This window comes from Ornithodoros turicata, chromosome 9, assembly GCF_037126465.1.
Source record: "Ornithodoros turicata isolate Travis chromosome 9, ASM3712646v1, whole genome shotgun sequence".
NCBI classification, from domain to species: domain Eukaryota; kingdom Metazoa; phylum Arthropoda; class Arachnida; order Ixodida; family Argasidae; genus Ornithodoros; species Ornithodoros turicata.
In genome coordinates, this window is record NC_088209.1 from 15,805,027 (window position 1) to 15,949,205 (window position 144,179).

General features: G+C 45.5%; 4 protein-coding genes and 2 long non-coding RNA genes across 12 annotated transcripts; 4 read left to right on the forward strand and 2 right to left on the reverse strand.

Moving 5' to 3' along the window:
- Positions 1-369: 369 nt before the first annotated feature.
- On the reverse strand, positions 370-1,351 carry LOC135369517 (large ribosomal subunit protein uL15m-like). The gene has a single exon (XM_064603099.1). The coding sequence runs from the start codon at positions 1,326-1,328 to the stop codon at positions 450-452; it is 879 nt and encodes a 292-aa protein (XP_064459169.1). The 5' UTR covers positions 1,329-1,351; the 3' UTR covers positions 370-449.
- A 206-nt stretch (positions 1,352-1,557) lies between these two features.
- LOC135368192 (splicing factor C9orf78-like) lies at positions 1,558-11,731 on the forward strand. Of its 3 annotated transcripts, none has more exons than XM_064601323.1 (10): positions 1,558-1,711; positions 3,045-3,159; positions 3,246-3,307; positions 4,830-4,913; positions 6,024-6,101; positions 6,252-6,380; positions 7,562-7,695; positions 7,787-7,924; positions 8,001-8,097; positions 11,520-11,731. In XM_064601323.1, the coding sequence occupies exons 1-9, from the start codon at positions 1,569-1,571 to the stop codon at positions 8,093-8,095; spliced, it is 978 nt and encodes a 325-aa protein (XP_064457393.1). In that variant the 5' UTR covers positions 1,558-1,568; the 3' UTR covers positions 8,096-8,097; positions 11,520-11,731. The 3 variants fall into 3 exon arrangements, with proteins under 3 accessions (XP_064457393.1, XP_064457392.1, XP_064457391.1); XM_064601322.1 differs by lacking the exon at positions 11,520-11,731 and adding an exon at positions 8,163-8,347; XM_064601321.1 differs by lacking the exon at positions 11,520-11,731 and having other exon boundaries at positions 8,001-8,347.
- Positions 11,732-13,384: 1,653 nt separating this feature from the next.
- Positions 13,385-85,132, reverse strand: LOC135368190 (choline transporter-like protein 4). 4 transcript variants are annotated; one of them, XM_064601319.1, is made up of 24 exons: positions 61,364-61,498; positions 61,144-61,260; positions 42,337-42,385; positions 41,290-41,363; positions 39,617-39,695; positions 39,413-39,512; positions 36,267-36,401; positions 35,993-36,056; positions 33,781-33,889; positions 30,699-30,719; positions 28,611-28,694; positions 26,525-26,637; positions 26,302-26,442; positions 25,392-25,491; positions 25,096-25,188; positions 23,908-23,992; positions 23,576-23,832; positions 22,969-23,097; positions 21,827-21,896; positions 21,667-21,740; positions 21,497-21,567; positions 19,136-19,224; positions 16,406-16,490; positions 13,385-14,499 (listed from the first exon to the last, which is right to left on the reverse strand). In XM_064601319.1, the coding sequence occupies exons 2-24, from the start codon at positions 61,208-61,210 to the stop codon at positions 14,393-14,395; spliced, it is 2,196 nt and encodes a 731-aa protein (XP_064457389.1). In that variant the 5' UTR covers positions 61,211-61,260; positions 61,364-61,498; the 3' UTR covers positions 13,385-14,392. The 4 variants fall into 4 exon arrangements, with proteins under 4 accessions (XP_064457389.1, XP_064457387.1, XP_064457390.1 ...); XM_064601317.1 differs by lacking the exons at positions 61,144-61,260; positions 61,364-61,498 and adding an exon at positions 84,879-85,132; XM_064601320.1 differs by lacking the exons at positions 61,144-61,260; positions 61,364-61,498 and adding an exon at positions 79,552-80,036.
- Positions 41,483-42,114, forward strand: LOC135369518 (uncharacterized). The gene is made up of 3 exons (XR_010415096.1): positions 41,483-41,705; positions 41,840-41,924; positions 41,990-42,114. It is a non-coding gene; the product is annotated as an uncharacterized LOC135369518 (long non-coding RNA).
- LOC135369519 (uncharacterized) lies at positions 48,362-50,404 on the forward strand. The gene is made up of 3 exons (XR_010415097.1): positions 48,362-48,520; positions 49,089-49,149; positions 49,558-50,404. It is a non-coding gene; the product is annotated as an uncharacterized LOC135369519 (long non-coding RNA).
- Positions 85,133-85,330: 198 nt separating the features above from the next.
- On the forward strand, positions 85,331-110,549 carry LOC135368193 (medium-chain specific acyl-CoA dehydrogenase, mitochondrial-like). 2 transcript variants are annotated; one of them, XM_064601325.1, is made up of 14 exons: positions 85,331-85,608; positions 88,616-88,703; positions 89,702-89,799; positions 90,439-90,508; positions 90,790-90,890; positions 100,587-100,667; positions 100,741-100,871; positions 102,475-102,583; positions 103,989-104,060; positions 105,468-105,536; positions 105,652-105,747; positions 108,100-108,276; positions 108,347-108,418; positions 110,233-110,549. In XM_064601325.1, exons 1-14 carry the CDS (start codon positions 85,588-85,590, stop codon positions 110,299-110,301), a joined length of 1,254 nt encoding a protein of 417 aa, XP_064457395.1. In that variant the 5' UTR covers positions 85,331-85,587; the 3' UTR covers positions 110,302-110,549. The 2 variants fall into 2 exon arrangements, with proteins under 2 accessions (XP_064457395.1, XP_064457394.1); XM_064601324.1 differs by lacking the exon at positions 90,790-90,890 and adding an exon at positions 98,597-98,697 and having other exon boundaries at positions 85,335-85,608.
- Positions 110,550-144,179: the final 33,630 nt, after the last annotated feature.

Sequence of the window (144,179 nt, forward strand, 5' to 3'; positions counted from 1 at the left end):
GTGGTATTAGATTAAATTAGATATAGATGACAAAAAACAACGATGGGCCTAATATAGGTTACCTGATGTGACAGCTGCTGAATGCGAGTTAGCTATAATAAATCAAAAAATAAATCAAGTGATATATGAACTATAATGACAAAACATGCTAGAATTCCATAAACACACATTTCATCTCCAGTTGTGAACAGGACACAAGAAGGCACCAGGGACAAGCTGATAACTCATATCGTAGAAAATCTCTATTGTGCACAGCAGCTTGTTCATCAGCAACATGCTGCAACACGTTATTCCGATGCATTCACCAAAGTTCAGAATCTCCCTCCAAAAAAGCTATGTCACGTCACCCAGCAAAGACGAGAACAACGCTCAAGATGCCTCATCTTTGTTTTATTGTAAATCTAACTGTATAGCAGGAGATACCTAGAGTAGGAAGCTAACGCAACATCTCATTCGTTGTAGTACGCTTGGTACTCAGGGTCACGAGGCTTCAATATCACTTTATCGCGCATGTTGACAACCCACCCTGGTTCTAGCCCATAAAAAACCTGCCGAGGATCTTTGCGAGCAGTCAACATTGCAAAGTCTGGATCTTTCGACAGGTCAGGTAGCACGTAGCCGTACTTCTGTGCTAAAAAGAACCTTTCGCTTGCAACTTGTTCAGGATCAGCAAGGTAGCCCCGGGACTTGGGGTCGCTGTAGTACCCAATGCCGTCTTCAGGAGGTAGCATTCTTTTGGGTATTGGTATCCCCTTTAGGAAGAACTTCTCTGGATCCACCAGTGCCATCACGCTTTCCATGTCATAGAAAGCAGTGGTGATGACGCCGCCGTTCCTCTCTATGGCCGCAATAACGTGCTCTTTCGCATGCTGAACTTCGATGTTTATTTTCGCCTTGAAATTGTCGATACCTTCGTCCGTTAACTGGAGGCCGAAATGCTGCTGAAAGGGCTCAACGAAACAAAGTTTTGTGTTGCAGAGCGTGGCCAAGTCAATGGGTTGGCTAGCGTCGATCCTGCCGAGGTCAATCATCATTTGGAGCTGCTGCAACGAGATGGGAGGATACTGTCGTCGAAGATGATGCCCTTTGTTGTAGTTTTCGATGGGGACTTTAAGGTAAAACGGGAACTGGCCACCTTCGAAGCCAAGTCGGGCATGGCCCATACGCTGCTTGTGCCCCTTATGTGGAAATAATCGCCTTCGACGGTCTCCTCTGAAATGTGGTTTCTTCGCATAGTGACTTCCAGGCGTGTCTCTAAGATTATTAAGACATACCCGTGGCAAAAACCGAAGAACTTCCAATGCCTTTTCGGTAACGGAAGACGCCATTCTTGTCTCGTGCGGCTGCTGCTACTGCCACCACTACCTGTCGTACATTTCCTTACATACTGCAGTATGATGACATTAAATCTCAGAGTGATCTTAAAAGTATTACTTTATTTATAATTCGTAAGAAGTAACGCTATATATATATATATATATATCTGTTAGTAAATTCTAAATTCTAGCCTGATACTTAGCCATAGCCCATAGCTGTGTCTCTAGCCATAGAAAGACTGAACGCTGAACATGGCGGAAGGTGAAGTGTCTGCAGAATCTGAAGCTCCAAAAATTGTGTTTAAAAGTAGGAAAACTAAACGGAAGTGCTTTCGTTCGAGAGGAGGGACAGAAAATGATGATTCTGACAAGGAGGCAGAGGAAGAGGTGTCCAGGTAAACAAACGAGATTATATACTGCGAAGAACGAGGGCGGGACATACGATGTAACGTTTCCTCCGAAAGCTTGGTACCGTCGCGTCATATTCCAAGACCACGATACGCTTTGACAGGTGTACCTCGAAATAGAGTGATCGAAATCGCCCGTTCACCTGTGGTGCCACGACGCTGAAAATGAGCAAAAGTCGGGAGTTGAAAAACTGTGAAAGAATGGTGCAGGCAAGGGTTGTTGAATGACTGAGTAAATGTATCCTGGAAATGTCGTTTGTCATACAAATCATCGAGAGCGAACGACATCATTGGGGTTCTTGGCCATTACAGTCCATGCTATTGCCTGCATGTTACTCTAACCTATCACATTGCTCATGTCTTTAGGCGCTAATACTTTTTTTTTCTTTTTTTTTTTCAGTAACCGTAACGACAGCTTGGTATAGTTTTACGTGGTAATCTGTGCTGGACAATCATGCTTCGCATGTCCGAGAGCCGCAGTACTCGACTTCAGTCATCTGGATAGCTAATTTCCAGATAAGCGAATCGAGTACAGGACACTTGTCTTGGCAAGTCTTGGCGCTCTAAGGTCCGGTTTTACCAATGTTGGTAACTTTGAATCAAGATGAAGTGTTGCTAAAACTTGCAATTAACGCTCAGTGCTTTCTCTTTTCTTCTTTTTTTGCGAACACCAGTTGGTGAGGTGGTGAATGTTTCTGTAATAATAACTGCCTTTTGTGAAGCACAGTTAAGCGTAAAATTCAAGTTAGGGCACCGTCGATCTCGGTTCAAGTATTAACCGCCATTGGTGATACCGGGGCTAGATGAGCTTGTTGCCGCTGATGATAGCATTTCAACTTCCGTCAGAGCCACATGCCAAGTATAACGGCGTGCAGATTTCCCTCAAACAGCGGAGCGCGTGTCTTCGGTGCTGATATACAGATGGAAACGAGGTTGGGATGATCCACTATCCCATTGAAGGGAGGGTCGGTACGCACAACGGATGCGTCAGATAAATGGTGCTGTGTGGCGAATGCATCCGCTGTGCTTCCCGACCCTCCGTTGAAGTGGACATTGCCATGAAGAAGCAATGTTCAATTAAATTAAATTAAATCCAATTTTATTTCCATCATACAATGAGACTTGACAGAAAGCAGCAAGGCGACTTGACAAAGGCCGAGATCCCAGGCGGGACTGACTTTGAGCAAGTAAATTCGTGAACAATCAGAGAGGATACCAAGTTTTCCTATTGTCCGTGTTGTAGATGAACGAGATATGACTGTATTGCAATAACTGAGCTGCGGTGTGCTGAAAAGCTACCTGTTATTGCTTCTCACGTTAGAGAAATACTGGAAGACACTAAAGAAATACAGAAGCTGAGAAAAAGGCCACATGGGGTGAGCATCATTGGTCTGAATCTTGGGAAGAAGCTCACTACGAAAGAGGAGCTGGTGATTGTGAGTATTTTGCGAGCCCACTTTTAGTTAGCGCAACGTTTAGTTAGGTTCCTGTGCACAAATTGAATCCATTGATGTGTTTCCAGGAGGACCCCTTCAAGCTTAAATCGGGTGGCATGATCGACATGAAAGCCCTGAAAGGAAAAAGGTAACGTATACTTACCGTATTTTCACGCGTATTAGCCGCGGCTTATGCGCGATTTTTTTTTTCTCACGGGCGCCCTGCGGCTTATCCACCGGTGCGGCTTATCTGATGACTATTTTTTTCTGGTATTTTCCCCATACGCCGATTTTAACGAAAGGGCCGACAGTGTCTCTGGAACAGCACTGTCCTGCCGACACGAACAGTGCGTAACAGGGACGGGTCCACATTCGAGTAGATTGATCTTCCTGGTGCATTCCCCCAAGCAGCTTTAAGGAAAGTGGTGACAGTGATTCACGTCTTCTGGAAGATCACTGACCCATCAGTCCACGAAAAACACTTGACAAGGGCACAATCCGATCCTGGTAGAACTCCAGAACTGACCTCCTCTGTTGTACACTGTGCCGATCCCGGAGTATGGACCACAGGGTTTATGGCCTTCTCTATGGTCTCCTTTGTCGCACAAATCAGTCGTCTCGTATTGCCCGCGGCTTATCTGCGGGTGCGGCTTATCTCCCAGAAAATTTTCAAAACGTCCCAAAAAACGCGTCCTGCGGCTTATCTGCGGTGCGGCTTATACGCGTGAAATTACGGTACTCACTGGGTGCATGAGGCTAAGGTTACAGATAAATAGAGCATAGAGCCTGAAGTTTTCAGGATTTTCTTTTTTCTAAAGTCAGGGAGTAAAAATTGGGTAAGTTAACATGTGCTATAAATTCATGCAAATTCGGGTGGAAAAAGTTCCAGTACGCAAAATTCGGGAAGAAATTGGGCTCAGTTACTCAAACTAACTGAACTGGTTCGGTACAAATGGTGATGTAACTGCGCTTGCTGCCAAACAGGCTAGTGTTCATTCCTACGGACATTTCAGTAAGGGCAGTGAGTCCGAATAATCGAGCGCGTCCGAAAAATCGGGGTCCGAAAAATCAGTCGGCGACTGTACTCCTGCCTAAGCCTTGTTCAGACGTCAGCTCGATTGTTGCGCCGTGGCTTAAGCCTTGTGACACGCTAAACAACAGTAACACTGCGCCATCTCTTAGGCGAGAGCGGAAGCCTGGGAAGTGCCTGTCCTCCTCGTCCTCTTATTGGCCAGAACCCAGGAGGTGGTGCCTCCTTAGGTTTTGATCAGCAAACACAACGATAGTCCCATATTTGAGGTCTCACTAAGACATCAGCTGTTACAAGTGTGCTCTAAATCAAGAACATCGAAGATATCGAAATGAGACGTATGCGTAATGTGCACAACAAATACTGCCATACGAGCCGATAAATTAACGAGATTGGAAAATATCGTTGCAAACGCTGCCTCATAATAGTAATGGGAAGGATAATGACTGAGAATCATGCGCGAACAATGTTTTGTACCAATGAAACTGATCCAACGCCGCAACCGCTACACAGCCTGCAATGATCAGCAAGACCCCAAATCGCATGCGTGATGCATAAATCTGGTATTGTGCATGGATGCTCGTTTATCGGCTGTGAGCGCCTCTGACAACACATCACTTTTTTTTTTTTCACATTCCAGGGTAGTTGTGGACGAACTGGATGCCGTGAATCTCGGCAACACATTTTCTGTCGAAACTAATCAGAGGGATGAAGATGCAGACATGTGAGTGTGCAGTATATTTTGGTATTTGCAGTATATTTTGGTATTTGTGCAGTATATTTTGTTCTTATGATGTTGTGTGACACTTGTATTGAAGTTCTGCAACTGTAATATCCATGCAAGAGACTTACTCTGCTGCCACAGCACAATTAGCAGTTAGAAGATTAGTTTATTATTTGGTTAATTGATTGAATCGAAATAGCATTTGCATTGCTGCGAGGCATGCACATATGCGTCAGGAAGGGAATGTAGTGGTTAAGTTAATTGAAGGACGGCAGTTGACAAAAACCCTTCCTTGATCCTTCCCGTGTGCTTCAGAAGGATGATTAACATCTGAAGGATAACTATCTGAAGGATGATAAATGTCTTTCAGATCATTGCTTGGGCATTGGTGATGCGTTGTCCTAATTGTTGTTCTACAACAGACGTCATCTTGATTTTATGCTTCCCCTGGATGTCGAACAACGTGAAAGTACAGTGAACCTTTGATTTAAGTTATGGACCATTAACGTTTCCGGAAAAATTGTTACTAAATTAGGATTTGGAACAAGAAAGGGAAGTACGCCCCTAAAGGGCACCAGCCACAAACAGAGCCCTGTGTGTGATAGGGTTAAACCTGGTAATATCCAATGGGGGCACCAGTTTCCCCCTTCTCCGCTGGAGAACAGCGCGCTGTTCCGAGGTAACCAGTTTTGGGCGGAGGATACTCAACACGGACAGCGAATTCTTGGAAGGAGAAACCACGTGACACGATCGGCCCAATCGCGGACACCGAAAGGCCGCTCCGGCGCGGAGAAGGAATGCTATGCTCTGTACCCCTATTTAGTGACTCCAGCACGTACCTTGCTGCAGGGTTGCTTGTGTTCTCAGCAGGATTCAGCCCTGCATCCTTGTTGATTTAAGCATACATGTTACCAACAGGTATGCCCGCGTTATGTCGGTATGGTGCAAAATATGCACTTCCAACCTCTCCCTTCAACCTTTGGAGGGGAGGTCCAAGTACGGCAGAGCGTTTCAGAACGCCGTAAGGGACTCACGCACTTTGCTTTGTCTTCCTGCACCAACACCAGCTTTGTCACGTTGCTGAAGGATGTGCAATGCTTGCATCCGCAGGATGAAGTACATAGAGGAAGAACTAGCCAAGCGTAAAGGAAAGGAGCAAGACAGTGACTCTCAGGGTTCTTCTGAAAAGTGAGTCGAGCAACTGTGCAGTATATAAAGAAAAAAATTATAAGGGGCTTCCTACATAATATGCTATTATAATAAGCCCCTGTTATGAGACTGTGGTGTGAGCGATCCCACGTGTTTTAGCGTACACCATCCTTCGTGTAAACTTTGCAGAACACTTGGGCCGGATGACGTCTTATTTCACGTGCCCGAACACCTGCGCAAATCTTCTTCAAAGAAGTCTGAAGAGATGTTGTCTAACCAGATGCTGTCCGGAATCCCCGAGGTCGACCTGGGAATTGAGTGAGCGTGGGATACGTTTTTCAGAGGCTTATACATAGGGCCTGACTTTTTCGGATTATATTTTCCAGCAAAATCGGGGGGAGGTAAATACCGGGTTATATTTTTCTTCAATAATTCAGGTGTAATCGGGTTGAACCGAACCTGATTCAACCTGATTCTGGTTGAATCGTGCTGGATCAGGCGTAAATCTTTGGTTTACTCCGCATGATACACGTGACACTCCAGTAGACACAGCGCACCAATATTTAGTCTATGCATCTAAGAGGCAGCAGGTTCTCTGTTTTTACAGTTTGTATTAGCATATTTATGCAGTTATAACATAGTTGTGTGTTAGTTGTGATGACTTCGGATTCCCCTGTTCCAGCAGTTTTCACGGAGATACCTGGTTAAACCCTGTTTTTCATGATTTGATTCGGGAGGTAAATATCGGGCATAATCTGTTATAACCCTAAAAAGTCGGGCCCTACTTATACAAGGTGTTCACGCTAACTATAGACAGATTTTTAAATAGACTAACCATTTTTAATTAGTACGTCGACCTAGGAGGTTGCCCTTGTAAGATGCGGCCGTTGACATGGACAACTTGTATACAGGGAGGTCCTTTCTTCTTTTTCCTTTGCAGACTTTTTATAAAAAAAAGAAAAAAGCTATAAGAGCAGCGTAGATGTCGTTTTTGCAGTTGAGTTGTATGGCTACAGCCAGGCGAACACATACCCTCGAAAAGATTATGCAACTACACGGTGACTAAGTACCTGAAATTCATTAACTAACTCTTCAAGTAGGGAATTTCAGCCAAAACAAAGATAGCAGGACAAGTGACAATACTTGTACAAAGTCATTCTAACTTTTAAAGACCCTGAAGCGAGCCATCTCTTCTGTGGACCCATGCCAACCTATGGACATTCCCTTAATGCTGCCTTGTGAGTGGATGTCACATGGTTCCTCCAAGCTCTACTCTCTCCCCCAAATTGTTCTTTTGTGTTGGTGGCTGAATTTGCACTTTGGCAAGTTCTGTTTTCTAGCTTTTTTTTTGTTCGTGCCTGGGAGTTTTACCTCGAGTGACAACGATTCAAACCGGGGGCACCAAACACAGGGCTATATTGATATAGCATAGGGACCATTACCAAACTGTTTAGTTGCCGTGGAGTAGAAACCTTGTGCTTGTGTGTGTGTGTGTGCAGGGAACGCATCCGCAATATTGAAGCCACGGAAGAAGCCAAGATGAAGCTGCTGAAGGAACGCATGTCCAAGAAGGAGAAAGAGACTTCGTTTGTGCCTACCAACATGGCAGTGAATTTTGTGCAGCACAACCGATGTAAGTTCAACTCTTTCAATCCATTTCCATCCAATTCTTCCTCGATGGCGTACATTCGTACTTAATTGCTTTATCTCTTCCGTTGCAATAGTCAATATCGACGACGGTAGCAGACGACAGAATCTAAAACGGCCACCGAAAGAAAGAGAACCAGCGGTGTCCAAGCCAGTAGTGGTGATCGCGGAGGCAGAGGGTGTTGAACCCCAAATACCTGGCTGGCAGGGAAAGGGTGTGTATTGTGTTGTCAGATATTTCTATGTGTCGAAGTCATGTATTGAAATACAGGTGATCCACGTTTCGCGCAGGCATAAAGGGCTCCCTCAAGTCGAGGAACGACGACGAGAAAGCTACGGATGATTTCCATTTTGAAAAGTTCAAGAAGCAGTTTCGGCGGTACTAGTGGTACTTATGCCTGTCCTACCTCACATCGTGTACAGCAGCTCATACTTGTCATCTCGTGATTACAGCCCATGCAAGTTGCGTCAGTTTCAATCTGTTTTGTACGATTGCCAGAGAGTCCACTGTGGCTGGAGGCCTCCAATTACAGTCGCCGTCCGATTTTTCGGACTCGACGGGGATCGCGCAAAAGTCCGAATAATCGAGCAGTCCGAAAAAACGAATTTTGCTTCAAAATAAACTTTACTAACCCCTAGTAGGCTGCAAAAATTTGTCGATGTTTTCCTAACGCGCTTCCAGCTCTGCCTGATAACATCAGCTTCTATTTCCCGAAGCGACATTTCGTCAACGTACACTGTGAGAGGTACCGCCGTCATCAAGTCCGCAAGTCGGCTTCACCTAACGCATGCGTGTTTTAGGTGAAGCTCGCTTTACAGCGCCGTAGCGCGACTCGCGGGCGGACAGCACGTGCTGGGCCGTTGGCCAAAAACGAAGACGCAAAAGGGCTACGACAGACCTCTTCTACTCAGAGGAATGCAAAATGAACAATCATTACTGCCTATTTTTTTGCCTCGATATTTTAGTTGGTTGATTTCTTTTGACACGAATTTCGGATGATACCAATATTTTCCGTCACCCCAAGAGAGAAATTCGCGGGTTGGGCAAACAGAGTCCGAAATATCGAGCGACGGAGCTGCACGGCGTCCGAAATTTTGGACGTTCTTATATATCAACTCTATGGGACCCGCGGCCGTCCCGCGAACGAGTCCGAATAATCGAGCACGTCCGAAAAATCGGGGTCCGAAAAATCGGTCGGCGGCAGCATAAAACCATTCCGGGACATTCCAACTTCCTGCCTGGTTTAGTCACATGAGCAGGACGTTCGAGGCCTTAAAGTGCTCGGGCCTCCAGGAAGAGACAAATTAAACGGATTTTCCGAAGCTACGTAACGTTAGCTGCCTACTCCCGAGCACAAGCAAACAGGATACTGTCGATGGCATACTCAATCCATACCTGCCAACTCACCCGAATTTCGTTCTTTCTTCCCATTGAACGAACCTGCCCTCCAGTCTCCCAGAAAATTGGAGCTTTTCTTCCATCAACAACTTTATTTTAAGATGATAAACGGGAAGTTTCATCAGCAGGGACGATACCCTGTCCCATTGCTGGTGGTGATGTGGAGAATGAAATAATGAGTCCCTTCACGACAAGGTTTCTTCTCTCATTTTCCTTTAATAGCAGCGCAGTCGCGTTCCCGAAGAATTCGACTGCCCGTAAACCTGTTCTGTGGCATGACCGTCCATTTTTGGAGGTCGCAGCAGATCGTCGTGTGTTTCATTGTGTCCGTGTTTCTCGAGGAGACGTGCTATCGCCCCATCGTCAGTCCAGCCACGTACCGTAGTTTTGTCTCCTTCGATGGCGCTCTCCAAGCAGAAGAAATACCTGCATGTGTTCCTCGTATAATTAGGGCCTGACTTTTTCGGGTTTTATTTTTGGCCAAATTCGGGGGGTAAATATCGGGTGATATTTTTCATTCGAAAATTCGGGTGTATTCGGGTTAAATCCTGTTGCGGCATATTCTGTCGTCAGGAATTCGGGTGCATTCGGGTGATTTTTTTTTGTTTAATAAAAATTTGTCTTAACATGGAACTAATGTTTAGCAATGTTATCAAACTTTATTTTAATGCACGCATACGAGTGCGCCACGCGACCCGGATGTTTTCGGGTAGATTCGGGTTAAACCCGAATTTTACAGATTTCGTTCGGGGGGGTAAATATCGGGCGGATACGGGTTTAACCCTAAAAAGTCAGGCCCTACGTATAATGTGCCAAGTGCCTCTTCACTGGTTTTCACTGAGCACAACATGCTGCGGAGTGTAAGCGACCACATGTGGCCGCTGTTCTGGAAGATGTTCCGAGGAACAGCAGAACCCCGACGAGTATCTGCTTTGCAGAGTGGTCATGTTGAACTCGTTACTCAGTAAGACGCTGTGTCCAAAATGTTCGAGACGGGAAATCTTAGTTCCAGGAACCAGGCTTGCATGAGCAGCGAAGATGAACCTGGACCCTGAGGACTGTGGCACAATTGCAGATTAGTGGTTATTACTACGAAAATAAGGGAACAGAGTGTGTGAATCATGCACGCCTTCAAGTATGGAGTTCCTGAACTTCAGCTGGCTGTTCAAGCCATCAAAAGTGTAGAACAAGGGTCTACTGCCCTGACTGACTTTTGGTCATACAAAAACAGCTAAAGTGCATCAAACAGAGAGCCAGGAGGGCAAGAGAAACCGTGCTCGAAAGATTATGGTGCTGGGGCCCTCTAATGTGCAGTAAAAATAGTGTTAAACTTTGCACTTCATTTTCTAAAAAAAACTTCTCGCTCTACATGCTCTGCCTGTGAAGCTGATATCTCCACATCGACTCGGTCTATTTTGGTGCAGTTTATTCTCTTATAATCGCGGCACCTTCCTAGAGGTCGTGACATTCTTATTTTTTCAACTAAATTAATTTGTAATTTATGCTATTGTCATACATTTCTATGCCAGATACATGAGTTGCAACCACATAAGGAAAAAAATGAAAACCAAAAGTTGTCGTGCTGGAAATTGAAAAAAAAAAAAAGAAAACTAAGAATTTCACAACCTCAGCCATACGTAAGGCCCTTCGTTTTCCGCGATTCTGTGATTCCGCGGAATTCGCAATTAATCGCGGAATCCTTCGTTTGGCACAGAGTCTCACGGAATCCTTTATTTTTAAGGGTGTGTGGATATTAGAGTTCTCAAATTCGAATCGAATATCAATCACTCAAAGAATCGAAATGCCCAATATTCGGGCTTCCGGATACTTTGACTATTCGCCGAATACGAACGACACCTCCCGAAAGTGGGCTTCACCTGACGCTTCCCTGCATGAAGTGAAGCCGCCCCTACAAAATTGAAGCCTGCTTTACGAAATTGTTTATGCTGCATGTCAAAAACAGACAGATTGTAATTTAGCTTAGTGTAATAACATTAGCCCAAGTTTATTGTGTATACTTCACCTGAGGAAGGGTCTGCGTCCCTCCCGTATGCAGTATAGCGGTAGCAGTGGAGGATTTTGATTTGATGTCTGGGAGGTTGCCTTCAAGAAGTTAAGTCTTTTAAATAATGGCTACAGCCCAAGAACAAAAAGGGGTGTACTAAAAAGGTAACTTCCCCATGGCATGTATTGTAAACTCCTTCCTATAAAGTTCCTATGAACTCTGTAGGTGCTCAAAGATCTTTCAGCAGGTATAAAATGACTTCAGGCGACAGACCGCATCAGATGAGAACACAAGATATCATGTATGTAATGCTGAGCCGGAACAGTGCTTTGAATCTGTAATTTTATAACATATTTTTTGGTTCCCACATTATCCAAGAAAATAAAGTGTCTTCCATTTCATGCAGCTGTTGACTACTCGCCTCGGAAAATCACAGAATTTACAAGTCAGTGGCGCGGAATTTTGAATTTGCCGCAGCAGAAAACAGAGGGCCTTGGCCATACATTTGGGAATACACTCCAACACAGTCTTCTGTTGCATTCTTCAAACTTAGCAGTCCCTTCACAAAATGCAGAGATAAAAAAAAAATGTGAAAATAAAGTCTTTGAGATATCGTAATTTTTTGGTTAATTCATTTTGAGAGCACTATCAACATGTGTGCAAATTTTCATAATCTATTAAGAAAAAAAAAGTTTGTGTTGATCCCCACGTCCCCCATTAAAAGCGGCGTCTGCAAGGAATCCGGAATTCTAAAGTTGATACGATATCCACTTGGAGACTGTATGGCTCAACCTTCAAGAATCCCGCGCGAATGTCTGCATCAATTGATTCCAGTTCCTTGTAAGCCTGGATCATACAGCCAGCGTATATGAGTTTGAGCGCGCTGACATGCAAATCAGCCTTTGCAGAGGTTACAATTTCACTATCAGAGTCAGAAGGGTTCTAGGGGAAGACAAATGGAACAGGTTACTGCCCAGTTGTGATACCTTTTGTTAACTCCTTCCCAGAAGTTCAAGGTGTAGGGCTCCTAAGACGCCAGATGCAGGGCCGAAAGCTGCGGTACCGCAAATTATTGCCTGACCCTGACCATTTGCAAATTCACGAATTATTGAGCCCACAAATTTAACCACTTGTACAGTATTCCGGTTACATGTGTTTCAGATGCCCACTATTCCGATCGCGTCTCCAGTTCAACTGCGGCTTTTGTCCAGACACCGCCTGTAAGAGAACCATATTTTGCTTCCTGCGGTAGGGAGAGCTGGTACTGTGCCTCACTTGTGAAGCTTGTCTGTTTTTTTTTTTTTCTGGTAAAGGTCACTTATTAGAAGTGATGGCCACTAACTACTTCTACGGTACTTTAACTATACAGTGAACCCTCGTTATTATGACCATGGTCGTCCCCGAAAATTTTGGTCGTAATGCGGAATTGTCATACTAACGGGGGAGATTTGCATACTAAATGTCAGATTATCGGTGGTCATATTAACGAGGGTTCACTGTAACTACTTCGCAATAGAGTACTTTAACTAGTAGTTTAACTATACTATTCAGGTGAGGTAGTTAAAACTACTTGTTTAACTACTGCAATGTAGTTTAACTACATCTCTAACTATTTAACGTCGTCTATCTACACCAATCCCATTCTATAGTGTTCTTGGACACCGAAATATGAATCACAAGCAGTGACGAAAGTGAAGATTTCGTACGCATGCACGATACAATTGCTCTGCACCTTGCATAAAACGTCATAAATAAACTGAACTGAAAAGCGAAACCTGCATTCTCATCAAACGTGTAGCTCAAAGTAAAAGGCAGAAGATCAATCGTGCCGTAAAGCTTGCAGCAAAATCTGAAGTAGTTGGCACCTGCAGTAACCTAACTACTGTAATTAACTACTCAAAATAATAGTTTAACGAGTAGTTGGACTACATTTCTGCAAGTAGTTAACTACTTTATAACTACAATCAGGTAGTTTAGCTAGTAGTTTAACTACATGTAGTTAACTACTGGCCATCACTGCTTATTAGTGAGGCTGCTCTACTTTTTTGCCTCTGAGCTTCTCACATTGACGAACTGTTACTCTCGGCATGTTGCTGCAGCATGGCCGCTCACGATTTGCTACATATCGTCATGGCAGCTGTCTATGGTTTCCCCTGGCTTCAGCTGCTCTTTTTTTGCAACTTCCCTGACAGTTCCCAGTTTTCCAGGCTGGCAGACACCCTGCAGTAGTGGGTAGTCAAAAATTATGAAATATTCAGCATTCCAGACACGTAGGTGAATCAACAGATTTATTCTAGTGAACTCTTTCTCATCATCTCAGAAATAAAATAGAGTTATGCGAGTTAAAAGTTATAACAGGAACGAGGCATTAGCAATTTTTAAACACGAGAACAAGTGCACTTTTATATACGTAGCTCCTTTAGGTATGAAAATACGGAGAGTTTGGAGAAACCTCCTCGAAAAATGCCGATAGTAGTATCCTGGCAAAGTTTTAAGTACATTTCAGTTACATTTCAGTGGCACTTTGCAAAGCCCAGTTTATAGTGTTGCTGTAGCTTGAGAGAACAGCATTTTTCTGGCATGGAAACTATACATTCTGGCTGGAGTAGTTTTATGGCAGGCTGTTCACAAGAATTTAAAGGGATTGGGACAGTAGCATTATATTCAGTTTGAGAAAAAAAAAAAAAAAGGCAAAAGAAAATAGGATGTCATTGTTATGATCTTGTGACCCATGCTTCAGAGAGCAGAATCACGCCAAGGGCAGAATCACGTCATTGCAGTCCCCAAACCTATCACTGGTATGACCTTACACCGAAGCTGCTTTCCTGCGTTTCCTGGCAAGCACACTGGGTACCAACAGTATCAACGTGTCACAACACTTAAAACAATGCACTGCTCCTGATATATACGTACACAATCATTGGGCCACTGAGAGCAGCACATTGAGTCCTGTCACAGTAGCTAGACAAGGCTACAAACGTCCTAACACCCATATTTTTTTTGGCAAAGGCATCATAAAAGTTCACGAGGCACATTTACTCATCATCCCTCAACGAAAGCCGCTTGATCCGATGTGCTGAGAAACTATACTAAATGACGGGGGTATGGTGAATGAAACGTACAAAACAATCACATGCTCGGGGGAAACGCACACAGAAATCGTGTGCATGCATCGTAACCGAGAAGCGCTTGAGGTATTGTAAGTCCCCGAGGAAAGTCACGCTGCCTCACAGTTTTGAGCACTGTCGTGCCCTTTTTGCACGGCAGTAAAAGCTGCGCTTATTTTACGTCCTGGAACTTGTTCTTCTTCCCGAGGATCTTCATCAGCTCCTTGGACATGAAGTATGGCTTCTCCTCCGAGCCGTCGTTCCTCTCGCAATCTTCCACTGAAGGAAGAAGAGCACGGGATGCATTAGGCCATGAGTGCACACACTGGGGTGGGGTGAAGCTACGCCATTTACTTGCAAGTTTATTTATTTATTCATTTAAATACCCTCAGGGCGTTAGTAATGCAGAGGGGAGTGGTGGCCACGTTGAGACTGGGAGGTGACACGGGTTCGAATCCTGTCACTGGCTGTGCTGTCTGAGGTTTTCCGTGGGTTTTCCGAAGACTTTCCAGACGAATGTCTGTACAGTTCCCCCTGAAGTCGGCCCAGACGTGGACGGATGGAGAGAGGACAGCAGGAAGGAGTGGGGCACAAAGGGGGTTAGTGTGCGTCCTGGGTCGAATTCAGGGGGAACTGTGCCGACATTTGTCAGGAAAGTCTTTGGAAAACCCAGTACTGAAAACCCAGGGAAAACCTCAGACAGCACAGCCGGTGACAGGATAATAAGAATAACAGTGCTACATAATCATTAGTGACACTTTTGAACTGAGCGATGGGCGGAATTGATGTCACTGAACCACGGAGGTGGTTCCAGTCGATGGCGGTGCGGTAGGAAAAGGAGTCTGCATGAGATTTGGTTGAGCAAGATGGAATGTGTACTTCTGAACGATGGTCAGCGCGATTTAGTATGTATGCAGGTGGAAATATAAAGCGAGATCGCAAGCTGTCGTTATGATAATATGTTTTGTGGAACAGGCACAGAATGAAAATTTTTTGGCGCAAGGCTAGGTTAGTAAGTTGCAATTTATGTTTCACAAAAGTTACACTGATGTGCGTCATATGCAACACCGTGATTACTTACAGGTGAGCGCGGATAACGCTGACAGTAACAACGGCAATATCCACACCACTCGAGATCGGTGTATCCAAACCCGCATCTTTGTGGATATTGAGTATTCCCTCAGTACAGCTTGGGACAAACGTTTATGGAGTACGGCACCGGCGTATTTCTTCATCAGAAAAGCCCCCTGCTAGCTATCCAGAAGAGATAGAATAAGTAGCGTGGTGACCAGCCATTCTATTCAACTCTCTGTACGTGTGTCCACTACTGTTTCCAGCTAGGGTGTCATCCCAACAGAGAAATGAGACATGGCGTTGTTCGTAAACTTTGGTATCAAGCTGTACATCCAAGTTTGTCGCATTTCTAGGACAGATATCTCCATAACTAAAAGATACTGTCGATGGCAGTCTTACTTCTGGTCATGGTAACCCCCAACTTTTCACGTTTAGTCTACGGTGTGTTCTGCAACGAATGAAAACGAGCTCGTGCGGAAGAACAAGAACAACGAGACAAGCAGTGCGCATACGAAGCCTCTGTTCTGCACACTTTTCACAAATTCTGCTCTCTTGGAAAGTGCATACTAGAGAATAGGGGAAAGAGAAGGGTATGTGGTGAAGAAAGACACAGGGACTTGCCAGTGTCATGCGAGGATCATGCCAACTGCCTGTGGCTGCTTTCTTTGTGTTCTTGTAAATTTTGTTGCACAATGACCACTACACCACACAGCAACAATAATACTTTTTGCATAGTGACTATTTATGGTAAACTTCACTTCATTGCTCTTTGAGTGACGGTATTTCTGCTTGTTCCAGAGCATTAGAGATACGTGCATTGGCTGAGCAGCGAGGACATGGGCTTACTTTGAGGAAGGTTATCCATTCCATAGAGACAGAGTTGCGCAGTGATTAGGAAGAAGGCTCATATTTCACTTTGTACAGTAAACCCCCAATGTAATGTAAATGCTTTTTTCGAATTATCGCTTTCTGTGGAGTATCACGCTGTCCAAGCCGAAGCGCGTGCATTTCGGATCGGATTATTTTGCCTTTCCTGTCCGACGATTCATGTCTGTGTAGCAGAAGCACAACTAGTTGGTGCTTCCGTGAAGGTAATTATAACACCACTCACAGAAACAGAGGAAGAGTGTGTCCACGGCCATCCCGTAGACGCTGAAGAAACTCGATGCGATGACGTAGGCTCCAGCTGATATTGTCTGTTTAAAAGAAAGCAAAAAAGGTAGGAGTTAAAAGGCCACTAAAACATAATTAAGGCCCCGGGTTTTATAAACAAAGTACAGAAGCCGACACTGAAGATTTTTGTTTAAGTTTAATTTGTACAAGCTTTCGCATGGAGGCCCACGCTTACTCAGGTACGCTTCCTTGGTACCTGAGGGAGCGTTGACCTCCACGCGAAAGCCTGTACAAACTAAAACTTAAACAAAAATCTTCAGTGTCGGCTTCTGTATTTTGTTTATATGATGTACAGGACTTGACTCCCCTCTTCGTATACGCTACTGTTACGCCCCAGGTTTTCTGAGATTCCACAAAATTTTGCTCAGTCCTTCGTTTCGCAGAGTTTTGCACAGAATTTCGTGGAAATCCGAAGTCGAAGGACGTGATTGGCACGATGTGGACGGTTACTATGACGGGCAGTGCCTCGGGAGAAGTATTGCATGCTCACGCAAGAGAGTGTCAGATAACGCGCACGCTCCCAAATGCTCCAAGGTGCATGTGACCCTTCGACATAGTAATTGGATTTGGAATGGAATGAGGGTGCTTGCTCCGAATTTAGCGTCTAACGCGTTATTTGTCAATTCCTAAGCAGTAGATGCTGGAAGGTCTTTCAGCAGGTATAAAATGATTGCAGGCAACAGATGGCATTCGCTGTCAGAGAAGAGCACAAGATATCATGTAATGCTGAGCCACAACAGTGCTTTGAATCTGTAAGATTTTTTGTTCCCACATTATCCAAGAAAATAGAGTGTTTCCCATTTCAGGCAGCAGCTGACTCCTTGCCACGGAAAATCGCAGGAACTTACGAGTGCCGCAGAATTTTGAATCTGCCGCAGCAGAAAACCAGGGGCCTTAAATATAATAACTTGTTCTCAAATCGAAGTCCATGTTTCAATTATAGTATGATGCAAGCGAAGTTCACATAAAAATCACACTGGGTGGGCAGTGCGGGCAATGGAGAAGGGTGAGTTCAAGATTCTCAAAGCTACCAAGGCTGCAGTAGCTCATATACCGCAAGCGATAACTCAACTAAGCCATGTAACTGGCATTAAGTTGCATCTGATGAATTAACAGAGCGGTTCACACCGCGAGGCCCACCAACCAAATCAATGTGAGTAGGTAAATGAGGGTTGAATAGAGACGAAATAGTCCATTCATCGTAACGAGAGTCCAGAATCTTGGGCATTTGCCTATACATAAATGCCTACGAATGCCTGAATGTGACATTTTCGGGGTTGCCTGCCTTTTTACGGATTCTATTGAATCGTAGCCAGGGGCGGATTTAAGGGTCTGTCATGTGGGGGGGGGGTCTTGATGAAATTTCGTGCTTTGCGGTGCAGCATCGTCCAGGAGATAGGGCTTTTACATAGAGAACAAGACCGTATGGGGGGGTCGCCCCCCCCTTAAATCCGCCCCTGATCGTAGCCTTCTTTCACATTTTTAGATGCTATAAAAGCCTTTTCTAGAGGCGCAAGCGTGCCTTTCATGCACGTGCAGCATTTTGCTTTTTGTCTTTTCTGTGTTTGGTTTCCTTCTGTACCTTGGTTTGGTAGAACGGGTTCGTGTACGTTGGATCGAAAGATTTCGCACCTCGTGGCCCTTCACGATGTTCGAGGGTGGAGAACTAAAAGTATCATTCAATATAGCGTGGTTCTACACTCTTAAAAATGAACTTCACGGCATAGCACGCTCCTAGCCAACCATCATCTCAAATGATATCGTTATCTGCCCTGATTTGTCGAAAACGGGAGGCGTACGCCTTTTTTGTAGGCCCGAGCATTCATGTACCAGAAGTCAAAGCCTGTACGGTACCATAGTGTTTAAACGAGCAAATCTCCCTGGGTGGAGCACTCTGAAACGCCAACAAAACCTGTGAGCGTGCCTACTTTTGCGTGCGTACTTTATTGCCTGTTTTGATGTTCTTGAGGGCCTAAATGCCTGCCTATTTCCATAGTTTTTAGCGCCTAAATTTCCAGGCCGTAAGCATAACCAAAATAGAGTTGTTAACGTTCTGTCATACGGTGCCGGCACAATGTAATCAACCACTGATTTCGAACGAAAATCGCAGCCATTTAGTTGGTATGTTCTGGTTTCCACTGAATAGATCTCTACCTGAGAAACGTCATCATGACGTTGGTAGACAGACTGAAACCGAAACAAATCGGAAGGGGAGGAATGTGTTTCACTAATGGGCACTTGTTCGCTGCCTCCTATTGAAAGAAAAGTAGGACCGAAGGTCGCGCCCCTTTCAGAGACTACCGTGATCCCCTCAAGACCACGGCCTTTGGGCGCGACCTTGTTCGCCCTAGCCTTGAGCATAGTTCAACTCTACCAAATTGGTGGCGCTGTCGAACACTATGAGGTCATTTGTTTACAAACAGGGAGAGGTCTATACTGCTGTCTTCCATGAACACTTAAACAATGCACTGAGCACTTAAACAATGCACCTCAAATGAATTGAGGTTTTCATTTCACCTCCATGGTTAGCTTTTGACTTTCTTTACCAACATTACTATATTCTACACCATTTCTACATTATTGCCTTCATTATACTGAATGCTGTAAGTTACGCTTCTCAGTCCCATTATCACGACTATGTAGTAGTATGTTCTGGAAGCAGACTTACAATTACAGGAACCAGATAATAGTTTAGTTCAGGAAGATGTTGGTTGAAAGCATCCACTCTTCGGTTGAAGATGTAAAAGCACATGATAGCTGTGGAAGAAAGATAAAATTCAGGAACAAAGCATCTGAACGAATCAGGCACAACAGATTTTTCAGAAACTCTGGTATCTTTGCAACTGCTTAACATTCACACCGCCATATCAATACAGGGTGTTCAAAATTAAGCTTTCACGAGCGCCACGCAAACACAGCGATGACAGGAAACCGGACGATAACTTTACGCTACTTGTGTAAGAAACAGGTGCTGCTAATTATGTAGCACCTGTTTCTTACTCAAGGAACAGAAAAGAATAGCACCAGTTTTCTTTTGTTCGCCTATTTATAAAGTGCTAGTGAAAGCTTAATTTTGAACACCCTGTATGTCACTATTATATTTGTGAAATACTGAAGTTCTTGCATAAAAAATGCTTTGTATCCCAGTGCAATGACGACATAGCCAAAGGTCATTATATGTTTGTACGGAAATTGAGTGGCAGAATTCAAAGAAATGTTGATTCCTGCATGAACGCTTGAAATTGAAAAATTTCACAAATAATTAAACAAACATACCATGTAACATGTTTTACCGTATTACAGTTTTTCGAGGTTTTTGTTCCTGTGACCCATCTCGAGAAGGCAATCACTCGAATTGTGACAATCGCTTTCAACAGGTCAAAAGGGGAAGCTGAATCGGGGGTTATGTAGGGAGAAAAGGATCGGTTTGAATGGAAGGCATAAGGTCACTGGTCGGTGTTCTGTGGGTAATATTTGCAAAGGGTGGACCACAACGTCTGTTATCGGTGTCATGTCATTTTTCACCCAAAACAGGAACAGTAAGTCAAGCAACCAAAGTGAGGGAAGGGAGTACATTCAGTAAGGGTCTTACAGGCTTTCTTCAAGTTTTCCCCTTTTTATGGGTATGTATATATATAGGGCGTTTCTCACATACGATGTCATAAAATTCTGTTTAAAAATCTACTTGTCTGAACATTATCAATGCTATTTATCTCAAGCGGGAGATACTGCCATTATTCTGAGCACTTTTATCAAATTTAATTTCCGAGAAATTTAATTTTCCCAAGTGAACTTCAAAATGTGCCGAGACACATTTTTTTGTTTTGTTTACAGAAACAGAAAGTGCATGCGGGAACCCCATTCACTACTAAAGGTAATCACCAGAAAAAAACTGCGAAACTGATAACGGCAACACGGTGGCAATGTGAAGTTATCTGAAAGAAGGGAGAGAAAGAAACAAGAAGGGGCAGGTGACCGTTTTCCTTCCGCCGCATCTTGCATTATATCGACCACGACCTACTAGATTATAACGACCGTGTCATAATAGGCAACCCCTATGAGGAGCCCGTCCGCACGATCCGCTAGGGGGCGCTACTCATCGGCCCGCGACATCTGCATCATGATTGGACAATGGAAATTTGAATTTTGAATGCGCAGAAGCGGACGCATGACTACCGTAGCAGACGACAGCAACAGCTCTTATGAAAACACGTAGAATGATTATGATAATCAACTTTAGAAAGAAGCATCCCCCATGGGACATGCACCACTTGCACAAAAATACTAAGGTAAGCTGAAGTACAAAGTATTGCAGAAATGGAGGAAGCAGTAACCAGGCCTATGAGTAGCGCCACCGCTAGCTTCCAAATGCGGCGCTGGGAAGAGGTGGTCTTGATGTGGAACTGATGTGGAACTGAGCTTGGTTGCCAATTTGCGCTCTTCGAAAGGACTGCTTCCGCAATTTTGTTCCGGCTATTACCTTTGTAGTGGTGAATATATTTTGTGCTAGAATGAGGTAAATACTGCGGGCACTTTGTTTCTGTGAATAATAAAAATGTGAGGCTGACTTGACAAAATTTTTAGCTCAATTGGGAAAATTCAATTTCTCATGAGTTAAACCGACAAAAGTGCTCGGAAGTAATGGAAAAATATTCCCTGCAATAAATAGCGTTGATCCCTGTTCAGACGTCATACGTTAGGTGAAACACCGTATATACATTTCTTTTTCTTTTTTTTTTTTCTTTTCACCTCCATAGTTAGCTGTTGACTTTCTTAACCAACATTACTACATTCTACATAATTTCTTGCACAGTGCTTCGTTCCGAGGCTGTTATCTGCTACAACATCCCAGGTGAACGCTTTCTGCAAAAGCAGTTGAAAAATGGAGCCAAAAGTTGCAAGTTTTTCTTTTCTACTGCTCTTCTGCTTGGAAAGCAGCTTAAACACTTTTTTTTTAAATCAAGCAGTCAGAACATAATTTTTTTTATGAATCTTACAACCCTGTGTGTGACATGACTTTGTAACTTACTAATTGTTCCCACGATGACGAGCTTTCCAATCAAAAGTAACAGATCTGTCACCTTATCGAGAACAACAACTCTGCAAAGCATACACAAACATGTTACCACAGTACTCCAGCAGTGTAGAAGAAGTGGAACATGTGTTGAAATACTTGAAAGCACACATTGAAACACTAACCTGACTGCATTTCTCATGAGCAGCATAAAAGCATCTTTTGCTGACGCGCAGAAGTTTTTGCCATATATGGCTATCTGAAAACGTCATCAAACGTCACAAACGCCATCACGGCACACGAATGGCAACATGTAAGTTACAATTTCAATGAGACATCACGTACCATAATGTATGCATTTTTGTTAAGGAACTTTATGAACTTCTCCAAACACCAGAAACAACACTTGCAACACCTGAAAAACAAACATTTCCTCTGAGCTAAGTAACGTAAGAAGAAAAAAAAGTGTCCTCGAACGGTCCAGTGACTTGAACTGCTACCAACACTACTTACGTTTGCTAGAAGGCAAGAACATGATGAGAGAGAACTCGAGACTGGGAGAAAGAAGAGAATCATGTGCAAGATAAACGCAACATGATCTCAAAAGTTCTCTTTGATATCATGTTATCATCATGTGATGATCACATCATCATGATCATCATGATCTTTGATGACATGTTATCATCATCATCATGATATTATCATGTTATCATGTTTGTCTTGCTTCCCCCCTCCCTTGAGTTGTACCACTCTCTTGCTGTTTTGTACATAGTTGCTTAATACTTGCAAAAAGTGTGTCTCACAAAAGTACCGTAATTTCACGCATATAAGCCGCACCTCAGATAAGTCGCATGACCCATTTCTAGGGACGTTTTGAAAATTTTCGGGCAGATAAGCCACACTCGCAGATAAGCCGCGGGCTATACGATGCGAATGATATGTGCCGCAAAGGAGACCATAGGGGAGGCTATAAACACTGTTGGCCATACTCCGAGGTGCAACCCCTCGTGGTGCACAACAAAGGAGGTCAGTTCTAGTGTTCTACCAGGATCGGATTGTGCCCTTGTTGCGTATTTTTCATGGATTGACGGGTCAGTGGCCTTCCAGAAGACATGGATCACTGTCGCCACTTTCGTTAGGCACCAGAAAGGTCAGTTTACTCAAGTGTGGGCACGCCCCCTGTTACGCATTTTTCGTGCCACGGCAGGGCGGTGCTGTTCCATAGGTACTGACAGCGCTTTCGATCAAACCGTAGTATGGGAAAAATACCAATGACAAATAGTCATCAGATAAGCCACACCGGTGGATAAGCCGCAGAGCGCCCACGAGAAAAAAAATCGCGCATAAGCCGCAGCCAATATGCGTGAAATTACGGCACTTCCTCGCGGACATATCAGAATCACAGTCCTGTAAACTGGCTGCTGACAACGTAGCTCCAGGTAATTAGTCTCCGTCTGGCATATGTCGAATTGTACAAGGGGACTTACCATAGTAAACACTTTGTGCATTGGTTGTCGTATTTCTTGAGCTTGGCATCTATGTATTCCAGGACTAAACGAATGCACCGCACTATGGTCAGGATGAGGGAACCAAAGGCTACGGATCCCAAGTGGTACCTATGTAGATAGCATAGCAGCGGTTATGGACAGCCCATAATTAACGTCATCCAACGTCACAAACATCTTGACCACAGTGACTTTTTCGGATTAATTGCCTTTCTCGGACTCGGGGGGTAAAAATCAGGCACCATGTTTAAATCTGTAATTTGGGGAGAAGATTTTTTTTAGGGGGGGGGGAGGTGACCTAGCAGCACTAATCCTCGCTCGAAGGCATAGACAGCACTGACACACAAGGGTGTACCTGGGAACGTAGGTGACCCATTTTCTTACATGTGTTACACGTGGCCACCTTTGTTCGTCTTCAGTGGAAACGTCACTTGAAAGGATTTCATAATGAATGGAATTCGGGGAAAAAATGGGTTTAACCTGAATTGGTCAGAGGTCAGTTCGGAAGTGGGGGGGGAACAACTGGGCAGGATCTCGTTTAACCCGAAAAAGTCACTCCCTCCCCACAATGCATTGTCACCGTGCTCACCTAAGCGTAAGGCATATTCCATTGAGCACAGCGAAGAAAGGCACGTCTTGGGGCTTTCTGAAAGCCCAGTAGTAGGAAGCAAAGGCAGCAGCCAGTGCCACCTGGCCTAAACCAACCACAAAGAACATGCCCCATATGAGGCCGATGAAATTGTAGATCTGCGCACGTGACAGGTGCTCATTGACAACATATTGGGTGAACTGGCATCGAAGATTCTTTGCACTTTCACCCACTGATGCGAGCGTGCCATTGAATTCCTAATGAAGCAAAAAGTTAGTGGTATAGAATGTGATACGACAACGCTGTGAAAGTGTGGTTCCTGGTATACTTACAGGCTTAGGGCAGACCGTGGTAGTTATGTTGCGTGATTCCGCATCTCTTAACCTGTAGTCTGCTTTTCCGCTTGATGCTAAGTAACTGCCATGTAATGTTAAGGAACAAAATGATTTCTGCGACACTTGGTCTCTTCTGGCACTCTGCTATCACTAACGTCCGAGCCGTTCCAACACGGGGGGTGCTGGACCAAGGTCCCGGAACCTTATCTGGGCTTGGAGGGGTGGGGGGGCGTATTGCCTGATAATTGCCTAATCCTGGCTAATTCGCGAATTATTGATCCTGCGAATTTAACCACCTATACAATATTGAAAGGTACTTATGCAGAGTATTTATATAGTACCTCTTTTCAACAAAGTATTTTGTATTTTTATTTATAAATAGGGCCTGACTTTTTCGGGTTTTATTTTTGGCCAAATTCGGGGGGTAAATATCGGGTGATATTTTTCATTCGAAAATTCGGGTGTATTCGGGTTAAATCCCGTTACGGCATATTCTGTCGTCAGGAATTCGGGTGATTTTTTTTTTTGTTTAATAAAAATTTGTCTTAACATGTAAGTAGTGTTTAGCAATGTTATCAAGCTTTATTTTAATGCACGCTTATGAGTGTGCCACGAGACCCGGATGTTTTCGGGTAGATTCGGGTTAAACCCGAATTTTACAGATTTCGTTCGGGGGGTAAATATCGGGCGGATACGGGTTTAACCCTAAAAAGTCAGGCCCTATTTATAAATAGCACTGAAAAATCCATCCTCGGACTATGGGGTTATCCCTGGCTTTTCTGGTAGACTTTCCAGATGAATGTGGTCTTAATCAGTGACCAAAAATTTTGATGAGATTCTTCCGAGCGAGATTCAAACCGCATTAGAAAGCAGCAGTCTTCTGCAGCATCACGGTGAGATCGTATCACTGATGTGCATGTTTCACTGTGAGTGTCTTTCCGTGCATTTTTGTGGTTGACAGCAGACTGCATCAGAGGAGGGAAAAACATGTCATGCAACAGATAGTGGTTTGAGAAGGAGTATTATACTATACATTTCTAACCATGAAGCCAGAACACTGTACGTGCGCAGGAAACAATCTGGTACTCTCGTTATGCAATGTGTTGCTTGTAAAGGTAGATGTACCAATACTCGTGTACGCGGAACAGTGCAAAGTGTGTAACATCCAAACCAATCAAAGGATACACTGCTACAGATCCCCAGAAGGCCAATACGAGGACGTGAAGTAGATAAGGAAGCAACGGGAAGAAAAGCGCTGACGGCATCAGTGCCACAGCCCTGAAAATAGGAGAGCCAACAATATTCTCCGCTGTTGTGGTTGCACGAGGTTTTTTTTTATGAACACACAATATTACCACGAGGAAGCACATTACACAATAATGCTCCAGCATAAGGACTTACAGGGCTGTTGTGAGGATAATAAATAATGCGGATTAAAATTACATGTCATTCAAAGGAGAGCGAATATCAACATGACTCACTTGCTTGCCTCTTTGATGAGAGCTATGGCAATAATAATGCGAGCTCGGAGGAATATGAGAGTCAGCAGAAGGATAACGAGCAGCGTTACGGAGACGATCCCTGTATAAAAGTGACAAGGTATTTAATTTCTCCATGCAAGATAGACAGTGTTAGTTGACCGCTGAGAACGTCGCCATTTCTGACATTACAAGTTTAAAAGTAACGTTGTTTTGCTTTTGATTGTCTCTTAGTGTTATAGAAAAATTTCACACTCGTGAGTTTATGTACTTCCTGTAGTCGATGAACAACACGTTAAATTAATTAAATTTTAAGCAGCATAGTATACTGATATGTTTCCTCCTGAAAGTGAGCTATTATTTAATTTGTTTTTAAATAACAAAAGATATCAAATTCTACTGAAAAGTGGTTTGAAGCAGCAGTATTTTCCCCCCTCCTGGCTTTTTAAACACTCTTTTAAAAAGATTCGAGATTCGTAAGATTCATAGATTCACAGCACTTTCCTTAGATTTGGATTCAGATTCTGGAAATTCTGTACGCTTCCCGTTTCTGCTCAGAATCTCGGGTGTTGATAGGGTGCGGTAGAACGCAGTAGCCTACCGGGCTCCCATTGGCTGTCTGCCAATGCTCGCTAATCAGAGTTTAACATGCGTATTAGTAAAGTTATACAATTTCTTCCTACCGAAATTGCTTGGTCCCTGGCCCAATCCAGCCCAGCAACGCTCTGCGCTCAAAGCTCTTCTGACATTTCTGGACACCATCGGACTTCGATCGTTACTGTGAAGGGGCTCGTTATTTTATTCCCCCCATTCCACCCAGCAATGGGGGTAGAGTATCGCCTGTTGCGATGAAACTCCCCACTCTCCAAGGCCGAAAATAAAGTTGTTGTTGTTGTTTTATACAATTTCTTACCGAGAATCAGCCAGGTCTTCTTGTTAGCAGAGTATGTCCGAAGATTCTCTCGGAATGAGAGTGAGATTTCATAATTGGGCTTCAACTCCGTATCTGGTGTGCTTCTCAGCTGAACGTACATGCTAAAGCAATAGTACGTGCCTGTACAGGGTAATACTTATCTTAAAACTGTCCGTGCCAGCATTTTGAAGGGCATCAACGAATGAGAGAACGTTTGACTTACCAAATGAGAATACTACAATGAGGCACAGAATACTGAGCCAAATCATGATCCCTGCGATCCATCTCATCAACAGAATCCAGATGAAAGCCACGAGCATGGCGACCACTAAGCCACTGAAACAGCAACGGTAAATTTCTGTCGATGTATATGTACTGTATAAGCACTGTCCAATTTTTTTTCTTTTTTTGTGTGTGTGTGCAATGCCTCTCTCAGATTTGGGGACGACAGTACAGTACTTGTCATTGGGCAGGAAACCTTTGCTCCCTAGTATTGAAGCAAATACAGTAAAACCTCCAAAGTTGGACACCTCTCTACCTCGGATAACTCCCCATGTCGAACAAGATTTCGTTGCACTGGCAGGCTCCCATTGAAACTACATGGGACTGCTCTATGAACTACATGGGACTACATGGGAAACTACTCTATGTCGGACACCTCCCTATCCCAGAAGTAGGATAGGGTTTATTCTGCTAAGTCAGACAGAGCCCTAGCCAGATTATCTCAATCTCAGCCCGTCTTTGCACCGAAAAGACCAAAATGAGCCAGTGCCCTTGACTTTCACCTTTTTTTTCTCTCCAAAAGTTTCAGTCCAAAAAGGGTTTACAGTTTACACTGTACCAAAAAATCAGTTTACACTGTAACTATTCTTTAGTGGGAGCACTTGTCTTCGGTTTGTCTAGAGCCTTTGAACGTGCATTGCACCAGGGCAATCACAAGTGGGCTGTCACTTCAGAGACAAGGCCTTGCGCTTAATTCCAAGAGGGTTTAAGCCCTCAAGCAAGCAGCACGGTGCTCGAAAAGCTCCAAAGGCAATGCCATTGAGTGGAATCCGCGTGGAATTGAATCTACCAAAATCTGCAGTAATTATCAGCAAAGAGCGGGTACGGAGAGGTACCAAGTACCACTAATGACCAGGAACTGAGGAAGAGGGACGTTTCTGGCAACACAGCCGTGCTCCCTTCCATTTGTTGTTTTCCTTGTAATCTGTAAGTCTGACACGTTCCTAAGTAGGACACATTTCGGCTGCACCGCAAGTGTCCATCATAGGGAGGGTTCACTATGTTGGCAGGAATGTACCGGACTACTAACAACTCTCCCGCGAGACCTTCCACTCAATGTTATTATTAATGATTAATTATTATTATTATATTATTATTATTATCAATATTATATGCAGAATTTTTCTGCATCTTCTTGACAGAGCTACGTATATTTTCTGTTCATCTTTCTCTAAGATACATTGTAGCACAAAATATACTGGTAAGGTTAGTACGACAAGTGGGGGAAAAGCTGTGGGAAAAATATGCGTATATTTTGTTATATGTATGTATATTTTGCTCCGCATCCACAGGGCGGAGTAAGCAGGAGAATCTCCTCGTCAGCTCACGTGACGTTTCTGCAACATTGCACAGGGATGGTCACGTGAGCTTTTTTGTCTCCCACACCTCCTAATCACATATGCTCCGCATCTAGATGAGACAAATTCCGCAACCGGGGAGCAACCGAAGGAAATCATTCACAGAGTTGGGGCAAGGTGAAAGGGAGTGCCTCATAAGTCGTCACAATGTTGCCGCACTGACGTTGCGCATGTGTGTGTCTGCTCATAAATTTATAACTGCTTAGGTTTCAGTTATTTATAGTGCCGATAATAAATTATACCACTCAAGTGGACGAAATGTGAAGCAAAGATCCAGTAACAAAAATCTGCAAACTGGCGCTTAGAGAGTAAGCACCTCTATAAAGAGGTATCACATATATTTTACTTTTTTTGTTAGAAAGTGGACTAGATCATCATCATGACATTTAATATTCAGATTGTTTCCGGGAGGCCCCACCTCTAGCTATTCTACCAGGCCCCCTCTGTATACTGTGTACGGCGTAACTAATAATAAAACTAAATTGAATTGAATTGAATGTCACAAAAGTGTGTGTGCCAAGGACCCTCTAAATAATGGCATTCGGGATCCAAATAACATTAGACGATAATGTAATCTTTCGTGCCCGTGTATAAGTGCTGGTGTAAACTTTTTCAATTCTCAAAAGTAACTGCATGTACAGTATTTGTGCTGGAGCCTTGAAAACTTACCCAAGGATGTAGGGCCATGAAGATTTGAAGTCCTGGAACACGAGCTCTCCAACATCCTTTGCACTTGAAATGCCGGCAAGGACCCTATCAAATACACATACGAAGAATGCCTATTATTATTGCTGCTGCTGTATTTGAGTCACTTTCGGAAACGAACCATCAGTACATGTATCGAAAGGATAGCCTTAGGTCGGGATACGCCGATATTTCGAACAGAAACTGTTCTCTGTCATTTTTTGCACAGCAGATATGTGTTTTGTAGCTCTATGGAGTAAATGAATATCAGAAGGAAAAGATACGAAATGAAGTGGACACCCCTGTAATGCAGATTGCTCTATACGGTGCTGTAGCGAGGAAAGCAATGCAAGAGTTGAAAAATATTCCTGTGTGCAGGGTGCACTGCACACTGCCCTACATACTAAAACATGAATATGCTCAGTATATTTATGCAGCCTCAGCTAATGCCACTGGCACTACTCAAACCCACACTTTCATATTAGTGACACAGACACGTACTACGTGGTATTTTCTGTCAACTGACTTTCTATCGACTTGCGTTACTTTCCATCCTGAAACATTTTATAACGGAAGAATATTAAGGAATAGAAATGCACAGTTTACTAATCCTGAATGTGAGAAGCATAAATTCAAACATGTTGCACACAACATAGAGGCACCATCCCCACCACTGTTAACCACCTCCCTGTTTCCATGGCCTCGCTCCGGTAAACGCTTAACTATTGGGGAAAACTAGAAATAGCGACGGTCCAGTCGACTCACTTTGGGGGTGGTCGGTTCCTGTATCGGTTGTCAACAACGCCTGCAAGAACGACAGCTCGAGCACAGTGAAAGAATGCCCGGGAAATCGTTCGGGAAAGTCCCAGATAAGCAGCTTTTTTCACTGCGCTTGAGCCATTGTTTTCACGCATGTCGTCAACAAGTGACATTACCGTGCCAGCACACAACCACCCCCGAAGTGCAAATCGACTGGTCCATTGCTGTTTTTGCCGTTCCCCAATAGTCGAGCGCTTATCAGAGTCTGTTTGCATAGAAGTTGAGTATGAGTGTCAGTTGTAAGTGTCAGTAGTGACAGAGTAAGAGTCGTTCTTAATAGCCTTGGCTGCACTTCCCGCATGCTAAGTGCACTGCCAAGGCTACTGGGATTGAGTGTGAGCCTCATTCTTAACGTTTATGCAAACGGGCCCAGAGCAACACCACGAAAACGGAAAGCTCGTTAACAGTGCCGCATACAGTACAGTACATGACAATGGGCGACTTCAGAAAATCCCAGAAACGTTAGCGACACCTTGATCTATATGAACTTGCTTATCAGAAAGGTGCAGAAGGTCTCCAAGCTGTTTCAGTTTTTCCTTTCTCAGTTGATTTTCCTAAATGTGAAGGGATTCTTCTCCCTTCCTCAAGACAGTAATCTCCCAGGATGCAACACGTGCACAAGGAGCACTGGGATTTCCTGAAATCGTCTATCTGGGTCAAACAAATTGGATCTATCTGCGTAATAAGGGCACAAAGATCTTGATTTTCAGAAATGTTGATGAAATACACAGGTGCAGCAAGTTTGCGGCACCCTGCAACAAGTCGTCTGACAATAAGCTGACACCAGGCTTATGAACATTATTTCATTCAGAGAGGAGTATGCACATTTCATCGCGACGCCTGACCAAAGTTAGGTCAGGAGAGCCTTTTACGTATTCCATGCGTTACCGCAAGAAAAAGAGGCGGCCACCAATTCGATGAAATGATGTTTGATGAAACTTCCACTTTCGACGTAATGGCGTTCGATTGTAAATGTCATGAAACCATTGAGAGATACCAATATTTATTATGTTGAAGTAAATAAAAAGAAATTACTTAATAAAAATTAATAAGTAGTCTAATAATAAAAATAAAGAAATAATACAATAGGGTTCACACAGATCTAAAGCCAGCAAGAAGCATACCTTTCCTATGTTTTTTTTTTTTAAATATCAGCTGAGTGAGCTGGCATTCCTTGCAAAAAGTGTCAAACAGTGTACGCCTGTCCAAGTCCGATAGCGTGTCTATTTTCACTTACACACAAAACAAACTTACTTTATGACGACAGAGTGATTTCTGAAAAAAGGTAGAAATGTAGAAAACAACACTTAAATTAACTTAGATAACATAGGTCGCACGCACAAAGATAGCCAAGCGACTCTGCTATGAAAGGAACAACTTTCTGAGCTGCTGCACGCCAAGTGGCAAACAAAAGCATGCCCACACTTTTCCCATTTCTTAAAATTGTGCTTGACTCATCACACCAGTGCTTCCCAAACTGTGTGTCATGACCCCCAGGGAAGGTCGTGACAGGGTCAATGAATGGGGGCGGGGGTCGTGAAGCAGCTGAGGAACTTGAAAGAGAGACGGCAACACTTTCAGCTGAAGTCATTTTCCAGTGTTTCAGCATGGTTTGCAGGAAACTACACCCAACAGTCATCCCTCCTGGCACATGTTTTCATTCGTTTTCTTTTTTCGATGGCTTTCAACCCCAATGACGCACTCTGACGTCAGTGCCAAATAAGATTTCAGTTGAAAGATGAAAGTCACTGGAAAGGTTAGCCAGCTGTAGGACTCGGACCCACATCTTCTGGATTACCTCTCATGTTCAAGATTTCAGTGTTTTGTGCAATTTTCCGTAACGATTCACGCAGTGATACAACCAGAACGAAAAATTTCTCTGTACGCAACATTTTTTTTTTAAGGAAAAAATGCTCCTAACATCGACACCAGTGTTCCTGCTCAATTCGCTCTGCAGGGCGAAATGAGGATGAGGAAGAAAATCATCACCTGTGATATGTCATCACAGTAACAAGAGTGACCACGCTCCAATCAGGGCCGGTGCTTTCCGCATTTTTTTTCCTTTTCTTTTTTGTTTCTCTCCCTCTTCTGGAATTGAAACGTCTGCCACAACTGTGCCAGATAGGCTGGGCTAATGTTACGAAAACGTCATTAAGTGTAGACATTCCACCACAACTATGAAAACAGATTTTGTTTTGGGGCTCTTGCACTGCTAGCTCCTTCCAGCTCCAGAACAAGGTATAGCAGGTGAACTTTCAGAGGGGAATACAGGAGATGAACTTTGTAGGTAAGTGCTTATCCTTTTCTTCATCCGTTGAGTTTCTATGATCAGACCTCTCTGTGCAGTATATTTGTATGCCAGTAACTGTATACTTGGTCGCTTCTTTCTATCCAGTGGGTTTAGTCTAGAATCACTTTCACTAATGCGTTCCTCTGTGAATAGCTGTGGATTAGCTCGAGACGCCTGTGTATGAATGAGCAGGCATGCAGAACACCGGCATTTATCTCCCTTTGGGGACTCGAGGAACATGGATTGGGGGTCAAACCTACCATCTGTGGGCGACCCATTTCCTCTGAGCCCTTTCTTATATTTGTACACATTTCTCTTTGAGCCGTTAATGGGTTTTGGATTTGTAATATCGTTTGCTTGTGACAATTATACAATTCCGGGAACTGTTTTTTATAATTTGCTGGCTTCAGTATTGGAGCATTTTGTAGACCTTCTGTAAATGACAAATCCTCGGGGATGAGAAGTGAGAAATTTACATTTCTTTTTTTTATTTTGCTCGTGTTATTTGTGGGCGGAGCCCCGATTTTGAACAAAGAGGCCCGTCGCCCATATTGGATTACCTTTTTCGGACTCTCTCGTCGAAAGCAGTTTTGCTGTATGGAGTTGTACATTTATACGTAGATAAACTTCTTCCGCTGCGACCTGGACCGGCCTAGCTCTCTCTGCGGACTAGATTCACATCGTCGCACCACCACCTTTCACAACTGTCTTCCCTGGGACCCCAAGAAAGGAGTTGACTTCTCCTTTGCTACTTTTTTTTTTCAAAAGGTTCCCCTCACTGTACTAGCAGGAAGAAGGGCAAGTAATACAATGCTTCTTGCCACGACTTGCATGGGCGGGTGACAGGAAACAAAACACTGAATGTTTTACGAGTATAATAGTATGTTTATACTACAGACTTTGCCGATATTACTGTTTTTTTCTGCACAAGTAGTGCTACACTCCAGTGTGACGGAAGTATCCAGTGCTCGGTGAGGTCTCTCACTTGACGGATTTCGAAGCTCCTTTTCCGGTAACCCTCATAATATGTCGCCTTGTGCAGTGAGAAGCATGCACAAGTCTTATTTACATACATTTTATAAGCAATGTTACATTTCACCAATCAGAGACAAGTAGCACACACAAGGACCCAAAGGATTCCTTCGAAGTTACTAAATTTGATTCTACCCCATTTATATCTCGTGTAATGGCAGTATAATTAGTTGGGCCTCAACAAGCAATGAATGTCTCAATGAAGAAATATCTCAAAAGCCTGAAACAGGCATTTTAAGCATGCATGTTATACCGTAATTTCACGCGTATAAGCCGCACCGCAGATAAGCCGCAGGACGCGTTTTTTGGGACGTTTTGAAAATTTTCTGGCAGATAAGCCGCACCCGCAGATAAGCCGCGGGGCAATACGAGACGACTGATTTGTGCGACAAAGGAGACCATAGAGAAGCCCATAAACCCTATGGTGCATACTCCGGGATCGGCACAGTGTACAACAGAGGAGATCAGTTCTGGAATACCAAGATCGGATTGTGCCCTTGTCGGGTGTTTTTCGTGGACTGATGGGTCAGTGATCTTCCAGAAGACGTGAATCACTGTCACCACTTTCCTTAAAGCTGCTTGGGGGAATGCACCAGGAAGATCAATCTACTCGAATGTGGACCCGTCCCTGTTACGCACTGTTCGTGCATCGGCAGGGCAGTGCTGTTCCAGAGACACTGTCGGCCCTTTCGTTAAAATCGGCGTATGGGGAAAATACCAGGAAGAAATAGTCATCAGATAAGCCGCACCGGTGGATAAGCCGCAGGGCGCCCGTGAGAAAAAAAAATCGCGCATAAGCCGCGGCTAATACGCGTGAAAATACGGTACCTTTGTACCGTGAGCATGAAAGTCGGTCAAAGCTATACCGAGTTGCAGCAGGTGCGCAATGTGGGTAGTGAATCTCAAGTTTGAGTGTATACAGGTACAAACTTACACAGTCTCACTCATTTACACTTTTGAGCACAAAGTAAAACACTGGTCACAAAAAAATGTTAGCTCATGGAGGTCCCTTACTTTGTCCTTTTCTTGATATCATCTCCACTGAAGGTACCGAGAGGTTTGTTGCTGACCTCATCATATAGGTCTTGTCCGAGCTTAACAGCAGGAAGACATCTTCCGGCCACTGGGATAGAGAGAGAGAGAGAGTTTAGCACCTAGTTACAACATCTGTGTTTTACATGCACATGTTTCCATCCATGGCTGCCCTGTGTCTACATTTGATGTCTGTTGCTACTTACCACCCCCTGTTAGAGTGAAGAGGGACTAGGGAGAGGGTAGGTTTTGTTAGGAGCAGAGGGCCACCACTAAAGTCAAAATTTGCGGATAACATGAGCTCGTAAAGATTGCTCGTTGCCGCCGTAGTGGGGAGCAACTACACAAGCTGACCTCTCCGTATTTTGCTTCACTGTTTAGCCTCACCGTATTCGTTTGGTCACCGTTTTTTTCTTCGTGGCAGTATTATCTGCGTATTGGGACTTTTAGAAACTGTAAGAGCACCTAGCTTTAGACCCATAATTACTATATCAGTCTAATAAACCTCTACCCGAGAAACGTCGTCATGACGTGGGTAGACACACCGAAACGAAAACAGATTGGAAGGGGTGAGCTGGGTTCGACGAATGCTGCCGACGAGCTGCCGACGAATTGAAAACAAAGTACGACCGAAGGTCGCGTCCATTTCAGAGACCATCGTAATCCCCTCAAGACCGTGGCTTTCGGGCGCGACTTTGTTCGCCACTAGCATTGAACGTAGTTCGACTCTGCCAAACTCGTGGCGCTGTCGAACATTAAGACGTCATTTGTTTACAAACAGGTAGAGGTCCATTGGTTCCAAGAAACAAGAGGTTCCGGAAAGCGCTCTGCAGGCAACTCTTTGGTGGCCTCCTTCGCACCTACCAAAAAACCTCAAGACTATACTATCGATAACTCTTAGACTATAAATGAAAAAAAAAAAAAAAAAAAGAACAAATGATAAAATTTGCAAAAGTCAGGGGCTAACTGTACATTTATTTTGCTTACAAAAGAATCTTTTAAGCACCGTAAGCAGGGTTTCTCATCTTTGGCGATTATAATTCTTGGGGTCTCCCAAATTAATACGAGCGCAAAACCAAGTTTCAATTGGCTTATAACATTGTGAGATAACAGGACAACATCCGTTTGTCACTCATCTTCACCCCACCTCGTGATGCTTAGGAAAATCTTGTGTAAAAATGAGACTCCCCAAGTCTAAGCTATGAACGAATCACCTGTTAGATGCACTTGCATTTGTTTTCTCTCGGCTTTTCCCCATCCAGACGATACACGACTTTGACACGACCCGAATGTCAGTTCTAATTATCTGGACGTGAGAGCTATAGAGCTAGATTTCAAATTAACGAGATACTGTACTGCATTTCCCTTTCCCGCAGAACTTGCACTGCAGGTTCATATTCATGCATGCAACCTTTTCATGAATCTGACGAATATAACTTGAAAAAAATGTTGTTTCTTGAAGGAGCCCAGGAAGCCATTCAAAAGATTTTCCCGATTGGGGCGAGCTACGAAAGGACGTAACTCGACGTAACAACTCTAACAAACAAAAATTTTCTGTGTGCAGTATTTTTCTTGGCATAAAACGCCCCCCAACACCGACGCGTGCGTTCTCGCTCGACTCGCTTTGCAGGCCGAAACGAGGAGGAGGAGGATTGTGATGTCATCAGCGTTACAAGAGAGACCGCGCACCAATCGGGGCCGGCATTTCTCACACTTTTTCTTCCTTTTTTGTTTCTACTCCCAGTTCTCCGTCTGTATAGCAGACGACGCTTCTCCAAACAAGCAAACCAGTTAGTGGGTTGTACCACGATGACGTCAAAACGACCCTGGCGGCTAGTTGTGGGCATCGCCACCTTTGCACTTGGTCGTGATTTTCAAACTCGAATTCCGCTGTACGTATGCGTCTGTCGAGTGAATCACTTCGCATGGTGCATTTTGGCAGACAGGTTACCGGCTTGATTTGAAAAAACGTTCGTGACCGAAGCACTTTCTGTGCTCCTTTAAGCTCATTGCTTAGAATTTATCATGTTTGAGTCAAGTTTGACAATCTGATGTAGCCTACGCCACATTTATGCAGTTCGGCCCAGACAAGAAGTGCACGTGTCCGGGACAAAATGTAATGTGACGTCACTTACAACCAGTGAAGCTTAGTCTAGAAACACTTGTTTATTTACTGGAGTCTGAATCAACTCACCACTGCCGCTCGTGATGTAGTAGTCGGCACACAATTCATTACGGACCAGATCGTCCAAGGAACGCTAAAAACAAAAGAGCGATTGTTTGTGTTACTCCGGAGAACTTCCATTTATTTCTCTAGAATACTTTGTGTCGTCAGATAAATAATGGACACTTTGCACAATATTTATGCTACTTCACTAAGCCGGAACTGGGGAACTCCAAAATTACGTACCCTCAACTGCTAGCTCGTCAAAAGTGTGATAGTGTGAAAATAAAAGTCTACAGTGTACCGATTTGTCCATGGGATCTACGCCGTACTGACAGATGAGTTTCTGTCTGACAACATCTTCACTGACTGGCCGAGGCTCCAAGCTCGTGTAAAGGCCCACAGAGAATGTTGAATTTGGGCACGTCTCTACGCACACCTGCAATTGAAAAATGTATTTTTTTGCATTAGTTCAGCCAATGCCTCCTATATTTCTGTAATGCCTGGCAAGACAGTCGCTCCCCAGCGCCACTTTTTGCAGAGGTGCCGCTAGTTCCCAAGGGTCGCGAGAACTGTCGTCTGCTATCGGTCCGTCGTTTTTCGAATTGTTTCGAATTTTTTTCAAATTTTTTAAAATTGAAGTGCTTCTTGCCGCAACGCGAGGCTAAATTCTGCCTGCGGACTGCAGCTACAGCTGCTGCGTGCGCATCACGTGGTGCGTATCCTATGGATTTGGCGCCACCTGACTGAGGCCCCCCATATACTAATGCGGACGTATGCGAAGAACGGTGAGCCCGCTGACTTGACAGGCATAGAGATACAGAAGGCATTGGTTCAGCATGGAACTCAGCACTCATATGGGAGTCGACCTCCTTTAGGAAGCCTACCCAGCTGACACCCAAGATGAAAGTTTCGAGGGATATCCTAAGAATTGCATGTTTCATGCAAATGTTCATGAAAATTACATTTTAAATCAAAAATGAAAATAAAAATCTGAGTGATCATGAAAATCCTGTAAAAATTGGCCTCACAATGTCACAACACGGAATTCCCGACACCCTGCCCGACCTCTGTGCATGAATGGGGGGGGGGGGGGACGTTGTGCCCTGGCCCCCTCCGGCAGATTGAAAACTCTCTGCCTATGAATGGGGCAATAAAGTGTAAAAAATTTTCCTCACGGAATGAAATGCTACTGCCTTGATAGCAGTACAAAATGGAATCAAATACGAAATCCAAAATGGAATCAAAAATCAAATGGAATATAGGCTTCTCATCTCAAACTTGTGCCGCACACTTCCCATGTTTGTTGCCACATTGCGTTCGGAATCGTATATTTATTAGACGAAAAGGATGGGCTCTGGAGCCACTGATATGGTGTCGTGAAATGCAAAAGCGTAAAATAATGGTTAGCATGTCAGAAGCACAATGAGCACTCCAGGCGCATGCAGATGGTGCCGCACGCATAGGCAGACTTTCATGTGCTCTTTGTAACGAAGACATATAACACATGGTGTACTTAATATATGGTGGGGTACTGAAAAGCCCTCGGCACTGCCCACTTCTTAAGACATGAGTGCTGTTCCATCACTTCAGTCTAGTCAAATTAATAATTGCATTTTACATCGATCCAGAATAACTTGGGACAAAGTTGTTGCAAAGTCCTAGTTTGCACATCTGTATGGTGAAGCACGCATTCATTTTTCTTTTTCTGTCGATTATGAGAACCATAGCTATAACCATTAATAGCTATAACCATTTAGTAATATCTCTCGTGAGTGCGATTTGGACATTTTTGCGTACTTTGGATCTTTTTTCTCTACTATTGGGACTCTAGTTTGAATTTGTCTTAAAGGGACTATGAAACGATTTTTTTCTTCGTTTCGTTCGAAAGAAGACATTTTTCTGAGTCTAGAACCGAAATTTTACTTTCGTCGCGCGAGCGGATTTCTCGGGAGCGAATTTAAACGGAGCGGCGAAGGGAGGACAGCTGGCGCCGCTCCGTGACGAGCTGCCGAGCGGAGACACAACGGGTAACTTGACGCGACCACGGCCGGCTCAGCAACACGTCATCGTGACGTGTTGCCGAGCCGAGGAATCCCGCGTATGCGTTCATCGGGAGTGGAAATCTCCATGACAGCAGCTTTCGCGCGATCGGCAGATTTCGGCAGTGGCGGCAGCCACAGCGCGAGCTCGCGGCATTACTTGCCATTGTGCAACACCGGTGACGTAACGGGGAACCGAAGAGCGGTCCGTACAGTTACACCATCGGCAGGGAAATATGCGCGGGAGAGGAGGAACGCGGAAGAGACATTTCCAGCGCGCGCTCCTATCGCAGAGTGGAGCGATTTCGTCCGGAAAAATTTGTGGCATATTAGTTTCTCTGCGGGAAGAACAGTTTCCATCGAAAAAAAGTATGAGGGTTCGGGAAATTTCATAGTCCCTTTAAGTTTAATATGTTGCGTTTGCTCACTTACCACTAATTCAGACCCTGTATATCAGTATATCTCCTATGTTCCAGATGTCCCACCATTACCTTTACTAGTTTCTATTATGTTGTTGGTTGTGTTTCAACCACGTGGTTTCAACTTGGGGTGGACCGTCACCTAGGCAACTTCCGTTCATGGGCACCGTGCTACACGTGTGGAACTTTCGACCGTCACCTCGGTGCTGTCGCGAACTTCCTGTTTTTGAGACCGAACACGCCGTATGGCCTGATATTTGTCGAGCTTAAAGTAGCACAGAAGTCATTTTTAACACCCAGTTTTCTTCCTATAAAGCTGTTAAGTAGGCCAGTAAGATGCACCATGCGAAGTAATTTACACCACAGAGTCATAATTATCGAAGAAATTGTATTTAAAATACGCCGCAAAAAGCGACCGTGCGCAACGGTGGTGAAGAGCAGTACCAGCCTGTGATCTGCCTGGAACCTCGCGCTGACGCTATAAGGAGAACGCTCGCTGATTGGCCTAGAGAAATGTTGTCTGCTACTCCGCTGTCGTCTGCTACTCGGCTGTTCGGGGTTCTGATAAAGCCTTTCTCCTTGCTCGGTAATGCTTCGGCCGCTCCTTCTATCCCAATTCTCCGGGAAAACTGGCAAAACAGGTTTACGGCGGCAAAGGGACAAGGCGCTATCCCCCACTGACTGGGGAACCAGAACGAGTCTCCTTATGCCGTCATCGGTGACGTGCCATCACACCTCCTCATCCTCGGTATAGCTGGAGTGGCGAGTTAAGGGTGAAAGCGCGGAGCTATGTTTATGTGAGTTTTTTTCAGGGAAACAAATTGCGCACATCAAAACCTTTCGCGCTATCTGGTATAATGACACACACACTTTCATCAGATGTCTTCATCTGAAATTTTTTTGGATGGCCCTCTGTACTCCTTTAAGAGAAGCAGAAATTGTCACCCACCGTAAATTCCAAGGCAATGTATCTCGTACTGGCGATTTACCTGAGGTGTGTTGCATATGAACGCAGGCAGTATGTCTCCAGGTTTGTATGCCCGCTCCAGACATTTCTTGATGTCAAAAAAGAAGAGGTGCTTTCTGTCCCTAAATGCAGAAAGCAATCATTGAGTGCTTATATCTCTCTTTCTTTTCATCCTTGCACGGCTGTGCGTCAGGGAGAGAGGAAGAGAGAGGTATCGATCACTCACTCCACAGGTGTTCTGCCACAGATGTTGCCCTGGCTGTCAGTTGGAAAGATAAGTCGTTCTGGATCACCATACTTGAACGCTGCAATTGGGCAAAGAGCATGTTTCCCAACTTCAGAGCAAGGAATACGTGATTACCCAACTGGAATCTCTATGTACACGTATTCTCTTACGCAGAAGTTTAAACTTCAGATTTCTTGTTTCCGTGCGCTGTTAGGAGAAAAGTATAACGCAACACAAATGGAAAATGCTCATGAGTTTATCTTGTAGAGGTACTAAAGGGCAAAAATTTCTCCTTGCAGAATGAAAAATACTGACTGTTACCCTGGCATTGACACAACAGAACAGGATTTTATCCATTGCATTATTTGAGACCAAAGGTGCGTTCTTTTTGGAACCTCTGCACCCGTGCTGCACCGGTTCTTAAGTAGATGCGAGGTGCAAACACAGATCCGGACCAGTTGCACTTATGCGACACCGCCAGATCCTAAATAGAATGAAGTGCAGACTGTGTCGTCTGCTACAGAGCGTTTTCTTGTGTGTGGTAGCATGGCAGTGTTGTAATAATTTGTAAGTTCGTAAGTGGGTATTGGGAGATTCTTGTTCCTTACAGTGTCTCCTCTTTTAGCAGTGCAAATGCTCCCAATAATGCCCTAATAATTGTTTCGACACATGAAATGTTCTGCTTCAGACTGACAAGTGATAATTTAATTCAGCTAATGCGAAAAGTTGGGTGAGTTTGTACATATTCAACATGATACAGCGCAACAACATGGACAAGAAGGAGTCGGACAAACACAGGCGCTGACTAATAACTAAATAACAAAAGCGCGTAGTGGGAGAAGGGACAGAGGGAAATCGAATGTATAAACTGACGTTTTGATGGACTGACTGATGGTGATCGCCCAACTGCCCCCGCAAACTGTGCGAGCAAGAAACATGACAATATTTTAAAAGCACACATAAAATCTTGCTTGATGTCACAAGTAAATACTCCCCATCTCGAATGACTTCCTCGCCATGATCCGACAACACTGGGCCAAGCCACCAATGGAATGCTGTCTGCCATCTTGTCGTCTGTTCCCCTGCACCCTTCCGTTGCATGACCAGGATACGTTGCGCAAAAAAATCGAGAACTATAGTGCAGAACTAGGTAAGCACTTCCCCAAAAGAATGGGGACGTTCAGTTGCAGTGTGAGTGCATGACAAAAACAATGAGATTGTGTTGCACTCCTTGGAACTAGTTCAGGAGGTGCAGCTAAAAGGAACGCAGCTTGAATTTACATATTCCTTCTCTTTCCCAAGAAGCCCAACCTTGCGGAAGGGCCTCGGATTGGTCTCCTCAAGCGACCTCCCGTGCGATTGGACTAGTCGTTAGCGAAGACCAACGAGAGCATGCTTTGCACTGTCGATCTTCTTGAGAAGGAGAGCGAGAGGGATTGCGGTCTCTCTTTTTTTTTCGCTTATACTAAATCGTGAACAATGCAATGGATGAATCAATTCTCTACTGCGTTGTTGTCAAGGTAACAGCACCTTTCATTCACACAAGAGAAATTTTTGCACTTTAGTGCCTTTATCTCTTCAACTTGTCTAAGGCACTAACTAAAGTGCATTAAAGGCACTAAAGGCATTATATGTGAATGTCGTTAATGGGTCTCATGCAGCCATTAGCTTACCAAAAAATGCTACAATGGCCCAACCAATCAGGAAGAAGATGAAAATAAACAGGCAGAGGATGTCCGTACAGCTCCTGAAAAAAAAAGGGGGGGGGGATGTGGGAATATTGCTTTTTGTGTAATTGTTGGGCATAACTTTAACCCAGACCTGCCAAGTCTCCTGATTTACCCAGGATTCTCCCGTTTGCACAGTTGTACGACTGAGGAACAAGTCTCCCCCCCAAAGAATGCCATTTTGCCCCTGCACCTATCGAAGAACCTACTTTTGGTCTGGCCACACATACGTAAACTTCAATCCAATCTCAGCACAACTGCAAATGCCGTCACTTTCGAGACTGTTCCGTTAGTTTCCGGATGATGAGAGCTAAGAGTCGGTTTGTGTCCAGGCATAACGGCTCGGTTCCAGTTCTGCTCAGGTAGGACACACATATCACATATACGAACTGGTTCAAGATGCTCTGAACCGGTTCATTGCGCAAGGTATATGCCCTAAGGTACACGGTCTGAAAGTTCCTAAAGCCTTATTTCTCTTTGCACGTCCTCACGACAGTGAATATCACCAGCAATTTTATATTATTACAAACTCTGTTGTATACCCAAATGGCCGTCACCTTTTGACTTTACAAACGATTCAGGTATGAGCTTCCCTATCCTTCCAACCTGCCTGCCGCAAAGCTGTGATAAGAACTCTTGTCCACAGGAAAACGAAACTACAGAGTGCAGTTGCCCAACATCTCCATCGATGTGGGCATCCAGCTATGCATTTCTGCTTGTATTGGAGACTCGGGCTCAGGTTGCATGAACCAGTCGCTTTTGGAACAGGCTGAGGCGCTTAAGGTGGGTAAGACGAAAAACGGCCAGTCTCAAACTCTCAATGCTTTGAAACCGGTTTTGAAAATGGTAACCTAAATTTTCTAAATCGGTTTGGTTCAGGCAAAAAATAACGGTTCTTTCCTGTTTTCGGTTCCAGTTCGGTTTGATGCTCTGGCTTTAACTACACGTAACACCACACTGTCGTACATTCTTGCATAATTCTACGTAGCTTACCTGTTTTTAACTGGTCCCTTGAACGTTGGGTCAAACTTGCGTGGTTCTCCTGAAATGAAAATAGTTGAAATTATGAAAAAAGCTTACTAAACATGGAAATTTCTATTTTATCACGAAAATTATATTTATTATTATCAGTTCCACGCAAGTTATGTTTTGGGGAGTAAACTTTCTTAGGGATGTGTTTCGATACCCGTTCTTGTAATGTGTAACTCGCAGTTGCAGAATAGCTTTAGGTGCATAAGAAGACAGGAAAAAAGAAAATACAGTATAGGTAACAGAGATTTTAAAAAACACAACACACCTATAGTTTGTGACAACACAAGTCATACACTTGACCCCCCCCCCCCCCCGCACGCACCCACGCACGAACACACACACACACACCCACGCACGCACGCACACGCACGCACGCGCGCCAATGTAGTGCGGCGTCATCAAGCGGGAACTGGAGAGAGAGAGAGCTGGCACTACATCACGAAGCGGGGGCGTCGTGCAAAGGCTGGTAGCCAATCGCAGGAGCCTTCCACGGATGAGTGGGCGGTGGCGGTTAAGTTTTCACCACGACCTACTAGATTATAACGACCATGTCAGGCGCACCCCTTCTATGCGCCGCATATTTGGAAGGTAGCGGTGGCGCTTCTCATCGTCCCAGTTATTTGCTTCCTCAACTTCTACAATACTTTGTACTTCAGCTTACCTTAGTATTTCTGTACAAGCGGTGGACGTTCCACAGATGTTTCATTCTGAAGTTGATTATCATCATCATCTACGCGTTTTCATAAGCGCTATCGCTGTCGTCTGCTACGGTAGTCGTACACACGCTTCTGCGCGTTCAGAATTCAAATTTCCATCGTCCAATCGTGTTTTGCCGATCAGTAGCGCCCCTGGCGGATCGTGCGGACAGGCTCCTCATAGGCTTTTCTGATTGTGACGTGTCGTTACAATCTAGTAGGTCGTGGTTTCCACTGACTATACACACTTTGTGCTTACTATAAGGTAAAACATTTTCATTGTTTAAATATCAACACAATACTCCAATGGTAGTCGCTGCTCTAATCCTGATGTCAAACATTATGTTTAGTAAATATTACAAGCTGCGGACGAGCTCAATATTGCTTGTGTGCCATAGTTTACTGTAAGCAATATCACAGAATAAAGACATATGACACGTTTGGAAAACAGATTAGTACACGCAGGACAGATAGTACATAGTCTGCTACAAAGGCATATTTTATTATTGAAAATTACATGTTGCAGCAAAAACAACTGCATGTTGCAGATGGTGGTTGTCCTATATGATTTGCTAGGAGAACTGACGTTTAACTTAAAAGCATGCTTTGTGGGAGGGTGTCCTTTGAATAGATGCGCAGAACGGATCCCGGCAAGGCTAGCCTCACCTCTTCAAAGCCTAACTTAACTGAGTAACTTAAACTGGGTAAAGAAAAGGGTGGAGTGCAGCAGCACGAAACGGTAATACAGTGCGTAACGGTAATAAATTTCTTTAACACATGTATCAGCAATGATACAAAAAGCTGTTTCAGCCTAACCGCTTATAACGATATTGCCAAGAACACGAAATCCGATAATTATATAGTATCAAATTATGTCAGAGAACCGATCACGTCAACAGTAAAAGTATAGAACGCCACTGAATAGGGTTGTTTCTTGAAGGCAAGAAAACATATTTTGTCTAGCGCTGAAACAGCTTTGTATCACATTCCATGAAAGTTTTTCCAACAACACAACACCTGATAGTGAAGGCTCCGCGCCTCTCGTAATCGATGACCGCGTCCACTAATTGCTTGCCTTATCAGTACTAAAGTTGTCCGTGAGAGAGCGCCTCATCCGCGGGTAATTTATAATTCATCGATACGGGTTTTAGTGCCGACCTCAGCAGCCTTCCAACGCACGTTTCGAAGGCACGGCACTTCGCAATGAGGTTTCGCGCCAGTCAGTGGCGTAGCCAGACCTCCAAGGTAGGGGGGGCTCGATACGAAAACTCGCCCTACTCCCCCCCCACCGCTGATCCTGGGCGCGACAACATACACATACTCGTGCACGCCGCAAAATGCGGTTAAAAAAAAACTGAACGAAAATAATTGATTTGGACGTGCACAGTACGATTACATGTATAGGCTGTCATGTCCAATGAGGTGGTGTCACGAGATTGGAAGGATTTTGAAAACCTCATACTTTGAAAACCATTCAAGAGTGCTGCTTAGACGCCATGAACTGTAAGAACTTTCGCGATCGTCACACTGTCACCCCCCCCCCCCTCCATATATATATTATTTTCTCCTCGGATTTGCACGAATTCCGTGGGTCGGTCCGTGGCAGGTAGGGGGGGTTCGAGCCCCCCCTAGCCCCCCCGTGGCTACGCCACTGGCGCCAGTACAAAATCCGGCAAGCACGCGCGCAACTTTATTTCCATCAGCAGACACCATCGTTGCACGTTGTCCACCTTCGAGATAACGGAGCTAACGGAGATCGCTCCGTACTGTAGAAGGTGTTGGTTGCGCACAGCAACTCAGAAAAGAAGAAAACTTGAGACGTGAAGAGGGAGCAATCTCCGTCACGTCTCGCGGGGCGCGCGCGCTGCAAGGCGTGCGTCTGATCCCGATAACTCCGATACTACGATCCGGTCCGTTATGGGCTGTTACGCACCGCGCTCGCACTCAATTATCCTAAGGCTATTGGTACTTCCCACGGTGGTTCTTCCTCGTATCCGCGAGTTTATAGTATATCGTACGCTACAGTCGCTACACCATTGCGCAGATCCAACAAAACCAAAGGCGACAGCGTCGTGAATATAGATTGCCGGTCTTTGTCACGCCGTTCAATCAGTCTTTCTGTATCTTATTTGACTACTTTCCAGCTACTTCGGCTACTTTTCCCCCTTATAAGATATACATATATGCAAGATATCATATATATATATATATATATATATATATATGGGCGGCGCCAGGATTATTTCAGGGGGGGGGGGGGGGGGGGGGGGGTCACGGTAAGGGATCTGCATATTGTTCTGCGCGTCAACTGTGCGTCTTGGCTCAGAAACCCTACGTTTCTGGAACGTAGAGTGAAAATAAAGAATCGCAATTTGTGATTGTGTTGCGACCGCAATGTGTACTTGCTGAAGGCACATGTACGTATATGGTGGGTGGCGTTGGCTGTGTCCGTAGCAGACGCATTTTCAGTGGGACCTCACGGCTGCACGCTCTGATGATGCAACGCTCCTAAACATGACTCTTTCCTACACTCTTAAAAATGAGCTTCACCGTATAGCACGCTCCTAGCCAACCATAATCTCGAATGATATCGTTACCTGCCCTGATTTGTTGAAAATGGGAGGCGTACGCCTCTTTTGTGACACTTATGCTGTTCATAATTGTCACAAAAAAAGGCGTACGCCTACCGTTTTCAACAAATCAGGGCAGATAACGATATCATTCGAGATTATGGTTGGCTAGGAGCGTGCTATACGGTGAAGTTCATTTTTAAGAGTGTAGTGCTGCAAAAATATCGACATTTTCAATATCGATAAATCTCAACATCGTAAAAAATAATCGATGAAATCCATTAAAATATCGATGCTTATACCGTTCAGCAGTTGCATACGCTGTCCTACAGGATGCCTGTCTGGCCGTATAACACACCTGCTGAAACGGCATCTATTTTGCTCCTGTTTTTTAATAAAATTCTGTAACAAATAAAGCCACGAGAGCAGCATATAGATGTCGTTTTTTGCAGTTGAATTCTACGGTGAGGCTGACATCCTCTCGACGAACGTATGCAACAACAAGATGACTAATTACCTAAAACTCATTCATTTCGGGCAGAACTGGGAGATCAAATGAGAGACCATCCTAGTTGAAAGCCATTCCGCGTTTTAAAAATCCTGAAATACGTAAGTACGTACACTGTTAAAACAGAACTTCACCACATAGGACGCTCCTAGCCAACCATCATTCCGAATGATATCATTCTGTGCATTGATTTGTTCAAAATGAGAGGAGGCGCCTATCTGGGACATATCTAGTCCCAGATAGGCGCCTCCCCCCTGTTTTGAGCAAATCATGACACATAATGGTATCATTCGGTACGATGGTTGGTTAGGAGCGTGCTATGTGGTGAAGTTCTGTTTTAACCGTGTAAGGATGTCAACCCCCGAATTATTTCGAGATGCAAGTGAGCCGCAACTGAAAAAGGGCGGCTGAGAAGCGCGTCATCTATACGCCGACAGGTCGGCACCCCATCCAATCATCTCCATCGCTCCAAATCACGCGGCCCTCTGACGCAAAGTGAGGGCTGTACCCCCTGCGCTCCAGGTCGGGGCGGTTTAGGCTCATTTGCATTATCAAAATTCGGGGGTGGATATTTTCGCGCACTTGCGTGTTTCGGGATTTCTTTAAAAGTGGAATGGCTTTCAACTAGGACGGTCGCTCATTCTCCTGCTGTTGCCTGTTCATTAATCAATTTTGGATAATTATAGCATACTTTCTTCGAGAGGATGTCAGCCTGGCCGTAGAACTTGACTGCAAAAACCGCATCTATTTTGTTCCGCTAGTTCTTTTATTGTAAGATTTTGTAACGGATAAAAAGAAATACATATACAAGAAATATATGATGTCATACTTCTCAAACTATTTCCCCGTCGGCGGCACTGCCTTCGACAGGACCGCTCACCCGTCATAGCTCTCCCTACATATACAGTTATATACGATGGGTATATAGAGAACCCGAAGCTCCCTGGCTGCACGTACTGTGTTTGTATATGCTTATGAAGCATGCCGCTATCCTACAATATTTAGATAGAGTGTTTCATCGCTATCCCGTGACTTACCAACAAAAGAAAAAGAACAGGAAAAGCATTACGTTGTCCTTTGTTGCTCTAAGTATGCGCACGTCAGCTGCTGGAAGGCTGAAATAAGCCTTTCATTTGTTCACTGTTTACAGGACGCAGAGGAACCAGGAAGTAGCAGCGCGTTTTTGTACCTATAGTTTATATTACTAATGAGTCATTATTAAAATGACGACGAAACACGCAGTCCACCAGACACAACTAGGTTCTCGGACGTGTTACTGTGGTACTGTAGTGGCAGTGCCGTGTATGGCAAAGGGAGTCTGGCCATTAGGAGGAGCCTAAAAAAGGGGCTCGACCTGTCAATCAAATTGAGCGTTTTTCATTGGATGCTGTTTTCTATGCGGGCCGCCATGACACCAAAATTATCCCGAAAATTGCGGCGTAGCTTGGAACGGCGAAGCGAGGATTTCATGACATTTTTTTTTTTTCACAAATTGCGTCAATTTTATTCCGTAAGTGTACATTCTGTTGCAATTATCTTGCAAATCACCTTTAAAATTCCGCTCCAGTGTCGATGTTTACCTGAAAATAATATGATTCGTCGTCCTTGTTAGGCCTAGTAACGACAGCGATCACAGGCAAATAGCGAGAAAAACGCTACGGATGGCCAAAAATTTTCATTTTATGACATACTTTTATTCATATACATACCTTTGCCCGTTCTTGGTTCAATCTTGTTATGTTTCATAGTTAAAATACGTATAATACCGGCTGTCTGTTCCAACTAGCGGTTCTGCCGGCCAATCAGTTCTGCTAGCAAGCACTTCTGCTTCTATTACTTCTGCCCTTCTGCTATTCTGCGTCTTCCCGGTGTGCCCCTCACCATCCAGATGGCGCCGTTAAAAGTGGACGCAAAATCCATTATGTTGCTAGGTCGTCAGGGAATATCCTATTCAATCTAATCCAATCCAGTTTCCCAAAAATGTCGGCACCCAGTTAATACAGGTAATATATAACTTGGATAGCCTGGGGTCAATAGCGAACTGTATTTTGGCTCGTAATTGGCCAGAGAGCTCAAAAAGTGGGTGGAGCTCCAGGTATAGGCAAGTTCCATTAATAGCCAGACTCCCTTTGGCATACACGGCACTGTGTAGTGCACCCTGCCAACGCCACCTATAGACAGAAAAAGTCTGCGCATTGCCCCCACTGATCTCGATTGTAAAAGGCTGGATCGCGGATAGGGAGCGCGAGCGTGAAGAAACCGGCCGCCATCTTACTGTACCCACAACAGTCGCCGCAGCGATCATGGCAACTTCTTGCAATTACGGTCGTACCAACCGTACTGGCAAGGTTACAGGGCCTAAATTTATACAGGTGAGTCACTCTTCATCAAGGAATAAATAGGCGTCCATTCTGTACATTTAGTTGCCCATTATGAAGTGTTTTTTTGCCCAAAACGAGCACTGGATGCAGGTTGCTTGATCGCTCTTCCGACGTTCAATCGAGCACACTTGCATTTTACCCGGCGGCAAATACAGTTTGAGTGCATAATATGCTTGAAAGAACACGTTACACTACACAGGTAGTGTTGTCATTAATATATGTGCGAGCACTCGAGCGCTTTTTTGCATGCATTGCTAGCATGGTACACCGTGTTCTCTGCGGAAGCAAGTGCCACATTCATTTCTTTGAATTACCTTCGCGCACAAGTTCGGTATTACGTCATAATGAGACCAAGATTGTCACCTTTTTTCATGTATTGGTATTGTTTTGTGCCTTGGTTTGATTTGTGACAAAGAATCCTACGTAACGGTGGTGTGGCGCGACTTGAATAACGCCTTTGTGTCTGAGCTGTATCGTCAGCTTGTTACGATAGTAATAATTTGTAGCGTGTCGCGCTATTTGTAGCAGTTTTTAAGGCAAAAGTGGTTTCTCAATACAGGTTTCGTCATGAGGGCTACCCAGTGAATAATCTGTGCAGTGTGATACGGCTGGGTGTACAGGTAAGTATCACGTTCCTCATCCACTGGTTTCTACTTTACAGGAAGGAACAACCTCAGTGCACGCACTGTGGTTAGCCTCTCTCAGTTTTGCATATTTTCTTACATGTTCACATCAGAAACACACCTTACACTTTAGGCTCCTTCACCCAGCAATATAATAATTAGAGATTGTAATTCTTTTTAGAAGAGTTCCCCATATTCTTTTTAGAATAGTTTTTAATCTTTTTAATTTTTAGAAGATACAGGGATTGTAAACCATGTTTTAAACTGATGTTTTAACATTTGTCCAATGCATTTATTAAACAACATATTCATTTTTAACTGGTTACACCCAAACCAATGTTCTGATGTATTATTTCCTTTGTTGTCGATGCACCATAAAAATTGGAATAATCATCATCAATGCAGGTTACTTCACGGTTGCCTCGACATACTCAAGAAATGGGTGCAGAACCTGCGTAATGCCCACAAACTTTGACTACCACAGCACCTCCAGAAAGTAAAGGCATATGTGTCACATGGGATTTTTAAAGGCATTCACAGTATATAATACCTTGTATGAACTGTTGTAGAGCCTCTACAGTACACTCTCAGAAATTAAAACTTGTCAGGGAACTGTGATAATTGTTTCAGTTAATAAGCATGTACATATACGCTATAAGAAGAAAATTATTTATTGAAAATGCACTTCTCTGGCTACTCATGTTGTTTACATCTACTGTTGATCACATTCATTTATCACATATTATATTCTTATATATTCTTATTATATTATCACATATTCGATCACACTAAATTTAAAATTCAGCATATATGAGAAAATATCAGGAGGGAAATTGCTATGCATTGCTCATTCCAACCTAAAATTGAGTGCTACAAATTTAGAGAGCGTACCAGACCATTGTCATTCCTAAAATATATATTGCCATTGTAGCAAGGTCACAAAACAATAAATGTAGTCTTTTGCGACCTCCCTGCACGTTCATTGTATCCTGAAACGCATAAGTGCAAGAAATAAATCTTGAACTTGAATAAACTCGATGTTGTATAAACTTGACATAAAATATTGAATAATTTCAATTCCATTTCAATTTTGTTAGTAGTATTTGCAATACATAGTACACAGTGGGGGCCCCGTAGCATAGCTAGAGGTGGGGCCTCCCGGAAACAATCTGAATATCATGTATGTGGCGACAACATCAGAACAAGGTATCCAATATAACGATGTACTGTCACAGTATGGGACAAAGCACAATACGCACAAAAGTAAAAGAACAAACAAATTAAATAAATATAAGAAATAAAAACAACTGAGATTGAGCAAAAATGTGACGTTTATGAAGGTGAACAGCGTAGGCGAAAAAGCCCATGGGTGAAAAAGAAGACAAATAGTTGAAAAAGCGTGCATGAAAAGAATGTGTGTGAATATGAGTAACTAATTCATGAAATGGTTCCGTAAGATGATCCGAAAACGTTGGAACGAACGTACTGACTTTAGGTTATCGGGCAAGGCGTTCCATAGTTTGGCAGCAACGAAGGTGAATATTTGCTTCCCGTAGTTGGTTGTTGTGCGTGGCAGGAGAAAATTACAAGGTGATCTAGATGGAACGACTACTGCAAGACACTGATTGTTGAAGACACCTGACAAATGCTTGTACAGAAGCAGTAGAACGCGGAAATGAAACAGCTGCATGAGTGGCAAAATACGCAGTGATATGAAGAGGTGGCAACTGCTGCATACTGTGGGAGTGAATGTAATGATGCGAATAGCTCTTCTTTGTAAGCGGTTTAGAGATGAGAGATATATGTGGATCCCCATGATGTGATGCAGTAAGAGAGGTGGGGAATGTATGAAAGCGTAATATAATGACACAAGTGTATGGAGTGGAAAAAAATATTTGACCTTGGATAACGCATGAAGGCCGTAAGCCGCACGCTGACATATGTTTGAGATGTGTGCTGTGAACTTGAAATGGGTATCTAACGTTACTCCCAGGAACGTTACCTTGCCAGTAGGTAAAAGAGAGCTACCATTTAGCGTTAAAGTTGGCAGCAGCGGTAGTTTCCTCTGAGGGCTATGGAAGAGAATGAATTCAGTTTTTTTATTATTAATAGTTAGCTTGTTGGTGCGGAATATAATGAATGATATAAAATATTGAATAAACTAGAACTAGTATATTCTCTTTACTCATCATCAGTGATCTTCATTACAAAAGCATATCGTGTTAGACTTCTTTGTTTGCGTTTCACACACTGGGTACACGAGGGCCAAAATGACAAAATCACAACTGTTTCAAGCTCCAAATAGTCCTGTTGCAATTTGAAGACCATACGTGGAGCTGCATTTTTTGGAACATGCTCCACATAACAAGCATGACAAAGTCAGCACTGGATAGCCCATCCCCAAGCAGCTTTTCTCACACTGCAGTTGTATTCAACAAAAGCATGTGAGTGCTGGAGAAGGACATTCAGTTTGGCACAACCGCGCCTGCAAATAATCAGAACAAATAAAGGAAGAAGCAAACAAACATAGAAGGGCTGTACTTCAAAAAGAGATAAGTCCTGTGTCTCAAGGAGGTGTTACCACTTTCTAAGTAACTTAATTGATTAAGCTTACATCACTACCTGATTAACTGTCCTAACGAGTGTGATCTAATTGCGTGAAGTAATTATTTGGGCTGCTTCGGTGTGTCCATATTTGCGAGGCAAAGCACCGCTGTCGTTTACTAAAAGACTCTTTCTAAGGCGATGCTTGACATAAATCATACTAAACGCATACACGGCTAAAACAACGGCTGTGACTCTACAGAACGATCTCTTTCTGCCATGCGAGTATATCTTTTCCCGGGCCGTTCTTTATGGAACAATTTTTGTCCAGAACGCAGTACGGGATATTATATACATGGTTGTTGTTAACCTCAAGTCGTTTCTTATTGAAATATTGGCTGGGAAACGTGCTGTAGTACAATCCCCAGCGCTGCACTGCAGTGACGGTCTAGTTTCGGAATGCAAAACATAACGTAATTAAGAATCGAACGGCAGGACACCTGTGAAACACTGTTAGGATACATCAGTATACTGGCACCTTACAAAATTGTGTGATGACAAACAACGATCAATGCTAGCAGCGCAATAAATACTCACAATCTCTGTTGCCTCCCATTGTTTTCTATGGGCACACACAGCACTTTAGGGCCCACCAACATGGCGGCCCGAAGGCACGCCTCTCCCCCACGAGCCCCTCTCCCATGCGCGATCCAGCCTTTATACATAGAGATCAGTGATTGCCCCCTTCTCCCTCTGTCAATTAAGAGTCAGAATTCGTCTGCTACTGCGATTCACCGTTCTGCGGATTCAAGAACCCGCAAATGATTGCAGCTCATCTGGAACTGCAGACCTAAATATTTAGACAAAAAGCGCCAAGACGCATTCCAGAAAATCATTTTTGAGAAAGATGGAGACCATTTTGTGCAAGTTTTCCCATTTCGCATTCCGTTTTCGCATTTGCAAGTTTTCCCATTTCGTACGCGCGGGGACATTCAATCACAACTCGCAGACGACGGTGGTTCTTCAACATGGCCACGAACGCACAAAGCACGTTCGGGATTGGCTACGGCCGTTGAAATCACGATCCTGATTGGCTGACTCTTAAGTGTTACGTCACTTCGACGAGCGCTCAGGCTTTCTGTATCTAGGTGGGGTCGCCCCTGCCGTGCTTCTATTACTCTTCAAACAGATGATGGTGCGTGGCGGTGGTGGCGTAGTTGTGAAATGCTTGCCGTACACTCTTAAAAATAAACTTCACCGCATAGCACGCTCCTAGCCAACGATCATATTCGAATGATATCGTTATCTGCCCTGATTTGTTGAAAGCGGGAGGCGTACGCCTTTTTTCTGACAATTATGAACAGCGTAAGTGTCACAGAAAAGGCGTACGCCTCCCGTTTTCAACAAATAAAGGCAGATAACGATACCATTCGAGATGATGGTTGGCTAGGAGCGTGCTATGCGGTGAAGTTCATTTTTAAGATAAGAGAAGGAAAGGAAGAACACAAAACTAAAACTGAAAAGTCACACACACAGTCACACAATCACAAGGCGTTGACAAGCGTGGAGAAAGCAGAGGAGCGCTGTGGTGACTGCCCACTGGGTCGAGAGAGAAACACAGGGCTCACAGGGAGCCCAGGAGACCCGTGTCACGCAGAAAGCGGAGCACCGCTTTTGTGACTCTCCACTGCTCAGCTCGCTGCACAGGGCCAAGGAGTGTTGCGAGAGAAACGTCGGTCCGTCCGTCCGTCCGTGCACCCAAGCTCTTGAGAGGTGTTGCCAGAGCACGGCCTCATGATGGTGGTGACGCTGACAGTGGAGGAACTGATGAGAGATATCGTCTTCTACAGTGCAGCAGGGACAAGTGGGAGATGAGACGTGGCCCATTTTGAACAGGAGTGAACGGGTGAGGGCAACGTTCAGCAGGAGACTATGTAGAAGGGTCTCCTCCTCGCGGGTACAGCGGCAGCCGATGACAAATTCCAGTGAGGGGTCGATGGACTGCAGGGACGCATTAGGTCGGATAGCGTCTATACAACAACTGGCGGGTGCCGTCGCCGCAGAGACGCCGTATAAGCAGGAGACACGCAGACACCGGGAGCGGTAGTAAGGGCACCAGCGTAGCCGCATCAAGCGCGGCGCGTCTCGCAGCCGCGTCGGCACATGTGTTTCCGCGTAGCCCTGTATGCCCGGGTATCCACTGACGGCAGATACGGTGGCCGATCGAGGAGAGTTGGGCGTACTCCTGAAGTACCATGGTACGCATATCACTCACGACACTCGGGTAGGGCGATCAAGGCACCACAAAGTGTAGGTGCTATAGAAATAAAGGTACGCTCATTATTTCACATCATTATTAACAACAGGGAGTTTTAGTATAGCATTCCCTGTAAACGCTATATCGGACCCAACGGGCTTGTACGCACGATGTTTACAGAGCAGCGTTACCGTGACGTGAGGCTGCTGGCTTTGGGCAAACGAGCCCTGGTAGAACATGAAAGAACTGATGTTCTGAGGCTGGAACAACATAGAAGGGACAAATACATACAATTTGCCTAAGAAATTAACGATGAAAGTCATTGAAAAGGTTAGCCAGCTGTAGGACTCGAACCCACGTCCTACAGCTGGCTAACCTTTTCAGTGACTTTCATCTTTCAGAGCCCCGTAGGTTCCAATGGGTCGGTTTTGCCTCCGTTAAAAACAAGGACGAGAAAAACGTTCGTGTGAAAGCGGCCTAAGCACGCTTTGTTGATGCTATCGCAAGACAACTCACAGTTTTCCGCACTATTGCGACGCGACTTTCACAAGAAACGCCTTACGTGAAGTGAAGAAAGAGAAGATAAGAGCGACACGGTTACCGGGGCAACAACCGGCATTTCATGCGTCCGTCACTGTCGAAGGGGCTTGCGTCGCTTCGCAGACTGACGGAACGCTCATCGAAATGCAATAGCGCGGACCAGGCTTTACTTGTTGACGTTAGTCTGTCAGACGGGCACATACGGCCTTTAGGGTTACGGCCTTCAGCTCTGGGAAGCTGCCAGACGGTATCCGTGAAGGCGTTTTGCCGTTGATGCCCACATCGATAAACACATCTGCGAACGTTGAATGTAATGTAGTGAAGTCACATGTTTTTCACACTGAGAGTACACGAAAACAACGTGTGGTTGGTACTTCGAAAATTTTGAAAATACAACAGCAAACTACATTTGCTTTGAAGTGCTTTGGATATTTTTTTGAGTGGCGTACGACTTTGGATGCAGACGACACGGTGCGATGCCGCCTGCAGTGGTTCGAGGGTGTCACTACGAACTGAACACCTGAGCAGACTAGATAAAAAGCGAAGCAAAGTGCAAAAATGTAACAGAAAAACGCGAAAAAAATATGACAGAACATTACGTCGCGGAAAAAAAAACATTTTATTTCTAATTGAATTAAATGTGCGAAATCCTGCTTATGGCGCTTGGTGACGAGGCTTGGGCAGTTTCGATGTCGTAAACTGTCTTGCGGTAACGCCGTTGCCCTTCTATCTCAGTTTTGTCGCAAAGGCCGTATTGCTGCCCGTCTGGCAAGGAGTTAATGACAGTATGCATTTACGGCAGTAACCGTTAACGCCGTAAGTGCGCCCGTCTGACCAGAGCCGTCTATAGATGGCTCTGCGTCTGACAGCTGGGTATAAAGTAGTCAGAAAGTAGATGACGGGATGCTCCCGCGGTTTCTCGTCGGCCGCGAGAGCAACGCATGCAAAACCAGCTTTGCGTGGCCCCGCCATTTCCAATAAATAGTGAGCTCGCGCAGAACGCAAAAACCTGAGTTTGCGTTCTGGGCAGTGGTGGCAACGCTATTTCTCGCACACGCAAACCACCTGAGTCCTCTATTCTGGACCACCACTTGCTCGGCGGAAGGATACGGTCCGTGCGGTTTTCCTTTCGCGTCACCAGATGGCAACACAGAATGACGTGCTTCACTGGGCTTTCAGTCGGTGTTTCTGCGTCCTCACATTTCATGCTTTTTTTTTTTTTATAAAAAACGAAAAGTGGTAGACATATAAATTTGGTGTCTATCAATTCCTGAAATATTTCGAGAGAAAGTAAATGGGAAGTTTTTTTCGAAATGCCTATAGAAGTTTAATAAAAACCTGCTCAAAGAGGGCGAAGAAAAATTGTGTTTTTTCATTTTTTTTTCACAATCATGACGTCGCCGTAAAATACATATGACGTGTATCAGAAATGTATTAACGTTATCCGATTCATCTCGCTTTCCTCTTTATAGTGAAACCACCCGCGTTAAAACCTGCGCGGTGGTTACCGCATAAAAATACCGAAAAAAAAACACGAAAAAGCATAAAATATGTTCCATAGGAAATACATTGGGACGGAGAGCTGGTATGCCCTCTTAAGTCATCATGCATATCTAAGGGGTTGTGACAGGTCGTCCCGGGTTATCTTAGATGAACGTAACAGACGGTTCCTTGTACCGGTGTGAACCTGCATTGAAAATTTCACGGCGAAAGGAGTAATAAAAGCAGAAACTCATGCGGCTCTATGACATCACAGCCCTCGCCGCCGCTAGTGAAGCAGCGCACGAGAAGTCACGTGTTTACGGCTGCCAATGGGAAAGGGCGCAACTCTGAGCCCTGTGACGTCTCCGCTTCGCTCGGGAGCGTGTTCGAGGGCTTGTATCACGCGACGTACGACACCTAGAAGAATAATTCTTTTTTCTCAGTATTCTGACACGCAGTACAATGCGTCCATGATGCAATAAATCACACGTATGAAACTGTCCCAACCACTTTAAATAAATCAACGCTTGGTGTCAAAACGCTGCTGACAAAATGTGTTCGTAGAGAAGCTTGGCATCCTATTTCGTACACTATAGCATCGTATTACCGGAGAATGCTGGCACAACATTTTCTGCAGTGCGCTGAACCGCTATGAAACCGAATAAACTGGTTCGAACCGTTATTATTGCGCTCCAGAACCGAACAAAAAGTCCCTGAACCGAACCCGTATTTTTTTTGGTTCGACACCCAGCTCAGTATGAAAACAACAATGGAACGTACTGAAATATAACGCTCCTGGCACAACCGTCATCCCCAACGGCATCGTTCTCTCCCCCCCGATTTGTTGAAAATGGATGGCGTACACCTTTTTGTGACACTTAGGCAGTTGCAGGGGTGTAGCCGGGGGGAGGGGTTAGAGGGTTCACGCACCCCCCGAAAACGTACCTTTGGTAGTGCATTTGGGAGATGGAAACAAGGGGGAAATCCTCCTCCCCATGTAAAGTCCCCATAGAGCCCCCCACCCCCACCCCCTTGAAATATTTGTCTGGCTACCATCCTGTGCAGTTATGGTAATTGCCACAAGAGGGTGTACGCCCCACACTTTTCCCCAAACCCAGGAGTGATAAACGGCATCATCCCGTGCAATGCGTCTGGGTCTGCGACCCAGTCAATGGTGCATAATGTAAAAAAACCCGAGACTAGGGAACACGAAGGGACAGACACAAACACGAAGTCTCAAGAGACGTCAAGAGACTTCGTGTTTGTGTCTGTCCCTTCGTGTTCCCTAGTCTCGGGGTTTTTTTACATTATGCATCATCTTCACCAGCTCGCTTGCTTCCTAGCCATTTTTTTCACAGTCAATGGGTCTGGATTCTCCCCCTGTTTCGAGCTCAATGCGTAAAGATATTACGGTACTGGTCCCGATTCTTCCCAGTTTCTTCTGTCCTTTTTTTTTTTTTTTTCAATATAACATTTTATAGTCAGGTGTGTACGTGTTCCTGCGTTGCCCAGGCTCAGGACTTCGCCCATAATATCCTGCTCAACATGGGGGCGAAATTTGCTTGCAACATCCGATGGGGGCCCTGTCATTGTTTTTTTTTTTTTTTTTTTGCAACCGCGATTGTCTTTTTCAGCCCTCAAGGTTATCTTTTTCGAGATCGCGTTGCAGAGTCTCTTGATAGAAACGTGCAGCTGCTTTCTAGAACAATCGTGTATGAGTAATGCTTTCCATTTCTTTTTTGGGTAACGTGTTATTAAGGACTTGAAAGAAATACAATAATAAGGAAAGGTTTCTTTCTTCTTTTTTTTTTCTTGCCTTTTTCTCGCTTTGTGGCAACTTGCCGTCCGTCTCGGCAGGCAGACCGCCCTCTCTTTCTTATTCGCGGCTAGAATGCCCGGAGCTGTCAGTTGTGTGCGTACAAGTCATTCGAATGAAACGACTTGCGCCTCCTTCGTCAGACGAGACCATTTCCTAATAATATGTTCTCCGGTACTTGCCAGGAAATAGCGTTCCTTCTAGTGCCGACTAATTCGAATGCTAAATGGCGTTATCCGCTCCGGTGTCTCAACAACAACAACAACAATAAATGAAGAAGTGACGATGACAGGTGTCTCAGTGCATACAGGGTATCCCAGAAAACGTGTCATTGAATTATAATAAAAAAAACTACGCCACCTAGAATCATGCGGTCAACGGCATTTGTTCTTACTAGGTTTTTGCGAACTCCTCATGTGAATGTCATGTATCGTAAGTTTAATTTTGTAAATATTTGCGAACTGAACTCGGAAATTTGCCAAGTAAAGGTCACTTTTTTACCCCACCAATATGAAGAGCGTGTCGAATTCACTCAAGTTCATGATAATTGACAGTGATATTCGCAATCTATGCCATCGGAAAAAAATAACCGAACATCATGCTTTTCGTAGCACAGAACCATAACGCGCGACGACTTTTTGAGCGCAATCGCTTGCTGTCCGACGAAAGGAGGTTCCAAACCCAGCCCACAGAGTGATAGTAGAAAAAGTGACAGTCCTCAAATTGGGAGAGGGTAAGTTCGATCCCAACGAAAGTCGGATGCGATAAGCCATACCTGTGTTATCTCTTTCTGCGTTGCAGGTGTGGGCTGGGTTTCCAACCTCCTTTCGTCGGACTAACAAGGATTGCGCTGAAAAATTTGTCGCGCGCTTGCTTCGTAGAGCATGATGTTCGGCTATTTTTTCTCATGGGATAACCCCTGAATATCCCTGTCAATTATCATTAGTTTGGATACATTAGACACGCTCTTCACATTGTTGAGGTAAAAAAGTGACCTTTACTTGGCAAATTTCGGACTTCAGTTCGCGAAAATTTACATAATTAAACTTACGTAACACGACCTTCACATCAGTAGGTGGCAAAAACCTAGTAAAAACAAATGCCGTTGCCCGCATGATTCTAGGTGGTGTAGTTTTTTTATTATAATTCAATGACACGTTTTCTGGGACACCCTGTATATTATTTTGTTGTAACCCTGTAGCGATGCAAACTTGACTACGTGTACAGTAAATCCTTATTCGATCAGGGAAATTCGACATAACCGAGAGTTCGAGAAACGCGGAAGTTAAAAAAAAAAATACCTGTGACAGTATCCTCGGAAGTTACTGAAACACCGGAGAAGCCCTAAAATGAGGTATCAAATCAAGGAAACAAAAGATTATTTTAGGTACATTGGCATCCTTTTATAATTTACGCGTAATGAAATGAGCCATTCACGAAATCGATAGTGACTCTTTCGGAATTATTCGAAGAATTACTCTTCGTCAAGAGCGAAATGTATACGCGCATGGGCAGTACGACAAAATGCGCTATAGCAGCCGAAAAAACGCTGAAAGCGTACGTGCTACGTGAACTGCGTGCACCATACATATTAACATCACTGAGTTGCTCAAACGGAAGTAGCTTCAAGTACACTATACACTAGGAAAGAATCAAAGATGTGTGCGCTTTGGAAACGCACTGGCAGCTTCAAGGTGTTTGTACGCGCTTCGTCTGCTCTGTGTACCCTTCAGACCAGCCCTGGAAAGCTAGAAGGGATTCAGAAGGAACTGGAGCGGGAGGGAGTCAGAATATCTCCTCGACTAGCACCGCAATTACTAGTAAAGGATAACCGGAAAAGTGAAAGAACCACACTAGCTCGAATGACAGAGCGCGACGCCCAACAGAGAGTTTTCCTGCGGAGGTGTGGGCAGTTACCGTGGAAACCGGTACGCGTCGCTGACGTATATATTGTTGCCGACAAGACCCACACACACACACAAAAAAAAATGAAGCACCTCTAAACAATTTTAACGATTGGCGACCCTGTAATGGCAGTCCTCCTACGCTCCGAGATCGAACGGTGTCGCCGCGCTGCGGAGAGCGGAGAACTACCGCAGTGTGGACGCGTCGTCTGCTTTGACACTTCTGCGTTCACTGCAGTAGGTGGAGCACTGGGGAACCGAACAGTATCGTACCATCGCGGCAAAAGTGATATTCCGGTGAATATATGCAAGAACTACGGAAAAGGACCATCAACTCCGAACATCGGCCCACGTGTTATCCACACTAGAATGGTGACAGTGTCGCCCCCTATATAGGTCGATCTCGCAGCGAATACGCCTGACACACGTGATGATTTAGTGCCATTTCCGTGCGGTGCACTCCAACAAACGAATGTCACTTTCACTACGTGCTTGCATGCAGTGTCACTTACTTATGTATGATGGCAAATATGCGATAGATGAGAATAAACGGCGGCAAATTTTTTAGGAGTGCGCCACAATACCGTCCTCAGAACGTTTTTCTTTGATTCAGACACACTTCCTGTTAATCTTCTTCCAACATTAAACAAATTGGCCTCAAACACGTGCCACTACAAAAATGGCCGCCGCCGGCTCGCCGAGACCGCGAAGTAGTCACATGCTACTAACGAGAGTACTGATGTGTGTGTGTGTGTGTGTGTGTGTGTGTGTGTGTGTTTTACCATCTCGCGCTGTACTTAAATATAACAAACACGCTGTTGAGAATACTCGCTTAAAAATATTGTGGTGTCGGGACCCCTCACTTTTTCTCAATATTTTTACCTGTGTCACAAAGTCTGCCGTCGGGGCTAGAAACTTCGTCAGCCGAAAAGAAGCGAAGTGAGTTTGGGAAACGTACTTTCTGCCGAGTGTCACTAAAATATATGTCGTGTGACAGCACACGAATGACACTAAGTGCGAGTGTCACTCGCTGAAAGTGACACTAAATTAGTCCGTCTGACAGGGGTATAAGTGCATTTAGCTGACAGGTATACATAGTATGGTGCGTCCGCGTGGTGTCTGTCATCGTGTGCGTCTTTGGCTGATTCTATACGCTCAGGCATGCATGAATACCAATTACCCCACCTTAACACACATTATATATAGTGTTACTGGCTTTTTACGGCCTACACTGAGTACGTCCGTCCATAACTTTATGAGGCCACGTGACACCGGCATGACGTGACATGTTAGCGATACGCTGAAATGGTATAAACATACCGCAGTAACGACATATAGAAAATAAGCGATTCCGCGAAACATCGAAAGTCTTTCGATAGAAATCTTAAGAGCATTTCAAACGCCGCCTTCATACCGTTACGAAGCATGAACACAAAAAGTGTACACACCCTTGGGGTCCTTCTCGTGCAGCGGCGTACTGGAATCCGCAACCTTCGGCCTTTTATCCAAAGCCATCGCCGCACGGGCACAGCAAAAACTGTCCACTAAGCACGCTAGAGCACAATCTGGAAGCAGTTTACCGCTTTACAACACCGCTATATGGCACATTATCAACAGCTGCCTGTCGGCATCCGCCGGCAGGAACGCGCCGGAACTCGGGATACATACCCCAGATGCAGTGGAGATACCGTTCTTATCCCCCGATTAAGCGACTGCGACTTCTCGCCGCGGGAACAGAGGTTCGCAGTTACGTTGGAAAGGCGAGTATGCCGCGGCCGCTGTCTCCAAGTGCATGCGTTCGGCTTGTATACGGGGAACAGCTGCGGCGGTATAGCATGTTGCCGTTGTCATTTGCATCGGCGTAGGGGGCATGTCAGCCAGAGAATCGGTTTCCTGAAACGCTGTGACGCCTCAAACTATTAAAGGGGGCACTGGAGTGCAAGGATTTCTCCTCATGGAACGAAATATTCCGTTACCTTGACAGGAATAAAAAAAAGGAACGCGGCTTCCGTTGCGTCGTTCGCGATTTTTGAGCGAAAGCAACCACAATGTATACGCTTTCCTTCTCCCTCTCCTTCTCACGCAGAGCGACAATGCGGAGAGGCCTCCGATTGGACCTCTCCGACCTCTCCGCGAGAGCTTGAACACACATCGTTTGAGGATACCAATGGGATCCCACTCCGACCTGTTCTTGAAATGCATATTCACACGGACAACATTCCCCACAATGCTACAACGGAAGATGCGAAAGACGTCATAGCTTTCTGTTGTTACGTGGTCGCGAGCACACAACGTCGTGTCTTCACGTACGCCGCCAACGCCACCTATATGCAGAAGTCCTGCTCACTGCCCCCCGTCCCCCTCTCGTTACGTGGTCACGAAGTCAGAATCCGTCTGCTACCATGTCCGCGATTTGCAGTTCTGCGAATTCACGAACTCGCAAACGATTGAAGCTATTTTCGTAAAGTTGAACCTGTAGACTAAAAGTGCAACACGCTTTCCATAAAATCACTCTCGAGAAAAATATGGGACCGTATTGCGATTTATTTTGCTTTTCCGTTTAGTACGCGAGGACGCGTTCAGTACTCGCAGACGACAGTGACTGCCCATGCGGCTGACGGTGGCTCGTCTCCATGGCTACGGCCGCTGAAAGCACGTTCCTGATTGGGTACGGCCATTGAAAACACGATCCTGATTGGCTGACTCTTAGTTAATACGTCACGTCGAACAATAAGCAGGCTTCCTCTATCTTGGTACGAATCTTGAGCGCATACTCAAAATCAGAGTTCGAGGTAACTCGTTACTGTAACTAAGTTCCTTTTTTTGATAACTTGTAACTTAACTCGGTACTTTTGCGCCGTGGTAACTTCCAGAGGAATTCGTTTCTTTCTCATGTAACTTTGCCAAAGTAACATAAGCTAAGTTCTAATTTGCTTCTAATTCGCTTTTCACTCACGTCCACTTATTTTCTTGCTTTCTCTCCGGCTCTTTCGTGGCATTTTATGCCACATGATATTCAATCAATGACAATAATCTATTCAGGAAGTAAGAACCGCTGCCATTGAAATGAAGCTGAACCATTGTGCGCCCACAAAGAACAAGATGCAAAGCGTTCGAATTATTCGACATAAACGAAAACGATCTAAGCGTGTTGCACTCCTCCGCAGGCAACTCAAGGTCGAACTCAACTGCTCACGCGCGCTGCACCTGTGTAGTTCTATTTTGTGTCCGAAGTAACTTGGAAGTAACTCGTTCTTTTATTTAAGTAACTCCCTAACTGCGAGTTACATTTCAGGCTGAAGAACTTCGTTATTAACTTAGTTACATTTTGTACACGGTAACTTAACTCGTACCAAGTTCTTTTTGACGGGTAACTTCTCTATCTATGCTCAAAATACAGTATTTTAAATACTTTTTGCGACATTTTGGTACTACTGTTTTCAGTATTTGCTAGTCAGTGCTCAATTTACTTTCCATCCTTGTCAAGCCGTATGCAGCACACTTCCCCGACGTGTCCAGATTTTCAGCTCACTTGAACTTAGCTCCCATTTTTCTTTCTTTTTTTTTTTTGGAAATTCATGCATCTGTCATTTATCCTCCTGTACAATAGGCTGGTCCCACGCTTGGCCTTTCTTGTCAATAGCCCGACCCTTTCGTCAGAAAACGGTTCCTATTCATATTGGCAGGTGAATGTCTGGGGGATTAGATACTAGAGAATCCCGGCATTTATTTCGTTGGTCACCAAAGCAATAAACACGCGCATGAAGTTGAAAGATCCGGGCTGACATACAGGAGGCATTACGAAGTTTTGGGTCAGAACATATCACCTAGGTTTACCTTGACCTTCCTTTCATCTGTTTGGCCACGCTCAGGACACGCATTTTACTTACCGCTAATACTAATACTACTAAGGGCCATCCAAAAAATTTTCAGATTAAGACATCTGATGAAAGTGTGTGTGTCATTATACCGAGTAGCGCGGAAGGTTTTGATGTGTGCAATTTGTTTCCGAGAAAAAAACTCACATAAACATAGCTCCGCGCCTTCACCCTCGCGCGGAACCCTAACTCGCCATTCCAGCTATAACGAGGATGAGGAGGTATGATGGCACGTCACCGATGACGGCATAAGGAGACTCGTTCTGGTTTGCCGGTCAGTGGGGGTCAGCGCATTGTCCCTTTGCCGCCGTAAACCTGTTTTGCCACTTTTCCCGGAGAATTGGGGATAGAAGGAGCGGCCGAAGCATTACCGAGCAAGAAGAAAGGCTCTATCAGAACCCCGAACAGCCGAGTAGCAGACGACAGCGGAGTAGCAGACAACATTTCTCTAGGCCAATCAGCGAGCGTTCTCCTTATAACGTCAGCGCGAGGTTCCAGGAAGATCACAGGCTGGTACTGCTCTTCACCACCGTTGCGCACAGTCGCTTTTTGCGGCGTATTTTAAATTCAATTTCCGCGATAATTATGACTCTGTGGTGTAAATTACTTCGCATGGTGCATCTTACTGGCCTACTTAACAGTTTTATAGGAAGAAAACTGGGTGTTAAACTCTACTCAAATTTCTTTGTTTTGGGTATTTTGTACTCTATTTTAAATACTTTATACGTGGAGTACTTAGTATCTTATTTTAAATACTTTTGCGCAGTGGCTTTTGGCTGGTGGCTTTTGGATGGTGCAGGTAAAATGGGTATCGTGCTCCATCACGTGGCCTCTTCCCTCCTCTCCACGAAAGTGAAGAAAGGTGGAGCGGCAGTAGAGCAGAGAGCAGAAAATAGAGAAAGGGAGAAACGACAGCACAGCAGAAGCGGCCGTTTCCAATAGATCTCCGTGGGACCCCTCTAGCGGTCGCTCGTGTCAAAACCACGTGGTCAAAACCGCCATTACTTCCTGTCCACCACGTGATCTTCCCTAAAGTTTCGGTTTAGCAACGTTTTGTTGCTCGTGCTGCTTTCCGTGCTTTTATGCCTTTCCAAAGTCAGTTACCCTTAAAATGTGAGCACCATTGCGGAAACAACGTCTTACCACGGCTGCGGCTGGGCGTCAACGGAAAGCCGCTCTGTCACGGGGATAACGTTTCATTCGTCAGTACGTACTTGATTGATTGCTTCGTGCCCCTGTGTCGGTGTGAGTCATCCTGAATCGTTCGTTTGCGAGCTGGCGCGGTGCTACAGCTGCATGATCATTTGATTTCCTCTATTGTTGTACAAGTTTGATTAATGGCATTCTTTACCACTTCAGCAACAAACACACAAGACGCGGCCACGTCGTCACACAAACGTCGCTGCTACGAATGATGCTTCTAGTCCTCCGTGCTTGTCCTGCAGGCCGTACCTGGTCTTGTAATAGAAGAGTAAACCAAGAGTAAACTTCCGAACACAGAGAAATAAAACTGCACGCGCGCGTTCATACCACGATTCCCGTCGTCTGCTTTGGCACACTCTTAGAAATGAACTTCACCACATAGCACGCTCCTAGCCAACCATCATCCCGAATGGCAACGTTCTCGCCCCTGATTTGTTGAAAACGGGAGGAGGAGCCTATTTTGTGCCCATTATGCACGGCACAAAATAGGCTCCTACTCCCGTTTTCAACAAATCTAGAGCGAGAACGTTGTCATTCGGGGTGATGGTTGGCTAGGAGCGTGCTATGTGGTGAAGTTCATTTTTAAGAGTGCAGCTGGCATGCGCATGCTCTTGGAGTCACGTGAGCAGTTACGTGGTAGACAGGAGCATCCCAGAATGCAATGCGAAGGCTGGCACGCCCGTCCCAATGGAAAAAAGTTGGAAGGGCCGCTCCTGTGTTTCCTTCCTCCATGACAGCGAGCGTGTTCAAGCGTCCAAGTGCCGTTTAAAGCAGCACAGAAGTCATTTTTAACACCCTGTTTGCCCTCTTATAAAACTGTTAAGTAGGCCAGTGAGATGCACCATACGAATTAATGCACCACATAGAGTCATAATTATCGCAGAAATTAAATTTAAAGTACGCCGCAAAAAAGCGACCGTGCGCAACGGCTGGGCCGTGGAGAGCAGTGCCACCCTGTGGTCTGCCTGGGACTTCGCGATGACACTACAGGGGCCACGCTCGCTGATTGGTCCAGAGAAATATTGTCTGCTACTCGGCTGTTCGGGGTTCTGAAAAAAAAAGCATTGCTCCTGGCTCGGTCATGATTCGGCCGCTCCTTCTATCCCCAATTCTCCGAAGGAACTGGGAAAACTGAATTACGGCGCCAAAGGGACAGGGCGCTGATCCCCACTGACCAGCGAACCAGAACGAGTTACCCCTGTAACGTCATCGGTGACGTGCCATCATACTTCTCCTCCTCGTTATACCCGGAGTGGCGAGTTAAGGGTGAACGCGCGGAGACATGTTTATGTGAGCTTTCTTATTTATTTTTTTTTGTTTTTCTGGGAAACAAATTGCACACATCAAAACCTTTGGCGCTACTCGGTAAAATGACACACACACTTTCATCAGACGTCTTAATCTGAATTTTTTTTTTTTTGATGGCCCTCTGTACTCCTTTAATAGCTGTTTCGGGAGCACGAAACAAGGAGCGCCCTTGTTTCGATTTTGATTTTCCTTGTTTCGATTTTGATTTTCCTTGTTTCGAGAACGTGATTTTCGAGATCGGGGATTTCGCAACGGGGAATATCGAGGTCCTCCCACGCTGATGGTGTCGTCTGCTATAGGTGCTCGGTACGCCATTCCATATTTCCCGGTACCGTGTAAATGCTCAACATAACGCGGAACGGAACTTTGGCTCCGTGAGTAGTTTTTTTTTTTAATTTGCTTTTTCTTCCACTACAATATTCCGTGAGGATGTCTGTTGTGTGGATACACAGGAAATGAAAATTGAGGTTTCTTCCGCTCCCACGTCACGAACGACGCAACAGATGAGCCCCGTTCGTTTTGTGTTGTTGTCAACGTAACGGCGTATTTCATTTCTGAGAGAAAGAAATGTTTGCAAGTTAGTGCCTTTTTAATCTTCACTATCGAAGAGAATATTTTTCTCTTCCTCATTTTCTTCTTCTTTCCTTTGCTGCGGAAATCACTGTCACGGAAGCGTGTTTTCTCGGAATCCTTCTGGCGTCTCTTTCCCAGGATTCTCCCGTTTCGTGGGAGTAGGGTCGATTCACACGATGCAACTTTTTGCTACAACTCGGTTCCCGCTACAGTTGCACGCAACCGAAGTTGCACCAAATAGGTCCATTTCATACGTCGAGCAACTCGGAATGTCGTGGTTCAGGTTCGCCTCGTCCCTTTTGAAACAGGGCAGGAAACACTATAGGTTACCACAGGCGAAATCCAGGAAGTGCCTGGTGCCTATATAGTGGTGGTCACCGAGCTCGCCAGACGGCGCGAAAAAACATCATTGTCATCATTTTCGTCCAATCGTACTGCGACTTCCGCTCGTTACGACTTCAGTCTGTTGCGACTTTCATAATTTTGAATAATTTCCACTGGACAGCGAAATTTCATCGTCCCGTCGTACTGTCGCAGCAATAACTGACACACGGAAGTCTTCCTGATTGGACGCACTTGCAAGGCGGAGCCGTGTGATTGACAGGTTACAGCTAGAGTTGCAGGAGAAATCGCTCGTGAAGCGATCGGCTCTGCAACTCCTGCAACCGGGTTGCGCAACCAGAGCTTCGCCGTTCACACGGTGCAACTTGCTGGCGCAACCTGGCTGTGCACAACTAAACAACTAAAGTTGCATCGTGTGAATCGACCAATCGCTTCATGTACTGAACGGAGCCCCTATACCACGGACTTTCTGTTTTCAAGCCCTATACGAACGGACTACTGTGGGGAATATGACGCCCGTTCCCGAGCAGCACAATGTATTGGCCCAATACTGGCTATATATAGCGATAATACCGCCGCAATATTGGGCCAAGATATTGTGGCACTTGCGATTTAGGACTGTCGAAGACGGGAGACTAGAGACTTTAGTGGTTACATTCTTACATCTTTACAGTGCCGGTACGGAGTGAGTGTCTTACCGTACCGAATCAAGGTTATTAGTGAATTTTAGAGAAACGTAAGCGTTCTCCGATTCCGACTAAATACCGCAGTCAGCCAATCACATCGCGCCCCTCTGAGTCGCCCCACTCCCTCTATCTGAAAGCCCGTTTCCTTTCTGGGGCCCCTTTCCGCTTTAGTGAATGCAAGATGGCAGCCTCCACGTGCGACTGTTTTGGGAACCCCTGGAATTTCACGTAAGCGCTTCGCGGTGGACGATGATTTATTCGTCCTGCGTGACTCGCTTAGTGACAATACACACGAGGACCAGAAGCGTTGAACGGCAGGTATCCCGGAAGCTATAAATTGTGCCTCACGACGCTAATCTCCCGTGCATTGATCGTCGACCTGTGCTTGATGTAGAAAAAGCCTATGCCAGCAGGGCAGCTTCTATGTCTTCCCATTAGAGGTGGTTAAGAAGGAATGTATCATCAAGTGCGCTGCAACGAGCCATCGTCGGAAGGTGACAAAATATAAAACGCGACAATAAGCCCTCATTAAACCCTTCCATTAAACTTCTGCTAGTTGCGAGTCTGCGGATCTCCTGTCATTTATGTTTCAACCCGCTTGTCGGCGTCTCTTGCTACAGTTCCACTCAAAAGTATGTGAAATTGTTATAATTAGTTAATTAATGGGTATAATGATGAAATAATTAGTCTCCTAACCTCGACATCTGCTCCTAAGGACCGCAAATAATAGTCATTGAACTTCGCAAATTGTCTCCTGCTGCAATTAGGGATGACTTTTTCGGATTAAATGCGCCTTTCTCAGATTCGGGAGGTCAAAATCGGCCGCTATTTTTAAACCTGTAATTCGGGGAGAAATCGGGCGATAATTGTGCCTTCGGGTGTTATCGAGCGTTTTTGTTTCTCATCTTGTCGATTAATCTTTCACTAATCTTTGTTTTTTTTTCTGGGGGGGGGGGGGGGGGGGGCTACCAGCGCTAATCCCCGAAGGCATAGATAATGCTGACACACATGGATGTATTGCTGGGAACGTAATATGACCCATTCTTACACGTGGCGGCCTTTTGTTCGTCGTCAGTGGAAACATCACTTGAGGATTTCATAGTGACTGGAATTCGGGGAGAAATCGGGTTTAACTCGAGTAGGTCGGAGGTCAATTCGGGGGATAATATCCGAGCGCAATTGGGTTTAGCCTGAAAGAGTCAACTCTCTTGGTCAATTTGATGGCATAAGGCTGTAATAACTCAGCCAACTTAGCAATTTTCCAACCACACAGAGTAAGAAACAGTTAGCTCTTCTTTCTTCGGCCCTATGTACGTCGCAAGATTTTATATCACTCGACACATCACGGTTGACGACTTGATTCGAAGTAATTTCGTGCATGCATACAAATTATGTACCTGGCGGGACTCTTAGAATACACTCTTAGAAATTAACTTCACCTCATAGCAGCACGCTCGTATAGCCAACCATAATCTCGAATGATATCGTTACCTGCCCTGATTTGCTGAAAACGGGAGGCGTACGCCATTTTTGTGACAATTATGAACCGCATAAGTGTCACAAAAAGGCGTACGCCTACCGTTTTGAACAAATCAGGGCACATAGCGATATCACTCGAGATAATGGTTGGTTAGGAGCGTGCTATGCGGTGAAGTTCATTTTTAAGAGTGTAGAGCCTGAAATGCACTCCCCACTCTGTGACATTCATTTACTCCCGTGCATTCACTCCCGAAAGCGACAATTTTTATGGCACTGCATTTAGTCCCCAAAAGGAGTAATCTTACTCCTTTCTTTTCTTCTTAGAGTGTAGTCGTTTTATATCATACTTGCCATCGATTGGTACAACAATTACACGCTTAAAAATGAACTTCACCGCATAGCACGCTCCTAGCCAGCCATCACATCGAATGATATCGTTATCTGCCCTTATTTGTTGAAAACAAGAGGCGTACACCTTTTCTGTGACACTTATGCTGTTCATAGTTGTCACAAAAAAAGGCGTACGCCTCCCGTGAAGAGTGTATAAGCACGTAGTACACACACGAACTCGTCTGTGCTGTTACGTCATGTCCTTATGGTAGTTATGGCCAGTGATTTCCCCAGAAATTCACTACTGAGGGGGTGCCGAGCTTTCAAGGGGGGGGGGGGGGTCATGCTTGCTGAAGGTTCCACTTACGGAATTTTTCTTAGACACGGAAAGAATCATAGCACAATGGTGACATCTCTGCACAGCTTTCCCGGTTTATTTGTACATGTTATTACTTTAGCACACAGTACATTAGAATAGAGATTCATTGTGGACGGCCTTTCAACATTAAGATGCATAATCACACGACCGACAAAGATAAGAGACCACCATCTTGTCAACGAACACCTGGCAGTCAACGGTGAAAACCTTTGAATATCTCGCTTGGTTGAGTTGGGCGCAAATGGCTCTTGATGATCCACATTGAGTTTGCGTGCCCGCACGAATTTTTGCTCGTACATACGCGCAATATATGCATTGCACAGTCACTTTCAAATGATTTTGGACAAATGCATGGTACGATCATCTACATGACTGTGGTCCTACAGCCCAAGTTTGAGAGTACTGGATGTAATTCGCTGCGCCGAACTTACTACCAGAACGTGTTGGTGGCCGAGCTGGGTGGGGTCACCTGAGAAATTTCAGGGGGTGTTGCAAAAATGCAGGGAGGGTGTACACCCCCCCTGAGGGAGGTGTAGGGAAATCCCTGGTTATGGCCAAGCTCAGGTTTCGTATAGGTACGGGTCCTGTCCACCAGATTTCCCGCGTGCATGCTGTTTTATCTGTTACTTCTTCCAGACATTCTTCCACGCTCGTAAAAAGACAACTTCACCGCGTAACACACTGAAGGCTAATCGTTGCACGGAACGATGGCGTTATCGCTCGCGATTTCTACAAAGCGCAGGGCGTCAACGCCCTTTTGAGACAACTAACATAACTGCATAAGTGTCACAAAAAGCCTCCAACAAATCAGGGGAGAGAATGATGCCATTCAGGATGACGGTTTGCTCGAAAGCGTGTTGTGCAGTGAAGTTGTGTTTCAAGGGTGCACGTAGTATACACTCTTAGAAATGAACTTCACCGCATAGCACGCTCTTAGCCAACCATAATTTCGAATGATATCGTCATCTGCCCTGGTTTGTTGAAAACGGGAGGCGTACGCCTTTTTTGTGACAATTATGAACAGCATAAGTGTCACAAAAAAGGCGTACGCCTCCCGTTTTCAGCAAATCAGGGAAGATAACGATATCATTTGAGATGATGGTTGGCTAAGAGCGTGCTATGCGGTGAAGTTCATTTTTAAGAGTGTAGGACCAAGTTGCATTGTCAGCTATTGTACGCGTATTGCCACATTTACTTGGATGAGATTTTTCCCGCGCTTTTCTGCTCGAATGTGCGCAGATGACCACACACCACAGCGCTTCAGCATAACGAAATGCCGTCAAAGGTCGATACTGCAGTTGACCCAGCATTCGAAAGCGTTCCTCCAGAATGCGTCACGCAAGAAGCGTATATAATGGTCTACGGCTCGATTGGCCTTTGTTCCGTCCAGAAGACGAGGGGAGAACGGAGTCGCCCAGACGTCTAGGCGCTTCCATTGATGAGGAAGAGGACGGAACGAGTGCGTGCCCTTCTTTCTCAGCCGATCGATTCCCTACGTTCCTCCAACAGGACGGCCTCTCCAACATCCCAAGTTCCGAGGAAAGTAAAGAACTTCACCGCATGACACCGCTTTGCGCAAACCACTGCGCTGAATGATACAGTTGTCTGCACTCTTAAAACAGGGTGGTAGTGGTGGTGGTGGTGGTGATGGTGATGGTGAAAGGGCTCGCTGTTGTCAGCCTCACATAGGTGGGCAACGTCACGACTGACGCCCTGCGGGAATGTGCGTCCTGGGCCGACTTGTAAGGACTTAAAACAGGACTTCAGCGCATAGCACGCAGCTAACTCAATGTCACTTTTGGTTAGCTCAGTGTCACAATCGCTGCAACGGTCCTCGCTTTTGAGATATGTCTCATTGCACGTGTAGACAAAGCGGTACGTCACTAACAGGGAGGCAATTAGTAATTCCTCTCCAAGATAACACTGCCCAGGACGCAGAATATCCAGGGGACAGCTTGGGACTGCCGAACAAAAAGACAATTAAATCCCCTTGAGAGAAGTCGGCCCAGGACGCACAGTTTCCACTGGATAGCATGAAAACAAACAACTATTGTTACGGAGGCTAGCAACGACTGTGTAACAGGAACTTTCATTTCGTAGTGAGGGACGGCAGCCGGGATCATTTTCGAGAACATTTTGTCCGGATCCCGGTCTCGACAGGAGCGGGTGGGGGTCGCGAATTTAAAAGAGTTTCAAGTGACAGTCACCCCCCGAAGTTTGCAACCTGCAGGTACATTGTATCCGGCACGCGGGTGATTAATATTTACCCTGACGTCCCTGCGTTCGCCAGCTGCAGGATATTTGTTTGCCGTCAAAGCCGGAGGAGGACTAACGTCGCGCGTCTACGAGGATATATACGTATAACGCCACGAGCTACAGTACTGTGAGAAATTGGTGCAGGAAATTCAGGACTGGTCGTGCGGGAAACGACGAGGAAGGGTCGACGACCACATTCAACTGTGAGTGATGAGATCGCGCAAGTCCTGTACGTATAACCCTTTCATTTCGCGAAGCCAAGTTTTCGCGAATCACGCGGCGCAACAGAGAAAAATAACCGTTCTTCTGGCGTTCTTCATAGTGCAAGAACCTTTCTCTGGGGGAGGGGGGGGGGGGATATACGTTTATTTCGGAAAGATCAGCCTGACCGAAGGTCGGCTTGCTATTCCTCAATCAAAATATATCACACAGATGAAGTAAAAACAACTATAAGATGATGAGGGTGGCGTGATGTGTGGATGACATGAAAGGTCAATTCATAGTTTGTTCATGAGGTCTGTCGTGTGGAGAAAGTCGAGGAAAGCTCGAGTGACGCATCACTGACGGGAGTGTCGGACAGGGCGTAATAATTAATAATAATAATTAATTAATTATATTACTAATTAATAATAATCAGGCGAAGTAATAAAGGAAGGTCTATGTGTGTGTGTCCCAGAGCAGTGAGGCGTCCTTTGAGGGTGTCGCGTGCAGTGTCGTAACGTCTGCAGTGCAGTAGTAGATGCGCTGTGTCTGCTTCCACACAGTGCACGTTGCGCATGCTGAGGAGTTCAGTTGGCTCATCTTGTATAGCAGTGACCTTTCTCTGAACGTTTCCTATCATGAAAGGATGGTTACAATGGCTCTTTGCCAAAGTTATTTTTGCTATGTGCGGCGCGGGGTACACACCCAAAGAAGAGACATGGAGTACACTGGGGCATTACAGCTTCCAGTCGCCAATAGACCGTAATTACTCCTCAGTTTATAGTCCCCTGACACTGAAATTTACTTTCCCAGCAATGTACAGAGCCCCTATAAGCTGCGCGTAAACTTCCGTGCATTTAATTCGGATACCCTAATGGCAATACATCTAGCCCCCAATGAGACCAAAATTGCCTCAATAAGACTGCAATATAACGCTACAATAACCGCGGCCATGGAATTTCACCAATTCCATGCGCTAAAATCCGCCCCTTGATTGGCTTGCTTCATGATAAGCCCGAGATGGTCCCGTGATCTCATCTGATTACAGCGTCGTTCCAGCTGCTTGGGTTGCAAGGTATCTGTACAACCAAGTGTAGAAAACTAGCGATTACAGCGTAGTTCTTTCACAAAATTTTCACCTTCATCGTTAATCCAGGAAGATCCTTATTCGCGAAAAATCGGGGGCAAGCGACCGTTAATCGACAAATCGTGCCTGCAAGACGTCGTCGTTTCGAGATTTCAGAATATTTTAAGTCAGATCTTCACAAGGATCATACTCTGGATGGAATTGTCGCAGTGAGAGACCTCGAATGCAGGCTGTATATATGCACCGGAAATATTGAGCGAGACACATCCCACAACGTCCCAGCCTGTGTAAGTTGACGAATAACGAAGTTCCAAAGAAGCAAATACGAAGACCTCCTGCTCCGTGATGAGAAACCAATGAGACATCGCGAGTGTGGTCAAGAACCCGCTGAGCGCCCTGCGGGCGGCTAGTGTCTTAACACGGGTGGCAACCATGTAGTAGGGCTTGCACGGCATTCATAATATAGGCCCAGGCCCGGCCTTCCTTTGATTTACCCGCAGGGGCCCGGCCCGACAGCTCCATATCGGATCAGGCCCAAGCCCGAATATTTACTAGGTTTCCCAGTCCAAGCTCGGTCCGAGTCAGATAAATTTCTAGGCTACCGGGCCCGGCACAGTATAGCGGGCTGTGACCGTGGCTAGAGTCACTAATTTAGTGACTCTAACCGTGGCTAACTAACAGTGAAGAACACAGGCTCGAGCCCGACCTAGACCCCGGTACGGGCCCATAAGGTCAAATCCGCGCCCTGCAGTCCAGGCCCGCTAAAAGAAGGCTCTACCGGAGCCCGTGCAGTGCTTTCCCAAGCAGAAAAATGATGACGATGACAAGGGCAAGAAAAAAAAAAACGATAAGCAGTTATGATAACTGTCACCAAAAGGCGTTCGCCTCGCGGTCTACACAAATCAGGAATGCTTAAGGTACTGTTCTGGGCAGTGGTGGTTGCTTTTAAGAGTATATATATACGCGTAACCAATAGACCTCTTCCTGTTTGTAAACAAATGACGTCATAGTGTTCGACAGCGCCACCAATTCGGTAGAGTTGAACTACGCTCGAGTCTAGGAGCTAACAAGGTCGTGCCTGAAAGCCACGGTCTTGAGGGGATTACGATGGTCCCTGAAAGGGACGCGACCTTCGGTACTAGAGGCAGCGAACAACCCCCCCATTCGTGGAACCCAGCACTTCCCCTTCCGATTTGTTTCGGTTTCAATCTGTCTACCAACATTACGATGACGTTCCTCGGGTAGAGGTCTATTATTAACGCCTATTAGAGGTGAGGAAGAGGAGATTGGCTGCTCTAAGATAAGATATAATCCGTGCCACGAAACCAAAACGGCAAGATATTGAGCGCGCAGTGAGGGTTTTTCTTTTGTTTGTTGTTGTTCCGTTCGTACGTGGATAATAGACCTCTACCCGAGAAACCTCATCATGACGTTGGTAGACAGACTGAAACAGAAACGAATCGAAAGGGGAGGACTGGGTTCCACAAATGGGCACTTGTTCGCTGCCTCCAATTCAAAGAAAAGTAGTATTTGGGATATCGGCATAGCTGACCTTTAAGTGTAACAAACTCCTGTGACCCTTTCAGACGCGGTGCACATGTAAACCTGAAGTTTGGTGTACCTTATGCTCGTAAAATAGCGTAAAAACAATATATATATATATATATACAGGGTGTTACCCTATAAAAGTCTACCCGTGCCGCCATGCAGTATTCGCCAATTACTCAATGCAGGTGGCACATTATGCGATCTTTATATAAAGCTCATAAGGACCTTGATAAATTTCAAAGTGATTCAGTGCCGTAGCACGAAGTTATAACTCAAAACGTGCAATTCCCATAGTCAAAACAATCAAGATGGCGGCGTTGAGAAGAGCACTTGACACGCTGCTCCCCAGACGACGACGCGTCGCATATCCTGCCAGCCGGATGGAACTGCAGTTTTCATTTCGCTTTCGTGTAACTGTCGTATTTTGCTCAGAAGTAAGCAACGTGAGGAACGAAAAATGCCGACGTATACTCAGCAGACGGCACCCAAAAAGGGATGTCGTCTGCTAACTGAGAGGCGCCATCTTGGCTGTTTTGACTACGGGAACCTCACGTTTTGCGCTATAACTTTGCGTTACGGTGCTCAATCATTTCGATATTTACCATGATGGAATGTCCTTATGAGTTTTATACGTAGGCAACACATTGTACCGCCTGCATTGAGTAATTGGCCAGAAACGGCATGCCGGCGCGGGTACACTTTTATAGGGTAACAAACCCTGTATATATTTAAAAAAAACAGAGACTATCTATAGTGAAAAAGCCGCACCAGCGTGGAAAAAGGGTGGAAAACCAGCAACAAGTGGATTTGAAGCAGGGTAGTTGGTTGGAAATACATACCAGAGTAAAAACTGCAGCGAAGGACGTGTGGACGACGTTATGTATTACAACCCGCTTGTGAGTGTCCTTTGCTGCAGTCCTACTTGAAACCAGCAACCTCAAGTTGCTGAAAACCACGATAAAAACCAGAGACACGGAACAGAAAAAGACAACACGACACGTTCTGAGAACGTGTCGTGTTGTCTTTTTCTGTTCCGTGTCTCTGGTTTTTATCGTGGTTTTTACAATGTACCAGCTCGCCTGCACCCTTGCACTTCTACCACTCAAGTTGCTGGTTTGAGCTGTGGTGTGTTCGCGTTGTCTCTGTGTTTTCTACCGATGCTCAGGCTTCTTATGGAACTTCTCCCTCCTCAAGTTGTCTCAGCAATGGGCATAAGACAGAGACTTAATCTGTCAAAAATTGTAGATGTTTCACATTATGTATTTTCAGGTATATGAGGAGAGTATGCTATCTTGAAAAGTTGAAGCTGGGTAGGTCGGCTAGGTAATTACAGTGGTCAACGTTGAGATAAATGGGCGACAGAAGACAAAAGTAGGGGAACTAACAAAAATAAAGTGTTTATGAAAACTTAAAAGTTATAAAAGCTAGGGGCGACGTCTACGTTACTGCGAGAGCTCCGCCTTCGTCAGGACGAAATACCTAAGCGCGGCCACGAGGCTAAAGGGACGGTCACGTGCAGCCGGGGGCGATTCCGAAACTTAGCCAAAACTATCTTCACGAGTACTGTACACACACAACCGTCAAAGTTTCAAGTCGTTTTCGAGGACTTTGTCGAAACGTGCCGTATAATAGCAGACGACGAAACCTGCGCTCCTCTCATGCAAGTCACTTATGACGTCGGCCTGCGGGTACACCGCCGTCATGGTAATTGTAACTTGCAGAACCACCTTGGGTTGAGTAATTCCCCCCTGAGTCTCCAGGAGCCTCTTAGAGGCCCGTGCTGCATTTCAATCGTTGCGCCGCTCTCAGCGCATAGCGGTTCCGAGGCTCTCTCTCCCTCTCTCATGCCTTCGCTTTGACGGCGTGCTTTTTTTACAAGTGATTTCATCGCTCTTCTTTCTTTGTTTTGGTGAGGCATGCCCTCGCGCACTAAATGCTGTGTTTATGGCTGCTCAACCACATACATCTGAGCCTCGTTTCAGAGAACGCCATCATAGTGACCTAAGGTTTTAGTCTTGGTGGCATGGCGCCTCGACGAACCATCAGTCCGTTTAGTTAACTACTTAGTTAACCGATCTTATCTAATCAAATCGATTACGCAAAACTAAAATTATTCGAATATCGCGCTCCGCGTTGTTTTTTCATCTTGGTGCTTGTTAGGACAGCCTTTACGTTTACGGTGCACACCAAACAGTTATTGCTAATATGTGTGTGACTGGGGGCACGTATAAGTGCATTTTGCTTCGTGCTTTGGACACTTGAGGTTTCGTTGCCTTCCCGCTTATCAGAGGCGTTCTGTAGTGGGTCGCGAGGGCGATACAGCCACGCCTGGCGCCTAGTTTATGCGGGCGCGCGCCTTGCGCGTATAGGCCTTGGGAGCTGGTAAGGTTCGACAACAAAGCCGAGCGTACGGTCTCGTACCATTTTCCTATACCACTTTATTTCACTTAGAGTTTCTGTGACGCCTTTGAAGCGAATAGCATGCAGATACTCATGCATGCAGAGTCACCGAAAGCTCCAGAAAGCCGAACAACACTTTAATACCAGCCTTCGCGTGGCGATCCACGCTTGGTCAGGTACTGGAGGAGTAAAACGAAGAAATTAATACAATCTATAAAACAAAATAAATACGTTATGTGTGCTGCCTGTCTAAACCTGAGCAGTACACATATATACAGGGTCTCCTTCACATACTTCTTTCCGTCAGATGGCGAAATGGTCGAACGTAGTGTTGCAGAGTACGGCTCTGCATTCCGTTCCACTTGTTCACTTTGGCTGCGTTCCAATACATCGGTTAGTCGACGAAAATCACACATATTCAAGATAGGGCAAGCCGTCATTTTGACCCTGGGAACGAGGCCAACCGGAAGTCGCACGTACGCTAGTAATGAATTACGCTGTAATTTGCAAATTTTATAGTGAGGTTAGGTTAGGTTAGGTTAGGTCAGTACATTTTTCACGCGCGGGGGGGATATCCCCCCCCCCCCCCCGCAGTTGTTCGAGACTGTGCTCACTTCCGTCTAGGCCTCGTTCCCAGAGTTAGATCTGAGTGTGCCCTATCTCGAAAATGTGTTCCACCCGTTAGTCGACTGCCTAGCGGTCTAACCGGAAGTGACGCCATGTTCGTTCCAAACCTCGCCGTCCGCCAAGTCCGCTATTCAGTCGGCTACCACCTAGTGCGCATCGATGCAGTCTAGTTATACGACTGACCATCTGACAGCCGGGATGGAGACGCTAGTACCTGCTGCGCTTGCGCCGTACGCATTTCTTGCGTGAGCAACGAGATGGCGCCACAGGCGCCTCGGCTAGGCAAGCCTGTTCCAATAGTGACAAGCAAAGGGGTCTACTCAGCTGCCTAGTCAGGCGGCTTCACGGGCGTGAGGTATTGGAACGTAGCCTTTGTTTCGGTGTCGTCTGCAACGCCGCGATCGACAATTTCGCCATCTGACGGAAAGGAGCTGAAACACAGGTATAGCCGATTAGGCAGCGGCGGTTTTCTAATTTTCACGATTTATCCGCAAGGAAACTTGCCAAATGGCAGTATAATACGTCCCCTTACATCTACTTTAGCTTTCTGACACTGTTCTTATTTGTTGTATCTTCGTTACAAACTCCGAAGTTTATCTTCGCGAACCCTGTACATTCTGCGTGTATGCGTTCACTGCCGGAGATATAACGACGCTGGCATGTGCCATTTCCCTCGTATACGCCATGTGCCGTTCCACCGGGACGATACACCGCGTACGTGTCACTTTTATAAAGACTGAAGCCTTTTACGCTGCTGTTTCTGCAAATAAACTTGTCTTTAGATTTATCGCGCCGAACATCAACGTCCGCTACGGTCAGCATGGTCGTCTGCTACGATTCCCGGAAGAAATGCGCGCCTCTCCCGCTAGGGGCATCGCATGTGGCGCCGCTACAGGCGCTGCACATATTTGGGACCTCATCCGTTGCTGGGGAATAGATCGCTGGTTACAGAAGTGTGTATATGACTCTCGCACAAGGGCACAGCTATACGACGCTGAGAGTGACTGTGAAGAATATTCGTCGCTCTCGATCAGGGCCGGCTTATGATGAGTTATGAGCAAAAAGTTTCCCCCAGTGCTGGAAAAACAGTGACCCGCGGCTTAACTGCGGTGCGGCTAATACGCATGAAAATGCGGGTACCTAAGCACTTTATGGACGAAAAAAATAATAACCAGGTAGATTGTCGGCCGATACAGATAGAGGTATCTGCTTCAGGTTGCGAATTCCACTCACACACAAAGGAACAGCACAGCGTTCAACTATAGCTAAGCGCTGCCCTGTTCATCCTGTGTCAGTTCTTTACCACCATGACATGTTTTGAGTTCGCGAGACGAAATTTTTACACTTTCGTGTCCCTTTAACGAGACAATCGAAAAATGTATTTTTGCCTCTTACATATTATCACACATAACGTACCCTCCCACAGTTTCCGGGAAAGGGAAAACTGATTCGCTCAAAGAGGATAATTGTGACGCACAGACAGGGCAACAGGCGGACTTCCGTTTTCAAAGGAAGGACGTTATACACATCATCAGAGCAAGGCCATCGTAAATGCTCACCTTTGGGAGATGCTTTCGACCTTCCCATCTTGAAAGCAATTCCAAGTGTTTTCTCCTTTCCTCAAACAACGAATCGCTATCCAGAAGCTCTGAAAACACAGTTCTCCGTCCTTGTGTGGACGCTGAACTACAGTACCGCAAACACTTCGCGCACTAACATCCCACTCAACGTCTTCTTTCAACGCAGCTGCACTAAGATCCGCAGTGACGTCATAACGCGATGTTCTTCAACGGTTATGGATGGTCCAGAAATCGAAGCTCGATATTCCGCGGGCACAAACCGTCGACCAGAAGCCGCCGCGACTGTCGGTCTCCCACGGTCCCGTATCCCAGGACACGAACGTCGATACTTTTCTCAGAAACGCGGAATCGAAAACTTCGCTAAAAGCAACACTGAACGGCAACGCGGAGGAGCCGTAGAGAACAGTGAAGTACAGGCAAGAACTGGCCGCGTTCACCGGCTGCGATCAGACGCTGGACTGTGGACGAGTTGGCTTATCTCCAGCGGTTGTTATATACTACCTGTGGGCGTGCACCTAGTACAGAGTGCCGCCGTTATCGACGCTGCGTTTATTTTGAGGCGACTGCTTTGAGCTGCGTGTGAGTTGCATTCACTGAGAGTACATGCTGTTTGATTCCCCTCTCCACCAAAGCTTTCTGGTCCTCCAATACATGATGCTAAAATGCAAAATCGTCACGAGTACGCTGTAGAATAACAATAATCATTCATTAAAGTTTATGGGAGCGTACGTGGGGCGACGCCTCCTTTCCCATTTAATTGTACCTTCTCCCGATTAAAGGAAGGTTAGTCGTCCTAACGCGGCCGGGTTTGGACCTTGTCTGAGAGAGACCTCGACCGACTAACACGGTTACGGACGGGATGAGACCCGGAAGCTCGTTATCGATTTAATCCGTGCAGTCGCGAGTGCATGAACAAAACTGGCCCTCTCTTTTTGGCAGGTCAGGAGCAGTTACAGGTTGCCGTGCTCCTGACATTGGTGTTCCCACGAAATCGGGAGACATCCATAGCGGCGAATAAATACCTACCGGTGGCTTATCCAAAATAGCAAGCACGGGGGGGGGGGGGGGGGGGTAAAAAAAATGGGGTATTATTAATACGGTTACGTTGTAACAGGTTTATACGTATCATTGCCGACATGTGACTAAAGATGAGATATGACGCCTGCTCGCCTGTAGGGGCTGAAGGAAAGGGAAAGAAAGGCAGAGGGGGGGGGGGGATGAAGGAAATACGCGTCTTCTAAGAAGCGCAATGAACAAAATAAAGAAAAAAATGGCGTTCCTTCACGAATTTTTTGCGGGCGATCTATCGAACAGATTTTTGTTCTGAAAACGGCTACGATATCAGGTGACCGAAAGCAACAGATGTTCTCATTGGGACAACTTTGTAGCTTTTATAATTAAAAAGTTAATTAATGAAAGTAAAATTAAGACATTGCCTTTGGACTTTGCTAATGCCCTGCTAGGGAGTGCCCTTCAGCATATGCTATATTGCAATTGATTTCATCTTGGAAAAAGTGTTATATATATTTTTAAAGAATCTGGTCACACTTAGCGTGCAGGACACCCTGTATGTATATATGTGTGTGTGTGTGTAAGTACTGCATTGTCTACGGGCGCCAATACCAAGGCTTTGGCTGTTCTTGTGCACGTTAATAAAGATTATTATTATTATTACTGCAGGGGAGTGCAATTTGCCATAACAGAAAGACACGGCGTATGACTTTCGTGCGGGCTGGTACTTGCGGAATGCGCAACAACAGCACGCAATACATAAATTTCCGTGTTCGGATGGCTCTGCAGTTTCTACATTGGGTTTCTAGCGGCAGTAACAGACGTAGCTAACGCCTTCTACCATTGCAGTCACAGCATGAAGTAATTGGAGATATTCTTTTCCCCTACATCGTTCATTACAGTCACATACACAACCTAACTTGGAGTCTTGCATGCTGTGAGCCGTACTTCGGCAGTATTTTTCGGAAATCGTCACAAAGTACGGTTGCCTTTCTGTTGGAGTTGTCTTTCCAAAGAAAGAATCTGATGGGCGCTCCTGTGCTTTTGTGGGCGGCACTTCTAAGCACAGATTGAGATGTTACCCGTAAAAAAGAACTCGTTACCAGTTAAGTTACCGTTAAGTTAATAACGAAGTTCTTCAGCGTGAAATGTAACTTAAGCTACAAGTTACCAAAAAAAAAAAAAAAAGGAACTTAGTTACAGTAACGAGTTACCTCGAACTCTGCTCCTAAGCGGCGTGTACCACGACACGTCCAGAGCATACGCCCAGCACAATGAAGAACAGAGTCTAGAAAGGTTATCGTATAGCCTTCTCTCTCTCTTTCATCAACTCTCTCCCCCTCCCCTATCGCCAAGCACGAGCCCTCCGACGACTTTCCATAGCGTTACGCTAGACTGCTTTTAGAAGTATACATAGCGTGCATTTCTGCATGGCGCAGCTGTCTGAAGCCCATTGTGAGAGTCGCAACGCGTAAAAACAGGATCCTGAATGATTGAGTCGCCGTGTCGGCCAAGAAACGTAATAATGTATGACATACGGAGTAAGGTATGGGCGTGTTCCATTAATGTTTTCATCCTATTACCAACAGCTTCTTTGTACAAATAAGAGACACAGGTGTAGCGAATTCACATATAAAACAGAAGTGAATGTATAACGACAGCCACTTTCCCCTATGATGTCAGGCCCTAATAATTCCTAGTGCGAACTCATTTCGCTGATATCCAACGCACAGGTGGGGAGTTTACGCGTTACAAAGTAGCGCGTTACCGGCAACTCGTTACATTCGAGTAGTGAAATATGGTAACGCATTACATTTGGGAGAAAGGTAATGAGTAACGGCGTTATCCGTGTGTTCACACGAGCGACAACTTCACCGAATATTCTAGTGGAACAAGAAGCGAAAACTCTGGTCACACAACCGAAGTCCCGACCCGTGTTATGTTGAGCATTCACACGGTGCGGAACATCGGGAGTGGCGTACTGCGCATTTAGCAGACGACACTTCGCAGACGACACCGTCAGCGTGTTTTCCTGTCGTCTGCAACGGTATATCTTGTGGCCGCGTAGCAGGATATTCCCCACGGTTAGCAGTGTACGCGAAGACACGGCGCTGAGCACTCACGCTCACGTGACAGTAGAAAGCTATGACGCTTTTCGCATCTTCCGCTTCTGGGGGAATGTCGCTCGTGTGAATACACGGTATGCGTTACTGCGTGTTCGGGAACATTGCTGCATCGTCTAAACTTGAAAGCTTGAGCGAGGACCGTGCCTGCAGAATCCGGGAAAATCCAGGATTTTTTTCTATTCATCCTCAACAATGACAACAAGGCACCCACGAAGAACGCGAAAGAAGTGTCACAAGATCAGAGAAGCAGCTCGCAGATGAAAATTCGGAACTTCCGCGTTGCAATAAATCGTACATGTAAGTTGTGTTCATGCGTGACCCTTGTTTGTGTACCAACATTGTTTGTATTGATTTGCGGAATGCACTTATGTGACTCAAGCAAAAATGGTACGTATTATACTGGTGAAGTAATGCAAAAGTAACGGCATTACTTATAAGAAGTAACGGCGTTAGTAACGCGTTACCTACCGCCGCAACAGTAACGATTAACGCAATGCGTTACTTTTTGAAAAAAAAAAAAAAAAAAAGTAGTGAGTAACGGCAGTGCACTACAAAATAAAAGTAACTTCCCCACCTATGAATTCCAACGCTACGCATGGGTCGGGACAACGCAACAGGTACAGCGAACAGCGTCCCGCTTTACTTAGGATATGTGCAAACATTTTTATCCGCTTATATACTCGTATAAACCGGTGATCAAACCACAGGGGGGGTGGGGGGGGGTTCAACCCCTTCCCTCCCCAGAAATCGTACCCTTAGTTTGGTGGCGCATTTTTGAGAGGGAAGGCGGAGGTACTCTCCTCTATGTAGACCTCCCGTTCATCCCCCCCCCCCCCAAATATTTCTCTGCCTAGCCTAGTTGCCGGCCCCCAAAACACACCATCTTAGACAAAAGATTCCCCTTTATAGACATATCCTCCCACATTTTTATTTATTTATTTTTTCGAAGCGCGATTCCGTTTTATACACCGGCAGTTGAAATCCGTATCCGTTGGGCTAAAGCCGATGCTTCCCCCTTCCAAATTTTGCGTTCCGTTTCCTACATCCCGAGTTTGTAAAGTGCATGCAACATCTAAAAAGTTAGACTCCAATCTAGAGATATACTGTCCAGCAGTGTCGGAAGCTGGCATTGTGTTTGTATTGTATTTTATCCCATGTGATTCTCACTCCTCCGTTATGTCGTACTCCCTGGGGGGTCTGTAACGCACTTAAATAAATAGGAGGCGTGGACATGCTAGTTCATTATGACTTGGAAATAACCGGAGTCCTGAGACTTCGCCCCCCCCCCCCCCCCCTCAGTTCTTTATTTTTTTTTTGCAGAACCCACTCACCCCCTGAAATATCTGAGATTGTCCAGGACATCTCAGCTACCAATACACATGCCCACACACATGTGTCATATACATATACCCCCTCCCCGCCTGGGAGCTCGGTCTCTCCCTCCCCCGCCCACCCCAAGAGGTAGATTTCTGGAAACATTACTGCCGGCAGACACGGAAATTTCTTGTATATCCGGTACGTAGTACATCCAGGGTGGTGGTCAAGTGACATGCAACGATTTATATCCGACCACAACACTATAATATTCAGTGCTGCAGTGCAGTGGGGTCACCGCGTACTGCGGCTTTGAACGCCCACAGCATTTTGGAGCATATATTAACCATGTTTTTTTTTTTTTTTGTTTTTTTTCGATAGGCATTATCCGTTTCGACCACTTCTAGGTTACATGAATGCGACATACGCGTATCGTATAGAGCTGGCACACCTCCTCGCACCTATCCCGATCGGCGAACAGGTTGACGAATTAAAAAAAAAAGATAAAAGAAAAAGTGTCACCAAAAAGCGTCGCGAACTTGACGAGAAGCGACTTCCGCTCTCTCCAATTTTTGCTCATGGAGGTGCAGGTCATCTGCGCGCAAACACGGTACGACGCACAAAAACTGGCTTTTTTATGGGAGGGCCCAGCTTGAGCAGCGTGCTCCTCTCGAGCCCTTTGACAACAGAACAACTTCAAGGCGCGCACAACAAAACCGGAGCGATAACGTGCAACTGTTACCTTGACATCATGGGAAGTGAGCCAAGAAACTGCCGTTACAGAGACGTTTTCGAAAGGATGTTTTGAAAACAAAACATGGGCGTGCCACAGAAAATCACGTTTAAAAAACCCACCGTAAAATTTGCCGTCGTCGGTCGGTGTTACGGTCCCCACCGTGTTCATTTCTAGTAATGTGCCACTGGGCTGGTGGTCCGTGGTGTCCGGCATTGTTTATGCACGCAAGATGACACTCACAACAACACGGCAGCGGTGTTCTTCCCCGAAAAACCTTGGCGTTGTGATCTGACTTGGGTCGTGCCGTCGTGCCCCTTTATTTATTTTTATTGCGACCGACCGTTGCTGTGTGGTTCGCTCACTGGTGGCTGTGTGGCTCCGACCGGTTTGGGTTTCGCACAACTGTCGGCTGTCGCCACCTATGTCACGTCAGCAGAAGCTACGCGCATTGCCGGATGATCAACCTAACATAAAGCCAGGGGGCGCATCATTTTTCTTATTATCAAAACGGCTCTGCTTATTATCACTGCTTATTATGCAAAGGCGGCAAAAAAGCCAGAGCGCCAGATTCACGCACTTCACGCATATAGCAAGCCCGAAGGAAATCCCACTCTACAATACAAGGCAATAGAAGGGAAATCCTCCGCCTTGGACCTAATCCGTCGTCTGGCTGGTCTGGCTACGTTGGGTGCTCGTCTCGTGCTTTTTTTTTTTTAGCTTTGTTTTGCCGACCGTGTTGTGTTGTTTCAGTTTTCCTTGAACGTCGGACGTTGGTGCGTGTTGTTCGCGAGCGTATTGTTCTCTGTTGGGTGCCGAAAGCGCCGAAATATGAACACACCTTTGACCAAGGTGAGTCATGTGTAATGGGTCGCGTGCGTTGTCTGCCATTCAGGATGTTGTCGCCCTGTTGGGGCCTATCCTGGAAATTCATGTAAATACAAAATATCGCCAAAAAGTAGTCATTACACGTACCGCAAGGGTAAATGACTATATATTTGCCCCGACCTGAGGCACGCGTATGACATAACATCGGGTGTATCCATGCGTAGGGTTCGGCACTTCAGTTTGATGCACTTTCTGCGACAAACATGCATCAGATACGTAAAATACAAGTATTACTACAGCCCCGTACAACGGTGTGAGTTGCAGAGCTGAACCCGTTGGCTAAACATGCAAGCACTCTGGTCCTGTGCGGTGTTTGCCAAAACTTATTATTTTTAACTTAATCCAGTACCATCTGATCTCACCCGGAATTCGATAATAAAACATAGCCTATTGTGTTTTTTTGTTCGTAACCCTGTATTTTGTGAAATGTATTTAACCCGAAAATTGTCACCCTATGATATATAGGCTTCGATACTTTACTTTGACGTTGTTTTCACTGTAATGTTGTCCAGCCTCGTTAAAATGCTGTTGTTTCACGATTCTCGTATTTAGCACTCCTCAAGCCTGAAAATCACTGTTCATGATTTTGTATTACATTTTGTATTTACAGATGTGTGCGTGTATCACGTGCATTTTCGCTAATGCCATCATTTTTCCTTCTTATCTCATGTTTCAGGGATGCTTGCTCGTAGTGGACTTTTGTCTGTTTACAGCTTATCTTTGGTGTATCACCTACTTTGACCTTCAGTTCCTACTGTGACGTTTTGATTACCATGAGGGTTTGCAGTCGTTTCCGTGTGTCAGTTTTTCCTTCCATAGCGAGAGGTGCATCACTTCTGTGGCTAGGATAAAAAAGCTTCTGAAAGAATGTCCTCGGTGATTATGCACCAGCATACGTTATACGAGGGATATTTGGTAATTTATTTACCTCAGCATGAATTAAAGTAACGTGTGTCGAAACACTCCTCTGCATCTTGGACAATGTGTTGCGATGAGCCACATGCAGGTCCCAGCTTGGTGCTCGTCTTGGCGCAGATTAGAAAGTTACTCGACACCAGGGGAGGGTAACGGACATATTTTCGTTTCCGTGATCCGTTTCTGGTACCAGCCTTTCAATTTCGTTTTCGTTACTGTTTCCGGTAATGGAAAGGCTGTTACAAAGCTGCGGGAGGACATCCCGTCCGTCTCTGTCAGCACCCTGCTTTACCCAAGTGCCGTTTCGGTGTTATTCGTACACACTACACAAGTAATTTTACGCCGTTGGGATGCACACATCTTGCAAGATATATATTAAACAAATGTAGGAACATGTCTTCAGTCACCTTGAGTCCAGCAACTCAAGATCGACGTAGCCTTCATCCAGTATCGCATTCATAAGTGGACTTTCTGAGTAGTAAATAATGCTGCCATAGTCACAATGAAATGGAAAAAAAAAAGTAAAAAAATGCATAACTAAAAATCGTAGGCTGTCATACTCGTGCTATGGTGGAGTATAGTCATGTGTTCGTGTCATGGAGTTATGACGAATGGGACTAGTTAAGCGAGGGATGCACCCTTGAGATCCGATATTGCGCTTTGTTTCACGTGTAGTATTTAGAGCATTACAGGGAATGGAATCATCAAAATACAAAAGTAAAATAACAAGGCATTCAAAATGGAAACTTAATGATGCTGGACGACAAAAATCGCATATAAGGAAGCCTACAACTGCCAAAACGACGACCTCAAAACTAACACAACTGAACGAACGTAATAGCTGCGAGGAGGAAATACCTCGCGCACCTGGATTGTGGTTTTGTTTTGTTCAGTTTCTGTTTCGGATTTGTTTGGCAACGCGGCTCAGTCCGCTGTGTAAATCGTGTTTCTGATCTCTCACACGCACATTACGTGTGGACCGTTTCGCGAACCGGTAACTGCCTAAATTTATTTGGGTTCAGTTCCAGTTCGGTTCAATGCGAGAAAAGAAATATTTTGGTTGTGTGTGTGGGGGGGAGGTCTAGACAGGACAGACAGGGGACAAGAACCAAGGACGACTCAAAACCAGCAAATGAACTCGTTATCGCTTCTTCCACTTTCGTTATGTTGAATAAAGTGTGCTGCTTTTGTGTCGTCATTGTCGGTTCTTCTGCCCTGTCTGTCCTGTCTAGGGACGAGCCTGAGGGGCATGAATTCTGATTCCGCCTATAAGCAGACACCCCATAATACTAGGTGTCTAGGCCGGCGTGCACCGGGGTCTAACGGAAAACATGGTGCTCCGCAGACGAACGAAAATTGTTGCTCGGAAACTATTGTGCGGAATCGCGTGGTCTATTCTCCCGAATTTTTTCATGGTGCCCGATTAATTAATTACGTGCACCTCATTAACTTTTTAATTGTTTGTCCTATCGGCAAGATGTGAATTAGAAAGTGGTGGAGCGTACCAAGAAATACCCATCAGAATCTTTTCCTACAGTGTACTGTACAATTACGTGGAGCTTTTTTTCCTTGCCCCGCAAATTTATTTCCTCTTGCAAGGAAATGTGGGAGGAATGCCAATTGAAATGCATATTCAGATGCAACTTGGTGCATGCCAATGTGCTGTGAACAGCAACAATATAGCCAAACGGGGAGCCGAGGCCTCGGCAAGCAGCTTAGCCGGCTTAGCCTAACTGCTTATTGCCTGGTAAATCTCTGCAGATGAGGGTTCTCTCTGTTAGCATTCGCTACGACTAAATCACTGCACAAAATGTAACGCTGCCTTAGCTGTGCACAGGGGTTTGGCGCAGCTTTTGTCAGACAGGTGTTCGTCATAAAGTTTCCGGTGCTCTACTCTCTGGCCAGTGGGGAATTCTGTGGTTGAGTGATCTTGCAGTGACCATTTTGAAGCGCCACTAGGAAATTCTATAGTTGAGTGACCCTGCATTGACCATTTTGAAGCCCCTCCAAAGCTGTGTCTTCATGTGGGTCCTTTGTTTTTTCTTTTTTTTCGCAGGCGTCCGTCCTTGTAAAGGCTGCTCAGAGATGTTGTTCACGTTTCTTGTCTGCAAATGCACCAGCATCCAATACTGGCTTCTGTTTTGGTGAGTGACAAGCAATCAGTGATGGGGAAAGCACCCCATAATTGTACTTAAAGTAAAGTACCAAGTACCTGATACCATTGATAAATTTAAGTACAGTACAAAGTACCACGCTCCAAACACACTTTGAGTACTGTAAAAGCAGGAATTTCTGGAAATTTTGTGATCGAAACTTTTTCTGCTAACTTAAGGTTACGCAAAATATAGGTAACAGGGATGAAAAAGTAACTGGAATTAATGAAAATTTAATTAACAAAATAACACTGGAATTCACGACGATATGAGCTGCACGAAGGCAGGTTGATCTACTTGATGGTCTTTGTGCTAACAAAGTCCACGGTTCCCCTGGTCTTTGCGACCCTTGAACACCCTCGAATTTGAAAATGCCATTTTCAAGGTCTGGAAATCCTTAAATTTGTTTTACAGTCCTTGAAAACACTTGATCTTACGTCCTTTAATTGTTCTTGCTTTTACGGAGTCAGAACTGTAGCTTTGAAACCGCAAGCATTAGCGCTCTTTATTGCAATAGGAATCAGCTCCATTGAGAGGTCAGTGATGTTTTGGACATAAAATCTATTTTGCTGATTTTTAATTGAATTCAGATAGTCTACATAATTCTAGTAATTCAGCAAATTAGACTGATAGAAGTTCATCTTTAGGTTATTAATAATTGAAGATCAAGCAAATTATGCAAATTTCATTAATTTAACCCTTCACTGAACTGTAACACCAGAACGCCACGCAAAAAATCTGAAGTGTGAGCCTCATAAATTAATTAAATAATCAAGACATAAATTATACCTCAAAACCAAGTGTTGGTGACCTTGAACATATCTTTGAGCGCCAATTTGGAGTCTCTCACTTTCCACCGTACAGCTTGAATTGTGAACGTTATGCAAAAAACAAAAACAAAAATACAGCAGCAGTGCTGTATTTTTGTGTTGACAAAATCACTACAACATCACTACAATCACTACAACATCACTCCATTTGTGTTGTAGAGCTGTCAGATGACCAGAAAGAGTTCCAAGGGCTTGCGAGGAAATTTTCTCGAGAAGAAATCCTACCGAAAGCTGCCCACCATGATAAAACTGGGGAGGTAAGGTTTTCATTCCTTCTTTTTTTCTCTCTCTCTCTTTCTCTCTCTCCAGTTTTTTAATGTGTGCCTATGATGATGGATAGGGTGAGCATCCTCTAGCTTTTTGCTTGTTTGTGTTAAAGGGGGCGTGGAAGGCATTTCAAACATGCATTTTCTTTACAATGTAGTATGAACATACTACCTTCGAGACATAAAAGAAGTCCAAAAATTCTTCGGGACAAGCAAATTTCCAAGAAAATGATTTAAAAATAATAATGCACACATCAGCGGTTATCTCCCCCAGCTGCTCCTCGCGTGTTGCGGTGTCAGGTCATCTGAGGAATTTGCTATTGACTGCCAAGAACCATCTGCTAGCAAACAGGCTGGCCCACTGCTCAGGACGGGAAGTTGCCATATACAACTGCGAGAAGAAAGAAAGCGCTCACCTCTCTGTTAGGGGAAGATGTGACGTCGCAGTCTGGAGGAAGCAGCTTTTGTGGAGTGCGAAATTGGAAGCTCTATTGCACACTGCACTCCTACGTTTTCTGCAAACATGTTTCCCAGGGCTCGCAATCCTAACATGTGCACCTCCTGACGTATACCCTTTTGTGCCCCTTTAAAAGTAGATCTGCTAACTTACTGCCATGTTTTTCTCCAAAGTTTCCGTGGGACATTGTCAAAAAGGCCTGGGAGCTTGGTCTCATGAATTTGGCCATTCCGACAGCATACGGTAAGTCGTCCCTCTAGAACAAAAGCTTCTTTTTTTATTACAGTACGCTCGATGCTCGAGCGTGAACATTCCATTTTTTGTTCTGGGCAATTTGCACTTGTGTTTTTGTGGGTTTGTTATGCACGTGTGTTATGCATGTGTGTTATGCACAACATCAACAAATTCCACTGGGTTCAGCTCTGTCAGTGCTAGCGGTCTCTGAGCAGGCAAATATGGTAGCCCACTTGTTGCTAAAAAAAAGGTTAGCCAGGTATGATATGCACTTTTTGTTTGTCTCCTAGGTGGGAGCGAACTTTCACTTACGAACCATTGTCTTGTTACGGAAGAACTTGCGTACGGTTGCACAGGTGTCTCTACAGCAATAGATGCTTCTGATCTTGGGGTAATTGTTTTGCAGTGCATGTGTTGTGTGTGGATTCTGCTTTGCTCTCTGCCATACTGGTCCACGAGCGCGGTGGGCTCAAGTGACCAGAGCACGCTGGGGTTTAGATAAACACACACAGGTGCACTAGATTTTGACTTGCACAATAGCCTAGGCGTTTATATTTGGGATGGGCCAACGGAATCCTCGAGTGCTAGGCAAGGGTTCAAGATTCGCAAATCCGAATCCCGGTGCCCAGAACGGCGAATCGAATCTTTCAAATCCACCAACCACGTTTGTTTGTTTCTTTTTAAAAATTGGCACCTCCGGAGTCTGCCGAAAGCCTGATTAGCCTGATCCGAATCCCCGTGTCCAAGACGGCGATTCGAATCTTTCAAATCCGCCAAAGATGTTAGTTTGTTTCTTTTTAAAATTGGAGCCTCCGGGGTCCGCAGAACGCCTGATTAGCCTGATCCGAATCCCAGTGTCCAAGATGGCGATTCGTATCTTTCAAATCCGCCAAAGATGTTAGTTTGTTTCTTTTTAAAAATTGGCACCTCCGGAGTCTGCCGAAAGCCTGATTAGCCTGATCCGAATCCCCGTGTCCAAGACGGCGATTCGAATCTTTCAAATCCGCCAAAGATGTTAGTTTGTTTCTTTTTAAAATTGGAGCCTCCGGGGTCCGCAGAACGCCTGATTAGCCTGATCCGAATCCCAGTGTCCAAGATGGCGATTCGTATCTTTCAAATCCGCCAAAGATGTTAGTTTGTTTCTTTTTAAAATTGGAGCCTCCGGAGTCCGCAGAACGCCTGATTAGCCTGATCCGAATCCCAGTGTCCAAGATGGCGATTCGTATCTTTCAAATCCGCCAAAGATGTTAGTTTGTTTCTTTTTAAAATTGGAGCCTCCGGAGTCCGCAGAACGCCTGATTAGCCTGATCCGAATCCCCGTGTCCAAGACGGCGATTCAAATCTTTCAAATCCGCCAAAGATGTTAGTTTGTTTCTTTTTAAAATTGGAGCCTCCGGAGTCCGCAGAACGCCTGATTAGCCTGATCCGAATCCCAGTGTCCAAGATGGCGATTCGTATCTTTCAAATCCGCCAAAGATGTTAGTTTGTTTCTTTTTAAAATTGGAGCCTCCGGAGTCCGCAGAACGCCTGATTAGCCTGATCCGAATCCCAGTGTCCAAGATGGCGATTCGTATCTTTCAAATCCGCCAAAGATGTTAGTTTGTTTCTTTTTAAAATTGGAGCCTCCGGAGTCCGCAGAACGCCTGATTAGCCTGATCCGAATCCCCGTGTCCAAGACGGCGATTCAAATCTTTCAAATCCGCCAAAGATGTTAGTTTGTTTCTTTTTAAAATTGGAGCCTCCGGAGTCCGCAGAACGCCTGATTAGCCTGATCCGAATCCCAGTGTCCAAGATGGCGATTCGTATCTTTCAAATCCGCCAAAGATGTTAGTTTGTTTCTTTTTAAAATTGGAGCCTCCGGAGTCCGCAGAACGCCTGATTAGCCTGATCCGAATCCCAGTGTCCAAGATGGCGATTCGTATCTTTCAAATCCGCCAAAGATGTTAGTTTGTTTCTTTTTAAAATTGGAGCCTCCGGAGTCCGCAGAACGCCTGATTAGCCTGATCCGAATCCCAGTGTCCAAGATGGCGATTCGTATCTTTCAAATCCGCCAAAGATGTTAGTTTGTTTCTTTTTAAAATTGGAGCCTCCGGAGTCCGCAGAACGCCTGATTAGCCTGATCCGAATCCCCGTGTCCAAGACGGCGATTCGAATCTTTCAAATCCGCCAAAGGTGTCAGTTTGTTTCTTTTTAAAATTGGAGCCTCCGGAGTCCGCAGAACGCCTGATTAGCCTGATCCGAATCCCCGTGTCCAAGACGGCGATTCGAATCTTTCAAATCCGCCAAAGGTGTCAGTTTGTTTCTTTTTAAAATTGGAGCCTCCGGAGTCCGCAGAACGCCTGATTAGCCTGATCCGAATCCCCGTGTCCAAGACGGCGATTCGAATCTTTCAAATCCGCCAAAGGTGTCAGTTTGTTTCTTTTTAAAATTGGAGCCTCCGGAGTCCGCAGAACGCCTGATTAGCCTGATCCGAATCCCCGTGTCCAAGACGGCGATTCGAATCTTTCAAATCCGCCAAAGGTGTCAGTTTGTTTATTTTTAAAATTGGAGCCTCCGGAGTCCGCAGAACGCCTGATTAGCCTGATCCGAATCCCCGTGTCCAAGACGGCGATTCGAATCTTTCAAATCCGCCAAAGGTGTCAGTTTGTTTATTTTTAAAATTGGAGCCTCCGGAGTCCGCAGAACGCCTGATTAGCCTGATCCGAATCCCCGTGTCCAAGACGGCGATTCGAATCTTTCAAATCCGCCAAAGGTGTCAGTTTGTTTCTTTTTAAAATTGGAGCCTCCGGAGTCCGCAGAACGCCTGATTAGCCTGATCCGAATCCCCGTGTCCAAGACGGCGATTCGAATCTTTCAAATCCGCCAAAGGTGTCAGTTTGTTTATTTTTAAAATTGGAGCCTCCGGAGTCCGCAGAACGCCTGATTAGCCTGATCCGAATCCCCGTGTCCAAGACGGCGATTCGAATCTTTCAAATCCGCCAAAGGTGTCAGTTTGTTTCTTTTTAAAATTGGAGCCTCCGGAGTCCGCAGAACGCCTGATTAGCCTGATCCGAATCCCCGTGTCCAAGACGGCGATTCGAATCTTTCAAATCCGCCAAAGGTGTCAGTTTGTTTATTTTTAAAATTGGAGCCTCCGGAGTCCGCAGAACGCCTGATTAGCCTGATCCGAATCCCCGTGTCCAAGACGGCGATTCGAATCTTTCAAATCCGCCAAAGGTGTCAGTTTGTTTCTTTTTAAAATTGGAGCCTCCGGAGTCCGCAGAACGCCTGATTAGCCTGATCCGAATCCCCGTGTCCAAGACGGCGATTCGAATCTTTCAAATCCGCCAAAGGTGTCAGTTTGTTTCTTTTTAAAATTGGAGCCTCCGGAGTCCGCAGAACGCCTGATTAGCCTGATCCGAATCCCCGTGTCCAAGACGGCGATTCGAATCTTTCAAATCCGCCAAAGATGTTAGTTTGTTTCTTTTTAAAATTGGAGCCTCCGGAGTCCTGATTAGCCTGATCCGGTGCGCGCCAGAACCACAGCATAAAGCCCCTACATTACAAGTTTAAGAGTAACATGGTTTTGCTTTCGATTGTTTCTTAGTTTTATGGGAAGTACCTGGACACGAGAGTTTATGTAATTCCTGTAGTCGCTGAACAACATGTTAAATAATTTACATTTGAGAAGTAGTATATGGGTGCGTTTTCTCCTGAAAGTGTACTATTATTTAATTTGTTTTTCATTAAACAAATGTATCAAATTCTGCTTGAAAACACTTTTTGGTAAAAGTGTTTCTTTTGCCCCTAGGTCTTTAAACTTTTTTTTTAAAGAAAGGATTCGAAAGATTCTAGGATTCGCAGAACCTTTCATGGATCCGGATCCGGATCAATGAAAGGTTCTATCCATCCGGATCCGGATTCGGGAAGTTCTGGATTTGTGCCATCTGTAATTTATATGATTGTGGATAGGGTTTCTGCTTTTTTTACGGTTATTTCTCTGGTATGCCGTCGAAAGTCTGTACCTGGGACAGAGTACGAACTCGTTCGGCATAGTGGCTTGCACGATCGCCTTCCACGTCGAGACTGGGAGCTGACACTTGTTTCGAATCCTGGCCCCGGCTGTGCTGTCTGAGGTTTTCCCTGGGTTTTCTGTCAGTTTTTCCAGACTTTGTGTCGGCACAGTTCCCCTCGAAGTTTGCCCAGGACACATATTACTCCCCTTCCTCTGCCCCTACTCCTTAAAAACTGTCCTCTCTCCACCTGTCTACATCTGTGTGCCTCTCATAGCTACAGCCACGTCTCGACACACTAAAAATTTATGGAATTCACTGAATTAAAAAAAAAAAAACGGACACAAAGGACAACGCATGGAAAATTCTCGTTACGCAGCACTAGTTTAATGTCCGGCAAGCTACTATATACACAAAAACCTCAGAAGCAGGGGAAGAGGAATGAGATAGAGAGAGAGATTAGGGGGAAAGAGAATAGTGGGGGAGGGGGGGGGCAGTCTCACTTCACCCCCAGAGAAGTCTCCGCCAAGCAGCCCTTCCTTTGCACAACTTTTTCATTAATTTTTTTTTTACTTATTTTAAGAACGTACCACATTTGCAAAACTCTTAATAATTGATAGCCTTTTCTCAGCTTCTTTACGTTAGAATGCAGGCTAAACACGAGTGCTGCTGTTGCTTATCTTTTCTCAAACACCAGCAGGGTAATATTTCTTCCAGCGGTCTTCTTTACCATGTTTGTTCACCTGAGATCTCTCGACAGTTTTTGTCTCCGGTGACACTCCTACTGTACATCGCTTTCCTTTGTACCTTCTTTTTTGCGCCCGCAGCCCTCTTTAATAAGAATAAGAATTTGTATTTCCTCCTCACCACCTTCTTTGTCCCCTTTCTCTGATGTACATTAGTATAAATACCTCTACCAAGTGTTCGATGTATCGCACCTGATGAAGGATGGACTCCATCCGAAAGTTTGTTTTTCAGTAAAATAAATGTTTCAATCTCTATAAATACTTATCTCATTGACTGCATTCACTCATGAGGCTACATTTTATTCAAATAAATATAGTATACAAAACAAACGCTTCGGAAGTGAGTGCACGCTGAAAGGTGGTTTCGCGTTACAGCTCGGAAAGGAGGAGAAAGTCGTTGGTGGGGAAGGCGAAAGTTGAACAAAGAGTTAGGCAATAATATTGGCAAACAGTTATACAGTAAGTCATGATAGTGGAATTGTCCGAATATGTGGTTATTGGAATTGTGCTTTCAAAAAGGTGCTCAAAAATACAACAAAAGAAAATTCACAGAATTCCCCCAAAATTCATATTGTGCAAAAATACCGCACAAGTATAGGTATAAATTTAGTGTGGCACGACAGGTGTCCTCTCCTCTCGCGTTAACAAAGTCATCAAAATTTCTGCTGAAGAAACGGTCGTCTGCTACAAGACTGTTCCACGTTCCATACCGTACGTCTCGTGCGTCGATGGTGTCATTGCGTCGCAGGTGCACCGTGGCGCCACAACGACTGGTGACGTAAAGCATAGCGAAGTCGAAAACTTTCCTTGCTGCCAACCTCCTCGCACGACACCCTCGCCCGCCTCCTCGTGAGGAGGTAACAGAAGCATTATTCGCAATGGGTGATTCACGCTTCAGTGGTGACCGCACTATAACCAGTATCCTGCGTCGGGATGGACCATTATAAGCGGTGTTCCTTTACATTATGTTCCACGGGAAGAATATTGGGGGTCGGAAAAAGCCACGTTACAAGGGGTCCTGCACAACGAGCGGTTACGTTGTAAGTGGTCTCCACTGTACTCCACTTAAAGGGGATGCAGTAAACGACGAAACGGTTGCAGAAAAGAAGCAGTTTGTGATGATTCACAGTACAGCCATGAAAAATGGGAGAACAGGATGATAGTTTGCCTAACTTGAAAACTTTCGAAAAACAAACAAACAAACAGGCAATCTTGATATCAAAGTGTTGGACCACAGCTTGTGTACTGTGGTACATAGCATGATCGTAGGGGATAACTCCAGTCTTGTTGAAGGATGCTTTTTTCGTAGCAACTTAATTTGCAGAGCAAATGACAACAAGGCTCACAAGTAGGACCTGAAGTTTTAGGATTTAATGAGATTCTTCCCAAAATTTGCACCCCGAATTGAAGGGCTGCCCCTGTAGGGCGAAACCAGGTTTTTACCCAGCAAATTGCTCTTACTGGAACGTCTATGGGGATGCACACCAACTTGTTTGGCAGCAAATGCAGTTTCTACCAAACCAATACAGTTAGTTTGAGTAACTGAGCCTGATTTCTCCACAAATTTAGCATACCGAAAGTTTTTCCACCCAAATTGAAACGATTTTATCGTGCATGCTTATTTACCTGATTTTTACCCTATGAATTTAGGAAAAAAAATCTTTCACAAAAACTGCAGGCTCTACTCCTGAGGCAATAAGTTGCTTCTTATAGCCTGCTAAAAGCAACCTGCTGCACTTGCTTGACAAACTAGAACTAACATAATGGACACAACTTTTAGAGATGGAGGCATTGAACAATACTACACAGTACACAATAAAATAATACTAAACTTGGCAGTCTTAGTAGTGAGAACTAGAATCCTGTATGAAGTTTCGCTTTGTCTTTGTCGTAACACCGAGAAAGGCCACCCTGAGAAAAGGGGTGAGACTCAGGAATTTTAGCTTACAGTCAGAAGAGTATTTGATAAAAAGCTTGAGCCTCCAGGGCGAAAGAAGTGAGGGTATCTATCAAGCTCTTGAATGACACCAAACATGTAAGCTGCTTGCTTCTTGCTTCATGGCATATTCAACGAAGTTGCACTGCAGGGAAGTCGTGTTTCAGTACAAATCACGAACATTTTTTAACTTTGTTGTGTTGCTCTGGGTCTCAAGTAATGGGGTATGTGGGATATATGGAGTGTATGGGGTATATGTAGGGTTTTTCGTTTTCGGGTTAAACCCAATTTTTCACGATAGTTCCCCCCGTTTGCACCACTCAAACGCTTTGCTGCAGTTAAATGTATCGTGGCCATACTGAGCCTGAAGTCTTCTGTGAATTTCAGATGACTTTACGCCGTTAATACTTTCTCCCGAAACTGAACGATTATTATTATTTTTTTTTTTTCATTAAAGAAATGTATCATATTCTGCTTCAAAACACTCTCCTGTAGTTTTCTTTCTTGGCTTTTTAAACTCTTTTTACAGAAAAGATTCGAGATTCGTAAGATTTGTGGATTCGTTACCGTTCACTCAGTGATATACGACAGGGCAGGTATATCATGCTAGCGTAGTACCAGCATTATACATAATTTTTATTGTGGAAAGACGTAGATTACCCAGGTACTGCCAACTTGTTTTCTTTCGCATGGTCAGTTTTTCGTGAATCTTCGAACTGTCCATTTTTGAAACGTAATCGCAATTGCTTGATTTTGGGATTGGTCAGGTCCTTCCTCTCACAAAGTGCCTCCAAGTTATTTCTGTCAACACTGCAATGCCACAGGGGAGATAATTTTTGTTTGAAATTGTTGTTTGGGACATATTTGTGGACATACATAAGGCTGTGATAAACAACGGCTGTTCGCCTACCGGTGTCAAGGTGGACCTTTGGGTGTCCACCCTCCATGCCGCGTGGTTAGTGGAGTCTCTTGAAGAGGTCTCTAAACACAAATATGTGACTGGGTATGTTCGATCAGGATCCAGCTAACAGAGCATGAAACTCGGCATAAATAAACGTGCTTCTTTAACTGCCTGTTCCAGAATCCGCATCTTTATTCACGAGCACCATTCTGTGCGATTATAATATGCTCTCAAAATTTGCTCAAATTAACACGTTGAGAATATAAAAATAAACTTTTTGTAACTTAGCGTGGAAGTAGAATATTTTTCTTACGAAAAATTGGGATCACTTGTGACAACTGTAGAGAATCGTTTGAGGACGGAAAAAGAATGTGAACCGTAAATGATACGTCACGCTTTTAAATTTAGAGAGTCCCTACAATCTGTTAATCATACCATTGATTGATTAGATTCCTTTTCGGGGGATCATGTTCCTTGTTTTCACTTTTTTTTTTCTTGGCCTTCCCTTCCTTTGCGGCTCAGGTGGCCCCGAATTGGACTGTTTCGCCAGCTGCCTATGCGTCGAGGAGTTTGCGTATGCCTGCTCGGGAGTTGCATTGGCTCTAACGGGCACTGAGCTTGGGGTAGGAATGCATGCTTTGGTCACTTCTTTCTTGCTTAAGAATAGTAATGTGAAAGACTGTCACTCTGTGGACCATTGTGGTATGGAAGCTGTATCTGTATCTGAAATAGTGTAACGACTGTTGTCTACTGTCTTTGATGATGAACAATGTATAATTCGTATTCTGAACAGGGTTGGTTACCGGAAAGAGTGATGGAGATGAAAAATGTGAACGACCCGAATTCTGCGAGAACAAAAATAGATTGACACCAAAGGGTGGTAACTGAAATGGATAATGATTTCGCCTAACGTATTCCTCCTTCGACCTCTTTTTAAATTTAACTCAAGTTAATGTATTAGATCCTTGGCACCTTTCTGTTTATTTATTTAAGGCATACTGTGGACATTTGAGCCCAATCAAGAAGGGTACATACCATGTAAAATTACAAAAAAGTCTTTGGTTGTTGTTAGTTTTCAGTGTTTGTGTTGAATGGTCTGTCACTCTGTTTACACAGTGTTGTTGCAAGATTGAGGGGCAGAAAGGACAAACACTGTAATGCCAAGAACAGACTGTACAATCTCAAGGAAACAAACCAAATTCTGCTATGGAAACTGCTACCAAAGATCCATCGAAGCAGAAACAGAAACAAAAAGTCCCATCTTATAGGTACTGGAAACAGAATTGGAAATGCTATTTTTTTTGGTAACCAACCCTGGATTGTAATGGAGCGAAGCATTGGTATAGGGGAACCTCTTCACAGCGAAGATAGTTAAACCTTTTAAGACCTTTAGGAACTCGTGTATGAGGTTTCAAAACGTGGAACAGTAGGTTAACTTCACTGCGTAGAGGTTCTGCTGTATTGATACATGAAGGGAATTGCCTCAGGACGAGAGCCACTGATATTTCGAACAGAGACTGTTCTTCTACTGGGCATCTTCTTCTTCTTCTTTGGCCCAGAAAAAGAACAGTCTCTGTTAGAAATATCAGCGGTTCTCGTCCTGAGGCACTTCCCTTCATACTTCCTTATCGGTTTGCTGGATTTCTGCCTGTCTACTACTCTATTGATGTGCGACAGAGCTTTCCTATGTTGCTGGAATACGCTGTCCTCTTCCTGTCAGGGATAGAAAAAAATATTTACAGGCATCGTTAAGCTTTATTTTTCCCAGCATCAGCAGGCATTTTCTTCGGTTACGTCATGATCAGATTGTTGTGTCTCTCTTTCGAAGCACAAATTGTGTTGGTGTTCACAGTTGTATCGAGATATAATGCCCCACACCAGGGTGATCCCCTCACATACGCCAGCATTCGGTAACGAGCTGGCAGGCCCATAATGCTATTAGTCAAGAGATAAACTGATGTTCTGAGGCTGGAACAACATAGAGGGGACAGATACAAACAAAGCCTCAAATTGCCTAAGAAATCAACGATGAAAGATGAAAGTCACTGAAAAGGTTAGCCAGCTGAGTGGCTGGTTTGTCGTCCCTTCAGATGACGCACCCCGAAAGTCGCTGGAGAGGCGTGTTAGCTTAGCTCAATTGGTAGAGCCCTGGACCGGCAATCCAGAAGATGTGGGTTCGATCCCTACAGCTGGCTAACCTTTTCAGTGACTTTCATCTTTCATGCTATTAGTGTCATGGTTGAGTTGGTGAACAGAAAAAAAAATGAAGTCTCGACATCTTTGCTCTAATTACACAGGCCCCTCAGTTGTGTGACTAAATACAGTAAATAAGGTCCGCTGCAGGTGGTAGATTAGAGTACTCACATGCAATATTGGGAGTTAGTTCACTTATTAGTTTCACTTAGGGGGCCCTCCTTTCGGACGCACATTACTTGTTCTGGTATCGCCTCGTAGACATTGTCATTTATCCCTTTTTTTCTCTTCCTCCTTTTCTCTCTGTTCCTTTCCTCAGCAAACTCCAGTTATCATAGCAGGAAATGAAGAACAGAAGAAGAAGTACCTCGGCCGCTTAATCTCCGAACCCTTGCTGGCTGTAAGTGTCGCACTGTATTGAAGCACAAAAGGAACGATGGCTGTTGCTTACGAACATTGCAATTCACAAAAAGGCGTACTGCGTGACCGAGCCAGGCGCTGGGTCGGACGTGGCTGGCATTAGGACAAAGGCGGAGAAAAAGGGCGACCAGTGGGTCCTCAACGGACAAAAAATGTGGATCACAAACGGAGGGGTGGCCAACTGGTAAGACATAGTTGTCTCGAACATCGTGATCATATGTGCATACCGTCGTGAGCTTTATCAAGGGGAGCACGCCACCGTGGGGCAGCGCTCCGCGGTGAGACACGCAAGGTGATGGCAACATGTTTGCCGCTCTGGTGCCAGTGTCCCCATCATGCGCATAATGATTTTCATGCACGTAGTGTGCGCCGTGAATCACGTCCACTTTCCTTGGCAGTTGGTAGCGACAACATTTCTTTCTTTTTACTTTCAGTTGCATTCGGTCCAGGTAGTGTACATTAGATAATAAACTTCTGTTCAGAATGGGCTAACCCGTACTAATCCGGACTAATCCGACTAACCCGTTGCGACTAATAATGGTTAAAAGCATGTGAAAGTGAGCTAATGTAAGCGGACAAGCTGTCACCGAAACACTGTGATGGTAAAGGCATCGAAGGATTGCTTCTATAACAGTGTGCCCATTGAAGGTAGTAAGCAGGATTGTTCAAGCATATTGTAACTGTGATGGAATCGCTGGTGTCCCTAGCTGACTGGAATATCTGTCTTAACGGTGTCGCTCTCCATTACCTCCTCTTATCAGCTGTTTCCACTTCCACTCCGCAGTGGATGCTGGGTGCCGCCATAAGTGGTGGACGAGGCTATCTGCTGCACGCTTGCGTGTTTTCTTTCATAATGCTCACAGTACTGCACATGCTATCACTTTGCATGAACGATTCTCGGGTCATATAAATAAGCTTATAACCTTTTAACGTTTTGGCGCATTATAGCCTTCGTCGCTGCTGCACCATAAAAATACTAACCATCATCATCATCATCATCATCACCGTCATCATGAATAATCTCTTTGTGAACAGAGGCACATTATACGGCAAGGTGCATGTAGTGTATGATTTTTCGGAATGCTGTGTACCTTGAAGAGCATCAACTTTCTTGGTGCTGAATGTCTGTCTCAGCCACAGGCAGCAGAATGGGACAGGGGTTCACATAAATTCCTGTAGATTTTGACGGGGGATGAATTTTCTATTAAGTGTAATCTCAAAACCCAGATAGAATAAAATTGCATGACAGGTCTCTGGAAAGCTGAGCTATGAGCCCTGAGAAACGGTAACCAAAATACGTCCGTTACCCTTCCCTGCTTGGAACAGTGAGACAAAAATGTTGGAATTCAAACTATATATATTATGATCGACATTGGACAAACTTAACTTGTGAGGCAACTTTTAGGTCGGTCAGTGAATGTACAGGCCAGTGTTGTAACCCACAGTCAAGTGTGTGGTGAAATAGTTCATTGTAGGCAAAATATTTTCTGAATCAGTGTTGACCAGAATGCAGATCCCAGTGTGAGTGCCCTTCATGCTTTATTATTCTTCAAGAAACGCTGGCCTGGAAAGATGGCGATAATCAAGAACACGGAGCTTATCACCTGGCATCCGTAGAGAACACTTTTCTGACTTTGCCGTCATTGTAAGCGCAGCAATTTCCGAAAGACTGCAGTTTGTTGTCATCCCACAACATTGTCCAAAGCGATGTTTGTGGTTGTTGTTTATCTTTCTTCACATAGTATGACGAAGCACGGTTAATTATCTTCGGCACGTCCTCCTTGTAGGTACTTTGTGTTGGCAAGATCAAACCCCGATCCCAAGTGCCCAGCCTCAAAAGCATTTACTGGTTTTATAGTGGAAAGGGACACGCCTGGACTTACTCCGGGCCGCAAGGTAATGCTGAAAACATATACTGGCTTTCTTGTACATATGTGGGCACATTTGAACAGTGACGCGTGCCACAAGTCATCACACTGTGTCTTGTGCGCCTTCGAGCCAATCTATGAAACGAGGGCCCTGAGCACTGAGCATGCCATCTACTACTGTTCATCTGCAACGTATATTTAATAAAGAGACTCCAGAAGGAACATAGCATGAGGCGTGCAAGTAGAATCGGACGCAGTAGCAGAAAATGATTTCTCGCATTTCATCATGGACACCAATGAAATTAAGCAGTTTTTTTTTTTTTTTTTGTTAATTTTATGGTTTTGTAGCGGCCCCTAGTTGCGGAATGGGCGTGTTGAACGTTGCGAGGACGGTGGGACATATGTTTCGTGACTTCGAAAACGGATTGGACATCTTGTTTCGACAACGAATAAATCGATACGTTTTTTGGCCTGCTACAGTTTAATTATTTGTCTGACTGTTTTGCTAATTGAATTGTTTAATTGTCTTGCTAATTGAATAGTTGAATTGTTTCATTATTTTGTTTTTATTTTTCAGTTCCTTAGAAAATTTAACTGTCAATTCTAATTGTTCATTATTTTAAGTTCTGATGCATACCTAAAGTGAGACACTAAACTTGCAAGTATAATTGAACCTCTGTATGCAGTAAGGGGATATAATCGAAAAATCCCAAAATGAGAAAAGGGGCCTGATCTGATTGTCCGTCCCATTGATACACATGCATTTCCCGTTTTTTTATCATGCTGTAGCGGGCCAACAAATCGCAATAAGGTCCTAAGTTTTCATTGGCAGGTGCACACTGGTATGTAGGTGTCATTGCAACAAAAATAGTAAAAAGAGGATAAGTCGACTTATCCCCTTATTGCATACAGAGGTTCAGTTGTTCTGCACTGGTTTGCCTTCACTGTATGCTGCTATTTGCTCAAACAAAACAGCTGCAACAAGCTGTCGTCTGCTAAATTTTTTTATGGCACGCCTCCCTTAAAAAAATTGGCGTAAGAGCATACAGCACCAGCAGAGCCTGTGTCTGAGGAGACTTCGCAGAGTGTGCCCTGTGTGGCAAATTCGGATGACACACCATTATGGCGGCACTTCTGATGTGCCGTATGTGGTGGCGCACCTCAGACTATTTGAATGCACCCCTGGTGTCATGAAACCTTCATCAGCTTAACGGCTGTGGGAAGCCCTTAATGAACCTAAAATTTCTTAATTAACTTTAGGTATTTTGTCATCTAATAATTACGAGCCTCTCTTTGAGAGGACATGTGCCTGGCTGGGGACTGCGCCATCTAAGTGATTAATCCACGTGCAGAAGTATTATGTTTTGTTCAGCTCATTACATGTTTTGGAATATGACACCTGTATTTTCGTATGTTTTTGTGTCGTCTTGCAGGAGGTGAACATGGGACAGCGTGCATCAGACACACGAGGCATCACTTTTGAAGACGTAGTAGTACCCAAAGAGGTGAGATCCCGTAGTTGGATGATATGAATCTTCAAAGCATGCCTTGCATGCATAGCTATGCCTATGGCTATGCCTTCAGCATCTCATATATCTCAGCTGTTAGTTGCCACAAAAACTATAGGTCAAGCTTATTACTGTATATTAAAGAAACTCTGGAAAACAACCCTCATGTTATGGATCTTTTAAGTACTTTTCCTTAGTTTTCTCTTTGGAAATAAATACCGCAAGGCAGGAGAAAAACAACAATGGGACAATACGAGATAAGTGCCTGTAACAACATCTGTTAGGGGCAGCTGTCTTGCATTGCCCTGTTGTAGTTTTTTTTTTCCTGCCTTATGATGTTTAATGCCACCCAACTAGCTCAGTTTTCAGTACACTTCCCTTCTGGAAATGGGGGGCCGACTTACACATGGGCTGTTCCATAATCCACTTCATGTGGTAGCTATGGGAAACCAGTTGAGATGTTTAGGTTTTTTACGAGGAATATTTTATGTATTTGCTTTAAAATAATGCACGTGCTGTTAAGTATAGAGTATTTTTGCGTAAATATGCGGGTGCGCTATGTCGTGACTCTAGAGTTGCCATGCACCCTCCGAAGCCAATCGCAAACTTGAACAGATGACTTCAGAAAATCCCAGAGGGCTTAGTGCTGCTTTAAACTATGGTACCCTGCTTATCAGGAATGAGGTCTCCAAACTGTTTCGGTTTCTCCTGTCTCGGCTGATAGTCCATGAGGTGTCAAGGCCACAAAAACGAAACATTGGCTGTTCCCTCTTCCTCATAAAGGTAATCTGCAAGGTGGCAAAGCATGTGCAAGCAGCACTGGGATTTCTTGAAATAGTCTATTTACAGTGCTCAGCATTTGTCGTGTGGGAGCATGCATTCTCATTGTGCAGTCTCTGTCAACAGTGCTGCCATTGCTCATGAAGATAGTTAGAGCCTGAAGCTGTAGGGTTTAACCCGATTCTTCCCCGAATTAGAGGTTGCCTCTTTAGGGTGAAACCAGATCTTTACCCCGCAAATTGCCCTCAATTAGAGGTCTGTAGGAATTCACACAAACTTGCTTGGGCGAGGCAATTTTTAGTTACTCACAACTTCCTGCTACGAGAATTATTCACTAGGATTTTTTTTTAAATATCAGTTTGCAAACTTTTCAACTTACCTGAAACTTACTGAAAAGGAAAATATTGCTGTTACAATTTCAGTGCAGTCAAACCAGCTGCAGCTAGGCAGAGGTTTCTACGGTTGGCATAAATGAGGTCTGCTTTATCGAAGCATGAAAGAAAACATATGTGAATGCAAGAGAGAATTGCTTTGACACTTTATCTCTGTGTGCCCATTGTCCCTGGTCTCAGTGTTTGACTGTTGTGAATAATTACGTGCCCTTGTACATTTGCTTTGTTTCAGAATGTTTTACTGAATGAAGGTGACGGCTTCAAAATTGCCATGGGAACCTTTGACAGGACGAGGGCACCGGTCAGTTTCCGTCTGGCGCTTAATCTGCCGCTTTTGCAGCAGTAATATTGTGGCACGATTTCGTAGCAGAAGCTTGTTTCTCAGTTTCGACAATCTGGGTCATTGTCTGTTTCAGGTTGCAGCTGCAGCCACTGGCTTGGCTCAGAGAGCGCTAGATGAAGCTGCAAAATACAGCACTGAGAGAAAAACATTTGGTGCGCCTATTGCTGCGGTAATGTTTGTACTTATCTAAATGCCCTGCTTTGTTTTTTGATGGCCACTGTGCACTGTCGGGTCACACAGTAAAGCCCCACAGCTAACACAAAAGCGCACCCAAGTACCGCACAACCACAGACAGTCGGGAGGCAAAATAGCGCCCCACTACAGCTCATTAATAGGGCCTGACTTTTTCTGGTTTTATTTTTGGCCAAATTCGGGGGGTAAATATCGGGTGATATTTTTCATTTGAAAATTCGGGTGTATTCGGGTTAAATCCTGTTACGGCATATTCTGTCGTCAAGAATTCGGGTGTATTCGGGTGATTTTTTTTTTTTAATAAAAATTTGTCTTAACATGGAACTAATGTTTAGCAACGTTATCAAACTTTATTTTAATGGACGCTTATGAGTGTGCCACGCGACCCGGATGTTTTCGGGTAGATTCGGGTTAAACCCGAATTTTACGGATTTCGTTCGGGGGGTAAATATCGGGCGGATACGGGTTTAACCCTAAAAAGTCAGGCCCTACTCATATAACGGCGAAATATGTCAAGGCTGTGACGGAAGACGCCAGTAATCCGCACTTGGGACCCGAAAGCGCGCTATGTTCGCACACTCGTGATGTTGCGCTGCAAGGTTTGCGGAAAGAAACGCTGGGTCCATTGTACCTTTACGCGTTTCGTGGTTCGAGTGACAGTACCGCCAATGGCGTCAGCGGACCGTCACTCGAAAGTGCGTGCAAATCAGACAAACTCACCGCAATATAACTAGGGCCTGACTTTTTAGGGTTAAACCCGTATCCGCCCGATATTTACCCCCCGAACGAAATCTGTAAAATTCGGGTTTAACCCGAATCTACCCGAAAACATCCGGGTCGCGTGGCACACTCATAAGCGTGCATTAAAATAAAGTTTGATAACGTTGCTAAACATTAGTTCCATGTTAAGACAAATTTTTATTAAACAAAAAAAAATCACCCGAATACACCCGAATTCCTGACGACAGAATATGCCGTAACGGGATTTAACCCGAATACACCCGAATTTTCGAATGAAAAATATCACCCGATATTTACCCCCCGAATTTGGCCAAAAATAAAACCCGAAAAAGTCAGGCCCTAAATATAACTTCGGTAGTACTGTCGGCGTTGCGAAAGGTAATCTCCACGGTCGTTGAGACGCGTGTGCCAGATGTCCACGCACAAAAACACAGGTGTGCATATTACGAGTTTTTTTTTTGCTTTCGTGTCGTTTTAAGTGCTAAACTAAAAAAAACATGTGATGTGCGAATTATCTGATGGTGCAAAATACTACGCGAGAAACAGTTTAAAGGTCTGTGTTCATTTGGGAACCTTGCGCACCATGCGCTGTTATCTGACGTTACTCCGCGTGAGCGTGCAATACTTCTCCTGCGACGCTGGACATCATAGCAACTGTCGACCTAATTGGATTTCTACAGAATTTCATGCAAAACTCCGCGAAACATCGTGCGAAATAAGGGATTCCGTGAAATTCCATGCCAAACAAAGGATTCCACGATGGATTCCAGATTCCGTGAAATACTGTGGAATCGCGGAAAACCCAGGGCCTTGGCGATGTTACATGCGATACATGCATTTCGATTCATTACATGAGTCGAAAAGTAATCGACTACTCTGAAATCGATTATGTACACGGTAATCGATTACCCAAGACTGTAATCGAATTACTTAAAAAATTACTTAAACAGCAAACTAATTGATTGCTCACAAAATTACTCAAAAAGTAATAATTAGTAATGCAATTACTTGTAACATATTATGTACGGACCTTTCTTATTGAGTAGATGAAATATGGTAATATACTGTATCTTTGGTAACCCTGTATTATGGTTTCTTGATCAGAAGGAGCTAATTGATGGATTGTATTGTGTTGAGCTTTTAATGCCACTCACTAAGGTGCACTAATGTGCAAATACGTCTCCTTGCACAAATGAAAGACATTGTTATTTTGACACCAACCCAGAAGGCACAGATTTATCCGTCGCATTGTTCATGTTTTATGAACGAAAGAACGTGGAACGGGCTTTCGTTTGTCACATCAGACAATTTGTCCGCTTACCACAGGAGGTGACTTGTGGAAACCAATCTGAGACCTTTGTCCCACCTCTTGAGAAGGAGAGGAAAAAAAAAAAAAGTGAAGCATAAATCGGTGGTTTCTTTCACCAATAAATCGATAACCACACTACGGGTGAATCCTGTTGCTTTCGTGTTAGTGTCGAGGTGACGCCATCTTTCATTCCGCGAGAGGAAATTTTTGCATTTCCGCGCCCCTTCAGCACATTCGACACACTCAACACACTCACCTGGGATGCCCGTCTCCATGCAGCACCAAGCAGTGCAGTTCATCCTGGCCGACATGGCTATCGGGGTAGAGGTGTCCCGTCTTGCTTGGATGAGAGCTGCCTACGAGGCAGATCAGGGCCGTAGGAACACCTACTATGCTTCCATAGCCAAGGCCCTGGCCTCGGATGTCGCAAACAAGTGTGCGTCTGATGCCGTACAGGTAGGTGCCAGAAGCTCGCACTTCTCGCGAAGAACCGGGAGCTCACGGCAGAGAGCCTCCTCTCTTTCAGGTGTTCGGGGGAAATGGATTCAACACGGAATACCCAGTCGAAAAGCTGATGCGTGATGCAAAGATATTCCAGGCGAGTTACCCGCATGTTTTCTAATATGCTAGGACGGTTTTCGTCTCCGTGCTCGGAGAGAGGATAAAGTTTGGGGAAACCACGTGACAAAGTGTCTGTCCACGCCCCGAATGTGTCGAACAGCGCGAGTACACAGGAGGTAAACTGTGTTTCAACTGTTTGTCCACCTTGAAATGTTGCCCCCCCCCCCTTATTTGGGAGAGGGAGTAGTGAGGGCGCTCCGTGGTGAATAGGGGAGAGAGGGAACATGGGGAGGCTGGTGAAGACAGCTGACCTACCTTATTTTCCCTATTCTAACGTGGCCCCCGGAATGTAACCTAATTTTAATGATGCTCGGATAGAAAAGTATTTAAAAAGAGTAAGTATTAAAGTAGTATGAGAAAGTATTAAAGTAAGAAGAAAAGTATTTATTTAGTATAGAAAAGTATTTAAAAAAGACTATGATGCGGCGAACAAGCAGCGGACAAACGCTTATATCTCGTCATTGTCATCGTCTGATGTGTCCACGTCACCGTCAACTGTCCAGAGGCCATCGTCTTCAGCCCCATGGAGCGCATTTCATATCCTGCATTTTCTGAATGCGTTGGCAACCATTGGCTTTCAGTTTTACAATCTCCCGTGTTACGGGTAACTGTTGCGCCCCCAAAGCCTTTACGAAAACTGCAAGAACTCCTCTGCAAAACTGCAAAACTCCTCCACTTTGGGGGGGGAGGAACCTACCCTGCTTAGGTCCATTATTATTCCTTTGTGCGTCGACCTTGTGTATCAATTGCGACCTTGCGCATCAATTCATACTTTGTTTCCGCCATTCCTGCACTTCTGTTTCCGACACAGAAAGCTTTCTAGATGCTTGAATGTGAACAGGTTCAATGATACACAGTAGGCACTTCTAGATGCTGCACAGTTTCCTTCCGTTTTGGTATGCACCTCTCCCAACTGCCTGCTCGCCACCTAGCGGACCCCAGCAGAAACGCTCGATGAATGATAGTAACAGCAGACACAGCCTCCCTTCGTGTGCGATGTAGAGTCCCCTGGCTTACATAACTCAAACAGCAACAGCACGCCTTACGCCACGAGTATCTTGCACCACGGAGGGTTACCTGACCCTAACGGCTCACAACAACTCGGCCCCTCTGAAGCCGGGTCCACAGCTCCATGTGCAGATTTGTAATATGATCCATCCAGTTAGTCCAATCCATGAGATAGACTTATAATACAGCATAAATCACACTGACCTAGAATTCACAAGCACAGTCCTTGATGCAGTTCGTGCTTGTTGCAACATGTTTGCATCAACTCTCTCGCTCCTGTCCGCGTTGCACACTGTGGAGAGGGAAATATTCTCAATAAGGTAAAGTTGAGAATAATGTGATGCATGTGTTGTGGTGTTTTGACAAAAAGAAAAAGTAAGGGCCCAGACACCTTCAAAACGAATGTTGAAGATTAAATAATATGAAGGAATGCCTGACAAAAGCATGACTCGACTTGGATAACTCTTGGACTGGATCCGAGACCACGGTCAAAATTACTTTGAGGCCGGGAAGGTCTTGTGTTTTTGGACCAGCCGGGCCCGTTGGAGAGCTCTAGCTTGCAGTGGTGTCAGAGCCTGACAAGTTTCTGTACTTGCAGTTGCAATTGCCTACGCATCAATTGTCCCCCTTACTTGAAGGTTTACATTAGTGCAAATAATTGTCTTTCACATCTATTTGGCATAAATCTGGTCACAAAGTGTTGCCACTCTTTAACTGTCACTTGCCCATGTAGCCCTTTGTTCTTTTCTTGTGCTCATGTGCTCTCTTTGCATTGTTTTTCAGATCTATGAAGGCACCTCTCAGATTCAACGCCTTATCATCAGCAGGGAGTTATTAGGACACTACAAATAGGCTTATACCAATGAGGCACTTTTTGTAGGTGATGTGATAATTGCATCAAAGTATGCCACGAGATTTGTTTTATTTTTCCTAGACTGTTTCTATTTGCTCAACTTTTTGACACACTGGGAACCTATCAATGCAATGCTAAATGCTGTGCCACCACAGATATATACACTATGTATACTATATGTTATTCTGCTAAGTCTTTTGTATCCACAGTATTGGTTAGTACCATTTATATACCTTACTACTGAGGACTCCTTTGGTGTTTTTCTTTTTTTTGCTCGATGCTGTTAGTAGCCTCTTCGATCAATACCGAGGGCGAGAAAGTAATATTGGAAACCCCAAGATACAGTCTTCCTACACTAGAATGCATTTTATTACATATTTGGCTGTGCATAATTGCTGCAGCTTTTTTACACAAACGTAGCATCATAAAGACGTTAATTAATTAATTAAAGAGGTGTTCGATAAATAAATGGCAAAAGGAAAAAAAACAAGGACCTCAGCATTTAGCTTCCTATTTGTTCCGAACCATCTGAGCCGTTACTCTCGTAGGTGTCGCTTGAATCAAGATACTCTCCATAGAAGGCCGCCAGCTGTTTCGTGTTGGCTGCTTCAGGAAATTACCATTAACAGCGACTGAGGCTGCCACCTGTCCGGATTTCCCCGGAACAGTTAGAAAATCCTTTTGGTGTCTGGGTGATGGCCTAATGCAGACATAAAATGTTCGGAAACTTGACAATTTTCCTGAGACGTGGTGCCCCCTCGAATGTTGTCTGCCTGCCGGATGCAAACAAGTGCACGTGAGGGGACGCCTCTGTTTCGTTTTCGAGTCTTGCGTTCCAGCATTCGGAGTCTTTTTTTGAGTGCCCATCTTGGGTTTCCAGCCCGGTGTCTACTGCTTCTGTCTGGACCAGGGATCGGAACCGAAACTGAACCCGAACCGAAAACCGGAAAAAACCGTTATTTTCTGACGAAACCGAACCGAACCCGAACGATTTTTTTGCTTGTCCTGAGCCGAACCGGAACTGAACTGAAAAAAATTGATACGGTTACCGGTTCGGGAATCGGTTCAGAGGTGAATTAATTGTACTACTGACCGACCGTTTTTTTGCTCACCTGAACGGTTATCTCACACCTTTCTCTTACAATCGTGTACGGTGAGCGTAAGCTTGCTTGCATGTAGCAAAATTACTGCCCGTGGACCGGTTAAACCGAGGCCGAAAAAAGTAACTGTTCCAATCCCTATCAATGCCCCGACTGCTGACAGATTTTTTTTGTCTGTGTATGTGCGGGGGTGGGGTGGGGGGGTTCTCCCTGAGCCGAACCCGAACCGAACCGATATACCTGAACCGGTTCAAGCTGATAATTTCGGTTCAGCGGAGCTAAACCCGAACCGAACCAATATGCCTGAACCCGAACCCGAACCGAACCGAAAAAAATACCGGTTCCGATCCCTGGTCTGGACGAAGTTTGAGGTTTGAGTGTCGGTTAGATGCATGGCAACATCACCCTGGATGGTGACTGCAGCACTGCTGAAAGAGCCCGCTGTGCTATTCTATGCCAGACCAAGGAGCTATGCCCCGCTGCTTTGAAGGAAAGAAGATTCTTGTGCGTCTTAGCGTGGTGCAGCCGTTCTGCATTGAAACTGTTCGTTCCTGGATCCCTTCCCCACATTTTTGATGCTGGATCCGGGAAGCGTAGCTTTCTCGTTGACGGAACAGCTCCAGGAATGGGGAAATGGTATAGTAGCGTGAGTGTAGAAATGGTTCCAGCTGTTTTCGGCCAGAACGAGAGCTGCGCATGCGCTGCCCGTCCTAAGGAAAATGCTCCAGTCGCAAAGTCCGAGTAAAAAGCCTACAAATTTAGTTTATCGTTTGCGTCATCGTAGTCAAAGATTGAGCGATAGCTAAAATGGCCAATGAAAGCTACGCTGAGCCACACGAAGATACTGTAGACAACCTCTCGCATGTATTTAGAAGCCTCTGTTCCCGGCGCTCAGCTTTTAAGTCTTAAGAATTCGATACGGTTCCTCACGATCCACTTCATCCATCCAAGACTGGGCAAAAAGTGGATGGAGGTGTGGCAGGTCCCAACAGCAATAGCTCTGCATCGAACCCGTGGTTTGAGATAGCTCACACCTACTAGATTATAGCGACCATGTCACAAACGGCGAACCCAGTGAGGAGCCCGTCCGCAGGATCCGCTAGGGGTGCTACTCATCGGCCCGCGAGATCTGCATCATGATTGGACGATGGAAATTTGAACGCGCAGAAGCGGACGCGATTACTGTAACTGACGACAGCAACAGTTCCTATGAAAATGCATAGGATGATGATGATGATAATCAACTTTAGAAAGAAGCATCCCTCGTTGGATATGCACCTACTGTACAAAAATACTAAGGCAAGCTAAAGTATAGAGTATTGTAAAAATTGAGGAAGCAGTAACAGGGACGATGAGTAGCGCCACCACCAGCCTCCAAATGCGGTGCTGGGAAGGGGTCCGTATGACTTGGTCGCTTTAATCTGGTAGGTTGTGGTTGACACAGCACTGGGTGGTGGTGGTGGTGGTGATAGGGCACAGCACTGGGCACAATGCAAATGAAATTGACTGCACCAATAAAAATGCGACGCTGTGCATTCCATTCGGCCAATTAGGGACCTTCCTGCTTGTCTCGCCTTTTGCATGTTCAGACCGGTTAGATCTCCTGACTCGATGGATCTCTTGACTGGGTTGGAACTCTTGACACATTGGATCTTTTGACTTGCCTGTCATGTGACTGGTTGGATCTCCTGACTCGATGGATCTCTTGACCGGAACCGGTTGGAACTCTTGATACATTGGATCTTTTGACTCGCCTGTCATGTGACCCAACGGGTGATCCAACGTGAGATCCAGCGAGTCAAGAGATCCACCGATGGATCACTTGACTCGTCTGAGGGTTCGCCAGGCTTGGATCTTTTGACGCCTTTGTGTTACGTCTAACCTGGCTAAGCAGAAATTACTCGTATCGAAATACGAGGGACACGTTTTACGTACGGTATAAATAGAATACAAATGCAGGTGGCAAGTCAACATCTTATTTTTATTGAGTTACTTACTTTGTAAGACAGCGCAGTCCAAGAAAAGCCGACAGCTCTCTTATGTAATGGTTGCATTGTAAGATCAACCTGTTTGTAACAGAATTTATAGAAGTGCTGTCATTTTATTTTACTTTTCTTTGACAATGCTTCGTGTTAAAGATTATTTCTACAGTTAGCGTGGGCTACATACACTCAGGTTGCGTAGGCGGACCGCTGTTTCAAACACGTTGATTATTCAAACACTTCTAGAATCACAGCAGGCTCGTAGTCGAAGAGCCAAGTCGCTGTTGTGGACAGACGTTCTACATGGCGGAACCGTCTGATCATGGACTCTCTCAGGGTACGAAAGATAGCTTCATATGCCCGAACATCTGTTTCTTTTCTTTTTTTTTTTTTTTTTTCACGCGGCTTTGGTGAGGGCGACTGTGCTTTACAGCCTTCCAGTCTTGCATATGGTTTCTATAACATCGTTCAATACCCTTCGGTCCCTGTTCGCCCGAAGCTTTCGTCGCTGCCTTGGCGTTCCAAGAATGGCTGAAACACTGCAAGTCGTAGCTGAAGCTGGAGAACTTCCGGTGGAGGTCCTCCTTTGAGCGGGAAACGGCTCGACGCTTCCGACGTTTGCGTGCAAACGTTCCCCGTCACCCACTCCTCAGGAAAACTCGATACCGTCCTGAAAGTGATTTCCATCGCGTGGCGCAGAGGACACGCCACACTCTCACCGGCTTCACACCTAGGACTGTCACACCGCCGAACGCACCTTGGTCTCTGCCTATGTCACCCACCTTCCCACGTCTTCCTGACCTGCAGGTCCGCAGAGCTCAGGTTCCCCCTCAAGTCCTTCGAGCCCATTTTTTTTGCTCTCGTCAACACGAAGTTTCCCACCTCTACCGCCGCTTACACCGATGGCGCATCTCGAAATAGCAAGTCCGCGCCGGCATTCGTTATCCCATCCGAAGGCTTAGTTGAAGAACGTCGCCTTTGGCATCATACCTCATCCACAGCTGCGGAACTCTCTGCATACTTTTCTTTCTGCAGCACATTGTTACTTTACCACACGGAATTGAGTGGTTTTTACTGACTCAGCATCTGCGCTGCAAGCAATTGAAAATTCTGGCATCCGAGGCTCCTCCGCCCCGCTGGTTATGGATGTGTGTTAACCGTTTACAACCTTGCCTACGAAGCAGGACATAGGCTCGCTCTCCAATGGGTTCCCGCCCATTGCGGTGTTGAAGGCAATGGACTGGCGGACAGCGCCGCCGAAGTAGCTCTCTCGTCTCGGACACGGACGCGCATTGCACTGCTGAGAGGCGATCGGTGGTCCATACTTCGAAGCCTTGTGACTCCTCTGGCTACCCGCCAACGGACCGCTGATATACTACCCCCCGCCATGCTGAGCAGAGTTGACCCAGCGCTCGCTTTCTGCATGCCAGCACATATCTCTCGTCAAGATGCCGCATTAGTTCAGGTTCAGGTTCATTGAATGCGCCTTGACGTGGCCTTCACAGCACAGTGGCGCTACCGATTGCGACAAGTTAACTCTCCCCACTGCAGTCACTGCGGTGCTGTTGAAGATCTCGAGCACATTCTTCTCCATTGCACACACTACCACCCTTCCCACTCCGTACCCTCCATCTCCCTCCCTCTCCCTCACCAAATTGCTTGGCCCCTGGCCGCATCCAGCTCACCAATGCTCTGTCTTCAAGGCCGGCCCTCTTCGCCTTTTTGGACGCCACAGGGCTTCGATCCTCATTGTAACGGGACCCATTCCTTCATCTTCTGCTTCACCTCCAGCAATGGGATAGAGTATCGCCCCGGCGATGAAACTCCCCACTCATTATCCTGAAATAAAGTTGTTGTTTGTTCTGTTTTTGTGCGTGCGTGTGTGTGTTTTCTGTATCAAGTTTTCCCTTAATTTTTCCCGCGATCCACAAAAGGACAAAGACTTTGCGGCTGGGCCCATCATTACCGGTAACAAACTTCAGTTCTGGCATAACGTGGAGCGGCTGCGCCAATGGACACAGAAGTATACCCTGCATTTTGGGGTGGAGGTCAATGAACGTGACAGGTCAATGTTGATTCGAAAGCACAGTCAGAGTGTATTTTCCCGCACGGTCAGTAAAAGAATAGAATGACGTGATAAGGGTAGGGGCCAATGAAAAGAACGCGACAAGGATAAGTTTTAAGCCTTGCGGCCTATACGATTCCTTGTACGTTGAGCCCAATATTCTTGGTAACAAGCTTCCGTCATGGCATAGCGTGTTACGGTGCTAGGGGCAATGGACATAAACGTGCAAAGGTAAAAGGGGTTCTCGCGGAAGTAACCTACAGGCTACAGCACAACATCAGGATTTTCTCGCTTACTTTTTTTTTCTTGTGCGTGTGCGTGTTTGGTAAGAGGAGAGAAAACGCCGAAAAATCTTCACTGTTGCCGGGCTTATTACTTCCTAACTTAATACCACTGTCCTTTGATAATACTACGTACTACGTGCAGCGCAATCGTTCTGCAATGAACATTGTAAGGGATACACTTTCTTTTTTGTCTGGAATCGAGACCAGTATGACTCTGGTTGGTTGGATCTCTTGACTCGCCTGTCACGTGACCGGTTGGATCTCCCGACTCGGTGGATCTCTTGACCGGAAGCGGTCATCGGAGCGATACCCAGTGTTGAATAAAAACCAGGATATTTTTTAAAAAGATCCTCTTCAGGGTTTTTTTTTTTAATAAAACCCGGACATTTTTGGAGAAGGCTAGAAATGTGACAGTGAGTAAAAACAAATGTGCTTTGCTGTTCTTGATTTCAGGTGACGTTCGGGTGATGTCCCAGAGACATTATATCGGTTTCTATTATTTTCCAAAAAGTGGAGTTCCATGCACGCGTGGTTGAATGGTGTGGATTCTACACGCCTGGATTAGCTGTCGTTACAGTGCCTCAAGGAAGCGGAAGAAAGTCTCTCCCTGAATGGGCAGAAGTAGAACAAAGTGGGAAAAAGTTAAACCTGAAAAGTTATAAGTTAAAAAAGTTAAATGCTAATGTTGCGCGTACCTGGGCTTTTGCAAATAGCCAACACTACAAGAAAAATAAGCCGGGAGTTTTCCGTGTGACGTTGAATTCAGATTGTCTTTCACATCACATCTGGAGAGAATCTCTGAAAAATCCGGATAAAATTGTGTGGATAAAATAAAAAAAAATCCCCGGATAAAATCCACGTGGATTAAATTCAAACAACCCTAGTGATACCGTTGCAGCAAACAGGAGGAGGTGGACTAGCAGACAGGTGATTGGATATTTCATGCACCTCTCAGTATAAGTGTGTCCAATCCCGTTCGCTGATACGGTGTCGTTCAGATCAAGAAATGCGCCGCACTGATGTTCCGTAAACTTTCGTCGGGATCCGTACCTGGGTTCGAATCCCCGTGCGGGGCGTGCTGCCTTGGGTTTTTCCTGGGTTTTCCCTCAGACGCTGTCAGACATATGTTGACACAGTTCCCTTAGAAGTCGGCCCAGGACGCACATTCCCCCCATAGCGTTAGTCGTGACGTTGCCCACCTCTGTGAGGCCGACAATAGCAAGCTCTTTGACAAGCACAACCACCACCACCTCTCCGTCACGTAAAAGCGCGGAGCGGCGGTGCAGCCTTCGCGGAGCTTGTCAGCTGGAGTCTGAGCTGTCGTCAGTTGTGCCTCGTCTCTGGATGTGTTCATTCACGTCTCGTGTGTTAGAGTTTCGCGAGCGGCTGAGCTTGTGTCCCGTGTCGTGTGGCAGTTTAAATTGCAACGTTCTCCAATGGTTCCCGGACCTTCTACTATAGACAAAATACAAGTCAAAGTATATAAAATATACATATGCTAACACATTGTCATCGCATTAATTACATTAATCGCCCTAAAATTTTTTAGTGATATGTTCGGTCATTATCTTGTCGGAGAGCTTCACGCACTTTTAGGCGATCGTTATTTATGACCAGCGAGACTCCCCCCCCCACGGTGTTTCTATTTGCTAGCGGAAAAGGTGGCAACCTCCCATCAGTGCCGATCTATAGGTCTGCTGGGGGTTGATGATCTGTTGGGGGACTGATGGGGGTTGCCGCTCTAAGAACCGCCGCTCTAAGAAAAAAAAGGAGTAATGTTACTCCTTTTGGGGAGCAAATACATTGCCACAAAAAATAGTCCCTTTCGGAGGTAAATGCACTGGAGTAAATGAATATCACAGAGTGGAGACTGCATTTCACGCTCTGTTCTAAGAGTCTCATGAACAAAATTCGTGTGCATGTACGAAAATACTTCGAATCAAACAGTCAACAGTGATATGTCGAGTGATATAAAATCTTACGACTTACATATAGAGCACAATTTGCGAAGAAAGATGCGCTAACTGTTTCTTACTCTGTGTGGCTGGAAAATTGCCAGGTTGGCTGAGTAGTACAGCCTTATGCCATCAAATTGACCAAGAGCACATATTTACATAGACTGTTGCATTCGGAAGACCATTTGTGAAGTTCAGTGACAATTTGCAGTCCTGGGGAGCAAATGTCGGGGTTAGGGAACCAAAATAGGGAGTAATTGCAGTCTATAGAGGACTAGAAGCTGCAATTACTCCACATTTTACTCCTTTTTTTTTCTTAGAGTGTGGGAGAATGTGCGTCCTGGACCGACTTCTAAGGGAACTGTGCCGACATATGTCTGAAAGCGTCTGAGGAAAACCCAGGAAAACCCCCAGACAGCACAGCCGGCACCGGGATTCAAACCATACCCCCAGTCTCGACGTGACATGGCCAGGGGCTCAATCTTGATCTGCACATAGCGATCGTTATAGCTATTTTTCAAAATTTGCGCGCTCATTCCGTCACGCGCATTGGCCGTCGACCGGGGAGCACGAGCGTTTAGCAAGCGTTACGGGGTAGCGCTAAGTTCAAAATCTAGCCCCAGCACGCTAACCTGTAGCTGGTAGTATAGCGTGGTAGAAGAAGACGGCAGCGGTTTTCAGTGAGCTATGCACCACTTTTGACGAGGAAGAGGAAGGAAAATCTCCATTTGCGGATCAAGGTCAATGGACAATGAAGAAGACGACGACGGCGTGTTCTCTGCTCGCGCTTGACTTGATCTGAAGCTTTCCGTTCTTTTGCTTCTCCTAGGTAAGTAAGTCTTTCTTCATTTCTGGTGTTTTCTGGTGTATACCGTCGGCGGTTCAGCCGCCACTGGCCGCCATCCAGCCTTTGGCGTCCTCCGTGACTTTGCCTCAAGGCGTGTCCTTAATGAAGGCAGTAGGAACACTGGTAGTGATATTGGTTCGGCTTCCTTGATTCTGAATTCGAGGGCTGTAATTAAGAAGCTGGAAGCCCTTGGCTTAGTTATGGGGAACGGAAACTTGATTCAGACCAGTGACGCGTAACCAGAGGTCTGGTTCAGACTACAGCCCTGCGCGGGTGAGATTTTTGGAATCCGCATCCGACCCGCATCTGCGTACACGTTATCTGCATCCCATCCGCATCCGCGAGATACACAATAGTTTACATCCCATCCACTGAGCAAAACGCACCATCCGCATCCGATCCGCAAAGTCCGCGTTTTGAAGGGCACGTAAAGACCGCCAGAAGCATGTTGGTATAATTTCGGATATGCCTCCACGCTGTCACGGAAGGACTCACGACGACAAGCAAAGGTAAACCTTCCAACAAAAGCGATATGGAGAGACTTCTGGAACGCGTGGAACGCTACCTCGCCGGTGCTCGTGAGGTTCGAGATGCCAGAATGCCTCCTCTTGGCCATGCATGTTCAAAGGTGATCCCGAGCGGCTCCCTGTGGCGCGCAATACAAATAAAGTGCTGTAAAAAAATTACAGCACGCGGTATAGCCGCATCCGAACTCGAGCCATCCGCATCCGATCCGCACACCGCAGGAAGCGCAAAATTTTCATCAGAATCCGCATATCGTGCGGCGGATGGTGCAGGGCTCTAGTTCAGACCCCCCGAAATTTTACCTTTCGTGTAGTGCATTCCTCCCTCCTACGCCATTGATTGAGACGGGCTCGCTCCAGTTCAACCTGGACACAGTGAGAGTTATTTCGGTGCCAGACATCATTCCTGGTATGACGGTAGGGACTGCGCTCACGGGATATAGACCAGCCACCAAGGTTAGCAAGGACACATTTCTTCAGAAGGAATTGAGGCAGGGAACCGTCGTGTCCGCGCAGGAAATGCTTGACCATTAATTATGGTGGTTTAAAGCGATCGAGTGTGCATGTGACGCGGAGGATCACTACAAGGGCTGTTTGTAGAACCCGTTTTGTGTTGTGGACACCGCCGCAGTGTTCAAATGGAAAATGTCAGATCCGTCATTCTTCGACGAGACGCGGTAGTAAACGGAAGATCAGATCACAAGAACAGATGTCTGATAGGGAACAGCTCAGGATCACGGCCAGTATCCAACGAATGATCCACTGAAGGATCGAACGTGCTGAAGCGTCTAACGAGCAGAAGGATATCCACGGTTGGATTCTTCTGCTCGTTGGATACTTCAGCACGTTGGACCCTTGGACATCTTCAGCCTATGTCAAAGGATCCAACGTGCTGAAGTATGCAACGAGCAGAAGGATCCAGCCGTGTACCCGTCTGCTTGTTGCATACTTCAGCACGTTGGAGTGGATCCTTCTGCTCGTTGGATGCTTCAGAACGTTGGATCCTTCAGCGCCTTTCGATACTTCAGGTCGTTGGAACCTGCCTCACGGTTGAATGGAAATCGAAGTGTCTAGAGTGCTGAAGCATCCAACGAGCCGCGCATTATTCGCTGCACAGTCATACACTGGCAATTAACACTGCGTCCGAAATGAGTAAGTGGATTAGGTGTCTCCTGTCTGTCCAAAGTTTCTTTTTTTTTAACATTTTGGTGGCTGGCACTCTTCTACCACTCTTCTACTAGCCACTTAAATTACAGGCTGGAACCAGTCCCATAATCCAGCTCGGAGATTAACCTGGAATTTTTGTTGTGGACAAGTTCAGGCAATCCCCGTAAAAAAGAAAAAAAAGTCGGGTATTGTACCTATTTACCTTTTGAATGGAGTGGCTTTTGACAAGAATGGCATGCGTTTCTCCTCTCTCACTAGTATATGAGTAGAGATCAGTGCGGGTATGAAAATTTGAATCGCTGAAAATCTAGAATCGCGTGAATCATTTCGCGAACAGGTAACCGCAAAAATTCATTTCGGTTCAAAACGAAAAAAAAAAAAAAAAGTTTGGTTCGGTTCAGCTCCTGTTCAGCGAAAAGTACGGATTTTTCGCAGTTTCCGGTTCGGGTTCAGTTTCGGTTCCGTTCCCATGGCCGCCAGAAATGCGGAGGCCTCTCTTTAAAAGCCACGATCCGCACGCAATATTCGCACTTACTCGATGTCGTAGCCACGACCAACTAGATTACAGCGACCTAGGCATCCCTGCCCAGCGCCGCAGTTTGGAAGCTAGCGGTGGCGCTACTCATCGGCCCGGTTATTGCTTCCTCAATTTCTGCAATACTTTGTACCTCAGCTTAGCGTAGTATACAGTCAACCCTCGATTTATGAACCTTCGATTTATGAATTACTCGTTTTATGAACACTAGCACGAGGAACCAAACTTTTTACATGCATTTTCCCCTCGTTTTATGAACCTCGATATTCGAATAATGAATGGAATTTCTGGGAACAAACTAGAAGTTGCCCAGCATTTTTGCCCTCAATTTATGAACGGATCCTTCCGAGGCCAACAAAAACCTTCATAGGGATTACTCGTGGTCTTTTGAATGACGCCTGAACAGACAAAACGTTTTCCAGGTAATGCACCTTCGGTTCTTAACCCCTCGAAATCCGAACAACAAAGGGGTTTTCCACAAGTGTTCCTGACCTCAATTGGTGAATAAGGTGTCCGCTGTCACCCGGAGATTAACACAGATTTGAGATTGACACAGCAGAAGGCATGGTCGAAAGCAAAATTGCACAATATATTGCATTATAAACACAATCCCAACTCGGAAATACTGTTCCATTTGCTCTATAGTACTCACTGAACGGAATTTTCGATTTATGAATCTCTCGATTTATGAACGATTTTTCGGGGAACCGAGGGTGTTCATAAATCGAGGGTTGACTGTATTTTCGTACAAGCGATGGATGTCCCACTGGAGATGCTTCTTTCTAAAGTTGATTATCATCATTCAACACGTTTTCATAGGATCTGTCGCTGTCGTCTGCTACGGTAGTCGTGCGTCCGCTTCTGCGCGTTCAAAATTCAAATTTCCATCGTCCAATCATGATACACATCTTGCGGGCCGATGAGTAGCGCTCCTAGCGGATCGTGCGGACGGGCTCCTCACAGGGGTTGCCAATTATGACATGGTTGTTGTAATCTCTTAGGTCCTGGTCGTAGTAGTTGTTGTAGTCGGTGGAACATTGCCTGACCGGAATCCGTCTGGCTGCTAGTACCCTTCTTTTAGATTTCGATTTTTTAAAGTATTTTTTATTTATTAACTTATTTTATTAGTAATGGGTGGGCCATTTGCATTGAATAGGAAATTGTGCAACTAGACCGTTCCTCTTTTTACAACTGCAAAGATTAAGCAATTTCCCATCTAAAAAGTGTATCTCCGTCAGTGCTACAGATGATGTACCGCCCAAGTGGTCCAATTCCGATGCCTGGCGAGCTCACACGAGCTCCAAGCACTACATGTATCAGCCCGGAAGACTGGTGAGCAACTGGTGTGATTGACAATGGGTGAGCGGCATTTTCTTTGTCCTACTCGGCTGGTGAAGACCGCAATTCACGGATACCATTCAGGTAGATGCTTATTTGACGACACCAAAATATCTGGTGGAATTCGACGTAGTACGTTTGCCGGCACGGTCTCATATAGGCACCGTGCGCGAACTATAGATGGTGCGTCGCAGACTCCGCTCGGCGGCATTGCTGGCGGCCGGTGGAGGGGTATGTTTGCAGAAGCGGACCTCCACCCCGTTTCGTCGAAGCAACGAGTGGGGTCGCGAAGAGAGTCGAATTTAAACTCTTTATTCACCTTATCCCATTCCCAAGAATTAGGAACAGAACGTAAAGCGTGCTTCACCTAGAACTCCCGTGTGTTGGGTGAAGCCTATCCCTACACTACACGGCTCGTACACTCTTAAAAATGAACTTCACCGCATAGCACGCTCCTAGCCAACCATCATCTCGAATGATATCGTTACCTGCCCTGGGGGCTTAATCGCTTCATCGTCGTTACGGTCGTTACAAGCTAACGAGTGGCGGGAAATTCAAAAAGGTGGGCACGTGACACATTGCGCGTGACGTGTACCACGGCCTTCACGTATCGCGCGAAGAGCGCCGTGCATGTGTTTTATCATGTGCCCACCTTTTTAAATTTCCCGCCCGCCTTTTTGAATTTCCCGCCACTCGTTAGCTTGTAACGACGATGAAGCGATTAAGCCCCCTGATATGTTGAAAACGGGAGGTGTACGCCATTTTTTGTGACACTTATGCTGTTCATAATTGTCGCAAAAAATGCGGTGAAGTTCATTTGTAAGAGCGTAGGCGCCATGCCCTTAGAACGCTTTCTCTTGAATCACATAATTTCACTTCAGTAAGCTGCAATATTCTCTGGAATTGCTCGTATATGATACAAAGCGAATATATTCGCGCAGGTTTAACCGCCTGCGAATAATTTCCTTCGTTCCACGGACGTGTACGTGAAATGCAAGGGTTCTATGGGAAGATGGGAAAAAAATACAAATACTTGTGCAAAAATGCATGTAATACTTTACTAAGGGCACGCAAAAAAATATGTAATTATAAATATTGGTACAGTTACTTTTACTCTGCTTCTTAACAGCTCTGCATGGGAAGCTTCCTACGCTGAGTTTAGGAGACCGTATCCCTTCAAATAGCTGCACCAAAATCGGGCAACTGGATGGGGGAATATATATTTATTGAATGGAAAGGTCTGACAGATAAGGAAGAAGAGGACACTTTGCGAATATTAGGTTATCTCTGCTGCAATGCTCCTGTCATCAGGGCTTTATCAGTGCATAATATCATAAAGGGTGTGGAGGACGACCTGGACGATTGTGGAGAGAGAATTCATCCTCGATAGGCCACGTGGCGGCTTCCGACTCAACTACTGTTTTTCGCTGAATCTTGCTGGTCAGTCTGACCGGTCGTAATCATGTCAGGCATGCGTAGGCAAATGTGAATATGCTGGCTTACAACAGCGTCATAAAAGTGAGCCTCTCAATCTGTAAAAAAGATATCGTTATCAAAGTGCGCACCTCTGCGGACGGTAATAATATAGCGAAGTATTCAACAAACATATATTATTATATTAATAATGTCCCAGCGGGCAGATGGTCGTGGCCTCACGCTAGGATGGTGCGGGTAGAACTGGCTGGCAGGCGCAGTAGCCCGCGCCAGCGGAGGCACATCTTCGTCATCGCCCACACAAATTGCCACAAAAAGGCATATGCCCACCTCTATCTCTGAATCAGAAGCGATAACCTTATCATTCGTGGCAACGGTTGGCGCACAGCGTGCTACGCGGTGAAGTTCTGTTTTTAGAGTGTACCATTTACCCCACGTGACGGAGGCGTCAATCCCCGACGAGATATGTTTTGAATATATACATATATAGAACGTTGAGAGGAGGTGTCCCTCTACATGAGTCCTGACTGGCGATGATGGAATGTCCCAGCGGGCAGATGGTCGTGGCCTCACGCTAGGACGGTGCGGGTAGAACTGGCTGGCAGGCGCAGTGACTCGCGCAAGCGGAGGCACATCTTCGTCATTGCCCACACAAATTACCACAAAAAGGCATATGCCCACCTCTATCTCTGAATCAGAAGCGATAACCTTATCATTCCTGGCAACGGTTGGCGCACAGCGTGCTATGCGGTGGAGTTCTGTTTTTAGAATGTAGCATTTACCCCACGTGACGGAGGCGTCAATCCCCGATCAGATATATTTTAAAATATATAATTCAAGCGTGCCACTATCCCAGCTGTGGACGACCGTTTCGAGCTTTTTGGCTCTCATCGGCACGGCGTAGGGATATGACACGCTCTTGGGTCGGCACAAACACTGTGTCTCTGCAATATAATATAATATATACATATATAGAACGTGTAGAGGAGGTGGTGTCCCTCTACCTGAGCCCTGACCGGTGATGATGGAATGTCCCAGCGGGCAGATGGTCGTGGCCTAACGCTAGGACGGTGCGGGTAGAACTGGCTGACAGGCGCAGTGACTCGCGCAAGCGGAGGCACATCTTCGTCATCGTCGCCTACACAAATTGCCACAAAAAGGCATATGCCCACCTCTATCTCTGAATCAGAAGCGATAACCCTATCATTCCTGGCAACGGTTGGCGCGCATCGTGCTACGCGGTGAAGTTCTGTCATCCTGCTTCCTGTCATCACTTTGAAGTCCTCAACTCCCCTTTCTCCCACCTTCTTTTCCTTTTTTTTGGCTATAGTCGTGACGATGCCCACTTGAGTGCGGCCAACAACGGCAAGCTACCTCGACACCCGCCCTCTGTTTTTAGAGTGTACCATTTACCCCATGTGACGGAGGCGTCAATCCCCGATGAGATATATATTTTGAACATATGCATATACTTCACTGGCTTTGCCATGTGCTTTCAGTGAGTGAGTTATCTCACCCTGACGGGAGGAATCACGTGTTACGTGAACTTTCTGACGCCATCCACTCAAACGTTGCCTGCCTGCGTGCTGTTGATGAGGCCCAACTCTCAACCTCCTCCCCCTTCTCTCCTGGGTTTTGTCGTCTGCTCTCGTTCCGCGCTCCGCCAGCTCCGCTGGCTTCGCGGTGTTATTTTTCTTTTGCGCGCTTGCTATTTGCTGCTTCCCACGTCGAATGTGTAGACTAAACTTAATGAACTGGAAGCGATACCGGTTTATAAAGTGCAAATTTATTTGTGCTCATGAATTGACTTGAAAAGGTTCAACATAGTCACATGTCTTCCAACAGTCTTTATTTGAAGTTCAATAAAATCGCGGACCGCACGTCGAAGGGGGTACAGGGTACAGGGTACAGGTACAGGGGGTACACATCGAAGGGGGGGTTTTGGAAGACGCTGCGCTGTGCCAGGTGTGTCGTTGCCGCCGATGGACACGAGAACACTGAAAAAAATAAGGGAAAGTGTACAGATTGTGGATGCCTGTGAATGAGGGAAATGACTAAAAAGGAGCGCTAAAAATCTGTTTTTAGCGCTCTTATTGAAATAGAACACTAAATAGAATGTCCCTTGGTGGTTCATGGCATGACGAAAAAAGAGGACGGAAAGGCCAGCTGTAACGTGAACGAAAGTATACGCTACTATGTTCTGTTAATTAATGTATAGAACTATATAAGTTGAAAACGAAATGCCTCAGATATGGGCGCTGCAAATATGCAGATACCTTGGAACACAGAATGTTCTGCTAGGGCCCTCTGCCTTGGCACATTAGAGTCAAAGTTGCTGATATGCCACAACAATACCATTCATCGTAATCATGTACTGGACCCATTCCATCATTGGCATTTTCTGTTAGTGGGTTTAGCTTAGGAATGGAAAGTCAATTGATAACTTGGTAAAAGAGAGGTTAGAAGCCGTGCATACACAGCAGCATGCATTGTATTAAATAACAAGGGGAAAGGCAAAGACACAGTGGAGTGAAAATGTTACGATTTCAGAAGGTTAAAATCTGAATCCGAAGTCCACGTACAGATTCAGACAAAATACTATGCAGCTATAGAGCTTTGTTGTTGCTATGATGTTGTTATGAGAATATTAGAAATAGAACATTACCATTGCTTATGATGATCTATTATGAATAAACGAGCCACACATGTACACACTTACACACGCTTTGTTCAAAAAAGGCAAAAGCATCTGCATTCCTTTTAGTTTAACTTACTTTGATTTGATTTGACCATACTGGCGCAAGGATAACAGGGATCATGCTGCGCCGAAGTTTAACTTACTTGAGCTTACTATTGCATTCACTGTGCTGCTCAGAGCTCCGGCACTGTTTTACCAGGATTCAGTAAGCACGGAGCAGGCACAGTGAAGCAATGCAACATGAAACATCCAATACCATGTCTAAACCTGATCTGTTGCCTTCCCTGACCGATGCGAGAGCAAATTACCACAATGAAGGAAATAAATCAGCAAAAGCCAATCTGAAAAGCAGCTTGCAGGGAGGGCAGTGCTGAAAGAATGTAAAGAATGTGAGAATCTACTACTGCAGAACTGAACCTTTCTTTTTGTTCAAATAAATAAAAGAAATCCTCTGCTCCAGACAGTTGTGGGGTCGTACGCGCCCATTCTAAATTGTTGCTGCTTTAGGCTTTCAGAACAACTCTCCCATGCTGATAGCCACTGAAATATGCAGTGCATTACAGTGCATGGGATTACATTTCAGAAATGTCGGTAGTACTGAAACTCTACTTCAAATTTGGATAATGTCAATATGATATGACGAGATCTACATTCGTATTCATGGAGCAAGTTTCTTGCGCTTTCTTCTGCTCTGTTTCTGCGCTATTGAAATTTGCCTGTTTGCAGCATTCGTCAACCTTAATTGGTTCTCTATGCGTAGGACGACAAACATAGAATGGAATTTCGTCATGCAAACTACATCACAAAAGGAATCACGCTAAATGAATAACAGCTATGCATGTGAGAGTGACACATGGAGTATAACGAGAACACATAATCTGACAGCGGCGTCCGAGCGCAACTCTCATTATGAAACGCCTCAAACGCCAATCGATGACTCGTAGTAGACTTCACACGATAGACCTGCATTTTGTCCTTCAATGGAATGTAACAAAATTTACTGTTCATCGATGGGAAATAGGAAGAATGAATGTCGGCTTCCATAGTGCGATTGTACAAAGGTTGGGAGGTAATGGGTTCGGAATCCTACCACTGGCTCTGCAGGTTGAGGTTTTACATGGGCTTTTTAGCAGTTCATCCAGACGAATGACGGCGTAGTTCCCCCCTTGTCGACCCAGTATGCCTATTAACTTCTCCTGTTCCCCCGTTATTCACAATGCTCGCACTGTGTAGAACACGAAACAGATTGAAAACACTGCACTCATAAAAATGAACTTCACCGCATAGCACGTTCCTAGCCAACCATCTACTCAAATGATAACATTATCTGCCCTGATTTGTTGAAAGTGGAATGCGTAAGCCTTTGTTGGTGACACTGATGCAGTTCATAAATTTTCAACAAGTCAGGGCAGATAATGATGTCATTCGGGATGATGGTTAGCTATTACCGTGCTATGCGGTTATGTTCATTTTTAAGCGTGTGTCTAGCACAGTTCTAGAAATTACAGTCCCAGATGATCTTTTATGACCTTGTGAACAGCATCCATGCGCCCTCCAATGCACAAGGTCAGTCCTTGGTGCTGCCTCGTTGCGCCGGCGTCTGTACCTCCTATGTACAAGTAAAGGTTTCAGACAACATAAGCATAATTTTTTAAAGATTCCCATCCAGCTCTGTCAAGCTTGATCATTTTGCTAACTTACCTCTCGTACATGCCATAATTCGCCTTTCTGCGACCCTTTATGAAGATCTTGTGTACATCTAAGAGCTGAATGTCATCTGCAAGCGTTGAACTTAATGGCTCATAATTTTGTTTAAAGGCATGAAAGATACATACACCGTTTACAGTAAACATTAAATCTGCACAAGGATGCCACTTCATCATAGTCGGCTATGTCATGAGAGTATTTATTGCATTATCTGAGCAACTTACCACACTGTAGTGTCTGTAAATGTGTGTTGACTGCGTGAAGCGTGTGCCATGCCCTCGATGTTTTAGAGACAAGTGGGCATGGCGGAAGTGTCAGGAGTATTGCTTTGTCCACTCGTGTCTTGATGTGGTCGATGACTGCTGAGATGTCTTCTTTGATTCTTTTCGAATCTCTCATCTTTTCCAAAAAAGGAATGAACATACATAAACTAGGAAGGTTTTACCACGAAAATCAATGGCCTTTCAATAACATTCTGCAGCATCAGAGATTGAGTCAAGCGTCAATACATTTTCTTCAATATATGCTTACCTTTTTGATGTCATTAGTGCCAATCATTATGATGACTTTTCTGTGAATATTTTCGCAATTCTCTAGTGCGTGCAGTAAAGCCCGGCATGTGGCACCGGGCTTCAAAACTGAAGATTCTGAAAAATGAATGTAACTGAGCACTGATTTTTGTTCCTTTCAAAAATGAGGCTTTCACAAAAAAGCCTGAGGTGGAAGCGACATCTCACCTCACAGTTATGTTTATAGAGGTACATTCAGGGTAGGAGGTAGGTAGGCCACCTCCTCATTACCCCCGCCTCTTACTAGTTTCTGTTCATCCACGTTGTGACCATAAAACTGGTGCTTCCTGCTCGAAAATCCTCCCCCCCTCCCCGTACGCCGGCACCGCGGTAACATGCACATTGAGAAGAGAAGGGAGGGGTGCACACACTCGTGGACCTCAGCAGTGTGCAATAGTGTGCAACTTGTAAATGTGATCAGCACTTACGTAGATCGCTCCTCTTTCGCCGAGTGATGCGCTCCGCCAGTCGCAGCATCATCGAATCACCCACGAACTGGTGGTCGTATATAACAGACACATATAACCCTATCATTCCTGGCAATGGTTGGCGCACAGCGTGCTATTCGATGAAGTTCTGTTTTTAGAGTGTACCATTTACCCCAGGTGACGGAGGCATCAATCCCCGATGAAATATATTTTGAATATATACATATATAGAACGTGTAGAGGAGGTGGTGTCCTTGTACATGAGTCCTGACCGGCGATGATGGAATGGTCGTGGCCTCACGCCACGATGGAGCCGGTAGAACTGGCTGGCAGGCGCAGTTACTCGCGCCAGCGGAGGCACATCTTCGTCATTGCCCACACAAATTGCCACAAAAAGGCATGTGCCCACCTCTATCTCCGAATCGGAAGCGATAACCCTATCATTCCTGGCAATGGTTGGCGCACAGCGTGCTATTCGATGAAGTTCTGTTTTTAGAGTGTACCATTTACCCCAGGTGACGGAGGCGTCAATCCCCGATGAGATATATTTTGAATATATACATATATAGAACGTGTAGAGGAGGTGGTGTCCCTGTACATGAGTCCTGACCGGCGATGATGGAATGGTCGTGGCCTCACGCCACGATGGAGCCGGTAGAACTGGCTGGCAGGCGCAGTTACTCGCGCCAGCGGAGGCACATCTTCGTCATTGCCCACACAAATTGCCACAAAAAGGCATGTGCCCACCTCTATCTCGGAATCGGAAGCGATAACCCTATCATTCCTGGCAATGGTTGGCGCACAGCGTGCTATTCGATGAAGTTCTGTTTTTAGAGTGTACCATTTACCCCAGGTGACGGAGGCGTCAATCCCCGATGAAATATATTTTGAATATATACATATATAGAACGTGTAGAGGAGGTGGTGTCCCTGTACATGAGTCCTGACCGGCGATGATGGAATGGTCGTGGCCTCACGCCACGATGGGGCCGGTAGAACTGGCTGGCAGGCGCAGTTACTCGCGCCAGCGGAGGCACATCTTCGTCATTGCCCACACAAATTGCCACAAAAAGGCATGTGCCCACCTCTATCTCCGAATCGGAAGCGATAACCCTATCATTCCTGGCAATGGTTGGCGCACAGCGTGCTATTCGATGAAGTTCTGTTTTTAGAGTGTACCATTTACCCCAGGTGACGGAGGCGTCAATCCCCGATGAGATATATTTTGAATATATACATATATAGAACGTGTAGAGGAGGTGGTGTCCCTGTACATGAGTCCTGACCGGCGATGATGGAATGGTCGTGGCCTCACGCCACGATGGAGCCGGTAGAACTGGCTGGCAGGCGCAGTTACTCGCGCCAGCGGAGGCACATCTTCGTCATTGCCCACACAAATTGCCACAAAAAGGCATGTGCCCACCTCTATCTCGGAATCGGAAGCGATAACCCTATCATTCCTGGCAATGGTTGGCGCACAGCGTGCTATTCGATGAAGTTCTGTTTTTAGAGTGTACCATTTACCCCAGGTGACGGAGGCGTCAATCCCCGATGAGATATATTTTGAATATATACATATATAGAACGTGTAGAGGAGGTGGTGTCCCTGTACATGAGTCCTGACCGGCGATGATGGAATGGTCGTGGCCTCACGCCACGATGGGGCCGGTAGAACTGGCTGGCAGGCGCAGTTACTCGCGCCAGCGGAGGCACATCTTCGTCATTGCCCACACAAATTGCCACAAAAAGGCATGTGCCCACCTCTATCTCCGAATCGGAAGCGATAACCCTATCATTCCTGGCAATGGTTGGCGCACAGCGTGCTATTCGATGAAGTTCTGTTTTTTAGAGTGTACCATTTACCCCAGGTGACGGAGGCGTCAATCCCCGATGAGATATATTTTGAATATATACATATATAGAACGTGTAGAGGAGGTGGTGTCCCTGTACATGAGTCCTGACCGGCGATGATGGAATGGTCGTGGCCTCACGCCACGATGGAGCCGGTAGAACTGGCTGGCAGGCGCAGTTACTCGCGCCAGCGGAGGCACATCTTCGTCATTGCCCACACAAATTGCCACAAAAAGGCATGTGCCCACCTCTATCTCCGAATCGGAAGCGATAACCCTATCATTCCTGGCAATGGTTGGCGCACAGCGTGCTATTCGATGAAGTTCTGTTTTTAGAGTGTACCATTTACCCCAGGTGACGGAGGCGTCAATCCCCGATGAGATATATTTTGAATATATACATATATAGAACGTGTAGAGGAGGTGGTGTCCCTGTACATGAGTCCTGACCGGCGATGATGGAATGGTCGTGGCCTCACGCCACGATGGGGCCGGTAGAACTGGCTGGCAGGCGCAGTTACTCGCGCCAGCGGAGGCACATCTTCGTCATTGCCCACACAAATTGCCACAAAAAGGCATGTGCCCACCTCTATCTCCGAATCGGAAGCGATAACCCTATCATTCCTGGCAATGGTTGGCGCACAGCGTGCTATTCGATGAAGTTCTGTTTTTAGAGTGTACCATTTACCCCAGGTGACGGAGGCGTCAATCCCCGATGAGATATATTTTGAATATATACATATATAGAACGTGTAGAGGAGGTGGTGTCCCTGTACATGAGTCCTGACCGGCGATGATGGAATGGTCGTGGCCTCACGCCACGATGGAGCCGGTAGAACTGGCTGGCAGGCGCAGTTACTCGCGCCAGCGGAGGCACATCTTCGTCATTGCCCACACAAATTGCCACAAAAAGGCATGTGCCCACCTCTATCTCCGAATCGGAAGCGATAACCCTATCATTCCTGGCAATGGTTGGCGCACAGCGTGCTATTCGATGAAGTTCTGTTTTTAGAGTGTACCATTTACCCCAGGTGACGGAGGCGTCAATCCCCGATGAGATATATTTTGAATATATACATATATAGAACGTGTAGAGGAGGTGGTGTCCCTGTACATGAGTCCTGACCGGCGATGATGGAATGGTCGTGGCCTCACGCCACGATGGGGCCGGTAGAACTGGCTGGCAGGCGCAGTTACTCGCGCCAGCGGAGGCACATCTTCGTCATTGCCCACACAAATTGCCACAAAAAGGCATGTGCCCACCTCTATCTCCGAATCGGAAGCGATAACCCTATCATTCCTGGCAATGGTTGGCGCACAGCGTGCTATTCGATGAAGTTCTGTTTTTAGAGTGTACCATTTACCCCAGGTGACGGAGGCGTCAATCCCCGATGAGATATATTTTGAATATATACATATATAGAACGTGTAGAGGAGGTGGTGTCCCTGTACATGAGTCCTGACCGGCGATGATGGAATGGTCGTGGCCTCACGCCACGATGGAGCCGGTAGAACTGGCTGGCAGGCGCAGTTACTCGCGCCAGCGGAGGCACATCTTCGTCATTGCCCACACAAATTGCCACAAAAAGGCATGTGCCCACCTCTATCTCCGAATCGGAAGCGATAACCCTATCATTCCTGGCAATGGTTGGCGCACAGCGTGCTATTCGATGAAGTTCTGTTTTTAGAGTGTACCATTTACCCCAGGTGACGGAGGCGTCAATCCCCGATGAGATATATTTTGAATATATACATATATAGAACGTGTAGAGGAGGTGGTGTCCCTGTACATGAGTCCTGACCGGCGATGATGGAATGGTCGTGGCCTCACGCCACGATGGGGCCGGTAGAACTGGCTGGCAGGCGCAGTTACTCGCGCCAGCGGAGGCACATCTTCGTCATTGCCCACACAAATTGCCACAAAAAGGCATGTGCCCACCTCTATCTCCGAATCGGAAGCGATAACCCTATCATTCCTGGCAATGGTTGGCGCACAGCGTGCTATTCGATGAAGTTCTGTTTTTAGAGTGTACCATTTACCCCAGGTGACGGAGGCGTCAATCCCCGATGAGATATATTTTGAATATATACATATATAGAACGTGTAGAGGAGGTGGTGTCCCTGTACATGAGTCCTGACCGGCGATGATGGAATGGTCGTGGCCTCACGCCACGATGGGGCCGGTAGAACTGGCTGGCAGGCGCAGTTACTCGCGCCAGCGGAGGCACATCTTCGTCATTGCCCACACAAATTGCCACAAAAAGGCATGTGCCCACCTCTATCTCCGAATCGGAAGCGATAACCCTATCATTCCTGGCAATGGTTGGCGCACAGCGTGCTATTCGATGAAGTTCTGTTTTTAGAGTGTACCATTTACCCCAGGTGACGGAGGCGTCAATCCCCGATGAGATATATTTTGAATATATACATATATAGAACGTGTAGAGGAGGTGGTGTCCCTGTACATGAGTCCTGACCGGCGATGATGGAATGGTCGTGGCCTCACGCCACGATGGGGCCGGTAGAACTGGCTGGCAGGCGCAGTTACTCGCGCCAGCGGAGGCACATCTTCGTCATTGCCCACACAAATTGCCACAAAAAGGCATGTGCCCACCTCTATCTCCGAATCGGAAGCGATAACCCTATCATTCCTGGCAATGGTTGGCGCACAGCGTGCTATTCGATGAAGTTCTGTTTTTAGAGTGTACCATTTACCCCAGGTGACGGAGGCGTCAATCCCCGATGAGATATATTTTGAATATATACATATATAGAACGTGTAGAGGAGGTGGTGTCCCTGTACATGAGTCCTGACCGGCGATGATGGAATGGTCGTGGCCTCACGCCACGATGGGGCCGGTAGAACTGGCTGGCAGGCGCAGTTACTCGCGCCAGCGGAGGCACATCTTCGTCATTGCCCACACAAATTGCCACAAAAAGGCATGTGCCCACCTCTATCTCCGAATCGGAAGCGATAACCCTATCATTCCTGGCAATGGTTGGCGCACAGCGTGCTATTCGATGAAGTTCTGTTTTTAGAGTGTACCATTTACCCCAGGTGACGGAGGCGTCAATCCCCGATGAGATATATTTTGAATATATACATATATAGAACGTGTAGAGGAGGTGGTGTCCCTGTACATGAGTCCTGACCGGCGATGATGGAATGGTCGTGGCCTCACGCCACGATGGGGCCGGTAGAACTGGCTGGCAGGCGCAGTTACTCGCGCCAGCGGAGGCACATCTTCGTCATTGCCCACACAAATTGCCACAAAAAGGCATGTGCCCACCTCTATCTCCGAATCGGAAGCGATAACCCTATCATTCCTGGCAATGGTTGGCGCACAGCGTGCTATTCGATGAAGTTCTGTTTTTAGAGTGTACCATTTACCCCAGGTGACGGAGGCGTCAATCCCCGATGAGATATATTTTGAATATATACATATATAGAACGTGTAGAGGAGGTGGTGTCCCTGTACATGAGTCCTGACCGGCGATGATGGAATGGTCGTGGCCTCACGCCACGATGGGGCCGGTAGAACTGGCTGGCAGGCGCAGTTACTCGCGCCAGCGGAGGCACATCTTCGTCATTGCCCACACAAATTGCCACAAAAAGGCATGTGCCCACCTCTATCTCCGAATCGGAAGCGATAACCCTATCATTCCTGGCAATGGTTGGCGCACAGCGTGCTATTCGATGAAGTTCTGTTTTTAGAGTGTACCATTTACCCCAGGTGACGGAGGCGTCAATCCCCGATGAGATATATTTTGAATATATACATATATAGAACGTGTAGAGGAGGTGGTGTCCCTGTACATGAGTCCTGACCGGCGATGATGGAATGGTCGTGGCCTCACGCCACGATGGGGCCGGTAGAACTGGCTGGCAGGCGCAGTTACTCGCGCCAGCGGAGGCACATCTTCGTCATTGCCCACACAAATTGCCACAAAAAGGCATGTGCCCACCTCTATCTCCGAATCGGAAGCGATAACCCTATCATTCCTGGCAATGGTTGGCGCACAGCGTGCTATTCGATGAAGTTCTGTTTTTAGAGTGTACCATTTACCCCAGGTGACGGAGGCGTCAATCCCCGATGAGATATATTTTGAATATATACATATATAGAACGTGTAGAGGAGGTGGTGTCCCTGTACATGAGTCCTGACCGGCGATGATGGAATGGTCGTGGCCTCACGCCACGATGGGGCCGGTAGAACTGGCTGGCAGGCGCAGTTACTCGCGCCAGCGGAGGCACATCTTCGTCATTGCCCACACAAATTGCCACAAAAAGGCATGTGCCCACCTCTATCTCCGAATCGGAAGCGATAACCCTATCATTCCTGGCAATGGTTGGCGCACAGCGTGCTATTCGATGAAGTTCTGTTTTTAGAGTGTACCATTTACCCCAGGTGACGGAGGCGTCAATCCCCGATGAGATATATTTTGAATATATACATATATAGAACGTGTAGAGGAGGTGGTGTCCCTGTACATGAGTCCTGACCGGCGATGATGGAATGGTCGTGGCCTCACGCCACGATGGGGCCGGTAGAACTGGCTGGCAGGCGCAGTTACTCGCGCCAGCGGAGGCACATCTTCGTCATTGCCCACACAAATTGCCACAAAAAGGCATGTGCCCACCTCTATCTCCGAATCGGAAGCGATAACCCTATCATTCCTGGCAATGGTTGGCGCACAGCGTGCTATTCGATGAAGTTCTGTTTTTAGAGTGTACCATTTACCCCAGGTGACGGAGGCGTCAATCCCCGATGAGATATATTTTGAATATATACATATATAGAACGTGTAGAGGAGGTGGTGTCCCTGTACATGAGTCCTGACCGGCGATGATGGAATGGTCGTGGCCTCACGCCACGATGGGGCCGGTAGAACTGGCTGGCAGGCGCAGTTACTCGCGCCAGCGGAGGCACATCTTCGTCATTGCCCACACAAATTGCCACAAAAAGGCATGTGCCCACCTCTATCTCCGAATCGGAAGCGATAACCCTATCATTCCTGGCAATGGTTGGCGCACAGCGTGCTATTCGATGCAGTTCTGTTTTTAGAGTGTACCATTTACCCCAGGTGACGGAGGCGTCAATCCCCGATGAGATATATTTTGAATATATACATATATAGAACGTGTAGAGGAGGTGGTGTCCCTGTACATGAGTCCTGACCGGCGATGATGGAATGTCATAGCGGGCAGATGGTCGTGGCCTCACGCTATAGGACGGTGTCTGTAGAACTGGCCACACAGCGCGAGGACACCGAGCGCGAACTTAAAGGGGCGCTAAACTGATTGTCGTCATTTGTCTAAAAACTACAGAGTGAAAGAAGCGGTTTCACCCTACCCGAATAAGTAAAAGATCCAAGAGTAAAAGTATCCCAAGCGCTTTCGCTATTTAAAAAGCATATAAAGATAAAGGTGCGAAACGAGCCCAGCTCTCCCTTTCGTCAAATGAGTCAGCAAACGTGACTCGGCTACAGCAAACGGGGCAGACCCATCCCGGAATGGTGTTTTGCGTCGTTAACTATAATGCCGGACTCCCACAAGGAACTGAGGGATCAGGAACGTAGCGGTACTGTCACAACCAGACGAGCCTGTTTGCTGTCGCTTTGTTCCGCGCCTGCGGAAGGGTTTCACTTCAAAGAGTACGGTAAGTGCGTATTACAGAGTAATCTTATATTTATTACTGAAGGCAACCGGACAAGATGTACAAATACTAAGTTCTGGAAGGGCATTCCTCGTGAGTAGCCTAATGACTTAAAAAAAGAAGAAAAAAAGCAGCAACATGAGTTGTGGACCGTATTACACATCGAAATGACGTCAACCCTGTTGTTGTGAGAACTTGGAGGGCGGGGCAACTTCATGAAATAGTGCGCAACGCATTTTGTAATTGAACCTCTGGATGCAATAAGGGGATAAGTCGAATTATCCCCTTTTTAGTGTTTTTGTTGCAATGACATCTGCATACTAGTATGCACCTGCGAAATAAAATTTAGGACCGTAATGTAATTTATTGACCCGCTACAGGAAGGTAAGAAACGGAAAATGCGTGTGTGTCAATGGGGGGGGGGGGGGAGATATGTTTAATAATAATAAAGAAGAGGAACGAGGGAAAGGCCAGCCAGACAGGCTGTCGGCTTGCTATTCCCCCCCCAAAACAACTAACTAAATAAATAAATCAGAGAGCGAGTACAGAGCTGAGCACAGTCCGGTTCACAGGGCGACCAGTAGGTCGGTTGCAGCGAGGTAACGGAGGAGCAGTCTTGTGACTACGCACTGTCGGGCGCGCTGCACGGGGCCGAGTAAGGTCCGCCGCGTGAGTTGCAGGCCGAGGTGTTATAGCTGTTGCTCAAGTGCGGCTCTGGCTGAGGAGTAAAGGCGGCAGTGCAGGAGGAGGTGGGTAGTGTCCGCCACCACACCACATTTCGTGGAGAACCTATGTTGCCCACGAGGAACTGGCGCGATGGGGTCTTAGCGACGTTGAGTCGTAAGCGGTGAAGGAGTGAGCTCTCCCTTCGAGAGAGGCTCAGTGGGATGGTGAGCTCCATCTTGGGATCGATGGAATGAGGGAAAGTGCGGGCTGGGACGGCGCTCTCAGTGAAGAGGCGAGTGTACTGGGCGCACCTGCGACGCATGTGGAGTCGGCATGACGAGGGACCGATAACAATGGTGCAGAGGTGTGGGCCTGCTTCGCAGCGGCGTCGGCGGATGTGTTGCCGGGGAGGCCTGTGTGACCGGGGACCCACTGAAGCCAAACGCTGTGGCCCGCGCGGGCGAGACGGCTGAGGCATTGAACGATGAGCGCGCCAATGTCCTGAACAAGGGGGATCGAGAATGATGACAGCACTTCTAGCGCCGCCTTGCTGGGATGGACAGCCAGATCAGACCGTGTCAGCAGTGCTGCCGAGCGTTGTAATCGGAAAAACATGCTCACTGTGCTAATAAATAATATTTTGCTGGCCATACAGAACATTATTTTCAAGATGTGCTCGTTTAGCAGCATGATATTCACGATCTTAGACTACTCCACTGCACAAAGGTAACATCGGCCATCCTGCCGTCACCATGAAAGTCTGACTCGTGTCTTTTCCTGCACGAAAACCCTGCGCGTGCATTGTTATATTGAAAAAGGGGATATTTCAATGTCTGCTAAATCACACACACACAGAAATGATGCGAATGGGACACGCATGTAGAGTAGACACATGCATATGTGTTACACACTTACTGCAATTACTTTACCAAATATTCGCTTGCAGTTTTCTCGGTTTGAGATTTTTAGACTTATCCTCTTATTGCGTACAGAGGCTCAATTACTGTGTTACTATGTCGTTGTCGACATTCATGAGCGTATTCCAACTGATGCATCATTGCTCCTATATCAGTTCAGTGCCTCTTAGTGCCTATATTGTTACTCTGCTGTTTATCTTATGACGTGATATTCGAGGTTCGATTCGATATTCAAAGGGCAATTTTGCAGACATTCTATTCGATTCATCTTCGGATACGCAAGATTCGCACACCTCTACTCATTACCATTAAACCTGTTTTGAAGGACAGCAGTAAAGTGTTTGCTGTGTAACCTGTGAGCCCCATGCCTGCGAGAAATATATGCGATCTGCGGCCTCTGCTGGCTTGTCTCTTTCTCCGTGTCGTCTGCTCGGTGTATCGCTGCTGTTTGCAAAACCTCGCGCATCATGCGGTTTGCACCGATGTCTGGTTTCTGTTCTTGTGTTCCGGGATGGACAAACCGTACACCTTCAACGATGAAACGTGCACTGCACTCGCGAGAACCAGCACAATCTCATCTAGCTGACTCGCCTAGTTGCTTGAGTTTTCAATAGATGACGCGAGGCGGCTACCCACCTCTGGGCAGACTTGTACGTATTTGGAGTATTGTATTTTAAGAGGGGATACGAGTGAGGCGGCATCTCCGATTCACGATTTTTTCGCTCGTAGATGGCGCCACACGAACATACGGGTCTCAGCCTGGAGGAAGCTGTAACCGTTACCCTTAGTACAAATAACTCACTCCTCCGCAGAATTGTGTAGTCCCAAAAACACATGTGACCTCCTTGACTATTGAGATGCAGGGATCTCACGTCATGTTTGAGTTGCCAAGGTCAACTCAGCTACAAAGAAAGAAGGAAGTCCCGACGAAAGCCAATTCTTCCCTTTTGTCCCTTTGTGGACTGCATCTGGTGACTTCTTGATGTTATGCTGCTCTTAGCTTGTCTGACTTTCTGGAGGCAGCGCGGAGTCCAAATGTTATATTTCGTTGGCCCTCGCTTATTTATATTCACCTGCTGATTTTTCTTTGGCGCCGAGTTCTCACACTAGAACATTTTGCGGACGCATTTTGTATTTAACTGACTATTCTGATTTAGTGTATTTACCTTGCGTCTGTGTGCAAGTGAATCTAAATTTATTTGTCGCTACGAACATTAACCGAATAAGTCCTCCGAAACCTAGACAAGATAAGCCGTGCAGCAGACCTTTGCATTTTGTCTTCTTTATTATCTTTTTTATTTCTCGGACAGCGTGGATGTGCAGAGATCCAAGACTGCAGATGCATACTCTAAATAAGGGGAACTAATGTTTTGATTGTCGATGGGTAGAAATCCAGCGAACCGTTAGAGATGTAGGAAGGGAGTTGCCTCAGGACAGAAGCCGCCGATATTTCGAACAGAGACTGTTGAAGAAGAACAGTCTCAGAAGAACAGAAGAACAGTCTCTGTTCGAAATATCGGCGGCTTCTGTCCTGAGGCAACTCCCTTCCTAATGTTTTGATTGATTGATTTGTACGAGAAAAAAATGGAGATGTTAGTCCCGAGCCACTCGGAACTAGTGCTTTATATACTGTTAATTTAATATGTTTTGTTGTACCATGGCGAAATTTACTTCTTATAGTTTCCACAGACGAGCGGCTTTCGCACACATATGGATATCCCATTTCAGAACTTTCCCTTTAAATTTGCCGCCAGCAATGAGAAGGGTGCACAGAAGAAGCACAGACTGTCGGCTGCTCCCAACGTCAGGCCATATTCTTCAATATGTGTAATTCGTCGGATTGTACCCACTTTTCTGTTCAGCTGTGTTATTCGTAAATGACAAAGGTCTTAAAATAACCAGTGGCCTCCCCTCTTCGGCTGAACAAAGCAAACAAATAAATAAAAATGCAGAGGACACTGATTGCCTGCACCGTATGCTCGAATCAAAACTTACGGAAAAACAGGTGCGTACGACGCACTCCACGGAGCTTTGAACTCCTTTCAAAACAAACGCCTTTCCAACAAACGGCGTCGATCAAACGGCATTCGACCAAACGATTTTCGATGAAATGGGCGGACACCCAGTTTTAGTTTATTTACTTTGCGCCTATGTGCAGGTGAACCTAAATTTGGTCCTTACATCATACATGTATCCTTCGAAATCGAAACCTAGACAAGATATCAGAAGGTCGAAACTTAAAAGGCCAAACAATTAAAACATCGAACGATCAGAAGGCTGAAAATTCAGAAAACCGAACTATCAGCAGGCCGGAAAGCCAGAAAACCGAATTACCGTAAGGTCGAAAAGTAAGGAAGCCAAGATACGGAAATTGTTATTCCAACTGCGATAAAAAATGAGCTCTACAAAGTAAGTAGGATAGAATTGTTGAGAATTAATACAGGGAATAAATCGTTTCATCAAACTTCCCTTTAGATAACGTACTTTCGATCACTTAGACAGAAAACAAAAAGTAAAAGTAGAGATGACTGTGTTATTGCAAGTGTTTATTGTACACGACGACAATCACGTTCGGGTTGCCAAATATATAGAGCGACATCATCTCCTCTAAAATTCATTGAGTGGGTAGTACAAGTCATTCACTGGCAATCACCCACCAGACACTTTCTTTTCGTAAACATGTCCCCAAGAGTCTAGGCAGCTAAGACGCTCAGACTTGCAAATGCAGAGCAAATAGTGTTCCGTGAATTTTGGGAGCAAGCCTTTTTTTTTTTTAGAACTTGCCATTTTTTGAGTCAATATACCCAATAAGCACCCTTCTTTTGGGTGTAATATGTGACACCCCTGTTACACCCATCATTGGACCCCGAGCCCGAGAACTCGGAAGACTGAACTATCGAAAGCCAGAGGCCACCAAGAAATGAAAAATATATATTCGAAAAGTTACATCTGCTACATCAGGTAGATCCACAACGCTGTTCTCAGGACAGGTATTGGGAATTAATGTGCTAAATGCTTTTTATGCATTTAAAATAACTTTGTATGACCTTGTCCAGCGCACGCCACTTTTTGGCAGCATCCCTCGTGTACTGGGGTTGATCTTACAGCTGTGGATAGAGAAAGAGCTTCTTTTGAAAAAGTTCAGTTAAAAAGTGAATTTCTACGTGGAGTCTTTTTCAACGTTTTATGCAAAAATTATTTATTTCGCAGACATCCTCTTGGAATTCCTTATTTTTCGGCCTTTCCATAATCCAGTCTTTGGCTGTTTGATATTACCTCATTAAAAAAAGGAAAAAAAACTGTCTTCCAATTTCAACACATCGGGAGAGCGAATGATAACACCACTCGGTCTCACTGTGCCTCACCTCCCCTAACCCTACCGTTCTTTTCACGTGCATGCGATGCGAGACGAATATTGTGTGGCTGTGTAGCAAAGCTTTCCTGGTCTTGCCGCCTATTCTCCCTATTCTCACTCAAGGCCTTCCCATTATTTTGCGACGACCTACTCAACGTGGATCTCTTCAGACAGGTTTCACGACCTCAATTTCGCGCTTCCACTGCCGGGGAAACCCCTTCTGGGATAGGGTGCCAGAACAGTGACTGCATTCCGCGGAACGATGTGAAGTTCTCTTCTGACCAGCAATGTGGCGCTACTGTACGATGGCAAGACGGGGCAGTTCACGGAGCCGTACATACCTTAAGTTTTTTCAATATTGTGAACAACTGGAGGCATGGACAGACATGACATGGACACGTAAATATTCAAGAAAGAATTCCGCGTAAATGCTACTGATTACATTTCACATATGTGCTACAGTAAACGAGCTACGAACTTCCAAAAGCGAGAGACCGAACTTATAAGTTTTTTGCAGCTTTCGTAAGGTTTTTAAAAACTTCTGCAAAAAAAATTGCAAATGTCTCCAATGCGAATTTTTTGAAATTCTAAAATCTATCGAACAAGGCCATTTTGGTCCAAATCGGTTCAGTATTAGCTGCAAAAGATCGCATTGTTTCGCCCATAGAGAATGCATGGGGCCGCCGGAGGTCGTATCCCCTCTTAAATACAATTTGCGGTATCTTGGTACTCTACTCAATACTTTTTGTGTTGTGTATTTGTACTCTATTTAAAATACATTTTGTGGTATTTTCTACTCAATACTCTAATTACATATTTTGGATCTCACTCTCAAACTTTCTGTGTCTCGTCTTTCCATTATCTTGAGTGTTCGGTGGAAATTTCTGAGTCTCTCGGACTTGACCCGGACATTGGCCCTTCTTGGAAGTCTCCATTTAGAAACTGCCCAGTGTGTCCTAATCCTTGGCCAGTGAGGGTTCTATTATGTGTGCCCTGACGCGGTGACGCCGAATTCTGACCTCGCCGATCAGGGACTTGCAGAACTTTGCTTTGTTCTGGGTCACAATACTTAGTGGAGTTATGTGGTATCTCCTTGTCATCTTTTTGGGACTTATGTTTAGATGACTCCTAGTCCTATCACACAGCGGCGGCTACCGTAGTGCGCGGGGCTTAGGTGATTCATGTCACATAGCGACGGCTTGCCGCATTGAGCAGTGACCGGTGACTTTTTGCGCTCAAGGATAAATAGTATCTTAATCGTATTTCAAATACTTTTTGAAGTATTTTGTACTCTATCTTAATTACTTAATTTTTTATGTATTTATACTCTATCTTAATTACATTTTAATGTTAGTATTTATTATCTTATCTTAAATACATTTTTGAGTATCTTGTACATGTCTGCCTCTGGGTTAGCGCGTCTGGAGTCCACGGAGTCCGCAAGGTCCGCAGCAATATTTGAAGGCAGCTTGCTGTAAAAAAAATGCTGAATATACAGCTGAGCTATTTCGTATCTCAAGCGTCCAACTTTCTACGTGGGTTTGTCATTAACTTTACAGTTCCTTGAAGGGCCGAGATGAGCCTCTTTGACAGTGGCACTGAGTACAGCTATTGCTGCCCCCTCGAGCTACATTTGACGAGAATTAACTGACTCACAGGCATACGTCAACATCGCACCTGTTACAGTTGTTTTATAAACTATGGTGTCATTTTATTCCTCCTGGTTTTTGTCGGTTTATGATGTAACGCCGATTCCACTTCTACGAATACCATTCCCCTGACTCCCCACTTCCATCCTGCTATTCCCTCTTTACCTGCTCACATCAGAAAGGGCACTAATCAGCTGTCCCACTCTGGTCATTTGTCGTTTTCCCTATCACGATTTCCTATAGACTGCACTCTAATTTACGCATAGGGTTTTCGGTAGTTTCCGAAAAGCACCGATAAATGTAAGCCGGTAAAATTTTCTAAATGTTCGGTGGAAACGGATTTTGCACTGACAGGTACCGTAAATGACCTTCTCAGGCTTCTCGGTTTTGCACCAAAGAAGGGAATCACTCAAGCAACTGGTGAATTCCACTTCCCTGAAAGGCAAGAAAGCGGGAAAAATGCGGAACCTGATGTTGGGAGACTCTGCAGTACTGTATGCTAAGTTGACCTTTCTGTCAGAAACCTCAAGCATTCTTGTTGAAATCATGAAACTGATTGAGTCAGAGCGTACAATAGTAACTGATGTTTTCTACGTGCCTGGACTACGATTGGAAGCGAAACAGCAGACGTGGTGTGAAGCAACACCGTGTTCGGGATTTACAGCAGATGTCTACGTAGGTTCAACAAGACAGAGACTACAATACCGGTGGGAAAGGAGCGGACAATGCAACTGAGTTTTTTTTTTGTGTGTGTGTGTTATTTTTTATTCTGGCTAGGACGCGCAGGCGACGCCTGCGTTGTCCGCCCGCTACAAAGGGAAAGGCCGCCAATATCATCAACATCAGCAGGAGCACGTGGTCACGTGTCATAACAGAACGGCGAAACGGGTGGGGAAAGGGTGGAGGCGAAGGGAAAGGGGGGGGGGGACGATGATGGCCAGCGGAGGAAGCGAGGCAAACTCTGTGCATTGTGTTGCGTACACGTACAGCACTTCTGGTTGCGTGCAGAATTGAGCAGTGCCGTCGGTATCCCACTGTAAATGTTGTGGATCATATCCCATATCTATGTGATCTTCTACGGCACCGACAGCCCTTTGTTTCTCAGCGGGAGAGATGGTCATGTCGCATGTAACGCGTTGATATGAAC

Coding starts and splice junctions, on each gene's coding strand:
- LOC135368190 (XM_064601317.1), bottom strand. CDS start 84,972: ATGCCGGACACCACGGACCACCAGCCCAGTGGCACATTACTAGAAATG. Junction 21,897..22,968: donor TGCACAAAGTGTTTACTATG/GTAAGTCCCCTT, acceptor TTTGTTTTTCAG/GTGTTGCAAGTGTTGTTTCT. Junction 19,225..21,496: donor CGTCATCGTGGGAACAATTA/GTAAGTTACAAA, acceptor TTTCTTCCACAG/CTATCATGTGCTTTTACATC.
- LOC135369517 (XM_064603099.1), bottom strand. CDS start 1,328: ATGGCGTCTTCCGTTACCGAAAAGGCATTGGAAGTTCTTCGGTTTTTG.
- LOC135368192 (XM_064601323.1), top strand. CDS start 1,569: ATGGCGGAAGGTGAAGTGTCTGCAGAATCTGAAGCTCCAAAAATTGTG. Junction 1,712..3,044: donor GCAGAGGAAGAGGTGTCCAG/GTAAACAAACGA, acceptor TTCTCACGTTAG/AGAAATACTGGAAGACACTA. Junction 6,102..6,251: donor TCTCAGGGTTCTTCTGAAAA/GTGAGTCGAGCA, acceptor TAAACTTTGCAG/AACACTTGGGCCGGATGACG.
- LOC135368193 (XM_064601325.1), top strand. CDS start 85,588: ATGAACACACCTTTGACCAAG. Junction 90,891..100,586: donor TAGATGCTTCTGATCTTGGG/GTAATTGTTTTG, acceptor TCCTTTCCTCAG/CAAACTCCAGTTATCATAGC. Junction 104,061..105,467: donor ACGTAGTAGTACCCAAAGAG/GTGAGATCCCGT, acceptor GCTTTGTTTCAG/AATGTTTTACTGAATGAAGG.